This window comes from Lynx canadensis, chromosome B4 (assembly GCF_007474595.2).
Source record: "Lynx canadensis isolate LIC74 chromosome B4, mLynCan4.pri.v2, whole genome shotgun sequence".
Lineage (NCBI taxonomy): Eukaryota > Metazoa > Chordata > Mammalia > Carnivora > Felidae > Lynx > Lynx canadensis.
In genome coordinates this window covers 39,658,420-39,802,598 of record NC_044309.1, presented here as the reverse complement: position 1 = coordinate 39,802,598, position 144,179 = coordinate 39,658,420, and the positions used below count along the sequence as shown (strand labels likewise).

General features: G+C 43.0%; 1 protein-coding gene across 1 annotated transcript; it reads right to left on the bottom strand.

Annotated features, from left to right (window-relative positions):
• Positions 1-63,786: 63,786 nt before the first annotated feature.
• On the bottom strand, positions 63,787-109,042 carry KCNA6 (potassium voltage-gated channel subfamily A member 6). The gene is made up of 2 exons (XM_030322385.1): positions 103,686-109,042; positions 63,787-64,169 (listed from the first exon to the last, which is right to left on the bottom strand). The coding sequence occupies exon 1, from the start codon at positions 108,427-108,429 to the stop codon at positions 106,843-106,845; it is 1,587 nt and encodes a 528-aa protein (XP_030178245.1). The 5' UTR covers positions 108,430-109,042; the 3' UTR covers positions 63,787-64,169; positions 103,686-106,842.
• Between the last annotated feature and the right edge of the window lie 35,137 nt (positions 109,043-144,179).

Below are 144,179 nucleotides of genomic sequence, written 5' to 3'. Positions count from 1 at the left end.
GAGGAAGGAAGGAAAGAATGAAGGAAGGAAAAAAGGAAGGAAGGAAGGAGCTGTGTACTGAAATACGACTGGCAAGTCCCCTGTTTCTGCTTTTGCTGCTGCTGCTGTTACATCCACATCAATAATAACTCTACTAGACCTGATGAACATTTCCTGACCATGTCCCAGTAATACTGGGCTTCCTTACTCTGCTTTTGCACCTCCTTCTGCCTGTAACCCCCTTCCTTCTTTTAAAGGCCTCCAAGACTGTCATCTCCCTAGCCTCATGTGGATTGCACTTGCCTTGATTCACCATTTGGAGATTTTCTTAAGAGAAGAGATTTGCAGACCGCATGGGATCTCAGGTCCCGAAATTCAGGGCTTTGTTAGGCATAATAAAATCCAGAGGTTTACACCAAGGAATTGGAAGAATGGTATTGAGCTAAGAATTCAACATTCTGGATGCAAGCCCACCATTGATAGGGGTCTAAAGATATGTATTCGCTCAAATATTTGCTCAGTCTCAGCTGTGTGTCAGTCTTGCTCAGCACTGCAGACACAGTAATGACTAAGATATGCAAGGTTCCAGACCGCACAGAACTTACATTCTGGTGGGAGAGACAGACATTATAATGTTAGGTAAAGCAAATTAAGAAAAGGGTATATGGAGTGACAAATATAAGTCTGAATGGATAGGAAGGGCCTTTGCATAAGTAACAGTTAAAGAAATTCAAGGAGAGAACAGGGGCTCCTGGGTGGCTCAGTGGGTTAAGGGTCCAGCTTCAGCTCAGGTCATGATCTCACGGTTCATGAGTTTGAGCCCTGCCTTGGGCTCTGTGCTGACAGCTCAGAGCCTGGAGCCTGCTTCAGATTCTGTGTCTCCTTCTCTCTCTCCCCCTCCCCTGCTCCCATTCTGTCTCTCTCTGTCTCACAAAAATAAATAAACATTAAATTTTTTTAGAAAAAGAAGAGAGAGAACAGGGAATCAGAAAAACAGAAGCATAGATGTAAGAGCAAATGCAAAGATCCCAAGGCAGAGACAAGTTAGCATATTTGGGAAACAAAGGAGCACCAGTGTGGCAAGAAAGAAGTAGCCAAAGAAGGGTGTTGCAGAAGGTAGGTCAGAAAAGTAGGGAGGGACCAAATCATGTAGAGCCTCTTAGGCCACTGTAAGAATATTTCATTTAGTAATATAATATGTTCCATGTAGTAATATAATATGATTTGCCATTTTAAAGATTATTCTGGTTACTGGAAACAGGCATGAGGTTGGAAGTTATTAAGTAGTACAGGCAATGATGGCTTAAACAAGCAAGGTACTGGTAGGCTTGTGAGAAGTGGTTGGAATAGAATTACATTTTGAAAATAGAGATGGCAGGATTTGGGATGTGGGGGAAAGAAACATTTCAAGAACATCTCCTAGGTTTGTAGCCTTAGTAACTAGGTGGATGGTGATGTAATTTACTGGAGGAGTGAATTGGACAGCTTCTCTCTCACCAGAATGTGAGCTACACAAAGTCTTGGACCTTGTGTATCTTGGTTATTACTGTATTGGACAGTAATAACTTCAGATTCAGTAAGCCTCTCCTCAGACTCCCTCCACTTTTCCATTCCTTTTGCCCTGAGGCCACTTGCCTTGCTTTGGCTGCTGCTGGAACACACAGCTCTGCATGGGCAGCAGATTTCTGCCTCCTGAGGTTGACCACACTGCAATGATTTGGATTTCTCAAGACTGGAAGAAGGTCCAGGTGAGCAGCACAGCTATTTGGAGGCATTAATTAAATGAACCAGGGAGGGCTTGCCCAGTAGTAGATATAAGATGAAGCCTATAGATAAATTTCCTCTCCTTTAATCTTTTCAGGGTCAAACAACTACATAATCTAGTGACAGGGATGCATATCTTTGTGGCTCATGAACCAGCTGCCAACTTGGTAACTCAACACCCTATATTTGAACTTTATCTTCCCTATCTCACTTCCACTGTCCTTACTCTCACTGCATGGGGATCTTACCTTCCACTAAATCATAAGTCTTGTCTCAGGTTCTGTTTTGTAGGGAAACTGAGCTGAAGCAGAAGGAATCCAAACATTGGTTTGAGACATGTTAAGTTTGTTAAATACCCAAATGAAGATATTGAGTAGGAAGTTGGGCATGTGAGTCTAGAGTTCAGAGGAAAGGTCTGGATACATCAGGATTTGTCAGCCTCAACACTGTTGATCTTTGGGCTGGATATCTTTTTGTTGTAGAGGGTGTTTTCATTTTGTTGTCCTGTGAATTTTAGGATGCTCAGTAGCATCCCTGGTCTTTAGTCACTAGCTGCCAGTAGCACCTGCTCCCAGTTCTGACAATAAAAAAATGTCTCTAGACATTGCCAAATGTCCCCTCAGGGGCACTGAGAGCTACTGGGGTGGGTGGTAGTTAAATCCAGAGTACTGGACTAAAGCACTTGGACTTGAAGGTAGAAGGATAAGAGGACATGTCCAGGGATTTTGCTTCAGGATATTCTAATTCTAGGAACCGAAAATAGGACGAAAAGCCAGCAAAAAATGACTGGTAAGGTAAGAAAACCAGGATAGTATAGGGTCTGTCAAAGCAAATGAGTAGTATTTCAGCAGAGACAGAACAATTTTGTTAAATACTGCTGATAAGATGAATAGAATGCAGAACTCGCAATTGACTATTGGCTCTAGAAAATTTGAACTGATAATAGATTAAGAAAGGAAAACTGACGACAGTGGGTAAAATGAACTCTTGGAATTTGGGGGTCAATCAGGAAAAGAAAAATGGAGTAAAAGCTGAAGGAAGGTAAAGAGTGACAAGCATTTTTTTTTAAAGATTAGAGCTACTATAATATGTTTGCATGGTGATGGGAATGATTCTGTAGAAAAGGAAAAGTTGTTGATGTGGTAGAAAGAGAAAAATTGGTGCAACATTCTTGAAAAGGCAAAAGGAGAATGGGATTGAAGATCCAAAAGAAAGGGTTGGCCTTGGAAAAGGACAGTCTATAGAAGTGAGAAAGAGAGAGCAAAGTTCAGACACAAATAGTTTAGTAGATTTGGTTGTGAGAATTGGTGGACTTTCACTTATGCAATCAGAAGCAATTTTCTCAGTGAAAAGGAAAGCAAAGTCATCAACTAAAAGTGAGGACGGGAAGAAAGTCTTGAAAGTTGGGCAGGGAGGGACAGGGAATGTGAAATAACCACCCAAGAGAATAGTAAAGGGAAAGGATTAGGAAATGTAGCAAGATTGCCTAGCAATACCACTGGCTCCTTTGTGGTGAGGACCATGCATTTCAGTGATCAGGCCTTGAGTATTTGAGATAAACTTGGAAATAAATCATGATAGAATTAGTCCAAATGATCTTTTATGGGAAAATGTGAAACTAGCTCTAAATATAACCTCCTTCTTAGCGTCAATCTTTCTTAAGGGCTAAGTAGTAGTAAGGCAAGACATGGCATAAGAAGTGATCTTACCAGGCAAGGATATACCCATGTGAACTTACCTTGGATTCTGCAGAGGGCAGTGTCACAAGCAGAGGAATGGCAGCCCTCAAGGTATGAAGTCTAATTGTAAATGGCAATATAGAACCACTAGAAGGCAGGAAGGAAAGTTCAGAAGCTCACCAAGGGTTTAAGGTGACCATGAATGGTATGGATGGCTTCTTTAGCCAGGTGTCCTATTGCTGACATAGGCTTAACTGTGGATGAGTTCCAAAGGTCTGTGAACCCTCTGAAATTTTATACCCTTTATTGTACATGTAAGTAATCATTTCTGAAGACCATGTTCATAAGTGATTTTTGTCAAAATCTCAAAAGGAGATTATACTAAAACAGTTAAAAGCCTAAGTTTTTAAATCAGAGATGGATTCTAATTTAATCACTCTGATCTTAGGTAAGTAATTCCATCATTTTACATTTTCATCTCCTTATTTGTAAAATGTAGTATCTATATCATAAGCCATCGTGAGCATAAAATATATATTGAGAACTGATCAGTAGTGATTGGATAGAGTTAAAGTTCAGTGAAATGCCAACTTCAAGGAAGTGGCCAAAAGGTCAGGAATCATTACATTAGACAGATCTTTAATAAACATGCACTGAGGGCAGAGCAGCCCCTAAATACTCAAGAATAAAAGAAAAGAACAAACGTAATGCCTACCCTTGAGAATCCTTACAGCGAACTTCAGTGTTCAACCATAGCAGAATAGTTGGTACTAGACATTTCCTACCACCATAAACTAGAAAGCTGGATAAAATATAGGTGGTAACACTGGGCAATAGGCAAGATGGAACTGAGATCTCTTAGAAAAGAGAAATAAATGAAGTGAGCTCTGTGACCACCTTAGCTGTTTGCCTGAAGATGCTTTCTAGAAGCTATGCAAGGAGATGGAGCCCGAGCAGAGCCTGGTAAACTCCCTGAGTTGAGGAAACAGAGACTGGAGTCTGCTGAGACTGAGCTGAAAGTTAGTTACACAGAGAAAAAGCACCAGAAATATTCATGGAGGATCCAGTACAAAGAGGTGGGTGGCAAAAGATGAAGTCAGAGAAGTTGGCAGGAGCCAGGGCATGAAGCTCCTCATTGGTCACTGTAGTGGACCTCCACTGGTTTCCTCCTAAGCTCCTAATCATCTCTCTTCTTTCTAACAGAATTATCTAACACAGAGTCATGTGCCTGAAGAGAAGCCAACTGTTCCAGTCTCTCTCAAGAGAAACTGTCCCATGACCCAATCCTTTTCAAGGAAATGTGAGGGGAAGTCTGCTGGAGAGCTTCAGGGAAAGACATCCTCAATGATAAGAAAGCCATAGAAAGACGTTCTCTTCATCCTCTTGACTTCATGCCTGGATGAGTCAGTGCTATATCCATCCTGCTACTGGTCCAGCACTGAAGATGTGATAGCAGAAGGAGAAAAAGAACTTGGACCTTGGTGGCATCATTGAGCTGCTGAATCAATCAGCCATGAAGCCTTTATACCATGGGACTCTCTGTCATGGAATTCAATAGTTTTCTTATTGTTAAGTTAGAGTTGAGCTTTCTCATGAAGTCTTATGAGAGGATTTCCCATTAAGGACTTTAAAGAGACTTGCAAAATATTAGGGATCTTAATCATTTGATTTAGATGCAGGGGCTCATACCAGTTACAATTCTTTCTGATAATAGAAGTGGAAACTTAACCCCAAATTGCTTAAATTTAGAAAGGTAATTTACTGGCTAAGAAAACTGAGCATGTTGGGAACAGAGCTGCAACTTCAGGAAAGGCTTTACCCAGAACTCAGGGCTTATGGCCAGGACCTATTTTTCTTCCTTCATTTCTCCATTCCTTTTCTGAATGCAGACTCTACTCTCAAGCATGGCTGCCAGAAATTCCATAGGCTGTATACTTTGTGTCTGATAGGAAGAGCTTTGGAATTAAGTCTTAGTGACCCTGATTGTCCTGACCAGTGTTGTTTACCCATCTTTGAACAAATCACTGCAGCTAGGAAAATGGGCTGTCCTGACTGGATTTAAAAATCAGGGCTTGCCCCTGGAGATGGAATGTGGTTAATTTCACCCAAACTATGTGGTGGGAAGTTCCAGAATGCTGGTGAAATGCTGGTGAAATGCTGGTGAAAAGAATAAGAGAGAACTGCATTGTAGGGAGGCAGAGCAGAAAGTGATAAAGAAAGTTAAGAATGGCTCCCGGGTCTGGGGTTTGGGCATCTGGGAGAGAAATGCACTTCAGAAAGAGAAAGGAGCACTTGAGGAAGGTCAGTTAATATAAGCAATACAGTGAGATGTAGGTCATTGGTTGTCTTAAAAAAGCAGTTTCAAGTGAGTAGTGGAAACAGATGCCAGATTGTAGTAGTCAAAGAATGAATGGAGTGGGCAAGTGAAGTTAGGACAAGTAAGCATTCTTTGAAGAATCTTGGAACTAGAAGGCAGGAGAGAAATAGAAGGAATAGCTAAAGGGGACTGTGAGATTGAGGTAAACTTTTCTGTCTTTAATGTAAGAGAGATTTGAGCATATTTAAATATTAATGATGATATGGAGTGCCTGTGTGGCTCAGTTGGTTAAGCATCCAACTCTTGATTTTGGCTCAGGTCATGATCTATGATTCTTGAGATCAAGATCCAGGTCAGGCTCTGCACTCACAGCCCAGACTCTGCTTGGGATTCTCTCTCTCTCTTTCTCTCTCTCTCTCTTTCAATAAATAAACATTGTTTTTTAAATGCTAATGACAATAAGTGAAAAAAACAGAAGGAAGAACAAGATTGAAGATATAGTAGAAATGGAGTAGTTAATGGAGCAAGATCTCTAGGAATGATGAGTAGAGGGATGCAGAGCACAGCTAGAAGAAATCTTAAGGAAGAGTAAGGGACTTTTTTTTCACTGTGATAGAGTGGAAAGGGGGAGGACAGATGGAAATGGATTACTGCATCTGTATTGGGAGAGTAAATTCGGGAAACCCACGGAGATTCCATCTGAAGGTTTCTAGTTTCCCAGTGAAGTAGAAAATGTTACCTACTAATGGACATACAAGGGGAGACCATGAAAGGTAGAAGACAGTCCCAGAGAAAAGTGGATTAGGAAAACATATGCAACTCTACCATTTTGTCTGACATCATCTAGAAGGTGACATACTCTGTTACCATAAAGATGCAATCTTCTTATGGTCAATCATTGATGCAATCAGAATCCAATGACTGGGATATTTCTTAACTGTTGCCCATTAGGTCACTTTCCAATACAGTCAGACTCCACCTCAGTTGGAATCTCAGAATTACCTTTTCCCCAGAACACCCCTTTTCTTCTTGTTCATTTTTGCCCTCCTTTCAGGATCCTGCTCCATCCTGCCTTTCTTCTATGGCAGACTGGAGAAAGCATTTTGGCCCCTGTGTCTGAGCCTGGAGAGACCCATGCTTATGTGTATCCCAGCAGGCAATGGTGACGTCCTCAGAAAGGATCACCTCAAGAAAAGCCAACTTCTCTCTGGCTAACGTTGATCACCTCCCACAGTGACCCAAATGTGCTGTTTTGCAAAAGGCCCCCTTTTCCTAGAAATGAGATAGGAAAGGATGAAGGGATGAAAAGGCACCTATAGCAGGGTCACAAGAAAGCGTTGAGGCCCAGTCAAGGTCAGAAACCAGGAATTTGAATAACTGCCAATTTGTTTGTGTAATTTTTCTCCAAAAAAGCTTCAGCATCTCAGATGTTAAATAGAGAAGGAGTTTGGCAGTATTGACAGTACAAAAAAAAGTAAGTTATTAAAATGATATGTTTGTCTAGAAGGTACAAATAGGTTAGAGCATCAGAACACAGATTATAATTTCTAACCAAAAATACATATACTGGGAATGTTTACTTCTGAAAACATTCTGTAATAAGAGTACATCTGCCTGATGGCATAGAGCTTTAAGGCCTCTATGCCTCATTTTCTCTGTGCTGAAGCAGACCCAAAAATTCTTTCAGAAGCAAAATTTCCCCTTCTCTAAATATTCCTTTAACCCTGTAATTTACCAAATCTCAGTCACAAAACATCACACTCATGAAAGATTGTTGGAAAGACATAAAATATGGACATTTTTTTCTAGAGCCGCTCTGTCCAACAAGATAACCACTAGCCACATGTGGCTTTTACATTTTCATGAATTAAAATAAGAGTTAAACCTAAGTTCTTCAGTCCACTGGCCACATGTTAAGTGCTGAATAGCCACATGTGGCTGGTGATTACTGTACTGGACAATACATATATAGAACCTTTTACCGTTGCAGAAAGTGCTGTTGGTTGATGCTTCCACCCTGGGGTCAGTCTATGTGTTCAGTGAGGTCTATACGAGGTCAGTGTGGTTTGTATCCCTTGTACAATTGCTTTTATGCCTTTAGCTTGCAATGAGGAACACTGTCAGAAAAGACCTTATAAATTCATGGTGGTAACTACTGTCAGAACCTTGTGAAGGGTATCATCCACTATGTTACCAATGTCTTCTTTTGGGAGGATCCCTGAAGAAATCTTATTTTCAGCATCAGACTTATAAGTCTCTTAAACACTGCATTGTGGTTCTTAAAGCTGACTCATTATTGTTGTCTTCAGCAAACTTAGAGCCACATTTGCAGCTTTCCTTCAGCAACCAAATAGGACCCGTGTGTGTGTGTGTGTGTGTGTGTGTGTGTGTGTGTGTGTTCTGCCTTCATTTCCCTTCACGATTTATTTTATACCTCTGTGCTGCATGTATTTTTAAACTAAATCCTTCCTGTAATAGAAGTAATACAAGTAAATAGATCCATTAGATACATACATATATACCTGCATACATGTGATGATCTTTCATTCACAAAAGTGAACATTAGTTGTCCTTGGGTTGAGAACATTAGTAAAAACACAGTCTCTTAAACATAGCCCCTTAAACACCCTAATTCACTGTTTATTGTATCTTTCTCAGCCACCCTAACACAGTGCCCTGAACTATTACTTTGCTGTGCATAACAGATCAGTCATAACCAAGGTGTCAGTGTCATATGACAAATACTTAAACCTGTATCAGAATATTATAGTTTTCCAAACACCTGTAAATTCATTTGTAGCTGCTGCTGGCAGTGATAGACAGAGCAAAGATCTGGCCTGCATTGTGGCAACTGTATTCGTTTGCAGCGTGAATATAGGGTGTTTTTATGAATATTACACATTTTTCAATTCCATTGATATAGAATATATATTTGCATATATATATTTCTATATATATTTATCTATATATACATATTTCTATATATATAATATATATATAGAAAATACTGTTACTCTGACATCATGCAATGGAAACTTCTAACATGCTACTCTTAACTCTCTCACTGATTGACATACATTTTACATACACACTGCATTGAGGTAGAAATAAGTACTATGTTTAATTATCCAGTATAGAGATAGGGATGCCATAGAAAAATTGAATTCAGAATTTCCAAACCAATTTTGCTCCTTCTCACAAGAAAAAAGTTCTGAATGGTTTGCACTTTTCTTCCTTTTATTCTTTATATCAATGAACTCTTTTCAGTACTGAATACTTACTCAGTGTGTGTCTTTTTACCATGGAAAAGGTAAGAAAAAATGCATTGTGCATACTCTCAACAAATGTGTCATCTTCTTTGTTGGAGTCAAGACTTAAATGAATGTAAAATGACAGCCTCCAAAGGCAGTCAAGTGAGCGGTGCAATCTAACATGTTCTAGCAGGTGTTTGGGATGGAGAAAGATGGGAGCTGGTCAAGACAACCAGCTGGGCAGCTTTGCAGAAGCCATGATCTTCGAAGGATCCTCAAAGCAGAAGAGAAGGGTACAATTCACAACATAGGGAAGGCAAGAGCAAAGATGCAGACATGGGGATGTCCTGTTTCAGAAGACAGTGAACTGGTCAATCTGGTGGAACCACACTCAAGTGGAGATGCTAATGAGCAGTGGAATCACAAAATAGGCAGGAGGGAGATGAAAGACCAAGGAGGGGATTGTGAAAATCATGCACACCCTTGAACAATCAAATGTCATTAATACTACACTAATTGTTTTTAATCCTAGAAGGAAAAATAAGAGCCAGTTTGTAGTTTTCAATGATACAGTAAAAAAAAAAAAGGTGGATTCATACTAGCAGTTATCATCCAACACATGGTAATGAACTGTTTTAAATCTTTATTTTTTTACTATACTTTACACTTTTAAAAATTCTTTCTTTTGCATATTTTTTAATCCTCAGACAAACCCTTGGAAGCAGGGAAGGCAGGCATTTATTATGTTATTATTATAAGGACACTGAGTAGGAAGAATTAATCTGGCCTTGACTCATCTTACTTCACATGGGCAATGTGGACCAAAGCAGCAAACACAGGCTCTAACTTCCAGTTCAATTATTTTTCTTTCATACAACACTGGTGGTGTAAAATAAATAGAACTAAATAAATTGCTGCCACTTCACTTTCATACATTTGGAGCTCAGAGTCCACTGTCATTGACTTTGGGGTTTTCTCTTTAAATACCACATCTAAGAAACACACTGATTACAATAGGAGAATGGCTTATTCAGAACTTTCTGATTTTAAAGGAAATATGTGATAATTAAGGAAGATTGGTCATATGAACAGACGTTTCTCCAAAGAAGACATACAGATGGCCAACAGGCACATGAAAAGATGCTCAACATCACTCATCATGAGGGAAATGCAAGTCAAAACCCCAATGAAATATCACCTCACACCTGTCAGAATGGCTAAAATCAAAAACTCAAGAAACAACAAGTGTTGGCCAGGATGTGGAGACAAAGGAAAATTGCACACTGTTGGTTCCTACCAACTGGTGCAACCACCAATTTGTGTAAAACAGTATGGAAGTTCCTAAAAAATTAAAAATAGACTTAACATATGATTCAGTAAACATATTACTGAGTATTTACCCAAAGAATTTGAAGACACTAATTTGAAGGGATACGTGCACCCCTATGTTTATTGCAGCATTATTTACAATAGCCAAATTATGGAAGCAACCCAAATTTCCAGCAATAGATGAATAAACAAGATGTGGTATACATATATGCAATGGAACATTATTCAACCATAAAAAAGAATGAAATCTTGCCATTTGCAACAATATGGATGGATCTAACAGATATAATGGTAACTGAAATAAGTCTTACATAAAGACAAATATCATATGATTTCAGTCATATGTGGAACTTCAGAAACAAAACAAATGAGCAAAGATGGTGGGGGGAGAGAAAGAGGCAAAGCAAAAAACAAACAAACAAACAAACAAAACCCAACTCTTAACAGTAGAGAACAAACGGATGGTTACCAGACTGGAAGTTAATGGGGCATATGAGTGAGATAGATGAGTGGGATTCAAAGTACACTTATCATGATGAACACTGAGTAAGGTACAGAATTGTTGAATTACTATATTGTATGCCTGAAACTACTATAACACTATATATTAACTATATTGGAATTAAAATTTTAAAAAGAGAGAAAGAAAGATTGGTCATGCATTCTGTCTTCCTAGATGTTTCAGCTTTAGGAGACATGCCTCTTCATTTGGGCTAATTTGGATTCTATCCTGCCCAAAGACAAAAGATAGCCTGTTTACATCCTGGGGGCATTGTAAGCTGCAATGATTCTGTGATTCTTTCCTCCAACAGTTGGCTTGGATGACACTGTCAAGAGTCCAAATCTCTTATTTAAAGTGCATCAGAGAGAAATGCAGCTGGATGTAAGCAATGTGTATATGTAGAATAACAATGTAAATATTTTATGGACTGCAGAACAACAGAATTAAATACTTTTGCTTGGACAAATGGATTCCATCTTCAAAGCCAGTGCAAAGAAGCTTATGTATTGGGCACAATAATTTGCAAAAAACAAAAAGCAAAAAAAAAAAAAAAAACTGAACACAGTGTGGTATTCACATAACTCTACATTTCTCTGAAATATTAGCACCTTCTCAGCACCGCTCGGAGCAGTCTTACCTGTTGTTTTTAGGAAGAAATCTTTTCTCTTGGCAGCCTGATAGATTATGCAACTTACCTATTTCAGTAATTAACTAATTGAGTCATATCTGCTTGTTCTTTCTGAGCTGTTAAGCTTCCATTTGCCTTTGCTATCTGAGATGTGTCCTGCTACTTCCCCACCTCAGAGAAATGACCTATTTGACTATGACTCAGTTCCTAAAGGTGCCCTTATTGACCAATACCATCATCTCTCAGAGTTCATTTTCCAGGTCTCACTGCAAATTTTGACCCATGGTACACTCAGACTCAGGTGCCATAATTGTTTTAGAGACGAGGAATAACTAGCAGGAAGTTAAGATAATCCACCCTATATCTGCTCTCACCACTACTATTCAACATAGTACTGCAAGTCTTAGCTAGAGCAATCAGGCAAGAAAAAGAAATAAAAGGCATCCAAATAAGAAAGGGAGGAGAAGTAAAAATGTCTCTGTTTGCAGATGTCATGATCTTATATAAAAAAAACCCCTAAGATCTTACCAAAAAAAAATTGTTAGAACTAATAAACAAATTCAGTAAATTTGCAGTATACAAAATCAACATGTAAAAATTTGTTGTATTTCTTGTGATTAAAATTTGTTTTTTAAACAAATATAGTTAACATAAAGTTTTACATTAGTTTCACATACATAATACAGTGATTCAACAATTCCATACATCACCCAGTGCTCATCAAAATAAAGACACTCCTTAATCCCCATAACCTATTTCACCCATCCCTGGACCCACCTCCCTTCCGGTAACCACCAGTTTGTTCTCTAGAGTTAAAAGTTTGTATCTTGGTGTCTCTCTCTCTCTCTCTCTCTCTCTCTCTCTCTCTTCCCTTGCTCATTTGCTTTATTTCTTAAATTGTGCATATGAATCAAATCATACAGTATTTGTCTTTCTCTGACTAACTTATTTCACTTAGCATTATACTCTCTAACTCCATCCATGTCATTTAAATGATAAGATTTCATTCTTCTTATGGCTGAATAATACTCCATTATACATATATACCACACCTTCTTTATCCATTCATCTATCAGTGGACACTTGGGCTGCTTCCATAATTTGGTTATTGTAAATAATGCTGCTATAAACATAGGGGTGCATGTATCCCTTTGAATTCATTTTTGTATTTGGGGGATAAATACCCAGTAGTATGGTTACTGGATCATAAGATAGTTCTATTTTTAACTTTTTGAGGAATACCCATGCTATTTTCCACAGTGGCTGCACCAGTTTGCATTCCCACCAACAGTGCAAGATAGTTCCTTTTTCTCCACATCTTCACCAACACTTGTTTCTTGTTTTAACCATTTTTTTTGCAGAACTAAGTCAGTTGTACTCCTGTACTATCAACAAACTATACTACAGTATCAAACTATCAATAAGCTATCTGAAAACAAAATAAAGAAAATACATCCTTGTACAACAGAATCAAAAACAATAAAATGCTTAGGAATAAGCTTAACCAAGGAAGTAAAAAAATTGTAAACTGAAAACTGTTAGACCTTGATGAAAGAAACTGAAGAAAACAGAAATAACTGGAATATCTGTGATGATGAATTGGAAGAATTAATATTGCTAAAATGTCCATAATACCTTAAAACCATTATAGATTCAAAGTTCCAGTGGCATTTTTACAGAAGTAGAAAAAAAAAGACCACAAAAGACCCCAAATGCCAAAACAGTCTTGAGAAAGAACACACTGGGAGGCATCATACTTCCTGTTAAAACTATAATACAGAGCTATAGTAACCAAACATACAACATTAGTATGTTGTACTAACATAAAAACAGACACACAGAAGCAAGAACCCAGAAACAGATCTACGCATGTACGATCAACTAATATTTGACAATGAAGAAAAGAATATTCAATGGGGAAAAGATAGTCTGCCATAAATGGTACTGGGAAAAACTGGATAACGACATGTAAAACAATGAAATGACACCCCTACGTTACACCACTCACAAAAACTCAAACTGGATGGAAGACTTAAATGTAAGACCCAAAACCATAAACTCCTAGGAGTAAACAGGGAAAAAGCCCTTTGGTATTGGTCTTGGCAATGATTTTTTGGATATCACAAGCAACGATAACAAAAATAGACAAAGTGGGACTATATCAAACTAAAAAAACATTTTTACAGAAAAAGAAACTATTAACAAAATGAAAAGGTGGCTTATGAAAAGTGGGGGAGAATATCTGTAAATCATATATCTGATAAGGGATTAATATCCAAAATATATAAGGAACTAATACAAGTCAATGGCAAAAAAATAAATAATGGGCAAAGGACATGAATAGACATTTTCTCCAATAAAACATACAAGTGGCCAACAAGTACATGAAAAGTTGCTCAGTATCACTAATCATCAGAGAAATGCAAATAAGATATCACCTTACACTTATTAGAATGGCCATTAATACACACATACATACACACACACAATAACAAGTACTGGCAAAGATGTGGGTAAAAGAGAACCCTGTTGGTGGGAATGTAAATTGGTGCACCCACTGTAGAAAACAGTATGGAAGATCCTAAAAAATTAAAAATAGATATACCATATGATCCAGCAATTCCACTTCTGGGTATGTATCCAAAGGAAATAAAATCACTGTCTCAAAGAGGTATCTTCATCCCCATGTTATTGCAACATTATTTATAAGACATGAAAATAATCTAAGTACCCATCAATGGATGAATGAATAAAGAAAAAATATATACACACATTACATATGTATAATATATATACATATACATACAATAGAATATAATGTAGTCATAAAAAAGAAATAAATATTTTTATTTGTAGTAATCCATGCTGGTTTCCTGAGAAGGTGACAGGTAGAGGACCCAAAGACGACATGGAGGCATTGGCCTTAGATAAAAGAAGGCACAGATGTGGCTGGGTGCAGCTGTTTTTTGGATATCAGCAAGGTGTCAGAGTTTCCCTCCAGTAAATTGTTTTTTTCTCTGTCAAGTAAAAGGCAATGGCAGTGGATTGGATAGGAGATCATATATGAAGTAATTAAAAATTTAGAAGCAAGCAAAAAGTAATTGGGCCACAACATGGGAAGGAGAGACTAGGAAGACGAGAGAAGAGAATGAACAAAACATGAAGGTTTTCAGTCTTTTTTCTCCTTTTTCCAGCTTTATTGAGATATAATTGACATGTAACATTGTGTAAGCTTAAGATGTACAATGTGATAACCTGATATACACATATATCGCAAAATGATTTCCACAGTAAGGTTAGTTACCACATCTTTGTGTGCGTGTGCGTATGTGTGTGCATGCATGTGTTCATGTGTGTGTGTGTGTGTGTGTGTGTGTGGTGAGAACTTTTAAGATTTATTCTCTCAACAACTTTCAAGCATACAATATTGTTAACTAGAATCATCATGCTGTACATTACATCCCTCAAACTTATTCATTTCATAACTGGGATTTTGTACACTTTGTACATTTTAACCAACATCTGCCTATGTTCGCACCCAAACCAACCCCTGGGTTTGTTTGTTTGTTTTTAGATTTTTCTGTTTCTATGAGTTTGTTTGTGTTTAGATTCCACATACAAGTGAGATAATATAGAATTTGTCTTTCTCTGTCTGACTTATTTCACTTTGTATAATGTCCTCAACTTTTACTCATGTCATTGCAAACTACAGGATTTTTTATGGCTGAATAATATTTTACACTCCCACAAGCAGTATATAAGCATATTATTTCACATACTCACCATCACCTGCTATTGCCCAAACTTTAAATTTTTCTATACTGAAAGGTATGAAATTATATATCTTTGTATTTATTTTTATTTTTTAAAATTCTTTAAAATCATGGATGAAATATGTATGACATAAAATTTACCATCTTAATGATTTTTAAGTGGACAGTTCAGTGGCATTGAGTACAGTCATATTATACAACTATTACCACCATCCATCTCCAGAACTCATTTTATCTTGCAGAAGTGAAGCTCTGTATCCATTAAGCAATATCTCCCAATTCTTGCCTCCTTCCAGCCCCTGGAAACCACTGTAGTCTAGGTTCTATGAATTGACAGCTCTAGGTACTTCATAGAAGTGGAATCGTACACTATTTGTGTTTTTGTGACTGGCTTATTTCACTTGGCATAACGTCCTCAAGGTTCATTCAGGTTGTAGCACATGTCACAATACCCTTTTTTAAGGCTAAATAAAATTCTATTGTCTACACCACATTTTGTTTATATATTCATCTGTTGATGGACACCTGGGTTGCTTCCACTTTCTGGCCATTGTGAATATTGCTCTTATAAACATGGCTGTACAAACATCTCTTTGGGAATCTGCTTTCAATTCTTTGGGGGATATACCCAGAAGTTGAATTTCTGGATCATATGATAATTCCATTTTTAAAATTTAAATAAATACATATTTGACTGTACCACATATATATATATTATATTTTGTATTTATATTTATATTTATATTTAATGTTCTTTTAAATTTATTTTTGGGAGAGAGAGAGAGAGAGTGTGTGTATGTGTGTGTGTGTGTGTGTGAGCAGGGGAAGGGCAAAGAGAGAGGGAGACACAGAATCTGAAGCAGGCTCCAGGCTCTGAGCTGTCAGCACAGAGCCCAATGTAGGGCTCGAACTCACCAAAATTATGAACCGTGACCACAAAAGTATGTCCAACTAATCTTTGACAAATCAGTAAAGAATATCCAATGGAAAAAAGATAGTCTCTTTAACAAATGGTGCTGGTGCTGGGAGAACTGGACAGCAACATGCAGAAGAATGAAACTAGACCACTTACACCATTCACAAAAATAAACTCAAAATGGATAAAGGACCTGAATGTGAGACAGGAAACCATCAAAACCCTAGAGAAGAAAGCAGAAAAAAGCCTCTCTGACCTCAGCTGCAGCAATTTCTTACTTGACACATCTCCAAAGGCAAGGGAATTAAAAGCAAAAATGAACTATTGGGACCTCATGAAGATAAAAAGCTTCTGCACTGCAAAGGAAACAATCAACAAAACTAAAAGGCAACCAACGGAATGGGAAAAGATATTTGCAAATGACATATTGGACAAAGGGCTAGTATCCAAATTCTATAAAGAACTCACCAAACTCCACACCCAAAAAATGAATAATCCAGTGAAGAAATGGGCAGAAAACATGAATAGACACTTCTCTAAAGAAGACATCCAGATGGCCAACAGGCTCATGAAAAGATGCTCAACATCACTCCTCATCAGGGAAATACAAACCAAAACCACACTCAGATACCACCTCACGCCAGTCAGAGTGGCTAAAATGAACAAATCAGGAGACTATAGATGCTGGAGAGGATGTGGAGAAACGGGAACCCTCTTGCACTGTTGGTGGGAATGCAAACTGGTTCAGCTGCTCTGGAAAACAGTGTGGAGGTTCCTCAAAAAATTAAAAATAGATCTACCCTATGACCCAGCAATAGCACTACTAGGAATTTACCCAATGGATACAGGAGTGCTGATGCATACAGGCACATGTACCCCAATGTTTACAGCAGCGCTTTCAACAATAGCCAAATTACGGAAAGAGCCTAAATGTCCATCAACTGATGAATAGATAAAGAAGTTGTGGTTTAGGTACACAATGGAATACTACATGGCAATGAGAAAGAATGAAATATGGCCTTTTGTAGTAACGTGGATGGAACTGGAGAGTGTTATGCTAAGTGAAATAAGTTATACAGAGAAAGACAGATACCATACGTTTTCACTCTTATGTGGATCCTGAGAAACTTAACAGAAGACCATGGGGGAAGGGAAGGGGGAAAAACGTTAGAGAGGGAGGGAGCCAAAGCATAAGAGACTCTTAAAAACTGAGAACAAACTGAGGGTTGACGGGGGGGGGGGGGGTGAGAGGGAGGGGAAAGTGGGTGATGAGCATTGAGGAGGGCACCTTTTGGGATGAGCACTGGGTGTTGCATGGAAACCAATTGACAATAAATTTCATATTAAAAAAATACTTATGAACCGTGAGATCGTGACCTGAGCCAAAGTCGGACGCTCAATTGACTGAGCCACCCAGTCACCCTGCACCATTTTACATTCCTACCAACAATGCAGTACGATTCTAATTTTTCCACATTCTTACTAACACATGTTATTTTCTGTTTTTGTTTTCTTTTGTTTTTATAGTAGCTATTTTATTGAATATGAGATGAGATAACTCATTGTATTTTAATTTTTATTTCTTTAATTATTAATGAAGTTGAAAATCTTTTCATATTGACCATTCTCTTAGTGAATACCTGCAAGTCTTTGCCCATCTTTAGTTTCAGCTATACCATGCATACTGATTTGTAAAACTTCTTTTCATATGCTGGATATTAATTCAGTTCTATTTCTATATAAATTTCTTCTCTCAGCTTATAGCTTAATTTTTCTTTATATTTTTATAGATAGAAATTCTTAATTTTAAAAATATACAATTTAATGAATATTTTTTCTTACTACAAAATTGTAGTTCTGAATTGTTTAAGAAAAATGTTCCTATCCAAGATCAAAAAAAAAAAAAAGGTATCTTAAAGTATCTTAAATTGTCTTCAAAAAGTTTTATACTTCTAACTTTCATATCTAAATCTGATTTATCTGTAATGAATTTTGTTCATAATATTAAATAGAGATTCAATCTCACTTTTTTATGCATATGGATATTATATTGTCCAACCAATCCTTATTGAAAAGACCTTATTTTCTCCTGTGGTGCTACTTTGAAATTCTGTTATGCATTAAATGTAAATATATGTATGGATTTATTTATGGGCTTCCTCTTAGGTAGTACTGGCTTATGGTTGTTTTTTTCCTCCATACTTTAACCAACTCTACAATATAATTATTTAATGACTATAAATTCATATCCATTCTTAACATCTCTCCTTCTTCGGTAGTGTCCCAGCTTTTCTTGTTTGCTGGTTCATATACATTATGTCAAATTCCATTAAAACAAAACAAAGCAAAACAAACAAAAACCCTCACAAAACTGTGAAACTTTTGTTTTCTTTGAATCTAAACATAATTTTGGGAAAATGGACATTTTGATGATTATCCATGCACAAGTAAATGTCTCCACTTACTTATGTTTTCATTAGTATCATTCAATTACAGTCATATAATTTTCACCACAAAAGTCCTCAAAATGTTGTAAGATTAATTTGTAATCACTTGTTTTTTAATGCTATTGCAAGTTTTATTTTTTAATGTTTATTTATCTTTGAGAGAGAGGGAGAGAGAGAGAAAGGGAGGGAGAGAGAGAGAGACAGAGTGAGAGCGGGGAGGAGCAGAGAGAGGAGACACAGAATCCAAAGCAGGCTCCAGGCTCTGAGCTGTCAGCACAGAGCTTGACCCTGGGCTTGAACTCATGGAGTGTGAGATCATGACCTGAGCCGAGGTTGGCGCTCAACAGACTGAGCCACCAGGTGCCCCATGTAAGTGATATATAAATCTTAAATATTCAACTTCTAATTTTTGCTGGAATAGAGAGAAGCCATTGTTTTGGGAGTTTTTTTAATGTTGATTTGAACTTGGCAAACCTGCTAAATTCCCATTTGTGTTTTCCAAGTTGGAAATACAGCATTTGCAAATGAGAACTGTTGTGTTTCTTTCTGTGATATCCTTACATCGGTATTTCTTTCTCTTGCTCTATCATGCTACCTAACTTTCTAGTATGTTGATTAGAAGTGGTGATTGTGATTGATTTTAACATTGGTCCATAAACATAATCTTTGTATATGTATGAATATGTATCTAATCCTTGTTTTAAAATATATATTATATATATACATATATATGTATATATATATTTAATTGTATAATCTTTTAGACTATATATATTTTATATATGTATGATTTTTTATATGTAATCTTAGTGTGTGTATACATACAAATATATATATACATATATATAAAGATGATACTTTGTTATATATATATGCATTACTCTTTATATGTATGTTAGTCCTTATCAGCTTAAAGAAACTCCTAATATTAGTTTTCTAATATTAGTGTCTTAATCATTTCTACAATGAATATATTGGATTTTATTTATCAATTTTTTGCATCTTTTGAATGAATTATATTTTCTTCTTTGATTCTATTAATTTGGTGAATCTAATTGTCTTTATTGTTAAGCAACCTTGGCATTCTTCAGATAAACCAAGTTTGTTAGTTTTGTTGAGATATTATTTTAGTTAGAATTTTAAGTCTATATTTATAAATGAGATTGGCTTACAGTTTTCCTTTCTCATACTGTCCTTGGCAGGCTTAAGTATCAAGGTCATACAAGCCTCATAAGATGAGTTAGGGAGGCTTTAGTCTTTTGTATGGGTGTATGAATAGTTCTGTGAGACTGAATTTTTTTTTATTACATTTTGGTTTCATGGTAAAATCAGCTAAGCCTGGTGTTTTCTTTAGGAGAATATTTTAACTATTAATTTGATAACCATGATAAGGTAATAAGATTAATCAAGGTGACTATTTCTTCTTGAATTAGTTAGAATATATATACCCTAAGAAATCTAGGTTTTCAATTTTGTTGGACTGAAGTTGTGAATGAATCTTCTTCTTATGTTTTTAATTACACATAATTTGTAATTATACCCAGTTTTTATTCCAAATAGTGTTTATTCATCCCCTTCTCTCTCCGTCAGTTGTCCATCAGATTTATCAATTTTGTTAGACTTTCCAAAGAACCATTTTTATGTTTGTTAATCCACTCTATATGTATCCTTTCTTTGTCATTACTTTCTGTTCTTATTCCTTTCTGCATCTCATACTTTCCATTAGAGTCATTTTCTTCTTACTAAAGTACATTCTTTTGTGCAAAACTTCTGGCACTGAACTTAACTGTTTCTGTTTGAAAATGTCTTTACCCTTATTTTTGAATGTATTCTAGGTTAACAATTGTTTTATTTTGGTTTTCCATTATCTGATTTTTTTTTGTCTTCTATTGTGATTGTTGAGAAGTCTAATGTTGATCTTACTGTTGCTCGTCTAAAGATAATATGCCCTTTTTTCTTCTTTTGATGCATTTACAATTTTCTCTTTGTGGTTCTCTGAAGTTTCCCTCTGGTGAGTCCAGGTGTGGATTTATTTTTCTTCATTCATTTTGTGTAAATTATTATTTTTTTAAATTTAATTTTTATTTATTTTTTAATATGAAATTTATTGTCAAATTGGTTTCCATACAACACCCAGTGCTCATCCCAAAAGGTGCCCTCCTCAATACCCATCACCCACCCTCCCCACCCTCCCACCCCCCATCAACCCTCAGTTTGTTCTCAGTTTTTAAGAGTCTCTTATACTTTGGCTCTCTTCCACTCTAACCTCTTTTTTTTTTCCTTCCCCTCCCCCATGGTCTTCTATTAAGTTTCTCAGGATCCACATAAGAGTGAAAACATATAGTATCTGTCTTTCTCTGTATGACTTATTTCACTTAACATAACACTCTCCAGGTCCATCCACGTTGCATTTTGTGTAAATTATTAAGTGTTTAGAATATGTGGACTAGTGTCTTTCATTGACGTTTTTCTCTGCAGATGTCATTGTTACCTCTTTCTCCTCCTGTTCCTTCAGGAACTCTGTTCTCTAAGTTTCTTTACTTTTTTCCCCATTGTTTCCACCTTTTGGGCTTTCTGTGTTACATTTTAAATAATTTCTTCTAATCCATTTTCTGGTTACAATTTCTCCCTTGATTTGAGTCTTACCTGCTTTAAATCCCACCTAGTTAGTTATATCTCTAGTTATTATGTTTTCTGATTCTAGAAATTTTATTACTACTTCTTTCCAATCTGCTAAGTTACTTTTTAAATCATTTTATCCACTTACAGACAATTGCATGCTTTTATACTTTTTAAGCAAAAATAAGGCACAGTTCTTTTATAATCTGTGTTAAATACTTCTAATGTCTAAAATATGTATGGGTCAGGTGCTATTTGTCATTTTTTCCTGCTGATTCCCATCCATATTACCTTGTATCTTTTTGTGCTTGCATTTTACTGTGCATTGTTTGCTATCCTTACAAAAGGCAGTTGGAGGGGGTGGATCCTTTGATGTCTAGGATAAAAGGTATCTTCACACAAAAAGTATTTTTGTTTGTTTTGTCGAATCTGGTAGCACTACCATTTTAAGTCCACTTCAACCAGGTTTGTTCCTTCAGGTTCCCTGAATCCCCTACATGGTACCAATGCCAGCTTCAAATCCCTGGAAAGTTCATCTTGTATCCACAACCTCCCAGGCATGTTTGTTTCCCTCACCTCTGTTCCTCTTCCCTCTTTGGCACATGCTGCTTTCCCTGGGGGTCAAACTTACAGCTAGGCTTATTTCTAGCTCCTCATACTCTGATGTTGTAGATATTTGGGCTGGATCTTAGATGAATAGAGGGAAGAGTTTCCTATTAGACAGACCTCCCAGCTGTAGTGAGACTAAGTTCTTGACTCTTTTCCCCTTATGTCTGCCAAAACTGAAGCCCAGGATCAAGAATACTGTCAAAGAAACTTTGGAGCTCAGCTTATCTTTCTGTTTTTCACTTTCCTTAGATGTTTCCTGGTGTTGATTATTTATCTTGTCAGCAATTTTTGTTTTTAAGAACAGTTTTTTGAAAATATTGTAGCCAATTTTTAATTCTGTTTAATGGAAGCATTGGTTCAAATAACTTAACATGCTTTAGAAGTTGGAATTAATCACCATATCTTTTCTCACTATTGACCAAAGAACAGAATAAATGAATTTTTAAATGTCCCTTCAGAAAGGTTATTGCTCCTGAAAATCGATTCTGTAGAGAAGATATCTCTCAAGAGAGGAGGAGGGAAAACAAATAAATTGGAGATAGATGAAAAATTCTCTGATTCTGAATGTGGCCTTAAAATATGTGTGGTTAACAGGTGTCACTGGAAGAACAGAGAGGGAGGAACAAAGGGAGGGAAGAACAAAGGAAAAAAGAAAAAAATAGATATAAATAAATATATTTATCACCGACTTTAATGTTTGGTAGAAAACCAAAGTTATCAGTGACCTTACACCATTATTTTGTGCTGAAAGTGAATCACCATGTCTCAATAAATGGACCATATCATATCACAGCTCTATCCTGGTACTCTGACTAAATGTTCGTAAAGTGCTTATGTAAAGCTTATTAAATGTGCTTGCAAATCTAGGATATTGACTTAAATTACAACAATGGAATGCAAGCAAGAGAGATGGAAGAATTTCCTGGAAGTGAGTATTCTTAAACCAGAAAACACAAAACATTTGGTGGAATCTCCTTCACAGATGGTAGCTAAGCTTTTCCATGATTCTATAAATCTCTCTGATATATATATATATATATATATATATATATATATATAATAGAATCAGTGCTCTCCTGCAGGAAGAATGGGAATGGGCAAGATGCCCCTGGAATTTCATTACAACCTAATGATTCTAGTAATCTAATTCTTTGGAAATCAATGACTGAACCTCAATTTGGGTCAAAATGAAGTCTTCCTAAGAGGCCATGAGATTGTTTTTAATAGCTATGGGTAATGGAGGAAACCCCTGACATTGTCTTCAGCTCAAATTTCATTGACACTAAGGCTGCTGCACCAAAGTGGCATTTTAAAGAGTCTTAAAATAAGTGCCTATTTGAACAAGTAGCCAAAATCAGCCTACATTCTGAGATTATCTGAGCACCTTGGGTCTTTGAGTTTACTTTATTATAATAATGTAGTGTCTCTTTTGCATTTTTTGCTGGCATTTACTTTTGGCAACATCTTCTTCATCCATCACTGCTTAGGTCTGCTATTATTGGTGGGAAGGGTTTTTTTTGGCTTTGATCAATGGGTTCTCTCTGCAAAAGGGCCATGGTTGGTTAGTATTTTTGGACACCTGGAACATCTTCTCTCTGGAGACCAGAAGGCTTTACTACCAACAAGTTACAGTTTCAATGTTATAAATAGACTTCAAAAATCTCTGGGCCTGAGAGATTTTGCACAAACCTGTAAAATCTACATACACTCCTTGAGACCTTGAGACCTTCTTTGGGATTGCTAACATCCCAAAAATGTAGCTGTCCCTACCTCCCATCTCTCTCTTATCCAATCCGGCATACCACTGCCAGACTCATATTTCTGAAGAAGTCCTGAGCAAGTCTTTTTCTGAATTAAGAATATCTTTTAGTTATTTCTAAGAGAGAATCTTGGCCATAGACCACCCTTCATACAATGGAATCGAGCCAATCAGAAATGGACAACCCAGCACACAGAGGTATCAAGCCAATAAGTGTGGGTGGGACATGAGAAGGAATGAGGGGGAAGGGAAGGGAGGGCTGACCAGAATCTTATAAAACAAGGACCCTTGCCTATAGTAGGAGGGCATTCACTTTCAAATGCCCCCTCTCTGTAAAGAGAAGGTTCACACTACTCTTCCTTTCTGATCTTATACTCAAAGAGAGAGAGAGAAAGAGAGAAATTTTTTTAACGTTTATTTATTTTTGAGACAGAGAGAGGCAGAGCATGAACAGGGGAGGAGCAGAGAGAGAGGGAGACACAGAATCCAAAACAGGCTCCAGGCTCCAAGCTGTCAGCACAGAGCCCAAAGTGGGGCTCAAACTCATGGACCATGAGATCATGACCTGAGCCGAAGTCGGACGCTTAACAGACTGAGCCACCTAGGCGCCCCGTGAGAGAGAAAATTTTATTCCCCACTTCTGCTGCTTGGCCCCAATCCACTACTTCAGTCAGGTCAGTCTTCCCACTCTTCCACTTCCACACCACGTTCATCTTCATTTCTACCTTTTGTTCCCTTAGAAAGGGATGGGCAGGGGCGCCTGGGTGGCGCAGTCGGTTAAGCGTCCGACTTCAGCCAGGTCACGATCTCGCGGTCCGGGAGTTCGAGCCCCGCGTCAGGCTCTGGGCTGATGGCTCAGAGCCTGGAGCCTGTTTCCGATTCTGTGTCTCCCTCTCTCTCTGCCCCTCACCCGTTCATGCTCTGTCTCTCTCTGTCCCAAAAATAAATAAAAAACGTTGAAAAAAAAATTATAAAAAAAAAAAAAAAAAAAAAAAGAAAGGGATGGGCACTGATCCAGGACTTCCCTGACCCCTCCCTCCTCTCCATGACCACCTCTCCTCCCTACCTCCTGGGCTGACCCCTATTGCTCCCCTCATCAGAACCAGGCTTGCTGTCTCTGATTCTTAGTTATCCTCCAAGCAGTGCCTTAAAAACACTGGCTTGCAAAAGAATGGGGTGAATATTTATGCCCTCCTGCCTTCTCTCTATCCCATCCCCATTCCTCAGATATGATAACAATAACAGCACTGTTAAGTATTTAAATTATTTCTTTTAATCCTTGCCACATCTCATTTTACTGATGAAGAAAGCAAGATTCAGGGAAGTTAATTTCTCCTCAGTCACTCAGCTGCAGAGTCGAGATTCAAATCCAGAAATGTCTGGCTCTAGAGCAATTACACTTTATGACTTTTTGATGACAGGGGAATTTTACTCCCCTCTCCCTCTTTTCTTTTCTTTCTTTCTTTCCAAGAGTCCCTAGTATTTAAGTTAGTTATTTAAAATGCAATGCGATATAAAACAAAGAGACAGACTTTGGACCATGCAGAACTGAGTTGGAATTATATCTTTAAAACTTTACTCTGGTACATGGGCTTTAGGCAAATGACTTAACCTTTCTGTCCCTTGATTTTTCATCTTTTAAAATGAGGTTGGATGCCCTAGAACCCAAGACAGGACCTGGCATATCGTAGGCATTCAGAAAATACATGTTGATTCATTTTTCCCTTCTTTCTTTCTCTTCTTTCTCGCACTCTCTCTTTTTCATTGTTTTCTTTGACTCTATCTCAAACTGATCAAAATATCAAGTGCTTTTAGGGGGTAACTGAGAAAATTTGAATACTGAATATTTATTAGTGTAATTAAATGATTGTGATTTTTAGGTGTAATAATTATACAATGGTTACATTGTTTAAAAGAGTCCCCCCTTTTGGACATACTTTTTGAAGTATTTATGCATGCAGCAATATTATGTCTGGGATTTGCTTCAGTAAAACCCGTGAAGCTGGGGGTTGGAGGACAGAGTGCATGGAGGTATGGATGAAACCAGATTGGTTTGACTTGATAGTTGTTGAGTATGAGTAATGAGTACATGGGGATTCATTATACCATCAGTCACTACTTTTGCATATGTTTGAAATTTCCCAAAATAAAACATTTTCCAGAATGTCTCGTGCAGAAGGTTCAAACCTCAGGGTCTTCCTCATCTTTACCAAAGTCCCCAATTCTCCCTGATGACATTCTGGGATGCTTTTCTCCTTGCTTTCCTCAGTACCTCCTGGGTTATTCCAGACTCATGCCAGCAGAGCACCACACTGCCTCAGCCCCCGCAGTTGGCATTTGGACAAAAATCTCTTCCTGACCCCAGATGGCATCACAGTTTCCTCAGTCTGGTCCTGTCAGCATATTTTTTCCAAGCACCTGATTCCTGGATATGGCAGCAATAAAACCAACCGAGATTGTTTGGCTGGCCCCCTCTGGAGCAGGTATTTCCCATTCTGACGCTGTCAGCCATCTGAGCACGCTGCTTCCAAGAGCTCCAAAATAACAGCCGAGTAAGAATTTCACAGACTGCAGTGCATGCTTTTAGATTTCTGGCCAGACTGTTCCTGAGGGATGGAGAGCCACTAGGGTAGACGGTATACTAATATTACTGATTATTAATGGGAAAACTGGTGCATGGTACAAATAAGCAATTTTATAAGCTGCATTTTGTTAGGAAGCTGGCATGAGTGGGGAGAAATCGAAGCACAAGCACACATGGAGTTCATTTACTCTGGTCCCAGTCACCATATGGACTCTTTGGGTTAAATGTATATCAGACCACAGTTTGATTGAAGTAGAAAGATAAAGGGCTGAGTTATCTCAGTTTTGGTGATTTCCTAAGAAACAAACAAACAAGAAAGAGAAGCAAGTCAGGCCATGTCTGCATGGAGAGCTGGACCAGAGATCTCAGTGGGTGGCTCTCAGGCAACGCTTCACCAATGGACTTTTAGGAGACTGTGGGTCTTTTCTGTGCCATCATAAATTTACTGGGGGTGTTGAAGACCTAATCTTCTCATTGGCTGTGGTTTACACTTCTGGTCCCAAGATAAAAATCCCAGTTTTCTTCATTGGAGAGTAGGCTTTTGATTACTTTTTCTGAGACAAGGATCCACCCTTGCTTCCAACATCATGCATCATTTCATACTATAAAGTACTTCAATCTCTTCTCTCATTTGAGCCTCACATTCCATCAAGCAAGGAGGTACTATCATTCCTATCTGACAACCTGGAAAATTAGGCTAAGTGACATGGTAACAACATGACTCATCCAAGGCCACATAGTCTCAGTGGTGCGGCTGGAACAAAAGCCCAAAATTCTTGCCCTCTTTGCCATGTTTTTCCTCTCACACCAAAATTAACAATGTTAGCTCAAAGCCATCAGGACCTTCAAGGCAGAGTGGCTCAGAAGTAGGCAAAGTAGACTTCTATTAGGCTCACCCACTGGGACTCTTACCTGACAAAATCCAGGCAATGCTTACCACTGATAATCATACTACAGGACAAAGATGAGAACAGTGATGACAATGGCCCTAGATGATTCCGTCCCCTGTTGCAGTGCTGAGTGAAGCACATGCATCCCATTCTGCAAGGACGTGACAACTCTTCAATGCAACAAAGATGCAATGATAACCTGGTAATGTTTTACCACTGAGCTGGCAATCACTGTGCTTTCTCATTAAGTTAGATGCAATTTTCCTGCTCCAAACTTTCCTCCCTCCCTTCCCTTCTTCAGTTAACATACACTGAATACCTACTCTGTGCCAGCACTGGGCTAGGCCATGAGGATACAATGGTGAACACTACTTCCCATCTGTATACCGCAATATGCTCATTTCCACTTTTGTCACTATTTCCTGCCTGAAATGCTCACTTCCCTCCTTTGTGTCAATCCATTCCCTCCATTCTATTATAACATTGCTCAAAAACAGCCTTCTCTGTGAAGCTCTTTCCTGCTTACGTCTCCTACCAATTCAGGCCACTCCATTCCCAACAGACCTCTGTCACTTTTGATTACAGGTGGTACAATTTTCATTTTGATGCAGACTGAAAGAACCCAGCCATGGAGTTCTTTTCAGGTTGTCTTCTTAACTTCATTACTATTCATCTGTGTGGACTTGGGAAAGTCATTTTAACTTTCTGAGTCTCAGTTTCACCCACTGTAAGGTGGGAGTGATAAAAACTGCCTGCTTTACCTACGAAGTCATGGATGTTAAAGGCAATGGAAAGGTAGGGAGGACAGTATATACTAATTGGTTGAATATTTATAGTGTTTCCATTCTATGTAAACCATTAATCTAGGCACTAGATAGGATATAAGACTGTGCTGTCAAGGGCTGACAATACATTTTGGGAGACAATACTAACACAAGGCAATGAAGGATGCTATGAAAGCTTAGTGGAGGGAGGAATAAACTCAGATTGGGAATCTCAGGGACAGTATCATAAAACAGGTGGCATCTGAACTGGACAGTGAGGGATGAGTATAACCGAGACATGTGGGGCAGTGGTGGAGGTGGAAAGACAATGTTTGCAGAAGGAACATCAAAAGCAAATGGCTGGGCTGGGGGAGGGAATACGGTGCAAGACCCTGAGTAGCATGTGGTTTAGTATGGCTGAAGTGCAAGGGTGCATAAAGAAGGGTCAGCCAAGATAAGTCCAGATGTGTGGATTTGCAACAAATTGTTAAATGCTGAGTTTTGGAGTTTAGACTCTACTTGAGAAGCCATGTAGAACTATTGAAGCTATTTGAGTAAGGAGGTGCCTTCAGAAGATTTATGGTGGCAAAGCAGAAGATGAACTGGAAAGGATGCTAAACAGGTGAAAGTTATGAAGTGTAGTAATAGTCATTTGTTCCAATTAAGCTGTATTAATATCTCATTAGTGGGTCTCCTTTCATCTGACAAGTCCCATGTGTTCACCTCAGCACATGACGGGGAGATGTCAATCCCAATTTGCTGATGGCTGAGTTCCAGTTCTGTGTTTACCCACTAAAGCCCAGTGCAGTTGCCGTGCAAGGACTGGGGAGAGGAAAGCAGGCATCTCTAAGCTGCGGGTTGGTGTGCACCTCCCCTCCTTCCACCGTTTATGTTGAGGTTTGACTCACAGAAACTTGTAGCTTCACAGTCACTTGCAAACAGAGATGGCAGAGACAGCTGCTGGAGAGAACATCTGGCAAGGCTCTGAGCAGATGTTCCAATCACTGGCATATGGAGTCTGGGACCCTCACTGGCATCTGAGCATTGGAATGAGCCTTCCCTGCTCTTTGATAACAAGATCTACTGATTCATTGTAAGATGGGAATGATAAAAACTGCCCAGTTTGTATATGAGATCCCATGAGATCATGAATGTTAGAGCATTCCACTGGCAGGAAGGAAGGACTTAGCAACAAGCCTCAGAGAATAGGAGCAGACATAGAGCAGCGGCTCCTTGTTTGCATGTTTGTTGTACCGGGCAAAGGGTATAGTGACTATGAATATTAGAATCCCACTCATCAGTGGATGGTTACACAAACAGTATACTTTGTGTGCTGGACTCAGAAAGCTGTAAAGATTTCTCATCCTCTGTGTTATAACTCAGTATGAGGACTTCAAACTATCTTCAATGCATCACAATATCCTGGGTTTCCTCATTCCTTGATCACATTTTTGACTGGAGTGGGGAGGGTAAGGAGTCCAGGTAACTGAAAAGTAGAGAGAGCAACTAATGAAGTGCACGTGGGTATATGAATGGTAATAAAATAATAAAAATAGCAACCATTTACTGAGACACTACTATGTGTCAAGTACTTATTGGATATGTAATAAATAAATGTGACTTTATTGAATGTTTATAATATTTAATAGGTATTTATATTCCTATCTTAAAGATAGGCAAACTAAGCCTCAGGAAGCTTGACCATCATTCTGTGTAATATTATATTAAAAATAATGTGGTGAAGGAAGAAATTGTGCCATAAATATTACATAATAGGAGCAGTAACATTTCTGCAATATTTATTTACAAAATTCCTTCACATGCAATAAACTATTTCCCAAAAAGAATAAAAGGAAAGAATCAGGAAATGATATCAGAGGAGAACTAAGATGTGCCAGGCATGTGTGCTATCTAGTTTAATTATTAGGTATTATCTCTACTTTGTAGAGGAGTAAACTCAAGTTCAAAGAGTTAAGTAATGGGGTGTCTGGCTCGCTCAGTCTGTATAGCATGTGACTCTTGATCTTGGGATCATGAATTCCAGCCCCACACTAGGTATGGATCCTACTAAAAAAAAAAAAAAAGGAGTTAAGTAACCTGTGCAATGCTTATAATTCATAAGTGATAGAGTTGGGACGGAAATGATTAAAGGTGAGATAGAATGTGCCAGAGATGGGAGAGAGACACACTCTGCATCCCAGTGAATTTCTGAGTATTGTGATTTTAAAAATCAATTAAGTATCTATTCAGAACCTGCTGCTAAGTTCTGAATCAAAAGAATTGCTGAATCCAACACACATACTTCCAACTTGCTAGAGGGAAATATTCATGTAGAACCTGAGCATTTGATGGAAGTAGTGATGAACAAAGAGTTCTTCCAAGTGGAAGTCTGAAACCCTTGAAAATGGCCCAAGGTCGGAAGTTGATACAGACAGGAAAGGGGAAGAATGGCAAGAACCTGAGATTTTGATCACTCACGAAAATAAAAAAGTAAAACTTATGATTAAATACAAGTAGGAAGACCTGACCTGTAGTAATCTGTGCCAATCATTGGTAACTACAGTGTAAGACCAGCTAACAATGGAAAAATTTAAACACTACAAGGATGCTAAAGGATGGTCATCAAAAGCAGAAAGATATAATTATCAAGAGTTTAAGAGGAGCTATTGGTGAAATTAATAAAAACTTCTATCATTTTTGTAAAAATTACATCTTCTTATGATACTGCCAGAAAGTTAAACATAAAGTGAAGGATGGCATATTGTGCTATCATTCAATTTTAGTGAGAAAATATCAATAAATATCAAAAACAAAAAATCTGAACACTTGATCTACCCTTAATTTATTCTCAGAGTAGGTGTATAGTATTAATTATTCCCTGAGTATTACTAAATGGTAAATTAAATAAATATATCTTCCTAGTTATTAGTTTCAACTTTCAAGGTAAAGTCCTAGCCCCACTATTTCCTCTATCAATTTCTCTGAGAGTTTGAGCCTCTCTTGCAGTGGGTTTACTTTAAGTGGTCTTGTCCTGCTAAGGGAAACACTCTTTGTGTGATGCTGGCAGGATTTCAAGTCAATTGGCAGAGGATAAATTACACAAAAAGGGATGTCACCTTATATCATACACAAAATTATTAGAGTTGAGTATTTTTAAGTCCCTAAAAGTCTTAGAGAAACTATGATCAACTGCTTTCATGATCTTGTTGTAGAAAGGCCTTTTTAAGCAAGACACAAAACCAAGGAATCATAAAAGAAAAGATTAAGTATATCAAATGTCTGCATGCAAAGAATCCAATGTAAATAAAGGCAGAGAAGCAAGCAACAGTCTGGTAAAAAATGTTGATAGTACATGTAGTAGACAAAGTACTGACATTGAAGAACTCAAAATTCAGCAAAGATACAGACAAGCCAATTTCATTGTACAAAAAGAAATGAAGAGATAATTCACAAAGAAGGAAATCAAAGGACTAATAAGCTTATGAACAGAGGCTGAAACTGACCAGTAATCAGGGATATGCAAATTCAAATATTAGAATAGAAATGTTTTATCCCCATCTGAGTAGCAAAAATTTTCAAATATTGGAAATATTTAGTGTTGGTGAGGGTATAGGAAAGTAGGAGGATATACATCTGGAGGCTATTAAATTTGAGAAGCTTTTTTTGGAGAGTAACCTGGCAGTAAAATCTAGAATACGCATATACTGCTAAGAAGCACTTCTAGAGAAGTCACCATATCTATGCATAATGACATATGACAATATAGGTAATGATTTAAAACGTGAAACAGGGGCGCCTGGGTGGCTCAGTCGGTTAAGCGTCTGACTTCGGCTAAGGTCACCATCTCGCGATATGTGGGTTCGAGCCCCGCGCCGGGCTCTGTGCTGACAGCTCAGAGCCTGGAGCCTGTTTCAGATTCTGTGTCTCCCTGTCTCTCTGACCCTCCCCCGTTCATGCTCTGTCTCTATCTGTCTCAAAAATAAATAAACATTAAGAAAAAAAATTTTTTTTAAATAAAAAAAAAACGTGAAACAGACTAACAGGAGAAGGTCTAACCCATATGGTGCATCCATGCTATTGAATAGTATGTAGCTGTGAAAAAGAGTGAGAAGTCCCCATGTGCCAATATGGAAAGATCTTGAAGACAAATTAAGTTTAAGATTTATTAATTTATTGATTTATTTGAGAGAAAGAAAGAGCAAAATGTCAAGCAGGCTCCATGCTCAGCATGGAGCCCAATGCAGGATTCGATCCCATGACCCTGGGATCATGACCTGAGCTGAAATCAAGAGTTGGCCGCTCAACCAATTGAGCCACCCAGATGCCTCAGCAAATTAAGTTTAAGAAGTAAGATGGCGTGTGACCCCGTGCATGCTTTTTAAGGATGTCTTTTTATGTAAATATAAATAATAAATGTACACATAGTAGAAATACAAGGGATTGCACACCACAATGTTCACAGGGATTGTCTCTGGGGAAAATGGTGGGATAGAAGGGAAGTGGTGAAGGAGAAACTTTCACTTTTTACTTTATGTACTTGGGTAGCCGGGGTTCCCTAAAAATGGAGCCTGAGGCAGAATCTACATGCTAATATTTAATGGTAGGTTGCAAGCCCAGGAAAGGGGAAGGGAGAAGGTTGCAGAGGGGTGTAATACACAAGGTGGTGTATTACCAAGGAGACCAGAGCCACACACACACACACACACACACACACACACACACAATTCACTATAAAGAAGAATATCTGCAGAGAAGTCATTTGAAACCACTGTGTCTGTTGAAGGAAGGAAGGGCAAGTGACATGTGTACAGGCCATATCTTTTTTATTGCTCACTAGTCAAAGCTTGTCGAGGGAGGCGTTGACTCCCCAAACCTTCAGGTTATGTTATCTTGCCTTTCCAGGCAAGTTCTAGGGAAGCAGAACCTCTGTGCTTTCAGTCGGTTAGACCTCAGGCCTGGAACTGCAGCAGCTGTCACTTTAGTAAGTGCAATGGAGGCTTTGCAGAAGAAGGGATGAGCACAGCCAGTGGTGTCAAAAGATAAAGTGACTGCAATGGCAACCAGGACTGAATGACTGTGGGGGTCCTGGGAGCCATCACTGTGGCTGGGAAGCAGGGCCAGTGGCCAGAGCCCAGGGACACAGGAGTTAGTTAGACGCTGGAGGTGTATAAATGGTGCTGGTACAGAACTTGTGAATGCTTACTTCTTTGTTAGAGAATATATTCAAGTATAGCATGTATAATTTCTGAAAATTTAAGATGTTGAAGCAGCACTAAAATATTGAGATAAACTTTTTAATTTTGTAATTTGAAAACATTTTTCAAAATAATAATAGCAAACCTTGAGGGAGTGATAGAAGAGGGATTCTCATGTGCCATTAGAGAAGTAAACTTCCGTAGAGGTACTTAATTCAATACGCACCAGAAATCTTTACAATGTTTGCACACTTCGATGTAGTGCAAAGATATTCATTGAAGCATTATTCATAATAATAAAAAATTACAAACAACTGAAATGTCTAACAATCAGGGAATGGTTAGATAATTAGTTTGTACTCTCTGCATATAGTCCATACAGCCATTAAAAGTCACGTTTATGGAGAACATTTGGTGACATGATTAAATGTACAATAGATAATTTTAGGGGCCCCTGGGTGGCTCAGTCAGTTAAGCATCCGACTCTTGATTTCGGCTACAGGTCATGATATCACGGATCCTGGGTTTGAGCCACACTGGGCACTGCACTGACAACACAGAGCCTGCTTGGGATTCTCTCTTCCTCTCTCTCTGCTCCTACCCCGTTCCCATGCACTGTCACTCTCTCTTTCAAAATAAATAAACTTTTTAAAATGATAGATAATTTTAAGTGAGTAAATCAGGATATATGACACGTACACATGCACTACCAACACTTTACCTGCACACACACACACACACACACACACACACTTTAACTACAGTACCTCACTTATTCCTTCCGTATTGCCTCTCCTTTCCTGTCTTTCACTTCTACAAGTGTACATGCAGTCTGCATTCCCACAAGCTGCATGGATTACCTCTCCCTCTATCTCACCTAGCTGACTGTTCACCTCTTCTAAGAAAACTTCCTGACCAGTATTCTCAATCTGGGTTCAGTGTCCCTTATATATGTTCTTTGAGGTCTTTGTTCACTCTTCTATATTAACGGTTCTTACACTGTGTTATAATTATCCACTTACTTCTCTGTCCCATTCACCTACCCCCACACATGTGCACACATATGCACACACACACACACACACACACACACACACACAATTGTGCTTCCCTTGACAAAGACCATTCCTTATGATTATATTTTTAATTCTTTACCCAAGTGCTTCGTCCATGAAATGCGGCACTCATCAGTTTTTATAGAATGAATGAATAAATTTCCCCAGACACTGGGAAAAGAGAGGAAGAGAAAGTTCTCTGGATTTGTGCTGGAGAGTGTTTTCCAGCTGAACCAGGAAGAAGGAGCTGTGGCCATTTACTCTTTCAACAAGGGCCAAGGGGTGCCTAGTGGAAATTGTAGCCCCAGAGTTATGAAGATGAGTATTTGATCGAGAAAAGTCTTGTCATAATTCCAGCCCTTATCTTTCCACAGAATTTTCCTTAAGGAACTTGAAGGTTAACTACAAATTAAAAAGAAAGACCCACATTGTTGAAACACAAAACCTTTGCCTTGAGATGAAAACCATGGATGTTTGCATCTGTTATACACACATTTTTTATTTTCTTTTAGGAGAGGAAATAAAATATCACATAGTTCCCCTAATTACTTGTGAAGTAGCATGGGATGATACACAAGGGAAAAGGTATTTTGCAAATCATTGATCTACATTAAGAATTCTTCTGCCAGTTGATACAGCATCTTGTACATTGCGAGAGAGAGAGCAGAATCCTGTCTCCCATACAGATCATCAGAGAATTTGTTTTGAGGGTAGCTTTTACTTTCCTAAGTTTTCCTTCTATATTCTTGGTCAGATTTCTCACCAAACGAAGTGCAGCTCAAATATGCACCGGTGAAAACTTGCTTTATGAAAACTTCATTTGTTCAAAATGGAGAGTCTGGTTCCTGTTGGAATAAAGAAATGTCTACCTTCGGTAGTTGGATGTTTTTCTCCTTCACTTCTCATTTTTCCCCCATCGCTGCCAATTATATGAGTGAAGATGAGATGTATTGCTTCTCCCAAACCTCACGTCATCCCCAGTGGCTGTTGTGCTTTAGCACAGCAGCTGGAGAGTTGCTGAAGTTTGGAAATGAGCAGCGAAGGAGCCCTAATGGCTGATTCTTTGGAAAGCAGAGTAATGGCTGCTGCTCATATCCCTTCATCTCAGGCAGGGCCACATGGGATGCAAGCCTTGCTACATGATGTGTGGTCTGCAGACCATCAGCATGTACATCTCCTGGGAGCTTCTGGGGAATACAGAATCTCAGGCCTCACTTCAGACCTCCCAAATCAGAATCTGCATTTTAGAAACACTCCAGGAAGGGGGGAGGGCAGTCATCAACATGCCAGTTTGAGAAGCACCTGCCCAGTGCATGCGTTCTAGCATCAGACGCCTGCAACTGGGGTCCTGGACCCCATCACTCACTCACATGTGACCTTGGATAGGTTCCTGAGTTTTCTCATCTTCAGAATGGGAATGATAATTGCATGCCCTTCACAGTATTGTTGAGGAAGTAAACAAGAAAATGTATGTATGGTACTTAGCATGGTGTCTGGCACAACATAGTCTCTAAAAGGGACATTCTTCTTATTATTATTATATCAGAATCTTAGCTACAGGAACATTATTCTCCAAATTACTTATCCTGGCATCAAACACAATTTATTTGGTTAAGAGTAGAACTGGAAACAATATACACTACCAATGTGTTCTTCCCTGTGTTAGGGGGAAAGACAAGTTTGGTAAGAACAAAGAAACCTAAGATAGATTGAGGAAAAATAAGCATGATGAAAAACACCTCATAGAGAATGCTACCTCTGTATAAAAGTAGGAATGTAAATATATTTTCATATTTGCTTGTGTGAAACGCTTTCTGTGTCACTTAATGTGGAACACTTTCCATAAAATGACCATTATCACATGTAGTGACAGAAGGAACTTTGAGTTCAGGGGCCCCAGACTTGAGGTGGAGTCAATAAGTTCCACCACTTATTGACTGTTTGATTTTTGGCACTTAACCATCCTGAACCCTTCCCTTATTTGTAAAATACCTCTTCCTAGGATGTTGTGAGGAGTCCATGTGTGTTAAAATACAGGTTTTATTATTATTTAGGTATGAAAAGCCAACAGATCAAGAGGCGATTGCCATTTTTGTATCCTTTGGGTGAATACCTAATATTGCGTTTGCTGGAACATAGGGTAGTTCTTCAAAGGGGCACATGCATCCTGATATTTATATCAGCACTATTGACAATAGCCAAACTATGGAGAGAGCCCAAATGTCCACTGAATGGATAAATGTCCATGATGAAAGAAGATGTAGTGTACACACACACACACACACACACACCATGGAATATTACTCAGCCATCAAAAAGAATGAGATCTTGCCATTTGCAACGACGTGGATAGAGCTAAAATGTATTATGCTAAATGAAATAAGTCAATCAGAGAAAGACAAATACCATATGATTTCACTCATATGTGGAATTTAAGGAACAAAACACATGAACATATGGGAAGGGGGCAGGAGAGAAGAGAGGGAAACAAACCACAAGAGACTCTTAAAGGTAGAGAACGAACTGAGGGCTGAGGAGAGGGGTGGACTAGACAGGAGATGGGTATTAAGGAGGGCACTTGTTGTGATGAGCAGTGGGTGTTGTATGTAAGTGAAGAATCACTGAATTCTACTCCTGAAACCAATATTGCACTGTATGTTAACTAAATAGAATTTAAATTTTAAAAAAAGAAAGAAAAAAAGAGGTGATTGCCATTGAAAAGATCACTCATTACTCAGAGTTCCCTAAAGGAGAGTACACATCACACTACCCAGGGCCACACAGGGAAACACCGGGATCAGCTAAGATGGGGAGGCAGAGAAATTATGGCAAGAGCCTTTACTGTGTTTTCTGTGGGAAGAAAACAGGTAGGAGGGTTTAGGGTTAAGTAATTTCAGTGGGCTGTGGGACATAGGTAATGTCCTTAGTTTGCTGGTACCTGGCCCTGGATGATTAGAGCAAGGGACTAGTGGCCAGGAGATCCAGGACAGGGTGTGGGCTCTGGATTGGCTGGCCTGCATTTGAAAGATGCACTTGTGGGTTAGCCGGGTATTCTCTCTAGAAATCAGCTAATCTTGGAGGGGTAGTCCCTCCAGAGTCTGAACAGTATATTCAGATGTCAAAGCATCAGAATACAAACAATGAAAGACATGGCTAATACATCCTGAGTCCATTCATGAAAGCCCCTAGCATACCATGGTGCTTAAAGAATATTTATTTACCTGCTTCCCTAGGAACTTTCCTTATCCCAGAATAGAAAAGATTAAAGTTCAAATACACAAAGACCAAGAATAAATGCATGAACACGTATAAAAAGCTCTCAGCACTAAGATAGTTCTCTTGTCCATAAGAAGGGTAGTGTCCTGACAATACCATCAGAAAAATGTCTTCTGAATGCAACATAAAGCACTTTTTTTTTACTTTTATTTTTTCTAATTTTTTTAATTTTTTTTAATTTACATCCAAATTAGTTAGCATATAGTGCAACAATGATTTCAGAAGTAGATTCTTTAGTGCCCCTTACCCATTTATCCCATCCCCCTTCCACAGCTCCTCCCGTAACCCTCAGTTTGTTCTCCATATTTATGAGTCTCTTCTGTTTTGTCCCCCTCCCTATTTTTATATTAGTTTTGTTTCCTTTCCCTTACGTTCATCTGTTTTGTCTCTTAAAGTCCACATATGAGTGAAGTCATATGATTTTTGTCTTTCTCTGACTAATTTCACTTAGCATAATACCCTCCGGTTCCATCCACATAGTTGCAAATGGCAAGATTTCATTCTTTTTGATTGCCAAGTAATACTCCATTGTATATATATATACCACATCATCTTTATCCATTCATCCATCGATGGACATTTGGGCTCTTTCTGTACTTTGGCTATTGTTGATAGTGCTGCTATAAACATGCGGGTGCATGTGTCCCTTCGAAACAGCACACCATAAAAAGCTTCTGCACAGCACAGGAAACAATCAGCAAAACTAAAAGGCAACTGACGGAATGGGAGAATATATTTGCAAATGACATATCAGATAAAGGGTTAGTATCCAAAATCTACAAAGAACGTATCAAACTCAACACCCAAAAACAAATAATCCAGTGAAGAAATGGGCAAAAGACATGAATAGACACTTCTCCAAAGAGACATCCAGATGGCCAACTGACACATGAAAAAATGCTCAGCATCACTCATCATCAGGGAAATACAAATCAAAATCACAATGAGATACCACCTTACACCTGTCAGAATGGCTAACATTAATAACTCAGGCAACAACAGATGTTGATGAGGATGCGGAGAAAGAGGATGTCTTTTGCGTTGTTGGTGGCAACACAAGCTGGTGCAGCCACTCTGGAAAACAGTATGGAGGTTTCCCAAAAAAACTAAAAATAGAACTACCCAACACCCCAGCAATTGCACTACTAGGCATTTATCCAAGGGATACAGGTGTGCTGTTTCGAAGGAACACACAACATAAAGCACTTTAGGGGCGCCTGGGTGGCGCAGTCGGTTAAGCGTCCGACTTCAGCCAGGTCACGATCTCGCGGTCCGTGAGTTCGAGCCCCGCGTCGGGCTCTGGGCTGATGGCTCGGAGCCTGGAGCCTGTTTCCGATTCTGTGTCTCCCTCTCTCTCTGCCCCTCCCCCCGTTCATGCTCTGTCTCTCTCTGTCCCAAAAATAAATAAACGTTGAAAAAAAAATTTAAAAAAAAGCACTTTAAATCAGTGATGTCTAGATCTCCATTTGCCATTAAAAAAATTTACTAAAAAGTTAAAAATAAAAATACATTTACTGAACACTTATCATGTGCTAGGCCAAGTTCTTGGCCTCGGAGACACAAAGATGGCCAGGATATATGCTGTGTTCTAAAGAAGCTCAGGGTCCTGCTAACTTGTATTCTAATCCTCTAGCAGTACATACTGGTGCTGATAAGTTTTGTAAAAATGCTCAGATGAAAAATCTTGTGTTCTGATATAAAATACAAAAGTATTCATATTGTTCATATTGTCTGTTGAGAGTCAGGGTATTTTAAATGAAGAATGTACCTGAATTGCAGAAGCTCAGAATACAAAAAAAGAAAAAAAAATTAAAAAGGAAAACCCCAGAATACAAAAGAAAAAAATAAAAACAAAAAGAACCAGTGAAATCTAGAGGTGAAAGGAAAGGTCATCAGATCCTATATTTACATTTTACTCCTATTCTGATACCTAGGAGAGCACAGATTGCTCAGCTAGTCAGAGGCAGGGCTGAGATGCCCAAATGTCTCCAGACTGGAGCCCAGTTCCCTGAAAGTATTGGGGGGCATTCAGAAATATCACCAGTGGAAGCAGGATGGCGGGGAAAGAGCTTCCCACTGAGCACGCGGGAAGTTCCACTAATGGACAGAGCAGTTTGCTTCAACACAGCCCAGACTCACCTCCAAGACCAGACTCCAGGGAGCTAATGATGGGAAAGTGTGAATGCCCTATTGATCTTTCCCCTTCCTCTCCAGCCTTTCTTCTTATACACATGTGTCAGTCCTACTCAGTGTCAGTGAAGCCCAACCATCCATCCTGTTAATAATCTCCTGCCCATCTGAGTCTCTTCTTTTCTGGGCCAAATCATTCCAGTTCACCACAACACATTTTGTTTTGTGGTTTCCATCAGTACCCATGTTAAGTGTGGTTGATCTCTTCTGCACACTCTCATTTTGAATGTCCATTTCAAACATTGTCTACAGATCCAGAGACACACACTATGCTCCAGATATGATCTATTTAGTATTGGCACTCGTCTTCATTTCCACAAGCAAGTGATTTCAAGACAATCAAAATTTCAAAGTGATTCTACATGATGTCAGGCATGTGTGTTATAGGAAGACTGACTCTTCATGGAAATTGCACTGGATTCAATTCCATTTTGGAATCAATAGGACTGCAATGTGAAGGATTGAAGTTAGACAGAAGGACATGTGCTTCAGAGAGGAAGGTTTCTCAGAACTAGAATGAGAGTCCAGTTAGTCATGTTCCTTTTTCCTATGGTTTTTACAAAGCAAACAGGTCTAGTTCAGTCCACAGTGCTGTGAATAGTCAGGCCAGAGGACACGCAGCTAGATCAAATGACCTGTGGACATTCCCTCCACTTTTAAGACTCTAAGGTTGTAGCAAGCAATCATCAGTTAGAGCATGATAGTTCAACAAAGCAGAAAAAGAGGACAATTAATCACTTTGTAAGAAAAAAGAAAAAATTCTCCCAAATGAACAAACCTCATCAAGAATCTACAGTATGGAGAGTGTGCTACCTCGTCAGACTTCCCAGACTGCAACACTGCATTTTCTCTATATTGTTCTTTTCTTCTAAGAGGCTCACTGCACCACCCACAAGACACCAGCTCATTTATCTTCTTGTGGTTGTATTTTATTGTGGGAAAGATGTTTCAAGGGAGATACACAAGGAAGGGAATCCAAAAGACATACCTCCAAATCGTTCTTTCCTCTCCACCTACCAGTCTAGGTATTGTGTATTAACCTTTTCAATCCAAAACTGGTAATATGAAAACAGAACTGTGTGCAAATTCTTTGATTTTTACCTGAATTTTCCTTTGCTAAGAGTTCTGTGCTCTCTGTCCTCAGTGGCCTCAATCCATAATATGTCCCCTTGGACTATATTTTATAGCACCTACTGTAAGTCTTAAATAGATTCACCACATCCCTCAGCTACAGTATAAAGGGTGTAGCAGCCTCACCTCTTAAACATGGGCACCACGCAGTGGCAGTTTGGGGGTTAGTGGGTAGTATTAGGAAACAGTCCTGCTCTAATTTGGACAAGTTCACACTGCTCAGACCATGTGGCAGAAGATTGCCAGGAAGTCCAAGTGATGTCTTAAATAAGGCTCTGCGCCTTCTGGAAACACCCAAGAAATGATCTGCCTAAGGCATATCAGTGGTAGCTACCCACCTAGGAGGACTTGTGTTCCAGCCTATCCCAAATACCCACTTGCCACAAGGCCTTAAGTCTTGTCCCTAAGGGTCTCGATCTTTTTAAAAGTTTATACAAAAAGGTTAAAATGTGCAAAAAGGTAAATAAATAATATAATAGACACTGAAATTAAGCAGATATTAACATTTTGCCATATTGAGATAGAGCTCCTCTTAAAAGAACATTATAGAGTTCTGCTAAACTTTCCCCTTCATCTCCATGTCCCTATGCCCCCAGAGGTAGCACTAATTAGAAAGGTATCTATCATTCCTACGTGTGTTTTATGCTTTTGCTACATTTATGGTATCACACTGTACACATCAATTTGCAGCCTGCTTTTCTGAATTCAGCATCTTTTGTTTACTGAGATTCATCAATGTTGATACAGGCTGATCTCATTCGTATTTTTCAACTGCTTTATACTATTCCATTTCATGATTAATATTCATTATTTGTTGTTGGTTGTATATAAATGATGTTGGTGGTTTATGCATACTAATCGTATATCAAATAACTTCAACAAACTCATTATCTTTAATAGTTGTTCTATAGATTATTTTATTTTCTATGTTGAAAATTATTTCATCTGTGATAATAACATACTTTTTCTTCTTTTCATATACTTGTTCTTTTTATTTCTTTTCCTTATGAGTATGATTTTGAAGACAAGTGCTAATACAGGCATCCCATCTTGTTTGTGACTTTTAAGGTAATGTTTCTTAGACTGGACCATTAAATAAGATTTTGCTGTGGGTTTTTGGTGGGCATTCTCTATTTGGTTAAAGAAATTCCACTCAATTCTTATTTTGCTAAGGTGTTTTTTTTAATCAAGAAAGAGTGTTGAATTTTTGAAATACTATTTCTATGTCTATGAGATGATAGCAGGTTATTCCTCACTTTTGTTAATGTGTTCAATTACATTAACAACTTTTTAACTATTCTTAATTTCTGAAATTAAGTCAACAAATTCAACTAAGTCACTATGTATTTTTTAATGCATTGATGGGTTTGGATTGTGAATACATGATTTAGGCTTCTTCTGTCTATTGTAAGTGAGATTGGCCCATAATTTGCTTGTCTTATTAATTACCTGAATTTCATATCAAACTCCAACTTTATTCCCTGATGCAATTTATATGAAATAATGATTGTTTATTCCTTGAAGATTTTGTGGAACTCATTACAAAACCATCTTTTTGCATCATTCTGTTTATCTGTATTGTAGGTAGCTTTCAAAGTACTGATGCAATCTCCTTAATGGCTTTAGACCTATTCTTGTTATCTGCCTTCCTATTCACTCAGCTTTGATTAAGCTGTATTTTATCCGGGTTTTCAAATATATTGGTATATAGTTCATCACAGTTAGTTCCTAACTTTCAAATCTATACTGTAAATGGGATCCATTCTCCATTTCAAGTTCTATTTTGTTTTTGCATGTTCTTTTATTAATCAATATTGCCTAAGGATTGCTGGTTTTGTTACTTTTCCTAAAGAATCAGCTCTTAGTTGCTTCTTTGTATTATTTTTTCTTATTTTGTTCATTTTACTCTTCTCTTCATTATTTTCTTTTAGAAAAAAGAAATTTAGAAAATTTAAATTTCCATGAGATTACCCCCACTGCTCTTTCATAACTTGATTTAGACTCTTACTTCATGAGTTTTAGCATTCTTTATATCTGCATATATCACTAGTGGTGCACAAAGAGAGTCTGGTACATAGGCCCTTAAAAAATGTGTAATACTTACATACTTAATAAAATGTGTCTTTAACAATGTAATAATCACTATCTCAAACTTGACAGTAGCTTGGTTTGAGTGTGGATGTTGCTTACTATAAGGAAGTAGTAAGTTAAAAGACAAAGTTCATTCAAGTAAAAATGGAAATAGTAGTCAAGTTGCCCAAGTTTGAAAAGAGTGTATTTTCCTAATATACACTGAAATCTAATTTTCTAATATAGAGTGTAAGAATTTTAGTTATGTACATTGGGCAAAGGTTGTTAATTGTGTTGTTCAAATCTCCTGTGTGCTATTTTTTTTAATCTGCTTGATCGATCAGTTTTTAGAAAAGCATGTTAAGATCTCACTATAAATGTATTTGCCAGTCCTTCCTTACATTTATGGCAATGGTTGCATTATATAGTTTGAATTTGAATTGTTAGGTGTAATCGAGCTCAGAATTATTATATATTCCTCATAAATTATTCCCTTAGTAATTAAAGAATGACTCTATCTCCAAAAATACCATTCTCTTGGGTCTTTTTTGGCTGCCATTAATATGGCAACCCTGGTTTTCTCTTAGTATTATTTGCTTGGTATGTATTTTTCCATCCCTTTATTTGCAACCTTAGTGTGTCATTAAGTTTTAGTATTCTTTCCATCACATCAGCCAGTTCTTTTCCTGGTTCGTTCTCCTTCACCAAGGTCTTTCATAGTCTTGAGTTTTGGAATGCTAGTCTGTCCACATGACACGTATATCCAAATATCCAGATGGAAACAAGAAATCTTTAAGAGAAGTCTGGATTCTCACGAAAGCAAGTTAGAGCCCCTGGTTTGCATCTGGAGACGGACAAGGGACAGCATGAGCTCTGCAGTCTCCTGCCAGCCTAGGGAGTGCGTGTACAGCCGCGTGTAGTGGCCTGGTTGTAAAGCTGGGGTGCATACAGTTCTGCCTCCTGATATTTATAGCTCCATGTAGGTGGGGATGCTGCTCCTCAGAACAGAGAGAGAAGTTCTAAGCCCCAGGGAGACGATGTAAACCACTGTATGACTGATCAAGTGTCTTCTTCTAGCAGTTGTTTGACAGATTGTCACCCAGGCCTTAATTCCTGGTGATCGGGATTAAGGCAGAGGACCTCAGGAAACAAGGGGCCTGTCCCCAAGCCCTGCTGACACTGGAGATCTACTCTCAAAAAAAAAAAAAAAAAACAAGCTATGATTTACTCCTGCTTCTATATACTGCTCTTCATTAAGTAAGCAGGCAGAATTAATTTGTCTTGTTTTTTCCAAAACATCCAGGCAACACTGAGGGTCCTGAGGCTCCAAGGAAACTACCTTTCTGTCCCAGATCCACAGAAGGGAAAAACAAACCATACTCCACAGGATGGGAAATGTGTGTCTGGAGGAATGAGGACAAGAAGCACTCGCCCTTCAGTGGGAGGAGGAAACTGTGGCCCAGCTCTCCAGGAAGAGCTCTGCCAATTAGGAAGCAAGGATGCTGACCAGGCACCAGACTCCAATGTGGGACTCAGGAGAAGTGGCCCTGGAAAGCATTCCTAGGCAGGTGGTGTCCATGGAGGCAGTTGTGGACACCACAGTTCTGGTTCCTTATCAACCATTTCCTTGTTTGGGCCTCAGTGTCATTCTCTGTAAAACAAGACTACACCAGATCTGGTATTTCCAAACTTCATTTGATATCACTTTCACATTTTCTGACACATTCGTTTGCCAGCTTTAGTACTGACATTTCTCTTTACATTGACTTTGTTTTACTTACTTCTCACCTTATCTTAATCACTACTATTTGTGGACTTATGGGTTTAATGTGACAGTTATATTTCTTTCTAAGACACATTGAATTAAATATACAAGTACTAAACAAACACTTTTTGAGGTCCACGTAGCCCCTGCAACCTCCTTGTACGCCATCAGTTATAAAATATATCAATAAATATCATGCTTGGAAGCTATTGAATGATCTTTAAGTTCCCCTACCATTGTAAAGAGTCTAAGTGTCCATGAAATCAGCTTTGACCCACATTTCAAGACCCCAAAGAAATCAGTCAGGAGAACCAGAGGAATATTGAGTGCCAGGCCCCAGGATCTACACTGCCCTTTGCTGCTCTGGTTCCTCCTTCGTGTTTGTTCCCTGGGAACTTTGTGAGAAGGTCCTCACTGCTAAAAGCACAGCCTAAGATCCAAGTTCACATCTGTACTTCCAAATCAAGTTTACAGATGGCTCATCCAGATTAAACAGAATACCATAAGCAAGACACATGCCAGGTGCCTGCTTGGGAGGGTTCAGTGTGATTGGCATGTAGGTTTGGAGTCAAGCTTAATCACTACCAGATTACACACTATTGCTTGTCACCCTCCCCCCAAATGACACTAATCCCAGACTCTATTTGATCTTGATGTCCAACTAATGAAGGATTCACATCTTATACTTCCTTCTTGCAGCACAAATGCCATTTCTTACCTGCAAAGAGGTGCTCTGTGAGCCTGTGGCTGACTGATCAGCTTCAGAGCTGGGAGTATATGTGGCTTAGAGGGTGTAGGTATATGCAAAAAAGGATTTTCGGTGACAACAATGAATCATACAGACCGAGCATTCAGAAAGCCATAGTGATATCTAGAAACTAATCATGGCATAGATTCTGTTTGGGTTGTTAGTTTGATTTTGGACCCTCCTACAGAATTTTGCTTAGGCCACCTATTAGGTAAGGGGCATCTGAGACCTCATATCTATCATAGAGGAAAGAAGAATGGCCTAAAATCAGGATGCTTGGTGCAGAACTAGAGTTTGATTTCCATATGACGTTGGAAATGTCACTGACCTTCATGGTCCTAAACTGTACATCTGCAAACTGGAACTTATAATCCATGCTTTATTAACCTCCTAGGCATGTTGATTTTTTTTATTGACTACTTATTGAGTAATGCTTAACACAGGCCCATGATTCTGAAGCCCAACAGAAAGGAGATCAGGATCCTAAAGAACCTGGAAGTCGCAGGGTTAATAAACTCAACAAAGACAATGACGAGGGCATTAGTAACTAAGCCCAACTCTTGCATCATCATGGAGACATCAGGCCACGTGCGCAGTCTAGCTGGCAGCAATGCATCAGGACTGAGCCTCCTCTAACCAGGGTGACCATATGACTTATTGGAACACTTCTGAGAGCAAAAGCAGGCACTGTTAATAATTATGCCTGGACAGTAGGTGTAAACCAGAACTGTCGTAGGCAAAATAAGATGGGTGGTCATTCCATCCATAAGTTGAAGAAGTAGCTAGAGGCATTTTCCTTTCTATAAACTTCTCTATGTAGAGTTTGGTAGAAGTGTCTGAAAATCCATGTTAGACAGACCAGAATGTCCTGGATAAATTGCAGTATTGGGAATCAGAGCCTATTGAAATCTTCTACCTTAAATTCCTAGAACTTGACACCTTGCAAAATACTAACCAACTCAAATGTTCTAGGAAACCAACAAAACTCGTATTCTTGCAGTTTAGGTCCTGAAAGCCTTCATCACTGGGGCAAACAAAATAGAAGTGAACCATGGTGGAGCCACCCTGCAAAAGCTCAGTTCCTTGCAGTCCCAGATTTACAACCTTTTCTGGGTGCTGAGGATGGAGCTGTCACCAGCACCAGGTGGCTCTGCAACACAGGGCTGAGAGCCCAGCTTCAGGGCTTGAGAACCACCCTCCCCTGAGTATATTGCCATCTTTTTAGAGAGGTTCTGAGCTATTCATAAGGTGTTCCTTTCATCCAGTGTCTGTAAGAGAAATCATAGTGACCTCTCATTGCAACCAACTCCCCTAACATGGATATTCCCAGAAACCTCAGGAAATGTATGAGACGCTGATGTGAGTTCACCAAATACAAATCTAGTTTCCTTTCCCAGTCTTGCTTGCAGGCAGATGGGGCCATGTATCTGATTCTGAGCAATGGAATATTGACAAGAGTAATTTATGCCACTTCTAGGACTGGCCTCTAACACTCCTCTGGATAATCCTACTCCTTCTCTCTTCCCTCCATCCTTTGCCTTCAATCCACAAGCGGTGGAAAACCATGAGGCCTGGGGAATAGCAGGGTCTGGGTCCCTGGAGGCATGGAACAGAGCCTCCCACATGCCCTCCTCTTTCACCAACTCACTTTGAACTATGACATGAACGAGATAGGCATTTTATTGTGCTAAGCCACTGAGGCATTGTTGTTGTTGTCGTTGTTGTTTTTAAATGTTTATTTATTTTGAGAGAGAGAGAAAGCATGAGCATACATGAACATGTGTGAGTGGGGGAAAGGCAGAGAGGGAGAAAGAGAGAATCCCAAGCAGACTCCAGCACTGTCAGCTCAGAGCCCAGTGTGGGGCTCGATCTCACAAACTGTGAGATCATGATCTGAGCCAACATCAAGAGTCAGATGTTTAACCAACTGGGCCACCCAGGTGCCCCTTTGTTGTTGTTTGGTATCCTGACCAATGCAAGGAATTTTCAAACTAGCCTATGCCAAAGCAGTAAGGAGGGAATCCCCATGTCAAATGGAAACAGTGTGGGGTCACAGTTCTGGATTTTCTGGATGAGTGTTGTCCTTTATGAACAAGAATCAGTCAAGGGAATTACTGAACTGTTTTCATACCCACATCCCCTCGAAGGATTCAGGGACTCAGATATTCCCAGACTTCTTAGTTCTGTGCAGTGGGATGGACTTGCGCCTCCCAAAGTGTAGGGTGTAGGATGGGAGCTAGTCATCCCCTGACCCAGCTCCAGTTCTACCCCAACCTTTCCTGCCACGCATACCAAAAGAATTTCGCCAGATGACCTGCTTAACACATGTACCATTTCTCAACTTTTCCAGTTAAGAAGTTCTCCCATTTATCTGATCTCAATCCCTCTTCCAACAGAAAAGTCCCTTGCACTCTTTATTCCCTTGAGGAGAATGGTTCTCAACCTCTCCCACTCTGCTCCAAACATTTGCAGTCACCCTCTTCCCCAGCTCCCATGACCCCGTCCCCGTGCTGCCCTTGTGTCTGCCCATGGTTCTGAGCCCCTGCCCTGCCCTGGCCCACCAACCACACTGTGTGGCCAAGAAGCAGCCAAAGCACTCTAGAACAGGCGCAAAGGAAGCCAGAGAGGCAGCGTCTAAGCTTTTAGTTACAGCTATTTCCTTGGACATTGCCTTGCTCGTCCAGATGGTGAGCTGGGTAAACAAGAAGTCCCTGTTCTCCATCAACATGTCAGCGAGCGCCTTACTCTCAGGCATCTGCCAAGCTGGGAGTACTGTCTCCGTTTAGAGTTTGGCTCCCTTGGCGTGCCAGAAATGTGCCCTTGTGTAAACACTCAGAGCACTTCCTCCAGGGAGGACACACGGACAGAGCTGTGAACACCTTGCTCCCGCTGGCATAAGGAAAACAGAAATATCACTCTCCTTCTCCAGGCCCTCTACGCAGCCACCCCAGCTCATCAGCTGCCATACTGCCCCCCAAACATAGGCACACACCCAACTGAGTCAATTTCTATCATATCCCAACCGCCTGCCAATTTTTCCGAATCTGTATTCAGCTGCTGCCCTCCCACCCCCCACCCCCCGGCTCTGCTACTTACCAGCTGTGTGACCATGGGCAAGTCACTTAACCTCTCTGAGCATTTGTTTTCTCAAACAAATAATAGAATAATACCACTCATCATATAAAAGTCTCTCCTTGCCACTAGGACTTGAGAAGATACATGCTCAGCCAGAGGACTTCAGATATACAAGCCCTGATATATCCCAGGGTTTCTCTACAAGTGTTAATAACCTCTTTCCTCTTCTTTGGTGCAGCTTAGGGAAATCTCCTCTCTGGCATTATTTCTTGTACCAACAAGAAGTGAGTAAGAACCTAATGGTTGGGCCAGTCTCATGCTTCAAGGTCAGGTTTATTGTGAGCCATGTTGTCTGCTCACTGATGCTGAGAACCTCCCTCCTACCTATTGGCCCTGAGAGCCTCCCCTATTGCTTCCCAAAACCCCAATGACTGATTACTTCTTAACTTTCATCTCACATGCCAGGATTCATGATCTACTGTCTGTTCCTGCCTCTGACATCTGACCTCTGTCTTATCAGTACCTAACTGGTGGCTCTTCTCTTCTGTTTCCCATCATCTCCATGCCTGGGCCCTCAGTTTGTTTCACATGAATAAATGATCAAATGAATTCCAGGGCCATATAAGCACTAAGGAAACTGGAAAATGATATATGGACTTAAATCCTCAAACTTCATTCATCACTTTAGGGGATTTGTACTCCCTATTAAAAGTACTCCATGACATTATTTTTCTAGTTCTGGTAGGAAGTTGTGATACATTTCCTAGAAGACAGGAAAATTTTGCTACCAGTGAATGTAAAATCTCTTCTGAAAGGGATCTAGGCAGAGATCACATTTTGTCCTCCTAAACAGAGCCTGCACAAACACATGGCCTGGGAGCTAAGAAGCCAACTTCTATCCCTCACTGCATTCCTAAGTCTCCAAGTTGGCCTGGGCAAGTGACTTTGCCTCTCGCATCAGCACTGGCTTGGAGCTCCCTCAGTGTCTGCATAAATACAAGCCAGGGGAGGACACTAGGCTACATCAGAGGTATGTTGGAGCCAGTGCTTGTTAGCTTGCTAGAACCCAATTGTTACATTTTCAGGAATTCTGCAACCCAGGTAATAAACCACTAGTAGCTTGAAGTTGGCTACAGTGGGGTATTTATACCAAGGGAACTTGCAAATCCTCCAAATAAGGGTGTTTTCCCCTTAAAGGGTCAGTTGTTAAACATTTGCCAATACCCACCAATTGCATGCCATGTTCCCTCTCCTCTGAGCACTAAGGGAAGCCAAAATGGCACAGAACTTAAAGCCTCAGTTTCCCTCTCTGTAAAATGGAAGGAAAGGCCCTTGCTTCCTACCTTCAAGGCAAGCACAGCCTCAACGTGGGGGGAAGCAAGGGTCTTCCTCGTGGTGTGGCTTGTAGGAATATGGATAAGATGGCCCCATCTGGACCCTAATCACTGCAGGTGGCTTCTGAAATATAAACTTGATCTTGTCATTTTTCTGCCCCCAAACCTTTGATGACTCCCTATTGCCTCCAAGAAACAGTCAAAATGTAACCTTTATCATCTTATCCAATCTACTCCTCTGGTTTCCTCTCCATCCACTCCAGCCTACACCCCTTCCCCCAGCCACAAACAATGGCTGTTTTCCATGTAATTGTCTGCTCACTATGCCCCTTTATTGACTAAAAGCACCTGCACTTTTGGAGGCAGAGTAGAACCCGTTTTATGGGTTAAATATCTGGAATGCATGAGGGGCAACGAGGGACTAATAAAGCATGACAGAAGGCATTGCCTCCGAGATGAGGCTCTGGAGGCAGACTTCCTACACAGGAGCCTCAGTTCACCACTTGCCTGCTGTGTGACCTTAAACAACTTACTTAACCTCTCTGAGCCTTATCTGCAAAACAAGAACAGTAGCAGTACCTATCTCATGGGATTGCTGTGAGGATTAAATGGACGGCTGCATGCCAAGCACTTAGCACAATACCAGGTACAGACTTAACATTCAAGAAACCCTAGCAGATATCATCATCTTCATCATCACCATCGCCATCACCACACGTCACCATTTATTAGCCTCAGATCATCATCATCACCATTACTAATCCCACTCACAGCGTCTTGGACCATAAGTAAGTCTCTGCCCATTCATTCTTCTGTGCTCTTCTGTCCTTAGTTGGGTTCTCTTTGGACCTGGAAAATCTCAGAAAACAAGTGGAAACAAGCATTCCTACCATATTGACAAGGACAGACTTTGCAGATTCCTAGGATCCAATTAACAGTCCTGACTTTTCCAGTCGCTCACAAAACCCCACACTATGGTCAGATAAACAACCTCACAGACAAATAGGAGAACCATATATAAAATACACAGAGAGGGGGAGTTTGCTATAAAGGAGTTTTGGTCTGGGACTCTCCTCCCTGCACAGCTCATAGTAGCCCAGCCAGAGCACTTTGCTGAGAGCATATCCCCCTGGAAGCTATGTGTCTTCCAACTGGAAGCTTAGTGTGGGGTAGTCTTGCTCCAGAGCTTACCAAAGCAGCAGAATTGCCTTGGAGATCTGGTGGTTTGTCACTGGAGACTTGAAGGGGAAGAGGACCCAGTAAGAGCAAATGTCTTGTAACAGTTAGAAAATGCTGTCCGTGTTCTAATGCGACAATACTGTAGCCTTTAATGACCCCTGTGGCCAGGCACATAGTGTTCAAACTCCCTAGTTTGTTGGTCCCTCCCCATCTGACTCATCTCAAAACATCAGCTAGAGAACAGAAGCTTCTTCATCATATATTCAAACCCATGTGCACTTATCTGAAGAACTACCGAGGAGAATCTAACAGAGAAGGTGATTGTCCTGAGAAACCCGTGCCCTCTGGGGACAAGGAGGGGGCTCCAGAGACTGGACACTTTCCATCTGGAGGCAACGGCACAGCATCTGGGGTGGGGGGAAGGGAAAGAACAGTACGGTCCTTTGTGTGTCCCTCGGATGGCCCAGGCCTGGGACCCACACTGGACCCTGGCTTGTGGGGGATGGGGTGGGGAGTGGGGATAAGATGGAAACACAGGAAAAGAATGGAAGCCGTTTCACTAAAATCTCTGAGGCCGGGCAGCACAGAGCAGCTTGGGCTGGTGAAGTCGGCTTTCCCATGCAGGTCACTTTAGGAACATTTTAAGGCAAACGATGGAAACTGCACCAGAAGCCAGAGAAGAACAAGGGAATAATCAGGAATGGGTGTGAAAGGAAACCAGTGGGAACCGAGTATTCACTTCCAGGACAAATCCTAGAGCACATGAGGCACTTTGGGGACACTAAACACCATGTGGAAGGAATCTTGGTGGACCTGAGTTTCCTCTTAGAACCATAGAGGCAGAGCCAGGCAAATAAAAGCTTCTGACTCCAGTCGTGATATCCTATGAATACTGGTTGTTCCCCAGCCCTAGGGAAATGGGACTGTGCTTCTCCCCAAAGCACCCCCACAGCTTACTAACAGAGGTGGTTTGCCTGAGTAATTCTCCTACGTTCTCTGTGCCTGTTTCCTCCTCTACAGTAGAACCTACCTCTAGGGCAGATATGAGGACTGAACTGATTAATGCATGCGGAGTATTTTGGGTGGCATCTGGCACACCACACCATCATCTTCTTCATCCAGAGGGAGGGAAGGATGGCATAATAGTCCCGGACTCAGCTTGTCAGGGTTGGTCTTCCAGCCCCTCCCCCTTATTCACTGTGAGCCCCTGGGGAATGCCTTCAATCCGTCTGTGTCTCTGCTCTCTCTCTTCTCTGAGGACAATACTCATGCCCATCCCTCAGGACTGTCCCAGGGATTCAAGAGCCCAGTGTGAGAACTAAGAGCTGGTGTTCACCGTCTAGTGGTCTTGCAGGGGTCTCCTAGACCCTGGCAGCCCAGCACCCCTGTGGGAAAATACTCAGCCTTGCTTCAGTGCATTAGCCCACGTGCCCCCCTACCCACTTGCCCCTTTTGTATTTTAGGGCTGAACCCAATCCCACCTCTTCCAATAAATCTCCCTCCCACAGTGAACCCTCCCTCTCTGACCTCTGACCTAACATGCTCTCACACACTGGCACACACAGGTGTCCTCTGCCCCAGGCACCTGCTCAGGAATGGACCCCATGAAGATATGCGGGATGAGGTCATAAACTGGAAAGGCCCCTACCTTCACCCTGAGATTGAGGGGGAAACAAAGAAATTAGGGTCAGACACCCTAATGACAAATGTCACCACAGGGATAAGCTCAGGTTGGCATGGAGAGGAGACCCTGACCAGGAGAGGTGTCTGGAGAATCAAGCCCCTGTGCTGAGTCCTGAAGGGGAAGGCGCTAAATTATAGAAACTTACCCTCTCCCATTTCTGGACGCCCGAAGTCTGAAGTCAAGGTCTTGGCAAGGCCGTAACCCTTACAAAGGCTCTAGGGGCAAGTCCTTCCTCGCTTCTTCCAGTTTCTGGTGCCTCCCAACTCTTCCTCTATCTTCACCTGGCTTTGTCATCTGTCCTTTGTGTGTCTCTGGTAGGAATACTTACCATCAGATTTAGGGCCCAGGCAGATAATCCAGGATGATTGCATCATGAGGTCTTTCACTTAATTACATCTACAAAGACCCTGTACCCGAATAAGTCACACTAGCAAGTTCCAAGGGCTAGGATATGGACATATCTGTTTGGAGGCCACCATTAAACTCCCTGCACAGACAGTGGAGTAGTATGAGTGAGGGGATGGTGGCCAGGAGGATGGGGTGTTTTCCTGTCTCCCACAGGCCCTCTGGGACTCTGGGACTCTGAGCCTAAGACACTAGTGTTGACAAGGGGGTCTTCCCACACCTCTGTCTCTTTCAATTCACCACACACCTCATGCTGCCAGCAGCCCTGCTGTCTCCACATTTTCCCCTAACACACACACACACACACAAACACGCACACATACCGGTGGAGATGAGTGGACACGTGGTTCTGGAGAGCAGGCTCAGATGCACCAGCCCTGCTGGACTGGGCACTCCTTGGAATGACAAGGTTCTTCCATCCTCTGAGGTGGGCCCTGGCCAGGCTGGCATGTTCCATGGCCAGAAAGGCAGTTCCCTCCCTCTAAACTGGGCTCAGAGCCACCTCCCTGAAGCCAGCCCTGATTAGCCACGCCCTCCCTCCCCCCCGCCCCCCCCCCCGCCCCCAGCATTTGTCATCCATTAGTGCTGGTTTCAAGTTCCATCTCTTCCACTTCCCTGTGGGACAGACTTTGGACCTGGGACTTAACTTCTCTGACCCTCTGTTTCCTTAACCATGGACACAGACAATAAGTCATTGGCCGGCTGGTCTCAGGAGCATATTGTGAAGACACGCAGCATAAAGCGGTGTGAAAAGCACTTGGAACATTGTAAACATGATAGCAAAATGAATTAAGTCATCCTAAAACTGTTTTGATGCAAGTTATTATACATGTGAATATCTAGTGCACACAATACATACACACAAACTCACTTTTATTATTGGTTCATACCATTGCTCTATGACCTGCTGTCCTCATTTTCAAGTTACATGGCTGTCATCATTTCAATTTGTACTTGCAGATTCATAAATGATTTTTTTTCCAGTTCCTGGTTTTGTATTCCTGCCTCCCCACAATGACACAGGGTCCTGAGCTCAGGGATGCCTCTGTTTCTCCAGGATCATGGGATTCCATGCCAGGTGGGAATCAGTGTCACTGATGAGTTGGCTGGCTGGTGGACTGTTGTCCCAGAATGAGAGGCACTTCACTGTTTTATCCCCACTCAGCTGCCCCTGCAGCCATCAGGCTCAGTGGCTTCCACACAGGCCATTCCAGGTGTGGAAAGCATGGAGTTTGCAGCCCCTTACCTAATACCCCAAGAACTCCCCTTGGTAGGAACTTTGACTCCACAGGGGATGAGGCTGACACAGCCCTCCATCACCTCCTAGAGGCAGCCTATCTGTCTCTTTGCTGACGCGGTTTCTTTACAGCTCATAGTTTGGGGCCTTCTGAGAGCAGGCGACTTCATAGGCAGATTTTCCACAGCCTGCCTGAGCCCTCCAGCTGGATGAGAGCCTGCACGCTCTGGCTTGCTGATTTATTTGCCCCCAGTTTGAGGGAAATTCTTCCCCGCAGGTCAGTAAGGCACTTGCCTCTTTACCCTGGGAGGGAATGCAATGTTTATCCCACATTGTTAGGCAAAGAGTGGTCAGTGGCCATTGGAACTGCTGGAATTCTAGCCTGGAAGCAGGGAACCAAGGTTCTACTTTCTGCTACTAGTGGGCTGTGTGACTCTGGGCAAGTTACTGCACCTTTCTTGGCGTGTGTAAACTCTTCTGCACAAATGAGAGGCTTAGATCTAAGGGTGTCTTCAGCCTCTTCCTGCTAAGGTTCTGAATTGCTTCTCATTCTGGGGCCTAACCTTATGTATGTATGTGTGTATGTGTGTGTGTGGGGGGGTGGTCACTATTTTCCCCTCAACCCATTCCTGAACTGGCTTGGAGAGTGTATTGGAAGGGTCAGAGAGAAAGCCTCCCATGGATGATTTTCCCATGGCACATTTTGCTCTTTTTATTAATTCATTCAATAAATATATATTCAGTGCCTAAAATGTGCCAGCACTGGTCGGGGCACTGAGGGATTTGTTGCGAACAAAAGAAGCAACATCTCTATCCTTATGGAACTTGGGTGACAAACAATAAACCAAAGATGGTAGGATATATGGTACATCAGGTGGTGATAAACTAAAAATTAAGCAAGGAGAGGCATGAAAGAGTGCTGGAAAGGGAGGTGGATGATCAGGGAAGGACTCACTGAGTATTGAGGAAGTAAGAGTCCAGGAAAAGGGGCATCCCAGAACCCCGGGCTTGTGTGGAGCCTAATATAATAAGCAAAGAGGCCACCGTGGGATCTGCCGAGTCTCAGCCAGGTAGCTGTGGGAATATGTGAGGATAGAGAGTGTGGGGGTCTTTTCAGGGCACTCAGAGCTCTGGTCCCCTCCCCCACCTGCCAGAGGCCTTGGGGTAAATGGCTAAGTTCCAGGAATAAAAGGGGAGGAACAGGGTCTCAAGTAGCCTCTGAAGGACACATAGCATGCCATCCATTAGCATCTCTGTCCAAGTCACTCCCAACTGACTCCCAAGCTTTCCCAAATGCAACCCTGCCCTCTGAGTCCTAGACTTCTTCCTTGCTCTCTTCCTCCTGTGGAGCCATGGCCCCCAGAGCCCTGCCTGGCTGCCTTCTTGCCCCATGCATAGCACACCCACCCCCAGCCACTGTCTGTGCCTTCCTCTCCCAAGGCTGATTCTGTGTCCAATCCATTGTCCAAAACCTCCCATGACGCAGCTCCTCTCTATAAGGTGGTGCCACTGGAGGGCAGGTAGGGAGAGATCTGAGCATAGACATCTGGGAAAAGGAGAGAAAAACATGGTAAATTAAACCAACTGCTACCGCCTTTGAAGGCAATGTCATTGCAGCTGCTGAGATGAGAGTCAGGTTGCTTTGGCCTGAAGCCCTGGGACATTGGAGAGAAGAGCATGGTGGGTCTTCATGGGCTCCCCAGCATAAGAAAGGAGCCTCCTTTCTTCTTGCCTAGGGTCCAGCTTCTGCCAACCTTCCTCTTTTCAAGAAGACCCCTGGTCCACACTGCATGGCCTGTCCCACCTAACACCAAAGTCCCTGGGAGAAACACAATGATCTGGCCACCGTAAGGGCTTTAAAAATAGACTGTGGATCCCCTGCAAAAAATAATAATAATAATAATAAAAGAGAGAAAGAAAGAAAGAAGAAAAGAAAAAAGAAAAGAAAAAAGAAAAAAATCTGTGGCTAAAAATAACTCTCAGCAGCTAGGGGAGGAAAAAAAGAAACTGCAGCAAAATTCAATTGGAGCAGTGACTTTCCTGCCTCTGATGTTCCGGGTCAGTTACAGCAGTGGGGAAGGCTAGGATGGGGGCGGGGAGGAAAGGAGGGAGGAAGGGAGAATGGGGGTCCCACAAGGACAGGAAGAGGATCAGCATAGCAATCTATAGCACACGCTGCTCTCCAGTCCCTGACTTCTGGTTCTTGGACCCCTTCCTGGTCCCGGCAACCTGACAGCACTCAAGACAGCAGAAGGGAGCTGCAGAGCCTCAGCTGGCCACAGGAGCTGTGCAGACTGGCAGAGGGGACCTGGGGGCAGGCCCTGCAGTGTCCCAAAGACACGAGTTCAGGGAGAGCAGTGCATCAGGCTGGCATCTGATGTTGACAGTTCCTACTATCCAAAAAGCTGCAGAATGGCTAAGGGTTGAGGGCAGATGCTCTGTCTTGAAAAGCTGCTGCTTTTGCACTCAACAAGAGACAAAGAAGCTTTTTTGGACATTGTCACAAGGAAGTCAGAATTTGTATCCAGGACATCAGTGCAGGGGGTGGGGGGAACCCCATGGGCTCTTATTTAAGATCCCTTTCAGTGGCTGGCAGGAAGGAAAGCTGTGTGGGACAGAATGGCATGGAGACATGGTTTTCCTTACTAAAAATGCTTTACAAAGTGTGTTTGAGGTGGGAAGGACACACACACACACACATACACACACACATGCATTCATACACACACACACACACACACACACACACCCCTTTTCATTGAGATCTATAAAAGAATGACTCTGCTCATTTGCTCATACCAAAAGCTATCACAGTAAGCTAGAGAAAAATCAGGCAACAGCCTGTAAAGAAAAGGTTTGGTCCCACCATTTAGTTGCAATCGGGGCTCTATCTGAACATTGGATTTGTGCGTGTTGGTCACAGAGACAAGAAAATGTTCATAAGCTAATTACAGGATTGTTGGGGCAAGAGAAGGATCCCTTAGGAGAAGTATGGGTGGATCTGGGAAATATGCACCAACTCCCCAAACTAAATATTTACTGCCTATGTTTTGTTACCATAATTTGCCATAGAGGTGGTACTCCCACATGCACAGAATGGCACACACTTACACACACATAGAAATTTGTCCCTCAAATGAATTAGGGCTCAAAATACACATCCAGCACACCAATGATCTTACCTATTTTAGTGTTGCCTGGACTCGTATCTTTTCCCCAAAATTGCTAGGCAGCCACTTTCATGCCAAGAAAGGAAAGAAAGGGGTTTTTGGTGGCTGGAATGCAAATCCCTTCCAAATAATCTGTGGGGGATTCAGCTCTCTCCAATGTCCACCCACCCAGTGGAGAGAAGAGGGCTTACTGAGTGAAGAAGAGGCGGGGATGCCGTGCAAATATCCGGTGGCAAGTTCCTGGAAGGTGGGCAGTGCATCTCCTTCGCTGCCTGCCTGCCTGTGGTGCTGCTCAGGATGCAGGAGTCCCCAGATGACATTGGCTAATGGGGAACAAGGAGGGAACACACAACAGCTCCTGGACACGCTTCTTTGCAAGGGCAGGGCAGGTAAATACCGTCCTGGTCATTTTGTGTGTTAGCCTTGAGGACTGCCTCACTTGGTGTCTTTCTCCCAAAAGAATTCTTTCACCTTCCCCACCCTAAGGAGCACAGTCTGATTAGCACCATGGTCACTGGAGTCAACAGAGACCTCAGAGCTGCCCCCCGCCACCCCAGGCTTACACCCGTTCCACAACACACCTGGGCAGGAAACATTTTGGTGCAGCCAGTCCGGCCCTCCCCTACTGTCACCTTGCACAAGCCCCCTTCTGTCTCTTCTCCATCTACAAAAACAGGGATAGTGATCATCTCATGCCACCGAGATGATCTCTTTGATCTCTTTGATGCATCTCTAGCTTCACAGGATCACCGTGTATGCGCTTTGAGACAACGGGAGGGAAACCAAACACCTGGAAAAAAAAACAATCCCCACTCCCCGCCAAACCCCAGTTCGCCAAGGTGTCCGTGCACATCAGGATTGCAGTGCTATGCTGCTGCGGCTGGGCTCCGTTTTGCTCACTGTCTTCAGTACTTTTCCTCTTCTCAGACCCTCAGGCCTGCGAAGAAGCAGTCTTGGCTCCCCCTGCTGGCCAGAAGCTCCCCGCACCAACTGGGATCTCCCCTCAAACGTGGTAATTAGTAAGTAGTTCAGCTCATTGACTAACGGTGGGAAAAGGGACTGTCCTTGTTTCCTTGGAGATCTAGCTACTCACGCATTTATTGCGTGGACTGCTCTCTATAAGCTGGACAATCCCTGGCTTATTGTCAGCTCAGTACTTGCTGCACTGGATGTAGACGACAACGGGCGTCCTCACTGCACTCCAGGCCAGTATTGCTCAAAGTATGATGTCCTGACCTGCAGCGTTGGCATTAGTGGGAGCTTGATAGGATCAGGGAGCCCACCACATGGGCCCAGGATCTCTGAGCAGCCGTGTTTTCCACTCCACACTGCACCTCATCCCGCTCATGCATGGCGGGTAGGGGAAGGCAAGTCGTAACCCATTTCTCTGGACACCCAGCCACCTAGGACTGCAGGAAGGGGACCCGGACAGACCCTGAGGAAGGACAATGCAGACTCTCAGCCCTGCGTGGATTCACACAGCAGGTTTGGCTGGTCATGAAAGGACCCTGTGGAATGACCTGTCTCATAAACTCTTCCAAATTAGGAGGTGCCATGGGCACCCAAGGGCAGCTCTGGGTCTTTGTTTTCCATTTGGCCTGTGGGAGAAATACAAGTGGTCGTGGCTCCCTCTAGTGGAGTTGTCAGGAATGGAAAGTGGCTCTAACTGAACTGGGGAAGGCACCTGCTGGAGATTCAGAGCTGATGAGTGTGGCCCAGATTCTCACGTACATCATCTCAAGTAGTACATACAGTTTTGGAAGGAAGTTATTTTGTTTTGTTCGTTTTTGTCACCTCCAGCATGGGAGGCTGTGACTTCAGGGACCAGCACTCTTGATCTCTGGCTTATAAGGTTCAGGGTCAGCAACATGTCAGAAGCTAGAAAGCCAGGAGCTCTGACGTCTTATGCAGAAAGCCCCTTCCAGCCACTGCCACACCATGGACAAACCTCTTTCACTTCTCTGGGGCTTGTTGGAGGTGGAGTGCAGGTCAACCTGCTGATCTCCTGTCTCCAAAATGCTCTAAAACACTCTGGCTGAAATGAGCTCACTGTCTACTGCTCATCTAGGAGGAAGACACAGCATTCCTCAAACCTCCTATGTTTGGAGGGAGCCTGAAGGTCACCAAGAACTTTCATGAACATCACTGCACTTTGCTCTCTCAACCATCACCTTATGCACCTTATCCTGACCTCTCTGAATCGTCCACAGCCAACAGGCTGGCTTTGTGTTCGGAAACTGGGCTCAGAGATGAAGGATCCTCCCATGTGGCCCACAGAGCCAGATTCCTGGCCAAGAGTTAATCAGGGCTGCTGGCTTGAGTTTGGAGCTCAGTGAAAATGAGACTGAGAAATTCCACTCTTCCTTAGCAGGAGAGAAATGTCTGTGTGGCCCATCCCATGGTAGGTATGGGAATAATAATGATGGTTAGCACTTAGACATGCTTCCTGCAGGCCTGGCACAGTTCTAAACACTCTGTTTATATACGAACTCATTTTATCCTCACAACAACTCTCTGCCACAGGTAATCCATAAACCTACCATTCTTGCACAGATACCAGAATAATTTTGCTGAGAGCCAAAGTTACCTGGCTTTTATAACTGACTGCCACTGAGTATAGATGCCTTGTAAGAATTGTGTTCTTTCAATTGCTCCCTAAGCAAGGGGAGAGGGCTTTCATTTTCCATTATGTACCTGAAAATTAGTTTGCCCTCGGTTATCCACATTGTAATATTGTGATTTACAAAAAGAAATATATATTTGGTCTTCATCCTGTTTCTGGTGCAGAACTCCAAAAACACTTGGAATTTCCTAAGTGATAGGAGCTATCAAGGTGTCTTTTGTTATGTTAATGAGGCAACTTCTGGACTGTACCTAAGGATGGGGGCTAGTGGCCAGAAGAAATCACCGTGTGATCAGAAGGTTGGAACTTTCAGCCCTTCCTCTCTGACTTCTGGGGAGGAGAGAGCGGCTGGAGGTTGAATCAAGTGTCAACAGCCAATGATTTGATCAACCATGCTTATGGAATAAGGCCTCCATAAAGAGAACAGTGAACTTCTGGAGAAGTGAACACATGGAGATTGGGCATTTGGTGAACTCGGGGCAAGCATAGAAGCCCTGTGCCCCTTACCCTATACTTTGCCCTATGCATCTCTTCCTCTGGCTGTTCCTGAATTACAGGCTTTTATAATAAACTAATAATCTAGTAAATAAAACATTTTTCTGACTTCTGTGAGATGTTCTAGCAAACTACAGGAATGCAAGGAGGGTGTTGTAAGAACTGGTCAGTCAGAAGCGCAGGTGCAGTCAATGTGGGACTTAGCCCTCAGCCTGAGGGATCTGAGGCTTCCTTCAGGTAGACAGTGTCAGAATGAGTTGAATTGAAGGTACCCTGCTGGTGTCAAACAATTGTTTGGTGATGTTGGAAAATCCCCACACATTGTAATTGGAATCAGAATCATGAACACGATGGAGTTAAAGATCTTGGAATTACTACATGGCAAGAGATACTAGAGATCATTTGGTCCAGTTCTCCATTTTTCAGATGAAATGGAGGGCTCAGGGATAAAAAGGTGAAAGGTCTTGATGTGCATCACATAGTGAGTTTAGGGCTGGCCCCAGGTTCCCAGAGTCTCAGCCCAAAACTCTTCCCACTCTACCATGTTGTGGCCATCACACACTTAAGCAGATGAACAGAGACCCCCAACACCATTCCTTCTGTGGCCCACTCAGCTCCCTTGTCTTCAGCCAACCCATCTGAGCTCAAGAAGAAAAAATTCATCTGACAGTAGCCTCAGGCACCCAAAAGTGCCTGATACCTTACCTAAAACAAAGATAATAGTCACCCTAGAATGGTGCATTCCACAGGTAGTCAGATGGTAGGGAGCAGGGACAGTGTGAGGGCAGTCTGTGAGACTAGGCCTCCTGCTTATAACATGAGGGGTGGCCATCCTCCTTTATCCATCTACTCTGGACAAGGCCTCAATGGTCCCTCTTTAGGAGCCATGATCAAGGTCTTCTCAGCTCCCACTGATTTTTCTTCTTTTCTCAGACTGATTTGGGGTTCTACTGGTCCTTTCCATGCACCCCACCTTTTCCTTCCCCATTGTGTCTGCTCCAAGGTATTTTTGCCTCCTGCTTCTTATTTAGGTATGGTTTCCACCGGGATGTGACAACACCTTACCTGTCATTTCCCAGCTGGGGCCAGTGCCAGTCACGTCCCCAACTTTCCAGGAATGGTCTGAGTTGAAAAAGAACCGTCCAGACAATCTGTCTTTGTGGCCATAGACTTGGGTGGCAGTCTCCTGGTCCCATGGCACTCTACTTATGGGTGTTCTGTCACTTGGCTGCTCTTGTTTGAGTGGAGAGAATGAGAAATGGGCAGAGGGTAGTGAATAAAATCAGGGAGTGGGTATGTGGAGCAGGGAGACTGAGACACTGAGAATGCATCACAGAAGCTCAGATGTAGCCCATCCCAGATATGGGATCAGGAAGAGAACAGGGCAGGAATGACAACAGCTGTGGCTCTCCCACTGGCTTCCTAAAGAGGAGCTGAGGTTGGGGTGGATCTGAGTACACAGCTTGCTTGCCTGGATGAGTGTCATCCCATTGGCCAGCTTCTGGGAGGGGGCCCCCGGGCCTCCAGCAGCAGCCAGAAAGGGTTGTCCAGCCTCCACGTCTTCCTTTTTTTCCACACACACCCTGAAACCCCCAACCCTAGAGTCATCCTTGCTTCTTTCTCTCACACCCCCTCATCCAATTCCTTCCATCATCACCCCCACTGCTGACAGTGGCCCAACCTGCCATCAGCTCTCCCCCAGACTATTCAAACAACCTCCTAACTGGTAAACTCTGTTAAAATCCTATTGCTTCTCTGCTCAGAACCCTGGGGAAAGGACTTCCCTCCAACTCAGAGTACAAGCAAAGTTTTTTCAGGAGCCTGTGATACCTTGCCTGGTTGGCCACTCAGCTCTTTCAGGCTTTATGTCCTGCTCCTCTCCTGCTTGCCCGCTGCCCTCCAGCATCAGTTGAGGGCACACTGGCCTCCTTGCTGTTCCTAGAGCATGCCAAGGATGCTCACATCTTAGGGTCTTTGTACTGGCTCTCCCCTCTACCTAGAATGTTTCCTCCAGCTGCCTTCATGGTTCACCCCTTGACTTCTTTTGCTCTTGACTTAAACATTACCTTCTAGGTCAAGCTTTCCCTGTCTCCCCTATTTTAAGCTAATTTCCACCCCCGCCCCCCACTGTATTCCATAGCTCCTTTCTTGATTATCTTCTATTACCTTCACACTCACCTAGTAAACAATATATTTGAGTAATTTATTGTATCAATTGCCTGTGTCCCCACACCAGAACCTAAACTTCATGAGGACATAGATTCTTGTTTGTATTCATTGACCTGGCACAGAGATACTCAAGGAACACTTGTTGAATGAAAGATCAAACAAATGGTGGACACAGCTTGGGAGAAAGACCTTCACAAGAAATGTTAGAGTTATAGAGCTTCTCTAGTAAGAAGAGAAGCCTAGGAGGGGAAAGGATGTATACGTGTGTGTGTGTGTGTGTGTTTGTGTGTGTGTGCATGTGTGTGTTGCAGGGAGGTTTGACAATATTTTCATTTGTAATAAACAATATGTGGTTCTTGATGATTTGTGTATAAGTGTTTTAACTTTATGTATTAACTAGAGTCAACACCTCATTCACTCATTCACCAGACATTTTATGAGTGATAATTCTGTGTCAGGTGCTCTGTTAGACATTACATGGGCACATGGCTAACAATATGGTCCCTGTTGTAGAGATTTCCACAGTTATGGTAACAAAGCCCCGCATTCAGAACATATCTGAATTGCATTATAGCAAACTGTAACTCCAGCCACACTTAATTAGGAAAGTAAATTCAGAGGGAAAAATCAGTGTCATGTGTTTTGTTCCCCAAGAGAAAAACATACTTGGAAGAGTGACAGCCAGGTGGTATCTCCCCCTCTAGAGCACCTAGAAGGAAGCTGGAGAGAGAGGTATGTGGGCAGGAAGGAGGGACCTTCCAGAAGTAATCTTTCTCTCCTTCCCCTGAGGACAGGCCATGACAAGAAGAGCAATGAGGGTCTCACACACCAGAAAGAAGTCTTTCCTGCTCCTAGGGGATCCCATGCACAGCATCATCTGGGTCACCCCAGATGATATATAATGCTGACCTTGACATTTGCCCATTGGCATGTATATATAAGAGGCAAACAACTCCTAGCCCATGGGTTGCCTTCTTGGAGAACGTCCCCAGTCCATGGTGGGGTTGATGTAGAGGGTATTCAAGCACCTTTTCTGATCACCTGTGTGTGGCACCTGGAAAGCTGCCCAGCTATTCTGGCATCCTGGTTACCTGTTTGCTTTTGTCATGACTACCTGACTTCTCTCCCTAACTTAGCTATTGATTTTTTCACACAGCAAAACACATAGCCCCTGAGACTTTGTCATATATTTATTTGTTAGTCTTCATGGTCACCCTTTCCCTGGGTGGGTCTGTAGCACAGCCATGCACTTTCTGGGATCCCTTGACCCTGACCTCCCCATACGTGGTCTTTTTTGACCCTCCCACCACCTTTCACCTTCCCCCCACAGCCTCACCCCAACATCCTGGGCCCCATCTTTAATGCTGGCAGGTCTGGTCTCAGCTTTTTCTAATCTGGTCACTGCTTGTGGGAGGCCACTGGAGAGATGTCAGGCTGCATGATCCAAGGAGGGGTCTCGTCTTCCTGAGAAGTTGGGTGTCCAGGCCCTCTCTGTCCAGCCGCTACCAGAAATGTATGTGTAGGTCTCCTTGTTTGGACAACTGTGCCAGCCTTTTCCCTGCCAGGGAGAACCAGAACAAAAGGAAGTGCAGTTAGGGATATGAGGGTGATCTGCATGAGGAATGGCACCAGGAAACCTGGGAACAAGCTCCAGCATTTCCTTGGCTCCTCTGACATGTGCATCATGGTCCCTCAGCTGGCCTCTCTTTCTGGGCTCTCTGGTTCACTCAAACCATACCTCCCACCCCACGAGGGTTTCTGCAACCCATCAGCCACTGCTGAGCACACTCGACCTGAATCTACCCCTGTAAAAGTTGTCTTTAGATGCTCAGTCACTAATTCTCTACCTTTAATGGCTCAAAAGTCCTCCAGGAAATCAAGTCCAAGCAATGTGCTCACCCCCTAAGGCCCTGTAAAGTGAAGCCTCATACAATCTACTCAGCTGGGCTCCCTTCTCTCTAATGCCCTGCACCATCCATCTTGGTCCCAGGGGCTCATCTCAGACCCTCAGCATACATAACCAGACACATCATTCCCTCTGTGAAAGAGGTCTGTCCCTGGCCTGGCTACTCCCTTGTGCCACCCATGGGGTTCTCTTGTTCCCCACCCCCCCCCCGACATTCCTCAGTCCTACCTTCCCTGTAGGCCCAGCCCAGACCCACTCACTACCTTCATGAGCCTCTCTGGCCATCCCAAGACAATTGATCTCTCTCTTCCCTGATTTCCTGCTGCCTTTATGGGCTGTCCTACACTGTATCACATGTAATGTTTTCTATTGGAAAGTATGTGATAGCTGGGGCACATAGTCCTATGTTCAAAGTCAGCCTCTACCATGCCTGGGCAAAGAAAACTAGACCCCGTGCTTACCCTTCTGATGCCGTGTGTATGTGTCTATGACCACAAGACACTTCAAGAGCAGGCCAGATTTGGCTAAACACAAATAAACCAACAATTTATTGCAACTTCTGTCTCTGCGAGGATGGCCGTGAAGAGGTGTGTTCCAAGGCTCTTAGGGCTACCACAGGGACCAGATGTTAGCGAAACCACTTTGGAAAAGGTAAGCCTTAACTAAAATGCCAGTAAATATTATTGGGCCTGTGTAGTAGCCTCCTCCTACTTGATATTTGTAATTTTAATTATTTGGGAACAAACCCAGAGGTTCGTAACATGGAGTTACTGTAATTTTAGTAAAGCACAAATGTGACCCAAAAGCATACTGCAAGCCTGGTGTTCTGGGCACAGCAACTCACCCCATGGCTAAGTGTCACCAACCACTGGCGTTGGCCTCACAAGACCTGCACCCACATGCTTTCCAGTGGGGGCGTCTATATGATAACTTCTGACAAGGGGTTGAAAACCTTTGTTCTTTGTGATGTTCCAATGGTCATCAAGTGAAAGATAACACTTTAGCAAATGGTAAAAATATGGGTTTTTGAGAGAGAGAGAGAGAGAGACAAAGGACTAACAGGGGAGGGGCAGAGAGGGAGAGAGGCACAGAACGTGAAGTAAGATCCAGGACCTGAGCTGTCAGCACAGAGGCCGACACGGGGCTCTAACCCACAAACCATGATATCATGACCTAAGCTGAAGTTGAACACTTAACCCACTAAGCCCACCCAGGCGCCCCAGAAAACTTCTTTTTTTAAAGTTTATTTATTTTTAAGTAATCTCCTACACTCAATGTGGGGCTTAAACTCATGACTCTGAGATCAAGAGTCACATGTTCCACCAGCTGAGCCAGCCAAGTGCCCCAAGAACAGAAAATTTTTGCTCTTCTCACACACTCATGATTGGGAAGAAGCCTATACAAGCACTTCTGCATTCAAATTTGGTGTTGTATCAACTTCCAAATGCCAAAGACATGTGTTAGGCTCACCTCTCCTGATATGAATGTAAATTATACGCTGTGGCCTTTATTCCAAGGCTGCCCTTCACCTACAGCTCTTCACTTGTTCTCGGGGAATTCACAATTTTCACATTAGCCCGAAGAATGCATATTGAGAAATCATCTGACCTAGAGTTAAAAATGGCAGATCAAAAACATGCGATTTTTTGTTGTTGTTCTAAACCTACTAAAATAATTGTGAGGGAAATTTATTTTTAAATTTTTATTATCTTTTTAATGTTTATTTTTACTTATTTTGAGAGAGACAGAGAGCAGGGGAGGGTCAGAGAGAGAAGGAGAATACCCCAAGCAGGCTCCACGGTGTCAGTGTAGAGCCTGACGCAGGGCTTGGGCTCAAGAGAACCATGAGATCATGACCTGAGCTGAAATCAAGTCAGATGCTTAACCAGCTGAGCCACCCAGGTGCTCATGTTATGATAGGAAAAGATAGAATTCAGTAGGCAGAGAGGGAAAGATTAGGACCTGAGGTCCCTGGCTGGGAAAAAACACATAGTGTCTGACCCACAGCAAACCCCCTCAGGTTCCTCTTAAAAATGTAACAGACATCACCCGCTCCCCCTCAGGTTTCCCTCAGGAATTTGACAAAAGACCTAACTAAAAATAAGTAGTAGACCACAAAACATATGACCCATAAGGAATGATATGGCCATAGACCACCCCTCATACGATGGACTTGAGCCAATCAGGAAATGGACAACCCAACACCTAGAGCTATCCAGCCAATAAGGGTAGGACCTGAGAAGGAACAAGGGGGGAGGGATGGGAGGGCTGACCAGAACCTTATAAAAGGAGGACTCTTGTTTATAGCTGTGGGCATTCACTTTCAAATATCCCCTCCTGCGAAGAATGCTTTCATACTATTCTTGCTTTCTGACCTTAGACTCTAATAAAATTTGCCTGCTGCTCATTGTGTGTCCACCTCTTCATTCTTGGAAGTAAGATAACGAATCCTGGGTATTGAGGTAAAAAAAAAATCCTGCAACACTGTGAGGGGAATTTTTAAACAGGGCAGTAAAGTTACAAAGACAAATAAGTCAGGATAGGGGATCAAATATATGTAAGAGCTAATCTGTAGATGACAGGAAGCCAGTGGAGGAATAGCACTGGGCTTAGGAGAGGGGCAAATTTGAAACCTGAGTGCCTGCAGATGAGGGTCAGTGAGATGTGCAGGTTTGCTCCCAGGGAACCCATGGAGGCTCAGGACCTGGTGGCACCCTACACCTCAGAAACAGGGTCAAGGGGGAGAGCTAAACATTGGCTGCAGTTAAACATACCCTTCCAGGTCTCTTCCCCAGTCCCACAGAGCCGTTTACCCACCTGCTACCCCATCAAAGAGAAGTTTGAGGAGAAACTAAACCTGAAAGGCCTGGGTTCAAGGTCATTTGTACCAAGTAAGGCAGAAAGCACATACTGAAAGTAGGGGGGTTACATGTGACATGAGTGTCTACATGTGAAGTGTGAACAGTTTGCCACCTCCTCTGCTTTGCTGCCAGATATTCAGGCCAACAACTGGAGAATTTCTTCCTATTTCTGTGTATAGACATGGATACCAAGAAATCCTCAAAAAGATGGCGTGGTCCCAGCTACATCATTACCCTGCCATGAACTCACCACTTAACAAGCCCCACAGACACTGAGCCTCCGAAGTCCCTTCACACCTCATTTTTTAAAATACACAGATATCATTAAATCACAAACATCAGAGGAAAGTCTTGAACAGGCCAAAACAGACAAATTCAGAGGAAACAGAACATGCCAGAAAAAAAAAAACTTCAAAAATATTGGAAATCCTCAGATAAATACTTTATCCATGAAGCAAGAATAGTCGGCTATAAAGAAGGAAGCATCCAAGAAGAAAATAATTCCAGGAAATGTGAAGTATAATAGCTGTTTAAAAAAATCAACTTAATTTAAAGACCTAACTGGCTTTGTTAACTGATTCATGAATCAGGCATCATCCCATCTAGCAAGTAAAGGGAAGCTCTGAGTAGTATAAAATGGAAGGCTTTTTTAAAGTTTATTTATTTTGAGAGACAGGGACAGAGAGAGAGAGAGAATGGGGAGGGGCAAAGAGAGAGGGAGAGGCTCTGCACTGTGGGCACGGAGCCCCACGCAGGGCTCAAACTCACAAACCATGACATCAGGACCTGAACTCAAGAGTTGCAGGCTTAAGGACTGAGCCACCCAGGTGCCCCCAAAATGGCAGATTTTTATAGGAAAGGGTGGGCAAGAAAGTTATTAAGGAAGAAAGAAAGAAAGAAAGAAAGAAAGAAAGAAAGAAGAAAAGAAAGAAAAGAAAAGAAAAGAAAGGAAAGAAAAGAAAAAAGAAAGGAAAGGAAAGGAAAGGAAAGAAAAAAAAAGAAAAGAAAAGAAAAGAAAAGAAAAGAAAAGAAAAGAAAAAGATTGTTTTCAAAAGAAAAGAAAAGGATTGTTTCAGGCAATGTCCCTTTCCCCTAGGGGCCCTTATCATGAAGATTACCTTATCTTCCTTTGAAGATAGGAGAGCCCAGCTGACAGATTGATTGCCTGGTTGGTGCGGACGAAAATTCCAGATTAATTGGCTTAAAATTCCACTCTCGGAGAGGTTGTCCCAAGGGCAAGTGACTCCATCTCTAGTCTGATTTTCTTTTTAATATAGCCAAAATAAAACGGAAATAGGTCTAGAAGATAAATTAAAGGAAATCTCCCAAAAAGTATAAAGAAAAAGAGTAAAGTAAATGTGATACTGTCATTCATAAGAAATACAAATTTTGGTCTTTGTTGATGGTTCCTGGATCACAGCTGGTAAATCCCATGTAATTTCCTAAATGATTAGAATAATAGGGGCATCTATTGTTATAATATTTGGTTTTGCCCTCAGTTTCTGAAATAGCTTCAGAACCACAAAGGTCAAATGGGTATCCTTTAGAAGCCCCTTTGAACCACACTTGAGTTTACATGATTGCAGCAACTTTTGAAGAGTCCCTAAGGATGGGGGCTGGTTGCCAGGGGAACCAACCAGAATTAGAGGGTTAGAACTTTCCATCCCACCTCCCCCTCCCTCTATACCACCCACAGACCTCCTGGGAGAAGGGAGGGCTGGAGGTTAAATGGATCACCAATGGCCAATGTTATACTCCATCACTGCTTATGTACTGAAGCCCCCAGAAAACCCCAAAAGGACACAGTTCAGAGAACCTCCAGCTTGGTGAACACGTAGAGGTGTTAGAAGAAAGGCGCCTGCAGAGAGGACATGAAGGTCCTTTCCCCAATCTTGCCCTATGTATCTCTTCCATCTGACTGTCCTGAGTTATATCCTTTTACAATAAGTTGATAATCTAGTAAGTAAATGGTTTTCCTGAGTTCTGTGAGCTGCTCTAACAAATTAATTGAACCAGAAAGGGGGATACTCTCTAATTTATAGCCAGGCTTTAGAAGCACAAGTATCACCCTGGACTTTCTACTGATGTCTAAAATGGGGAAGAGGGCAGTCCTGTGGGACTGAACTTTAACCTGTGGAATCTGATACTGTCTCCAAGTAGAGAGTGTCAGAATTGAGTTGAATTACAGGACATCCAGATGCTGACCATAGAATCTGAGAACTGCTTGGATTGGGAAACCCTACACACACATTTTGTGGCCAGTAGTGTTGTGAGTGTAGTATAAAATTAAAGGAAACACATAGGAGTGGTTGTCCTTAGAGTAAAGAAATTTAAGAACCAGTCAGGAGATCCAAAGTCAGTTAATAGGAGTTCTGGAAAAAGAGAACAGACAAAACCAGAATGGAAGAAAATCATCAAAGACATAGTTTGAAAATGTTCAAAAATTGAAAAACAGGCATTTCCAGGCCAAGAAAGTCCACTGAAAATCCATGAAAATGGATAAAAATATACCTACATCAAGGCACGGCACATGAAATTTAGGAACTGGGACAGCATCAGATTCTACCAAATCTAGAAGCTAGAAGACAATGGAGATGATTCGCAGCCTAAAATACTATACCTATGCAATCAGGAGACTACCATAGCAGAGGCATGAAGTGAATCCCTGGGTGAAAATGAGGGGGTATCATGGGACAGAAGGCATGCAACAGACCTACACCAGACAGGAGCAGGAGGGTGGAAAGGCCCCAGGCAGTCCAGACGAAGGTGAAAGCCTGGTGTCTCTGCAGATAAATAGGAGGATATCTACATAGCTGGTGGGAAGTTTGTTGAGCCCCACTCTCCTTTAAAAATAAATGTTTATTTATTTTTGAGACAGAGAGAGACAGAGCACAAATGGGGGAGGGGCAGAGAGAGGAGGAGACAGAATCTGAAGCAGGCTCCAGGCTCCGAGGTGTCAGCACAGAGCCCAACGCGGGGCTCGAACTCATGGACCGTGAGATCATGACCTGAGCCGACTGAGCCACCCAGGTGCCCCTACCCACTCTCCTTTTAGACATCAGATTGTGACAGGTGTATAGAAAATTAAGCAACAAAAAAGATATTTAGTAGCTCCGTAGGAAAACAAAAAGCACAAGAATGGAGATGTAGTTACATTGCAGCATACTACTTGGCTCAAGGAGAAATAATATTACAGTCATAATAAAGTAAAGGAGCATATTGAGCAAATAAACATTATGCCATTTATCCCACAGAGGGTTGAGAAGTTGTGTGTCTACCTTGTGCAGAGTAATGGAGATCGTGTAAGAAAGAAAAAATCCTTATCATCCGTAAAAGCAAGTCAAATTTTCCAAGACTTAAAAAATAAGGGGAGAGTGGCCTGGATGGCTCAGCCAGCTGAGCCTCCTACTCTTGATTTTGGCTCAGGTCATGATCCCAGGGTCATGGGATCAAGCCCCATGTCAGGCTCTGCACTGGGTGTGAAGCCTGCCCAAGATTTTCTCTCTCTCTCTCTGCCCCTCTCCCTGTGTGCTCTCTCTCTCTCTCTCTATCTCTCTCTCTCAAATTAAAAAAAAAAATGGTTGTGGAGGGGAATGTAAGTGCATTATTGAGAAATACAGTCTAGAAATGCAAATCTAAAATAAAGACCTAAAGAGCTGAAATAGATTTGCTTCTGTGAAATACAGGATAGGGATGCGGACTGCTATTTTGGTTATAAGCCTTTTGAAATAACTTATCTTTTTAAACCTAGACTCATATTTTAACTTAAAGAAAAATAAATAATACATGAAAATTTCCTTAACCTGAAAGACATGACTCTTCAGATTGAAAAGACCAAGTTCTAAGGTTGTTATATGTAGCAACAAACAAACAAAAACAACAAAAAAGGACACTCGGTTAAATTTGAATTTCAGATAAACAGCGAGTAATCTTTTACAAAAAGTATGTGCCCAGATGTTTCAAAAAGTACTTACTTTATCTGAAATTCAAATGTAATGGGGGTCTTCTATTTTATTAAGTAGACTGAGGCCTGATACACGCATACCAAGGTACACAGCATATCACTAAAAAACACTGGGGATAAAGAGAATATGTTAACAACTTCCAGGGGGAAAAAATGTCACATGCAAATAAATCAGAAAGCATTGACTTCTCACAGCAAGATTGGAAATTTGTAAACAGTGGAGCCACGCCTTCAAAATTCCAAAGAAAAACAATGTCCATCCTGGAATTTTATATCCATACAATCATTAACCAAGTCTAAGAACTGAATGAAGGCATTTTCAGGCATGCAAATTTTCACATACCCCTGACTTTTTCACTAATGTATCCGTGTCTAGAACAGTGATGGGCACATAGCAGGAGCTTTACAAATATTTGTTACATGAAAAAAAGAATTCAAGATATAGCCATGTAAGTATTTGTTGAGAAAAATAAATGTAAATGTGTGAAACAAACTTTTAAAATTCTTGAATGTGGTTGCCTCTCAGGACTCGGATTCATGGTAAAGAGAGAGGCAGGGCTTGCTGGTTTTCCTCAGAAGCCTTATAGCATCATCTGGCTTTTTAAAGCATGTACATGTATTACTTTAATAAAAATTAAAAGGGTTTTTAAGTATGTTCACTACTTTTACGTCCTACACACATTCCCAAATCATATTTCATATTGATACCAAAAGGAAGCGACTATGGGATTCCCTACCCTTTTGTATTATTAATCTTAGAAGCCATCCTCTTCCTCTCATCCACTTCTTTCTCTCTAACCAATGCCTCTAATCCATCCACATGTCCCAAAGCTCTTACCTCCCTCATGGATCTCCAATGCATTCACCTTCCACCTCCATCTCTAATTACCCTAGTGCCATCTTCCACCTGGACATTGCAGAAGTTTAGCAATGGGCCCCTACATCCATCCAGTCCATCCAGTCTATTACACTGTGGCCAGGCTGATATTTTCAAGTACAAATCTGATCACATCACTCCATCACCACCTGCTTTAAACATTCCACAGTGTCCAATTGATCCTTGGCTAAAGATAAAGCTCTTAACCCTCCACCTTACTTGCTTACCCTTTCCCTTGCCACCTCAGTCTCTCATGCTTATCATCTTTTTTCCACAGGACCTTTGTACATGCTGTTAACACTGCCTGGTATGCTGTTTCTAGAACTTTTGCCTATTTAATCTTCTGCTCATCATTCAAATACCAGCGACAATGTCATTAAGTCAAATCCCTCTATTTTAAGCTCTTATTGCACAGCTACCTGGATAGCTGTACTTGGTAACATTTGTTACAGTTGGAGTTTTATTTAGGCATACTGGATTAGTATCTTCATCCACTGCACCATCAACACACACACACACACACACACACACACACACACAGGCACACGCACACACACAGGCTCTCCACTAAAGGTGGAAATCCTCTGTTTCACTTATCATTATACATTGCTTAGTACATAGTAGAAACTTAATACCAATGTATTGAATCTGTTGAAACACCACCTTTTACTACTGCAACAATCAGTATGTATCACTTGGGTTTGAATAACATTTATTCATCAGTCTCATCTCTGTCCTAAAATTCTAGAACTTGGAGACTGCATGCTATTTATTTATTTGTTTGTTTGTTTGTTAGTTTTTGGAAGGCCTGCTACTCACTCCTCTCTATTTTTCCAATTTCCATCTTCACACATAATTTTTCAAAATGTGTATGTACATAACATATGCAAAGATTATGTTTTATGGGGTTTCTATCCTGGAGAGCTTACATATCAGAAAAGCCTTTACACCTTGCCTTTTAGAGATTATCATCCAGGATACATTTCTAGCACTTCACATATGATCTTTAAATGTGTTATCTTCCCTCACAATTCAATACAGATTCAAAAGGCTGAATTCTAGTAAACATCTGATTAAAGCTAAAGATTCAGCACTTTAGGTAACCCTGATGATTTTTATCTTGTCTCAGCTCAATGAAGTTTAACACCTATGCTTTGTGCTGTAGCCAAATCATTACACATTCTTTACTGTGCAAGAAAGATGGGGACATTGGCTAGCTGACGGAGTCATCATGAGAATGACCATTTGTCAGCTGTGCACAAACTTCTAAATCTAGCATAAGACAGGGCATGGGGGGATGTCTAAACTTAAACAATGTTGAACACCACTTGTTTATAGTTCCTGTGCAAATAGAGACTATCTGATAATCCAATACTAATTTAACACTTTGCTGAGTAAAACAAGTTTAAATTAACCCTCTCTCAGGGCACCTGGGTGGCTCAGTCAGTTAAGGGTCTGACTTCAGCTCATGTCATGATCTCGTACTTTGTGGGTTCAAGCCCCATGTCGGGCTCTGTGCTGACAGCTCAGAATCTGGAGCCTACTTCAGATTCTGTGTCTCTCTCTGTTTCTCTGCTCCTTCCCCACTCATGTTCTGTCTCTCAAAAATAAATAAACGTTAAAAAAATTAATAAAAAATAATCTTTTTTCTTTTGTCTCATTTAGAATTGTATGAGAAACCAAATATTCTTTAAAGTTCCTTGTAGAGAATAGGACATCAGACTGCCTTCCTTTAAAATAACTTCCCTTCAGACACAAGCTAATATAGTCATGGAGAGTCCTAAATTTCTTATGTCTGAAATTTAATATAATTGAACAATACTAAACTCAAGAATTCCCCATGCAGAGGTGCCTGGGTGGCTCAGTTGTTTAAGCATCCGACTTCAGTTCAGGTCATGATCTCACAGTTTGTGGGTTCGAGCCCCGTGTTGGGCTCTGTGTTGATAGTGAGGAGTCTGCTTCAAATTCTGTGTCTCCCTCTCTCTCTCTCTTTGCCCCTCCCCAACTTGTGTGCACACAGTTGCGCACGCACCTTCTCTCTCCTTCTCTCTCTCAAAAATAAATAAACATTAAAAAAAAAAAAGAATTCCCCATGCAGGTGTTTTTTTAAAAAATCCCCTCCTTTGCCCCCAAAATCAGTCTCTGGAAATGGTAGCTACTAAGGGTCACTCTCCAAATGGACTGACTTCCCCAAAGCTCGGCCATGTCACATCAGCAGGGGAAGGCTGGGACCAGAATCTGGACAATCTTGCTGCTTGCTGGGCCCAGTGTGAACCGCTGACTATCTCAACCTCTTCTCTACATTTGTTGTTTACAGAGTTAGACTCAACAGCTCTTCCCCAAACACTCCGTCATTTCTCTGAGTGATGTGGAATTTGGCATTTCTTGAAACCTTGAGCTTGCTAAAATTTTTTTGCTCCTCTGGGGTGTATCACCAAAGCCCTGTATATTCCCAGAAAGGTAGAGAAGAGGCATGCAACAAGTTTAGGGCTGTATTTTATGCTTCAGACAACCACAGTGAAACTGTCGAGACACTCGTGGTTTTAGTGTTCACCAGTACCTTTAAGAGAACATGTGTACCTTATAATTGCCAACAAAATGCTGATTCAACAAGATACCATTTAATACCCATCAAATCGACAGCCCAGCTAGAACATTCACAGTTGGTTGAGTGCCGTAAACACTCTCATACAGATCTAATGATTTCTTCTGTTTTCTCTCTTAATTTCTATAACCACCCCTTATCATTTTTCAAGATGGAAATAATTTTTTCTTATCCTAAAAAAATATGCTCTCTTTCACCTTGCTCCAGCAAGAAGGGCCCACAGAAAACTATAAAAGAGATGCTTAAAATCACACATAGCCCTTCTACATAGAAAAAAAAAAAACAACATTGTTCTTGGAGTGTGACAGTCTTAGCCCAGTTACTTATTCGGTGGCCTCATCTAATACATGAAAACAATAACTCAAGGTGCCTCACACTGTGAGGATTAAAGATAATATTCGTATAAGGCACAGTCACTCGTAGCTGGTAGCTATGACTGTTGCTTTATTAATATACTTCCAGTATATAAAGAGACAGATAGATGATAGATAGTTAGCTGATAGCTGATAGGTAGATAGATAGAGATATGGTGATATGGTGCCTATTTTATGTTTCCACAAAACGGCTTTTTTGTGCCCCCAAAAAACATTATGTAGAAGATACACTGCTTTGATAAATAAATATTCAATTTATTAAGGCTACAAATATTTCAATAGAGTTCTTCCTTAATCCTTTGAGTTCATATGACAAATTTTGCTCTTTGGTTCATAAGCAGAGGTTGCTTATTTTGTTTGTCAAAAGTCTGAATTGCTCGAGAGTCTTTAAAAGCAGTAATAAGAGGAGGACACCTTGAAGGATATGTGTTATGGACTGAATATCTGTGTCCTCCCAGCACCCATATGCTAAAGCCTTAATGCCTGGTGTAGCTAGCTGTATGTGGAGACGGAGCCTCCCAAGGAAGTAATTAATGTAAACTTAAATGAGGTCATAGGGGTGGGACCCAGGTCCTGTAGGATTGGTGTCCTAGAAAGAGGAATAGACTCTGACTCCCCCGCCCCCCTCTCTCTTTCTCTGTGAACAGAGGGTCGGTCATATGAAAGCACAGTGTGAAGGCAGTAGTTTGCAAACCAGGAGAGAGATCTCGCCATAAAACAAACTTGCTGGCACTTGATCATGGACTTCTACTCTCCAGAAGTGTAAGAAAATGAATTTCTGTTGTTTAAGCCACCCCACCCAGCATGTGATATGTCATTACGGCATCCCTAGAAGCTAACTCAATATGGGAAGCAGAGATTCCTGTGTTACATGGGGGGGGGGGGGGGGGGTCAGAGGTCAACAATAAGAAAAGAGCAAGGATTCACATCCTACTAGATGGTTGTTTCCTGGGAAGTGGCCAGACCTTGAAGGGAATGACTGCTAAGCACATCAAGGTGTCCAGACCTGTGGCACAGGGTTCCCTGCCTGCTCATGGAGATGCAGAGCCCCTGCTGGATTTGTGAACAGAGATTTATACCCAGTTTTAGAGTTGTCAGATTGAGCAAGTAAAAATATACGATCAAAAGTTAAATTTGAATTTCAGATGATTTTTCAATATTTGGGACATTCTTCTTTTCTTTTTCCTCTTTGATTTTTCTTCTTTTTAAGCTAAAAAAGAAGCCAACCAAAACCAAAACCAAAAACAAACAAAAAATGACCAGCTTACCCATTTGGGACATTCTTATATAAAAAACTATCCACTGTTTCTCTAGAATTCAAATTAATTGAATACCCTGTGTTTTATCTGGCAACCCTACCCAGCACAGGCATGATCTTCTGGCTGGCATTTTAATTCATATGGAAACGCCTGGGTGACTTAGTTGGTTAAGCTTCCGACTTCGGCTCAGTTCATGATCTCACAGTTTGTGGGTTCGAGCCCCACATTGGGCTCTACATTGACATCTCAGAGCCTGCTTGGGATTCTTTGTCTCCCTCTCTCTCTGCCTCTCCCCTGCTTGTGCTCTGTATCAAAATTATTACAAAAATAAACATTAAAAAAATTCAGGGGCACCTGGATGACCTAGTTGGTTAAGCGTCCAACACTTAGTTTCAGCTCAGGTCATGATCTCACAGTTCATGAGTTCAACCCCATGTTGGGCTCTGCACTGACAGTGCGGAGCCTGCTTAGGATTTTCTCTCTCTCTCTGCCCCTCCCCTACTCATCCTGTCTCTGTCTTTCTCAAATCATTAGATAAATATACATGTACAAGTAAGGATATTTCACCAGCGTATTGCTTATAATCATAAAAAATGGAATTAATGTAAGAGCGGTTGAATAGTCCTGGTACTTTTGTTCAAATATATGCAGCTTTAAAGTTGTCATTTTTAAAATCTATATTTATTAGTATGAACAGATGTCCACAATGTATTGTTAAATTTAAAAGGGTAATAGGGGCTCCTGGGTGGCTCAGTCGGTTAAGCATCCGACTTTGGCTCAGGTCATGATCTCGTGGTCCATGAGTCTGACCCCCGCCTTGGGCTCTGTGTTGACAGCCTGGAGGCTGCTTCGGATTCTGTGTCTCCCTCTCTCTCTCTGCCCCCCCGCTGGCTCTCTCTCTTTCTCTCTCTCTCTCTCTCAAAAATAAATAAACATTAAAAAAATTAAAAGGGAATAAAGTAATTTTAAGTTTGATTTTATTTTTTACTAATTTTAACAAGACACCATCCCTCACACACATACGTAAAAACATCTGGAATAATTATACCAAAATATTGACAGGAGTTATCTCTGGATTGTGGGATTACTGGTGATTTTTACTTTGCTCTACATCCCTTTATGCATGTATTATCTTAATAATCAGAATAAAACAATAATTCTATTACAATTTTGAAAAAAGTATTTGTAACCTTTCACACCCAGCACAGCCCAACACAGGGCCTGAACTCACGACCCTAAGATCAAGACCCTGAGCTGAGATGGAGAGTCAGATGCTTAACCAACTGAATTACTCAGGTACCCCATGTACTCGTAACTTTTTAAAGAGAAGTATGCAGGGGTGCCTCGGTGGCTCAGTTGGTTAAGCATCTGACTTCGGAACAGTGTCAGGATCTCACGGTTCCTGAGTTTGAGCCTCATGTCAGGCTCTGTGCTGACAGCTCAGAGCCTGGAGCTGCTTCAGATTCTGTGTCTCCCTCTCTCTATGCCCCTCCCCCCTCATTCTCTCTCTCTCTCTCTCTCTCTCTTAAAACTAAATAAATATTGGGGCGCCTGGGTGGCGCAGTCGGTTAAGCGTCCCACTTCAGCCAGGTCACAATCTCGCGGTCCGTGAGTTCGAGCCCCGCATCAGGCTCTGGGCTGATGGCCCAGAGCCTGGAGCCTGTTTCCGATTCTGTGTCTCCCTCTCTCTCTGCCCCTCCCCTGTTCATGCTCTGTCTCTCTCTGTCCCAAAAATAAATAAACGTTGAAAAAAATTTTAAAAAAAATAAAAATAAAACTAAATAAATATTAAAATTTTTTTAAAAGGGAAAAATAAGTAAAAGAGAAGTATGCAAAAGCATTGATAACTCCATAATCTGACAATTTGAAGCAAGGAATTTATGTGTGGATTCAGGAATTCCTTACCTAAAGTCATGGACACATTCCTTATCATATTTCAGTGTCAATTTACCTCAATTATGACATCTTTATCGTGTAACAGAGCCACAGAAACACTTGGATGTGGTAGACATTTGCTATTTTGGTTCCTTTTGTTTGGGGTTGGGGGAGTGATTTTTTTTCACTACCCAGCATTCTTTTTATCCCTTCTTCTTGTTACAGAGTACCACTTTTCCTTCAGACAAACAATCTCCAGACCTCATGGTCAGTCCACATGCTTTGGGTAACTCCAACCTTGACTCCAAGGGTGTGCATGTGACCCAAATAAGTCCAATCAGAGCATGCCAGTCCCCTGACCTAATAATTCACCCCGATAAGATAAGGAGGTAGAATTCCGACCAGTGAAAATCAGATCATGGATTTTGTCAGGCTGAAATAAATACTCTTTCTACTAGACTGAAACACAGGAGGATATGTGCCTGGAGTTATTCGCCATCTTACTGCCATCCGAAACCAAACATGGACAGCAAAATTACAGTGAGACAGATGAAAAAAATTTACCTCCTGGATCATACGGAAACTAAAACTCAATATTATTATTTTTTAAAACAAAATTCTTCAGAAGAATTTTATCATTTTCAAGTAACATAGTATGGACCCTAGAATTATTGTGAATTTTCCCAGCAAAGGCGCTGGCTAATTCGACTGATATGAGAACGAAATTAATTGAATGTGCTGACACTAGTTATAAACACTGCTTACAAGTCTGAGTAGAATTTCATTGGTATAAATACCCTAAGGAGAAGAGTTGCCAGGCATCCTGTATATACAGGATATGTCCCATATTTAATGATTTTTGTCCTGCTTCCTCTATTGGCTTTTCTCCCCCTAAATGCCCTATGTTCAGCATTTTTCAATAAATTAAGCTGTTGGGGGTTTTATCAAATTTATCTAGGCATGGGCATTTTTATTTGCTAAATTTGGTGGCCCTACTGAGGAGTCGTTTAACTCCTACACCCTTCCATGTTTCACGTTGCTTTACAGTAGTTTTGCCAACTGAAGCCCAATTGTAGCTGACGTTATAGGAGTTAATAAATTTTCTTTTTCGATTAAGAAGATTTGAGCCAGATTTCCAGTCTCTTATAACCAAAAGAATGCTAACTGAACCCAATTAATTGTAGAACCACCAACACCTAAGCTCTATGGCCTAATTATAGTAATAGCTACATTTTACATTCATCACTAGGTGTGTTCAGGACATTTTAATTTTTTTATGTTTATTTATTTATTTATTTATTTATTTATTTTGAGAGAGAGAGAGAGGCAGAGAAAGAGGGAGAGACACAGAATCCAGAGTAGGCTCCAGGCTCCGAGCTGTTAACACAGAGCCCGACGCGGGGCTCGAATTCACAGTGAGATCATGACCTGAGCCAAAGTTGTATGATTAACCCACTGAACCACCCCAGCACTCCAGGACATTTTCAATATGGTATCTCGGGGTGCCTGGGTGGCTCAGTCAGTTGGGCGTCTGACTTTGGCTCAGGTCATGATCTCACAGCTCATGAGTTCAAGCCCTGCATCAGGCTCTGTGCTGACAGCTCGGAGCCTGGAGCCTGCTTCAGATTCTGTCCCTCCCTATCTCTGCCCCTCCCTCGCTCAAGCTCTGTCTCTGTCTCTCTCAAAAATAAATATTTAAAAAATTTAAAAAATAAAATAAAATAAATATGGTATCTCATGAATAAACCCACCCATCCTTTGAGATAGACATTATTTTCTCTATTTCAGAGATGAAGAAACTCAGCCTCCATGAGGTTAAATAATTCACCCCAAATTGCACAGTTAGGCTCATGGAACCAGTATACCAAGACACCAAGCCCATGTTCTGCTACTGCACCATACTACCTTCCAAACTAGACTTAGAATTCTCAATTCTGATTTCACGCCACAGAGAGAATTCTTCCAGTGGGCTTAGGTTCACTACTGGTTGAGGTAAATAACCACTGGAAAGCTTAACTTCCCACTCTGATTTGAAGCCAAGCATATAAAAAGTGCCGGAACAGAGCCTCAGTTTATAGCGCATGCAGAAATCCCTCACTACAGTCTTCTCTAATTTCCAAGCAAGGCTTATGATCTGAAAGCAAGTTTTTGGCTCACTTGAGTACTGTCAAGTTAATCAAGGTCAGCTCCATTGTTGAAATTAACCAAACAACTGCAAATTTTCCACTGTTTATGGACACTGCCTAAAACCATGTAGGCTGGACATGCTCTACGTATAAAGGCAGACCTGAGACAGAGGAATCACTAGATATCTAACAAATCACTTCAGTTTTCTACAAATACATAAAAATAAATAAAATGGCTCCTGCATATTTACCTGTGACATGACATTTTATGTGCAATTCATCCTGTTTTTGTTACTTTCATAGTAACTCTGTGAAATATACCTCTCAAGAAACTGAGGTACAGCAGAGAGGTGATGTCCTCTGTGCAAAGTCAGGCAGCAGGTCAACAGCAAACAGATAAGACCCCAAACAAACACATGAACAAAAATAGCAAGTATCTACTATATCCAGGTGTTTCTGTGGCTCTTTTTGCAAGAGAAAGATGCCAGAGCTTAGATAAATTGACACTAAAATATGATGAGGAACATGTCCATGGCTTTAAGTAAGGAATTCCTGAAGCCACACACGGAGTCCTTGCTTTAGACTTTAAGATTATAGAATTATCAATGTTTTTGACAAATAGGTTGATCTAGAAACAAACCAAAACTCTTTTCCTGGTGGCCTCTGCCCCTCCAGGCTTCCATAGGAGCCCCTGCTCCCACTTTTGCTGCCCAGGAAAGCAGTAGCATTGTGCCATTCATGCAAGGAGGCTGCCAATGAATAATGTAGGTGCCCTCCTTGGAGGGCAGACAGTGAGGGCAGCATCCTGGACCTCTGATGGCTTTTCAAGTGCAGCCCAAATGAATGTGATAATGAAGGTCCAAGTGACTCTGAAAAGTGAGGAACGCCTGTTTGTCAAACGTCTCCCCTTGACTATTTCCTGGCAGCCCTAAATATTTTACGATGGAAGCTCCAGGAACAAAAGAGATGCTGTTCCTTACCACCACCTCCCAGCAGGCTGAGGGGGAGCTTCTCAGGCTCCTGGAGAGGGTCAAGGGGAGACCAGCATGGCCTGAAGAGATGGAATTTGTGACATTGTCCCCTGAGGTCAGAGAGATGATGACAACCATGCCCATTCCACTTCTGCTCCTTGTTTTCCCAATGTGTGTGTGCATTTTCCACTAGTCAGAAACCCTCAGAGGACAATTTTCTGGAGCCTGGTGCAGCAAAACGCCAAATACAAAGGCTCTTTTCAAGTCCACCTCTGAATTGCAGAGCCCAGACTCAGCCCGTCCATCCACGAGCTCCTGGCACATGCTCAGTACGTGACTATAATCGCTTCTACCCAGATTCCTATAGGAGCCTTCCACTGTAGCACATTGAAGGCTGTGCCTTGAAAGAGGTTTGCCCCCTCACACTCACTCCACCCACAGACAGAGGATTTAAAAACAGCAATGAAACTGGCCAAAAAGTCCTACTGCTTTTTATTTTGTATCTGTCAAGCTGTCCCGCCTAGAGTGGACCTAGGTCACCACCCCTAGTCTCTTTCCCACTACTGCCCCACTTCAGCCAAAGAGATCCCTCCAAAATGGGACCTGAGCCTGTCGTACCTCTGTTTTAAAACTCTTCATTGCCTTTAGAATGAATCCAATTTCTAGCAGTGTCATGGCTCTTCACAGTCAGTCTGAGTCTGACCTATTTTCAAGCTTTGCCTGTGCACTCTTATGCCATGTATCCCAAGCTCGCAGTTCCTTGAACACATCATCCCTTTCTCAGGGTCTGTGCCTCTGTTCACATCATTCCTTCTATTGAGAATGTTCTCTTTGATCCTGAAAACTCTGACTCCTCTTACAAGGCTGGCTGACATGTCCACTTCCTGGACACCTTTCCAAGGAAGAATTCGTTACCCTTCCTCCCTTATCCAGAGCACCTACTACATGAATCTACTGTAGCAATTTTGTAGTTTTCCCCACATGGCCTCCAATGAAGGCTAAATTCCTAATCCCAATGGTAGAGCCCAACCATTTGTTGCTGTAGAGCCCAACACAGTTGCTGTGCCTTAAATTAGTCCTCATAACCAGCCCACCTTACAGTTCCTGACTCCTTGGGTCAGAGCTCATGTGACCTTCCTGAAACCAGCTGGGAAAGTGGGCTACAGCCACCTTGGAATCTTGCTCTCTCCCACCATCCTGCAAGCCACTCCCAAGACAGCTGGCCACGGATTCTGGCTCCAAGGTAGGTAGGAATAAAGAACCCCCCCAACATCATTTGTCTGCAATCTCAGCTGAGTTTCAATTTGGCAGTTTAGTTGCAGGTAACTTGGTGCTACCTTGGATAATAATAAAATTGCACCTTTATTCCTGCATTTGTCTTTGCACTTCAGCCCTCCAGTCGGAACACAGTAGTGATCAGTGAAGGACAGCAGGGCAAGATCTGGGCCCTCACGTAAGCCTGAAGGCCTACCCCCTAGTGTCTGCCACTCACCAACACTGTATTATAGTAGGTTGCTTACTTGTGTCTGCTATCTCTTATAATCAGCTCCCTAAGAACATTAATGTTCTGCTCACCTTTGATTCTCTAGGGCCTGACACGAGCAAGCTTAATATAAAGGTCTATTAGAAAATAAGGAACAGGGCGGGGAGGGGCGAGGGGCGCCTGGGTGGCTCAGTTGGTTAAGCGTCTGACTTCAGCTCAGGTCATGATCTCATAGTTTGTGGGTCTGAGCCCTGCATTGGGCTCTGTGCTGACAGCTCAGAGCCTGGAGCCTGCTTAGGATTCTGTGTCTCCCTCTCTCTCTCTCTGTCTCTCTCTCTGCCCCTCCCCCACTCACACTCTGTCTCTGTCTCTTAAAAATAAATAAACACTGGGAAAAAAATTAAAAAAAAAAAAAGAAAAGAATGAATGGGTACACGATATTGTGTAAGGTGATTCCTCCACTCCCTACTGATTCTTGGCCCAGCTGCCACCCCCCACCCCTACTTCTTTTCTCTCAACTCCAGTTTTGTTCAGGTTTCTGGAAACCAATGACCTCAAAGAAGTTGAGGCCCTCCCCAGCACTATGTTGAACAGTAATTCTACCCGCTTCTGATGAAATTGGATATGATGGGCCTGTGTCCTAAGTGTGGCTTAAGAGAGGTTGGTGGGAGACACCTGGGGAAGGTTTCCTCATTCTTAGAAAGGTTTGTCTTTTCCTTCCCTTGGATGTTGCGGTGTGAGGGCACAGTGCTGTCATTTGTGAAAATGAGAGGGAAGCCAAGCAAGTCTCAGAGAAAAGAATCCCCTGAGCCCCAACACAGCTATGGCAGGCTGACTTCAAAAATGGTTCAAACTCTCCATGTTGCCCTTTACAATATGACTTCAAAGTTCTTCCACCAAAAGGCAGAATCTTTTGGTAATTGCCCATTACTTGAGTTGTACTGGCCTAGTGAATCAGTTTAGCCAGTATCAGGCAGCAGAAGTGATTGTACTCATTTTCACTCTTTGCCTCAAGTGGCATTGACATTTCTTGTGGGGAATAAGTCTAAGAATTCCCTGAGCTAGGGGCGCCTGGGTGGCGCAGTCGGTTAAGCGTCCGACTTCAGCCAGGTCACGATCTCGCGGTCCGTGAGTTCGAGCCCCGCGTCGGGCTCTGGGCTGATGGCTCAGAGCCTGGAGCCTGTTTCCGATTCTGTGTCTCCCTCTCTCTCTGCCCCTCCCCCGTTCATGCTCTGTCTCTCTCTGTCCCAAAAATAAATAAACGTTGGGAAAAAAAAATTAAAAAAAAAAAAAAAAGAATTCCCTGAGCTTGCATCAATGGGTTAACAAGGCTTAGGGTGGGAAGCAGCCACAGGGCAAAAACACCCCCAGCATAGAACAAAGGGTAGAGCAGAAGCCACTTCCACAGGACAAAAGTGTCTGAGAACAGGTAGAAGTGGAAAGCCCCCACAGCAGGGAGAAAATGTCCAGAGCTAATTAGCAAGAAAAATGGCTTATTAACCCTGACGTAGCATGCTCTATCTATCTTAGCCCCTAGAAAAGTTAAGATAAACAGACACGATGCCTAATGCCTGCAGTAAATAGCCATCTGCTTGGCACTGGGGCTTTGATTTGTATTGACCCTAACCCCTAACACACACACCTTCAAAACCCCCTTTCTCTCACACAGGAGTTAATGATCACTGTTTTATTGTGTCTTTCTGCATATCCATCATGAATGTAAGCCTTCTGATCCTAAAAACTACAGAGCAAGGACCCTTACTCAGGGCTCTTTTCTCCTCCAGACATTAGCTTCTCTCATATTCAATTCTGCAGCTGCTCTCCTGCTGGACAAGACAGAACTCTAGACTCAAAATCTGCAACAACATCTGCTTGCTTTTGGGCCCCTGAATCCACTATAAGAAAGAGCCCAGGCCACCTTCCAGAGGGATGAGGAAGCCACTGGCAGAAGCTAAAGGTCCCTGGCCAATAGCCAGCTGACCCCCAGAGGCAGTACCACCTGATCAACCCAGACCTGGCCACTGAGGCATAAGGAAGCATCTGTCAGGCAAGACCAGAAGAGCTGCCAGGCTGAGCCCAGCCTAAACTGCTAACCTGCTGAACTGGGAGCTAAGAAATAATTGTTGTTTCAAACCCCTAAGTTTTGAAGTGGTTAGTTACATAGAAATAATGAACTGACTTACCAATCTTGGAGCTGTCCCTCCTCAAGACTCCAAGTTATAAAAAATAGTAAATGATCTTTTGGTATCGTGTTCTTTTTTTTTTTTCTTTTTAATCCTATGGTTAGGGGCTCCTGGGTGGCTAAACCAGTTAAACATCCAAATGTTCATGTCGGCTCCGGTCACAATCTCATGGTTTGTGAGTTCAAGCCCTGTGTTGGGCTCTGTGCTGACAGTGCAGTGCCTACTTGAGATTATCTCTCTCCCTCTCTTTTTGCCCCTCCCCTGTTTTCATGCTTTCTCTCTCTCTCAAAATAAATAAATAAACTTAAAAAAAATCCTATGGTTAGATGCAGCCAATAGCTTCCTGATAGTTTCCTCCTTCTCAGGAGTGAAAAGATGAGAGAGGGCTTCTGCCTTTGGTCTAACTGGACTTAAGATGTGTATCTTTTAACTAGGCTGTCAACACTTTGAGGTAAAGAACTGGTGCTGTGTGTATCTGTAAAAAAGATTAGAGTCTGGGGGAACCTGGGTGGCTCAGTCACTTAAGCGTCCAACTCTTGATTTTGGCACAGGTCATGATCTCATGGTTCGTGAGTTCAAGCCCACATTGGGCCCTGTGCTGATAGTGCACGGAGCCCGCTTGGGATTCACTCTCTCTCTCCCTCTCAAAATAAACAAACAAACTTAAAAAGAAAGGATTAGAGTCTGAAAACATACATATCAACACAAGGTAACCTTCACACAGTGCAAAATGAGCGGGCTAGTCCATCTGAAGGCTTCATGAAGGAAGCTGGATCTGAGCTGGATGGTCTCTGAAGGAGGTTTAGGGTTGAGAGAGATAAGAATCCAAGAGGAGGTGGAGAGAGGCAGGCCCCTCTCTGGCCCTGGAGAATGGACATTCCATGGGAATCTGTTTTGGGAAAAGGTGAATGACCAAGAGGCAAGCTTGGATGTGATAATTTAAGGTATAAAGGACACACCGAAGAAAAAATAGCTTTCTCATTATAGGCCCAGCAAAGGTTAATTCTGTGAGGTCACAAGACAGACCTGTCAGGAGGTACAAACCAGTGTTCTCCCTAGCCACTCTCAAAAAAGTTTCAAAAAGCACATGGTCTCAGGGGTCAACAGGCCAATGCCCATGACCTCAGAAATGACCAGGCCTGAAGAGTCTCTTTCTACCAGTGTGACCCATGTACTCTTCACGTTCTCTAACTCAGTGGGCCACCTGATAGCCTGGGGTAGGGGAGGGGGTTGTAGAGTAGAACTTTAATAAAGATTAGATCACAGGATGAATGGATTTCATAAGCCTAGAAAAAAAGTAACAGAGAGGCACCTGTTTCTTTCAAATCACCAGAGTCCACCACATCTCTCTCTACATCTGAGTTGCCTCGGGCCCGAGAGGCATGAGCAGAGCCTAGCAGATGGATACCCAGCCTCTGTGCAGGGCCACCCCCCTTGGAGTCTGGAGCCCTCTGTTCTGCCAGCTACAAGCATGCAAGCACTAAATAATTCTGAAAATCAGCTTCAGAATTAGAGCACAGAGAAGGAGGGAAGAAGTCTGTATTTTGGCCAAGAAGCCATCTTTCTCTTACTGAACAATGATTATGTGCTAAGCACATGTTGTCCACTTTAGAAAACCCTCACAATATTTCTCTGAAATAAATATAATGATTCCTATTTTGCAGTTGAAGAATACCGGCCTCAAGAGAGTAGGAAATGTGCCATAGTCCTGATGCTAGTGAGTGGAAGTCAGGATTCGAACCTAGGTCAGTTCGATGCCAAAGTCTGGGGGCTCCCCACAAAGCCCCCAGGCAGGGCTTAACTACTAGGATTTCTTCAAAGTGTCAGTGGAACATAAGCTTTCATAGGGGATTAGTTGTAGAGGTATCCCCTAGTCAAGAGAGTCAGTGAGTTAACACTTTGGACTTCAAACCAGCTCTGTGGGGGCGCCCGGGGGGCTCAATCGGTTAAGCTTCTGACTTCAGCTCAGGTAACCATCTTGCGGTTCATGGGTTCAAGCCCCCACGTCGGTCTCCATGCTCACAGCTCAGAGCCTGGAGCATGCTTTGGATTCTTTGTCTCCCTCTCTCTCTGTCCCTTCCCTGCTCACACTCTCTCTCTCAAAAATATATAAACATTTGAAAAAAAGACAGCTCTGGAATGAAGTAGCCATAACAGCCCTGTAGCCTTGGCTCAATCGCATGATTTCTCTCCTTTTTTTTTTCATTTATAAAATAAGAAAGTCAATTTATATAATAGATCAGACCCCTTCCAGTTCCCATGGTTGGAGGTTTTCCATCTCTTCCATAGAGAAGCTAGCCTAGACTGATCTCCCTTTACTGACAGTTTCTAGGAATGAGGATAAGGTTGGTTCAGATCCAAACCTCCTCCATTCCGCCGTGTCAAGGGTCCAAGAATATTGACTTAGCTGTTGGAGCCTCAGCCTTGTGGGTGACAATGGGGCAGATAAAGGGGCAACTGTAAAGGACTCTTCAACCTTCTCATAACCATTCGATCTGATGATGTCCAACCAGAACAGTAATGATTCACCAAGCCAGTCGTTCCCAACCATGGGAAACTTCACCACTGCTTCCCTTGGTTTGAAAAAGGAAAGCTTGTTCATCCCATGTCCTCTCCTTTTCTTCCAAATCCTCTGATGGGGCAGAAAATCCATATAGGGCTGTTGTCTAAGAGGAGGGGGCCAGCCCTGTTAGCAGCAAATGTGCCTTTCCTGAAAATCAGTCCTAGGGGATCAAATGTCATTGAGGACATCAATTGACCTTCCACACCAACCCCTTAAATCAGCTAACAACCAGCAGTGGGCAGGCCCTGACAGAGGGAAACACAAGATTGCTGCAGGAATCTGAGGGGCGGAGGCTTCACCTCAGTCACAAGGCTGCTGAATAGGTTAGGCAAAGGGAACCAGGCAGGGCATTTACACCCGCATTGCTGTTAAGACAAAACCCCGCCTTCTCCCCGCCTCCGCAGCCAGCATCCCTGGTACTGAGGCTGCAGGATCCTGACACAGAGAGCCTGCAGTCGCTGGGAGCTGCTCCAGGACACAGCCTGTGCGAGGGAAAAGGTTTGAACAAGAGGAGGAAGAGTAAAGGGCAGCCAGAGTCTTTGGTTTGAGTCCGGAGAGTTTAAGCCAATAGTTGGTTGCTGGGTGGAGGACAGTGGAGGGGCAGTTACCTGGCTATGTTTTCTCTCCCTGCTCTACCTTGAGCTCTGATCAGCCAGATGTCCAGAGTGGGGACTCACCACTGTAAGGGCCTCTGGCCCTCAGAGCAGCCTCACAGGAAGGACTCAGGTGGGCTTTAAGGCTGTTGGGGTGGGAGATGGAAGGGTGGGTAGGTGCAGGGTAGAGAAGCTTTGGGGGTGAATGCGAGAACTCAGGATGGCAGGTGCCATCTGGGGAGAAGGGAATGCATCCCCGAGGCAGCTGATTGTGGATGTGGCTTCCCAGAACCTGCCAGCTACATGGGAGGCTGAGGTCAGACTGCTGTGGGTGACATGCACTGTCCAGGTTCCCAGGCTTCTGTTTCTCAGAGCCATTATCCAACGCTTTAGCGGGACGAAGCTTGGGAGGGGAAGAAAACGTAGCTGTACATTTCACATGGAGGCTTTGTGAAAAGGAAGAGCGGCTGCAGTAGAAGGGATGTGGGTGAGAATGAACAGAAAGAGCCTCCCCAGCATCCACACTAGGTGAGAAGGCTGATGGAAGCTAAGAAAACTTGGTCCTGGAAGATCTTCAGGAGAGGGGAAGCTGCCCCCTCCTGGAGGGCCTGGCAGGACTGGCCTGGGCTGGGCAGAGAACAGCTGCTGCTGACTGAGGGAGAAGCTGTGCACACTTGGGCAACTCAGTCACCGTCTCCGGGCCAAGGACAGGCATACAAATGCCTGCCCTACTGACTGTAGTGCATTGTTATGCTGCTCACTTGTGAAAGCCATCTGTAAAGTATGAAGTGCACTTCAATGGAAAGGTGTAAAATTATTCTTGCCAGAATTTCTTAAACTAGCAGTTCCCAACTCCAGATACACACTACAGTCTCTTGAGAAGCTTTTTAAAAATGCTGCACTTAGGGGCACCTGGGTGGCTCAGTTGGTTGACTGTCCAACTTTGGCTTGAGTCATGATCTCATGGTTCGTGAGTTTGAGCCCTGCAAGGGCTCACTGCTGTCAGCTGGGAGCCTAGAGCCTGCTTCAGATTCTGTCTCCCTCTGTCTCTCTGTCCCTCCCCTGCTTGTATGTGTGCGCGTTCTCTCGCTCTCTCAAAAATAATAAATAATCCTTTTTCAAAAATGTTGCACCTGGACCCCATCCTAGATCAATTATTCAAACTGGGGGTGGGGAGGGGCAAGACAGCAGAGGGGACTGGAAGTGGTATTTTTTTAAGTTTATTTATTTTGAAAGAGAGAGAGAGAGAGAGAATGAGCAGGGGTGGGGTAAAGGGAGAGAGAGAGAGAGAGAGAGAGAGAGAGAGAGAGAGAGAATCCTGAGCAGGCTCCACACTGTCAGCACAGAGCCTGACTCAAACTCACGAACTGTAAGATCCATGATTTGAGTGGAAACCAAGAGTCTGACACTTAACTGACTGAGCCACCCAGGCACCCCCAGGAAGTGGTACTTTTTTTTATAAAATCTTCTCTGGGGTTCTGATGTCCTGTGAAGTTTGAGCCCCACTACCTAAGATTTCCCAAACTTCCTGAAGGTAATTTTTTGGAGCACATGTTTTATTAAGGCAGACTCCCAGCTTCTCCCAGATCTACTCAGTCAGAATCCCAAGGAGGCCTGGCAATCTCTACGATGGGCAAGCAATAAAAGCAGCATGGATACGTCATTCCAGTGATGAGTCTGTCAACTATCTCCTTCCCTACAGAATGAAAAATCATACCCAGCGATGCTTTTACAGTGCAGGCATAGCAGCTCGGAGAGGGGAAGTGCCCTTCAGATAGTATGTGCGAACATGTGCTTCTGGGATGGAGTTGTGCTAGACAGTCACATCCAATCTCGTCCCTGCTGCACTGAGGTGACAGTCCAATGACAAAATGACAAATTTCCCAGGCAAAGAGCCTGAGAACCTTAAGATAAAGAGGAAACCATGATGTTATCTGTAACTATAGCAGGGATTACCCGTGTTTTATTGTTTTGCCAATATATTGTTCAGGCTTTCTTGTTTCATGCTGTCTCTTCTGACTCTGTTCCATTCCAAAGATTATATAAGCACACACACACATACACACAAACTCACACCCACTCACACATAGAGACCCCAACCTCATCAGGCACTCAAATGGGCAGATGAAGAGGACTTAAGGAGCCAGCCAACTCTTACCAGGCAACCTTGTCATCTGGGCACATTGCTAGTGTAGAACAGAATAATGCAGCTAATGTTAGGAGGAAAGGTGGCCTAAGGATTGCTGGGTCTAGTACTTTTCTTTCACAGGGACATATGAGCACAGCCATTCAGACCAAGGACTGCGAGCCAGACTGCCTGGGTTGAAATCCTACCCTGCTACTCACCGGCTGTGCCACTTTGGGTAAGCCACCTCTCTGAAAGAGAGATATGCACAGGACTGCCGTGGAGATTAAATGAGTTAGGACATGTAAAGCTCTTAGACACAGGCTTGGCAAATGATATGCTGGGCAAGTGCTGCTATAATTGTTGTTTATGCTGCTGCTTTATTACAGGTAAGGAAGCTGGGGTCTAGAACATGTTTTGCTCCATTTGTTCATGACTCTTGTAGGAATAAAACCTAAGGAAATAATCATGAATGTGGATGGATATCCACACTAAAAATAGTCACTGTAGCATCATTTAGAACAGAAACCTGAATGTCCAACAGTAGGGGGCTGGTTAACAAATATGGTGTATCTATATGATGTATTGCATGAGAATATTAGAGATATATGAGGTTTTTTTTTTTTAGAGAGAGAAAGAGAGAGTGTATGAGTTGGGGATAAGGGCAGTGGGAGAGAGAGAGAGAGTGGGGGAGAGAGAGAGAGACACAGAGAGAGGGAGGGAGGGAGAGAGAATCTTAAGCAGGGTCAATGCTCAGGGTGGAGTCCAATGTGGGGCTCAATCCTACAACCCTGGGATCATGACCTGAGCAGAAATCAAGAGTCAGATGCTCAACTGACTGAGCCACCCAGGCGCCCCATATAGGAGGGGTTTTTTTAATGAAATACAATATGACCTCTATAGAGATATAGATACAGAGACAGAGCTAATCTAGAAGAGAAACTGCAAACAGGCCAATACTGAATGTCTCTGGCTGTGGCATTTATGGGATCTTTTATTTTCTTCTTTACTTGTTTCTGACGTGTATGCTTTTCCATAGTGAACAAAAAAGTCAGAAAATAAAATGTTTCAAGCAATTTGTGCAAGGCCAAACAGTGCATTAGGAGCCCACACAGGCTTTCTATCCCTGTCCAGGGTTCTGCTGCTTCATCTGGTGCACTAGCAATAGCAAGGGAAGCTAAATGGAATGAACATGATAACCAAACACCAAAAAGCACCAAGACCAATGCAGCCATGCAAGACTGGGACCCAGCACAGCCATGCAGGACAGGGACCCGGCACAGGGGGAACCCTGGTCTGGTTGTGTAGCTCTAGCTCCCAAGGCTAAGCTGGTAGGGCAGAGCTGGGCACTTTCTATCCAACCAAGACCTTTCTATCCAGAGCCACTGCACAGCACAGTGGGGCCAGCATATAATCCAGCACCTGCCCTTGGGGTCACTACCACTTTCCCAGAAATAACAAAGTCAGCTTCTACTTTGTCTAAGATACCAAAGAATTGTACCAACTTTTCTTTCCCTTGTCTTCTCTACAGGCTCCTTTGGTAAATGGGGAGCCAGAGACCCAGAGAATACTAGTTAGCACCCCTGCTGGTCTTCATTCCCCCCCTGCTTCTCCTTAATATAGAAGTGCCTTTGCATGCCCAACATTTTTCCAATCATAATGCCAAGATACTTGACACAGCCAAAACCGAGGAATGTTTATTTTGCAACTTTGAAATAAAAAAGATCTGGAAGCAATTAATAACTAAAAGCTCATCGAAGAAAAATAGGAAGGCAGGAAGGAAAGAAGGAAGGAAGGAGGAAAAGCAGAGGGAAGAGATTTATCCCATTCGACATTACATAAAAATTAGCATATCTCTTCTAAAAGTCTGCTGTAACCTGCTCAGTATATTTGTAAGTGGTAAGTTCTGAAATCTGTCTGTAAAATAAGAGGATGGAGTGGGTGAACCCTGAAATTCATTGAGTCTAGATACAGTTGAAATTTAGTAACTCCGGCTCTCTTTTTAAAAGATCATTCCCGGGGCGCCTGGGTGGCGCAGTCGGTTAAGCGTCCCACTTCAGCCAGGTCACGATCTCACGGTCCGTGAGTTCGAGCCCCGCATCAGGCTCTGGGCTGATGGCTCAGAGCCTGGAGCCTGTTTCCGATTCTGTGTCTCCCTCTCTCTGCCCCTCTCCCGTTCATGCTCTGTCTCTGTCCCAAAAATAAATAAACGTTAAAAATAAATAAATAAATAAATAAACTTTAAATAAATAAATATACATATATATGATACCATATAATATATAGGATACCATACATCCTTCTCCTGTCTGTCTCTCTCTGTCCCAAAAATAAATAAACGTTGAAAAAAATTAAAAAAAAAAAAAAAAGATCATTCCCGTGGCAAAACCCTTAAAGGGCTGAAGTTCCATGGACTGAAATTCATAAGGAGTTTCTGATGTCTTTGAGTTTCTCAAAATTTATTCCTTGGATTACAATTTTTGTAGGATGTGAATAGAAGTTCCCCCCAGAAAGGGGGTGGAGATACTACAGTAAAAATAATTTGAACAACACTGGTTTAACAGGTGAAATAGTTTTATTCACTGCAGGATTTCTCCGGGCCTTTAATCTTACAATCCCATGTATTGTGTATCTCCAAGAAGCAGGTACGTAGTAGCTGGGGACTATTTTTCCATGGGAATGTTGTGGAGGACTAATACTCTGCATATCACATTTGAGGAACTCTGGCATAAGGAATTATTCTAGGTAATATGGTCAGTTGAGTATCCATCTCAGTTGGTACAAAATAGTGGGAAGGAAGTTTAAAGTACAGCAGCACATGTGTAACTGAGATAGGAGAAAAACAACCCTACAACATCCCTGGAAGTCTCTCTCCCTCCCATCCCGTGATTGTGGGGGGGTTTCAGAATAGGCCTGGGATAATGAGGGACTTTTCCTAATGCAGGACAGAGTAACGGATTCTTTGACTTTTGGAAGCCACTGCCTGCTCAGTTTTTGTATGTCATCTTGTCTTAGTCTCTACTTATACATCATTGAGTTCAGCTCACTTCCTTGCAAATTAAATGCATTCCTGAAATGTTGTATGTAAAGAAAGACATTATCCATAAATCAAGTCATATTTTCCACTGGCTTGTGTTATAATTCTGAAGAAGGTCAACCCCAAATGCATCATGAAAGGCACATTTATGGGCCTGTTCAGCACTCGAGGAAACCTTCCTGGGTTCTTGTGCAGTCTCCTTTCAGTTCATTCTTTCACTCAAGGCAAGCCCAAAAGTCAGGCAAGTGAGTAGCTGAACCACATGATCTTTCTACATTCAGTTATTTGATGTTCCAGTTAATTCCTAAGTGTGTTGGAAATTCTCACTGCTTCCCAGGATTTTGCTTATTATTATTTTTTTTTTTAGAAAGAAAGAGAGAGAGAAAGGGTAGGGGGGAGAGAGACAGAGAGAGAAAGAGAGAGAGAATCTCAAGCAGGCTCCATGCTGTCAGCACAGGGCCCAACACCAGGCTCAATCTCCCAAGCCACGAGAACATGATCTGAGCCAAAATCAAGAGTCGGGGGCTCAACCAACCAACTGAGCCACCCAGGCGCCCCTGCTTATATTCTTTCTAAAGGGATTATCAGAACCACTGAGTATTCTCTTCGCTGCCTTGTTTTAGCAGGGAAGCAGTGCTCTGTCTAAGGGGGTATTAAGCCTCTGTTATATGAGTCGCCTGTGTTACAACCAAGTATTGGATAATTACCTACCTGAATCATGGTCAGTGTTAGGTCAGGAAATCCAAATCTACAAAGTGACAGAAACTATTGCACATATATTTCCTGAAGACCTAGATTTACATGAGCTTTGAGTGGTTCTAATTACTTCTAAAGGTTGGGCAATTTTTAGAGGCCCTGCCTATGCCTCAGTAAGCATAGTGCTGAAGTGGGCCAAAGAGAAAGAGACCATGGAAAAAATAACCTACTTTTATTGAATGCATACTACACACCAGGACCTGCAATGCTCATTATTAGTATCATCTCCTTTAACCCCACTGGCCACCATGAGGGATGTTTTATCAATGGCCTGATTTTACAGAGGAGAGAACCATGGCTCAGATAGGTTCCCAGGCCACACAGTTACACAGACAGGGTGGCAGCCCTGGGTGCTGACTCCTGAGGTGACTGCCATCATCACCCCTTCCCACATGGTTATAGAGAGACACAAGGGACTTAGGGCCACAGCCTCATTTCTCCCATCCTTTCTCAGCTGACACGGCTGTAGGTATGGGAGATACAATGCTATATACTTGGAAATTCATCATCTAGACAGTCAGAAATGCAGCAAGGAAATGAGAAAATTGTAACAGTTTGTTAGAGTTCCCACTTTTGAACATGTGTTTTGAAAAATATCCCCTAGTTCCTCCAGTGAATAAAAAAGCTCTTTCTCAAATCTGGTCCGAAATCCCCACCATTTCTAATACCACAGCATCCCCTGTCCTTCCACTAGCAGACAGAATTACAGTTGTATGAAGTATGCCATAAACTAATTTAAGTGCATTTTTTTCTATAGACCATATATTTTCTTTTAAGTTTAGCTATATTCTGTGATGTTTTTTCTTTTTTTAAATATTTTTATTTATATTTGAGAGACAGAGGGAGAGACAAAAAGTATGAGTGGGGGAGGGACAGAGAGAAAGGGAGACATATAATCCAAAGCAGGCTCCACAATCTGAACTGTCATCACAGAGCCTGATGCAGGGCTTGAACTCATGAACTGTGAGATCATGACCTGAGCTGTAGTCAGATGCTTAACCGACTGAGCCACCAAGGTGCCTCAATTTCTTTTAAACGTGAAAGGGCCCCTGCCTAAAATCACCTCTGATAGGAAAGTGATTCTATTACTTTTACACACACACGCACACATACACAGTCATGACAAAAACAACTTTTCAGAACATCTATTGGAAATGATGAGGCAGACAGGCATTATGATGGAAGGCCCTTGATGGATTTCCTTTAACCCACCTGATTTAATTTTTCCTGTGCTCCTAGAAAGGGCAGTATGGGAGGAGGGTGGTGGCAAGTTAATAGAATCCTTTTAAATTTGGGTCTTCAGAAGTGAAAGCTGTCCCCAGTAAGGCATGGCCAACATGAAATCTGCTTCACTCCTGGGACCCTAAGGATTTTGAGCTATCTCTAGCCGAAATTGCTACTGACACTCCCCACTTCAATTCTGGCCCTGAAACATTTTGATGAAATAAGAGGTAAAGCAAGGAAAAGAGGAGAACATTTCTTACCTCTCTCCCAATACAATAATGTTGGACATAGTTCCAACTCTATGGTCAGCTCAATTTGGGCCAATAAGCTCACAGACAGGAGAGTCTACCTAAGAGCTGAAACTGACAGAGAAGAGTCTAGGAAGGGAGGAAAGAAAGGATCTGGGGGTGACCATGGGCTTCACAATGTGGCACTAATGCAGAGCCCATGGCTGGTAGCCAACCATTACCCAGGAAAGCCAGATGAGCCCTGACTCGTAATGCTCAGTGCCAGCCAGCACGAACAGAGTGATGTTTCATTATCTGACATCACAGAAGTAGGCAGCTGGCTTCAAATCAGAAATACCAAAACACCGATGTTTGCCTTTTTGGGGTTGTGTGTGTGTATGTGTGTGTGTGTATTTTAATAATTGTAGATGGAAATCCTTAATTGCATCACACATCTCCTTGCCCACTTAATTGGACAGAGAACATAACTTAGCATGTTCTTGATTCCTGCAAGGTCCCTTCTCTCCAAGCAGCCACCCAATTCTGTCTCTCGTCTGGAGTCGTGACTGCCTCCTCCATAGGCTGCCAGCCCTCGCTTCGGCTTTCACTCTGTTCCCAATAACCACACCTACCCCCACTCCCTTCTAACAGTACACTGCAACTCAGTTCAATGAGATTGTGCAGGAAGGCTTCAAGAGGGGTCGTGCACCGGCATCCATGGGATCACCAGATGAAGTGGGCTGGGGGTGTAGTGCCCTTAGTAGAAATGCACACATAGGAAATGTTTCCCACCTAGAAGGAAAACAATGCCGTGGGCACAACAAAAATGACAGATGGCCACTGGGCACTGGGTGGCACTCAGAGGGCACTGGACAAAAGAGAACCCACTCCCCTTCTGAAGGGGGCAGCTCACTCAGCTGGTGGAAGGCTGAAATGCAAGATCATCAAGACCAGACCTTTGACTTTTCAAAAGAAAACAAAAGTCAAAGTCTGCATGTGAAATCTCCCAATATTTATTGTATCTTTTCCCAGTTTTATTGAGATAAAATTGCATATCCAGTTATTTCTTAACACTGAATCATATGTGATCCACAAGTCACTGACTGAGGACCTATTATGAGGAACAACCTGCACAGTTTTAGGTTAGGTACTCTGGGATTGTTATTTGGAATTCTGCAAGGTTATAAAACCATCTACCAGAGGGTTGCAGGTGCAAAAAAAAAATTAAGCGTATAAAATGAAAACCAAACAAACCTCCAGAGAAGCTGAGGGCAACTACCAGGCCTGGAGTGTGGCTGAGTGTGTGTGTTGGGGGGGGGGGGTGAGAGCCTGGGTCCGCTACGCACACACGTGTGTGCTGCTCCTGGGTGAATGTGACCCCTCCCCCGAAGCACAGAGAGCAGCAGTCTTACAAGAGACACAAACTCTTTTCCCCATTATGCCAGACTTCTCTCTCTTTCCAGCAATGCCAAATTGCCTTAAAGCAGCTGGGGAGCGCCTGTCTGATTTATGGCTCAGCCACTATGGCTTCTGGAAACTTTGTTCTTCCTGACACTAGTGATTTATAAAAGGCATCTGTAACCAACAGTGACTTCTCTTTCTCTCCCAGGACAACAAAGTACAGGGAAGGATCTAGAAGCAGATCTCTGTTTCCTAGGTCATCAGAAAATCGGCACTCCTGGGTAAGATGCTCAATTTTTGCGTGCCTTCTTTTCTGTTTATTTTTTTATTTTTTTTAACTTTTTTTTTTTCATTTTTGAGAGTAAGAGAGGCAGAGCATGAGTGGGGGAGGGGCAGAGAGAGTGGGAGACACAGACTCAGAAGCAGGCTCCAGGCTCTGAGCTGTCAGCACACAGCCCGACGCAGGGCTCAAACTCAGGAACCACGAGATCATGACCTGAGCTGAAGTCGGATGCTTAACCGACTGAGCCACCCAGGCGCCCCTCTTCTTTTCTCTTTAAAATACAGAAGTCTCCAATAACCTCCTGCTTTCCTGACTTCCAATTTGTGACAGTTTCCTGCAGCCCAGTCACTAAATTTAACATTAAAAGTATAGCCCTAAAAGGTTACATAGAGCCTCTTGGTAAGATTAAAAGCTCAGGGCCTGGCTGCCCAGGCCAGTGCCTATTTATGAGCCTGTCTTTGCCCCGTGTGAAAATACCTTTTGTACTTACTAGAGTAACAATTTTTAGTCATTCATTCCTTACAAATCCAGGAGCTGGTTATCTGATGAAGAATTTCTCTAGTTAGGCCAGCTGCCTCTGTACCTCGGAAAGTCAGGGAAGAGAGAGATGAAATTAAAAAGCACTTAATTCCACTTCCTATGGACAGCTGTGCTAAGGAGTTTGGTTGGGTGGGAAATGAATACAATTGGTTAAGTTTAATCCTTAGGTTTCCATTTTTCCATAGAAAAATATACCGGTGGTGGAGTTAGAAAATGTGAGTCCTAGACCCAGCTATGCTCTGAACTGCCTGTGATCATGGGTTAATTGTTCCATTTGTCTGCATCAGCCTTCTCCTTCACAAAGAGGAGCATTTAGGGCCCCTCCTAGCACTCCTGTTCCCCCCCACCCCCCGCGACCCTCAGTATTGTCGTTCCCAATGCTCTGGTGCTCCCGGGAAGGATTATCTACCTTGGCTGGAAAAAATATTACTGGTATATCCATTCTATTCTTACAAGATACATTCAGATTACATTCCTATATATTAAATCACATCTTAAGTGCAATTATTTAAACAGATTCTGCTGTGACTGCTTCAGGCAAAGAGCCTTCTGGATAAAATAGCTAGCTACCACGAGTCTATTTTTTTATATCATATTTCATTTCAATGTTTGTTTCAGAGAACAGAACTGAAGTCAGCAGGGATCCTGCCTTTCTTTGAGAGTACAGGTGGTTTTAGCCCCACTCCCTGGTGGCTGTTCAGTGTCACTGGGGCCCCTTCAGCCGTGCTCCGCTGAGAGTTTATTTCCCACTAACCTCTTTAACGTGCCTCTTGTTTGAGCCTCCCAACAACTGTGTGAGGCAAGTGGAATTAGCTCTCTTATTTTGCAGATGACAAAACTGTAGAGGTTAAATGAGGTGCAGCTAATAATGGTGATTCAGAGGCAAGTTCTCTACCTCCAAAGGCAAGCAAGCCAAGAAGTCAGAATAGGGAGTGAGGAGGCAGTCCCATTGCTCTGCCCTGGGCCAGGTTCCCTGTGCAAGCTGGCGTGGCTGTGGGAGGGAGCACAGGGTGAGTGGAGCATTCTGGCCTCAGTCCAGGACCCCCAGAGAGAACTTCAGTGGAAGCAAATTCGGACTCACAGGAGTAGGAGGGGCTAGCTTCTCCCCACTCTAAGACCTCCTGTCTCCTCCCCCTGAAAGGAGGAAAGGGAAGCTAGAGAACACCCTAGGAATGTTACAGGGTGTTACCACCTACAAAGTGGTGGTGGTGGTGGGGGGGGTGTACAGTCATGAAGATGGCTGGGGAAAAAGGGAGCTGCTGAAGACAGGACCGGGAGAGGTGGGATTGTGAGGGCCACTAGAACAGTACAAGAAAACTGAGCTGCAGTCTGACTTATGTGTTCTGGCCTCAGGGCTAACTGTGGGACCCTGCATTTGTCCCAAGGAGGAAGATGCAGAGGAAGTGTGTGAGGAAGGCTGTAATGGAGTTATTAAAATGTGGAGGGAGGAAAGCAGTGGTGACAATGAGGAGCGGTCTATAGAAAGAACAACAGGTTTTCCCTGCTATCCGAAAGTTTGCTTTACACCACTTTCCTTTTTTTTTTTTTTTTTCTTTTTAACATATATACAGGTTTGCTTTTACTAAAGACCTATGCTGGTGCCTGATCTCACTATCCCAAAGAAATCTGAAGAGGATTTTTGCTTTTAAGAAATGGTAATTGCTTCTTTGCTTTACTTCATTTGGCTTATGAAAGCTTTCATAGGAATGCTCTATTTTTGGACAGCTGGGGAAACCTGTCCATCTTGACACCCACATATATATATTTGCATATATATAAAATCTGTATATATATAGCTATATGAGATATATATATACACACACATATACATAGGACACCTTCTGGTTTTCCCTTAAAGAGACAAATTAGCATGTAAATAAAAGCCTGTATACACATTTAGGAGCTACAAATTCATTTTCTCTTCTTGTTTAGTATTAATCAGACCTTCAATGAGTTCTGTAAATTACATCTCCCCTGAGGGTGATGGGTCACACATTAGTTGTGTGCCCTTGAACATGCCCTCTGAGCCTCAACTGTCTTACCTGCCAGAGGAAAACAATGCCTGCCTACCTACCTCATTTGTTTGTTGTAGGATAATAGTAACAGCCAATCTTTGTAGAGTGTTCATATATTGTTACACACTATACTGTGTACCTATTATTACATATTACGTAGACATTACGTATATTATTAGCTCATTTAATCCTCAAAACAGCTCCATGAAATCGGTACTATGACTCTCCCTCCACTTTATGGGAAACTGAGGCACAGAGAAGTTTCAGAACTTGCTCCATGTCACCCAGCAGGCAAATGGCAGAGGTGGGATTTGAACCCAGAATACCTGGCTCCAGGATCCATGCTCCTAATCTTGTTGTTATAGGATGTGATGTTTGAGAGCACTGAAGGCATTTTAAATGCTTTTAAATGGATGGTGTCATCCTCATTCGTGTTAGGACCACTCCCATTGGGGAGGACCAAAGCTGAGGAAAGATTCACCAGGCCAGGATGGTGCCCCAGCCTCAGATCCACAGACCCTGATGGCCAGGAGCCCAGCTTCCTGGAGGAGAGGGGAGGAATGGCTTGTTCTCCTGGCCCCCTCCAACCGCAAGACTATCTTCCTAGGTTCTTTTTCAAAGCAAAGTGTCTCTCCTGCCAAGGGCTGGTCTGTCTGTCTCCTGGAGACAGAGGTTGTCAAGCCCTGAGAGAACAGCAAGCATGTCAAAAATAGCAGCACCAGCAGACTGCGTGGCTGCGATTTCCTTTTGAAATGTTGGTTTTGCTCTCACCAAAGAGCCGGGGTCTGTCTGTGCTTCCTGCTGCCTGCAGCAGAAGCTACTTATGGTGCCAAGATGTTTTCTAGGGGAAGGCAAAGATTGTCTGCTGAGGCCCATGACAGACTAAGGGAAAATCCCCTTCACAGTAACAATGATGAGGTCAGAGTTGTGTTTAAAAAAAAAAAAATTGTTATAAACCTCACCAAGGCTAGGCCCTAAGTAGGTTAAGTGGTAGCCAAGATGAGACCAGTATTAATGATACTTGTGGCCCCTTTTGCTCTTTTGTTCTGGGAACTAGGGAGTCAGTTCCCTGTTTGTCCTTCCAAAGTGGTCACTAACAGATGACCACTCCCTCCTTGGGGTACCCAGGGGATTAGAAGCAGGGTGAAATCCTTTCTCTAGGGGTTCAGAGCAAAGGGACACGACATGACCATCTCCAATCCCACAGGGACTTCAAGCCCAGAACAGGAAGGTGGTTCACTGGGAGATACAGTAACATAAGAACTCAGAGCCCATCTGTCTTTTACTCCCAGTGGCCTGCATCTGGCAAGTTCCCTCTCTCACTAAAGCCCCAAGCCCGAGGCCATATTCTGCCAGAAGCTATCTGTGCAACCCGAGGCTGCCGGGTGTAAAGCAGAATGCAGAGAGGAAATCCTACGGTTTAAAGAATTAACAGATTTCTTTTCCTTCCCTAAGTGACCTTGACAAGCTAGGATCAGAACACACTTTGCTTCCCAGGGCAATAGCACGCAGTCAAGCCCGATGAGGGCTGGCATGGAGGTTCCAGCCAGATTGTCCCAGGAGGACAGTATTCTCTGGGAATCTCTCTTGGCATTTGTGTAGAGATGCCGGGTGACAGGAATACTGCCAAGAGCAAGGGCTCAGCCAGTGCAGAAAAGGAATGATCAGCAACAGGACTGAGAGGTGTCCCATGAGAAGTGCCATGGGGAGGGAAGGACGGCACCCAGTGAGGGCCGCCGGGGAAGAGCAATGTCTGACAGACAGCCACAGAGAAGGGTGAGCTGATGGAAGGTGGTCACCACCCACTGCTGTGTCCAAACACCAACGACTGCGGGGACCCCACAGCGGCTGTAAAGGGTCAGGGAGGAGAGTGGAAAGGTTGCCGGCAGAATAAAACCTTGATTCCTGTACAATTTCTTAAGGAATCCTGAGTCTACAGGTGCAGAGAGTAGGTGGGGGGGGGTTGGTTTGTTTGTGGGGATTTTGAAGTTTTTGTTCTTTGTGTTTTGCCAGCAGAGTATGAACCCCTCGGGCAGGTTCACTGCCTTAGTCCTATGTAATGAATAACGTCCAACATACTTACCCTAGTCCAATATGTGCTAATCATGCCCTGCGCTTACCAAAAATGGCTTTGACCTTTCTTTTGCTTGAGCAAAAAGGAAAAAGCATGTAAATCCCACAATGATTTGATTGTCAAAATTAAAAAAAAAAAAAAAGGCAGTTCTTGGCACCACACTTGAGTAGAAAGGAGCAAACTGCATGAAAGCTCTAAAGTGTCCCCAAGTGGCAGAAGAAAAAATCTGTCATTCCATCCTGGATATTTAAGCTGGTCCATCTTTAGAGATGCTAACTTTCTAGATTTAAGAAACCAAACCATTCTCCCAGCCAAGGTGTGAAACTCCCAGGTTATCAACCTCATGCCACTTTCCCCCGACCCACAATCCAATGACTTTTTTTGGTTAATTTATAGAGTTATACAGCTATCACCATAATCCTGTTTTAGAAAACATCCATTACCCTCCAAAAAGCCCCCGATGTCCTGATGCAGCGGGACTGCCTATAGCCTACTTCCTCCAGCACACACAGCTCCCCTTACAAACTGGGTAGAGAATTTTAATCCATCTTGGCAAGGAGCGTCCTGTGCACCTCGCACCCCTGGGATATACGCCGTTGCTTTGTTCTGCCTTCAGTATGCAAGACAGACAGCTGGACGCTATGGGGACCTTCAAGAATTAGGTCAGTATGATGGCCACTCCTGCATTAAGGTGTTTTGAGGCTAATTCCACTCTTATGCCTTCGTTCTAAATCCTCATTTTTGCATTTAGCCTACTGTTTCTACTGTGTTTTTTTTATTTTTTTAATGTTTATTTATTTTTGAGAGACAGAGAGAGACAGAGGATGAGTGGAGGAGGGGCAGAGAGAGGAGGAGACACAGAATCCAAAGCAGGCTCCGGTCTCTGAGCTATCAGCACAGAGCCTGACATGGGGCTCGAACTCACAAACCATGAAATCATGACCTGAGCTAAAGTCGGATGCTTAAATGACTGAGCCACGCAGGTACCCCTTTTTCTTTTTTTCTTTTTTAAAATGTGTACTGTTCTTTGTTTTGAACCTTTCTATAAGCTTCTTAAGGTTGAGGGACTTGGAGGTTCTCTCTCTCTCTCTCTCTCTCTCTCCCTCCCCCCCCCTTTTTTTCTTTCTCTTTTTATTTTGGAAGATACAGGAAAGTTCTGCAGAAACATTTTTCTAAACCCAGCACAATCTCATCTTGCTCTGTAAGTTGAGGACTTGAACACACAGGGGCCAGCCTGTCAGGAAATGATGGTACACTGAGGTGGCAGGAAAGGCTGGGGGGCATCCTTCAGCTGGAGAACAGACTCCTTATCAAACACCCCAGATCACTGCTGTCCTAGAGTTCAAGGTGTGATCTCAACAGAAATGCCACAGCTGCCCCCAGCCACTAAAAAGGTGGAGACAAGGAGAGAGATAGAAAGACACATATAGAAGGAAGAAGAGATTAAAACAGCAGAAGGGCAAATGTCAGAGAGACGTGACAAGAGGGGGGAAAAAAAAACAGGAAGGGGAGGTGCAGAGAAGAGGAGGTGACTAGAAAGAGTTGGGGAGATAGCAGTGAGAGAGCAGAAACCAAGGAAGGACACTGAAGTCCATGCAGTCACAAAGAATACACAGAAGGAGAGGGAGGTGGCCGCTGAGGAATGGGAAATCAAAACCCTGAGTCTCCAGAATTCAGGCGCTCACCTCCCCCAGTTCCAATTTGACCCGGAGCTCTGAGCCAGGAACCAAGTTCCCCAACAGTAGAACCTACCTCAGATGCAAAGGCGGCCAGCTGTCCCACTCTCTCCTTGGGGATGATCAGGGCAGGAGGACTATTCCACATCTCCGCCGTGCCTGCCAGATCCAGGAAGGCATTTGGGAGCTCCTGCTGGCTCGAGTCAGGTGTAACGAAGGACTGACCCCTGCCTTTGCCGGCAGCTGTGACATCGCCACCCCAGCCATCTGGGAAGCACGGGGTGCATATTCTCTTGATTATTGGGGCACAGAATCCACATAAAGAGGCTCAGAGTCAGAGAGGGATCACTTGGCAAAATCCTTCACAGAAACTAGGTCAGGTCACAGCCTCTCTGTGTTTCTTCGATGTCTTAAGGAGAGCCACCTATGAGACTGCTAGGAACGGAGCTAGATTATTCCCTGGGAGGAAGAAGTGGCATTTCTCTCCATCTCTCTCAGACTTGGGAGGAGCCTCTCTCTGAGGAGACGGGACCTCCAGGATACTGTTACGGACCATAACTGTCAGGACTCTTGGCAAGGCCCAGCCTGGCCGCCTCTTGAGGAGCGTGTCCCCTCCAAGTCTCCCCTTGTCATTTTGAAAGAGATAATACTGACATTGGTTTAACTGGCAGTTGCTTAGCATTCAGATTTCTGAAGAATCAGGGGTGAGATGAGGCAGTTTCGATGACTGGGTGGGAAGGCCAGGAAGAAAGGTCCAGGGAGGAAGTTTGGGGGAGCTGTATGTATCCCCCTCATTTTCCAAAGGTCACACATCCTGCCGGTCATTACCAGCCCCTAAACCACTATGTAGGAGGTGTTCTCATTTCGGAAACTGGGAATTTGTAGCCTCCCATTCTCACTTGCTGCCCAAATCAGAAGATAGAGAGAACAGTCTGGAAGGTTGCTATGGCAACCAGAGTCCCTGGAGAGCCCAGCTCTCCACAAACCCTTTACTTTCAGGCATGCTCTGACTTGAAAAGGAAATGTTTCATTAGGGACGGTGATGAGGATGATCACATACACACATATAGAGATACATGCATACATGTTCCAACATTTACCCTCACTGGAAGCATCCCTATTGCCTCTGTAGTAGGCCCTTCTCCTTTCCCCAAATAGCCAGAAGCAACTGAAGGAATTTGGAAAACTGGAACTTTATGGCCTCAGAGCAGATTACTGAGTCATGAACTCCTCTTATCTGTATTTCAGGCTTGGAGAAGCCAAACTCCCAATCAAGGCGGCCTCTGGCCCTGGAAGGATCCCACCGAACCTGTCTAAAGAGCATCCTCCTTGCTGAAGGGTAAGAAGAGAGACTGAAGCCCAGTTCAAGAGGTTAAGGAGGGATTTAAGGAGCTAATAGCCCAGTGTGGCCTACTCTTGGGCTTTGAATCCAAGGCAGCAACTCTGCAGGGAGCTTTTGACTCTGGGAGACACGGAAGGAAACAGGCTAATGAACTAAAAAATCAATACCCTTATTAAAATTCACACATTTGCATAGCATCATCCCCAGCTTCCCAGTACATTGACATTCCCCATGAGGTAGGGAGGGGAAGACATTAATGTTCCCATTTAATGGGTGGGGAAACTGAGGCACAAAGAGGAACTGTGTTACCCTGTAAAGCTGTGGCAAAATCCAGATTTAGATCTGGCACTCACAGGAGCCACAGTGTCTCTCAAGAAAACCCTCAAAAGGCCATCCCTCATAAGTTGCTCTTTGAGAATTTTTTTTTTAAATCCTCATCAAAGAGTCTTAAAGCATAGATACAAAATTAAAAACATGTTAACAGTCCTTTCGGTTTCTGAACTGCACCCAGAAGAGCTCAGAACAGTACATCACAGTTTTTCAAGGCAACAAACAAATGACAATGTTACCAGGAGAGAAATGAGGGGAAGTGGGGGGTGGGGGGTGAAGGCAGCAGTTTCACACTGGAAGAGGATGACTTAGTCCCGGTGGTAACATTACCTTACCAGTTAGAGCAGGTCAGCTGCAGCTTCAAGGGGCAGACCAGGTAAATGTTTGCTTGACTCAGCAAAAAAACCTCTAACGGTGAGGCTGTCAACAAAGGAATGATGTTTCTTCCTTACTCTAAACCTATTTCATTGCACATAAAATGGGAAGAAACCCACGCTAGCATCCAATGTGTGCTTTTACCTGTCTGCAGATGTAAGCTGGAGTTTGCTTTAGAAAACCTTCAACTGCAATCCTAAGTCAAATGCCCAGGAAGAAGGAGGGTGGGGTGCTGGAGAGGGTTGGGGGGCAAGCAAAGAAGACAAACTTGCCATCTGCAACAAGGCTCCTCTTTGCACGCCTCCCAGATGACAGTGGCTGCTTAACTGATACTAACTCTGTAGATACTCCGTCAAGCTAGTTGCCATTTCTCCTGGTTCTGTGGTTCCCTCTTTCCAGTTCCTCTGCACAGGAAGGCACTTGCACAAAAAGAGTATTTGGCTCTGAGAAGGAACCTTCCTGGAAGCTAGACAGTCGGGGAGGGAAAGACTGAATGCAGACCAAAGGCCGATGTCCACCATGCCAGGACACCTGGACGAATCCATTGGCCCCTTTGGTCTGGGACTGACTCTCATGGCCTCCAAATGGCCAAGTTTAACTGTAGTTTCTCTAATTCCTTCCAAGATTCAAGATGAATGACATATCTGGAGGCTGTGCAGCTAAAGGCTTTACCAAGGGTCCTCTGAAGGATGACTAGCAGGTGTCACAGGCATGGGAATAAAACAGAAAGATGAACACTGTTTCTGTCCTCCAGCTTCTGCTAGTTACCACCTAGCCAGAAGCTGACAGGTGCATGCCCCAAAGCAAAGGACGCTAAGGAGAAAAATAGGACCCAGGTATGCTTGGTTTCCATCCGGTTGACATCGTTGTTCCTAGAGAATTCCAAGCCCCAGACATGAAAATTTACAGTCATGAGGGAAGGTCAGACGGAAATCTCATCCACATGACAGAAGATGGGCATGAATGGGTGGCACCGTTAGAATTTCAAAAATGTCACTTAGATGGATGAACCTTGAATGCTGCGGAAATCAAGCAACAAGGCTGACAGTCCAGGTATCAGGACTGAGTGCAGGGGAGGGAGTCAGGAAGTCGGCTGGAGGTCGGGTGAAGGGAGTGGAGAATGAGAAGGAAGGCTGAGACTGTTTGCTCAGTGTCGTCCTTCTCATTGATGCCCTTCCTGCATCAGTCAAACCTCAGTGAGCATCCTTTTCTCTGCATATGCCCGATGCGGAGGGGGAAGGTAGCTGGGTCTCCGTTCCCGAGTGGTCTCAGAGAACTCAGGCTTGCCAAGTCCACTGTCAGCTGCCTTCAGGTCTGGTGCAGGCTGCCCACAAGTGACATGGGTATACTGGCCTTGCTCCTCCTGCTCCGTCTCCCGGTGGTAGAAGTAGTTGAAGTTGGAGACAATGACCGGCACAGGCAGGGCGATGGTGAGGACCCCAGCGATGGCACACAGCGAGCCCACGATCTTGCCCCCGACCGTCATGGGGTACATGTCTCCGTAGCCTACCGTGGTCATTGTAACCACTGCCCACCAGAAGGCATCCGGGATGCTGGGAAAGAGTGAATCATCATCATCAGCCTCTGCGAAGTAGACGGCACTGGAGAAGAGGATGACCCCGATGAAGAGGAAGAAGATGAGCAGACCCAGCTCCCGCATGGAGGCCTGCAAGGTCTTGCCCAGGATCTGCAGCCCCTTGGAGTGGCGGGACAGCTTGAAGATGCGGAACACCCGGACCAGGCGGATCACCCTGAGGATGGCCAGGGACATGGCCTGCTGCCCATTCTGGCCACCCCCTCCACTGGCTGACTGCTGCTCCTGCTGCTGCACCAGCTCAGTGCCCAGGGTGATGAAGTAGGGGAAGATGGCCACCAAGTCAATGATGTTCATGATGTTTCGGAAGAAGGCTGGCTTGCTAGGGCAGGCAGAAAAGCGAACCAGGAGCTCAAAAGTGAACCAAACTATGCACAAGGTCTCCACCAGAAAGAAGGGGTCAGTAAAGAAAGAGCCTCCAAGAGTACTGAGTGAGGATGAGCCCCCTGCCATCATTCCCCCCGGCGGGATGCCAGGATGAAAAGTGTAGGAATCATCTTCATCTTCCTCTTCCTCCTGACTACCCCTGGAAATTGGGGAGTCTCTGCTCACACCATTGCTTCCACCTCGACCATCTGCACGGAACTGGGGCAAGGTCTCCAGGCAAAAGATGACGATGGAGATGAGGATGACCAACACGGAGACGATGGCGATGCCTCTGGCGGGGCCCGAGCTCTCAGGGTACTCGAAGAGCAGCCACACCTGGCGCTGGAAGGGCTGGGAGGGCAGTGGCTTCTCGTCCTCGCCACCTTCTGGCAGGCAGCCCTCGTCCTCCCGGAAGGCCGCCAGGGCTTCATCCCCCAGTTGGTAGAAGCGGATCTCCTCCAAGAAGATGTCCAGGGGCACGTTGACCGGCCTCCGCAGGCGGCCCCCGGACTGGTAGTAGTAGAGGATGGCGTCGAAGCTCGGCCGGTTGCGATCAAAGAAGTACTCGTTCCTCAGGGGGTCGAAGAAGCGGACGCGGCGACCAGGGTCTCCCAGCAGCGTGTCGGGGAACAGCGACAGGGTGCGCAGTTGGGTCTCGAAGCGCAGCCCGGAGATATTGATCACCAGCCGCTCGCTACTACAGCAGCCCCCGCCCCCGCCGGCCTCCGGGAAGTCTCCCGCGTCCTGTTGCTCCCCCTCCGGCCCACGGACCTCCCCCGGCGCCGCCAGCGTGAGGGATTTCTCCGACCTCATGTCCCCTCCGCGGTGCGCTCCCCGCCACTAGGACGGCGCCCACGACACCACCTCTGGAGCGCGGCACCTCTTCCCGGCTCTCAGAGCGGCGCTCTCTGTTTAGGGTGGGGCTCGCGCTCCTCCGAGCTCTAAGATCTGGCCTGGCCGCTGGGTCCGAGAGCTCCGAAACCCCGGTCCCTGCAAGGCTGGGTCTGGGGAGGGGGCCCGGACGCAGAGGGTTTAGCTCCGCGCCTCCAAGACAGCCGCGCCTGGGATACAGCTACAGCCTACTGGGATACCTGGAACAGCAAACTGGCGCGCGTGAAACCGGCTGCCCGAGAAGACGCGTGGCTTCGCCCCCCGCCGTGCCTGAGCCCGGGCTCTGGGACGTGGGGTCCGCCCTCCGGACGGGTTAGCTCTTCCCAGCTCCCACTGCGCTCTCCAGCCGTTCGAGCCCCCCGGCTGCCGCTGGGAGCGAAGCGCCAGATGCGCCTCCCTCCGGCTCGGCAAAGACTCCTGGCGGGGCTCGGCCTCCGCCCTGCGTGCACCGCGGACTCCCGTCTGGCCAAGGTCGCCGTTCCCGCCGCCACAGCCGCCACCTCCTCCCTGTGAGTCGCGCCTCAGGCCTCGGAGAGGGCCCTGCGGCTGCCCCGGCGCCGGGGCGCGGGGACCCACCTCCCCACCGCTCAAGCCTTCTCTGCAGCCGCGGCAGCTGCAGCGGCTCGGCTCTCCGCTCTGCCCTTCCTTCCCAACACTCACTCTCCAAGTGACGTGGCAGGCCCCGCCTGCTGCCCCCTCCCACCCCACTCTCACATCACACCCCTCGCCCAGCCAGGGGCTGCGGCGAGCCAGGGCGCTGTGGAAATAGACACACACTTGCCTCACCAGTAATCTTTCCCGCGCACGCCTGGCACGCCTCTCCCTTGCATTCACAATCGCGGCCCCCCTAACCAAGCACCAGCATCCTAATACCACACCCCCCTCCACCTCCGCAATCAGCTTTCCTTATTTCGCTTTACGGGAGTTGATCTGCGCAGTGCATTTCATCCATGAGAAAACACACCCCGCCCCACCGCACAACACACAACGCGGAGCACTGTGTCTCCACTCATCCAGAAATTTCATGAAACAATCAAATCATAATTCGTCCCTCTGTATTTACCAAGACCCATTTGCCAGCTTCCCTAATCTCTACTTTAAAAAAAAAAAAAAATAGAGAAAGCATTTTTAGAAGTCTTCAGAGCTTCCAATTTAGATGGTCTTCCAATGTAAGTCCCCAGAGAATCCCACATCTCCCTTTGCAAACCTGGGAGGGTGAGGCTGCAGCTGTCCTAGAATCGCAAAGCCATAGCAGAGAAAGTGTTGGGAAGTCCCCCATTGCCTTCCCCATCAGAAGTCCCCCCCCCCCCCGGAGTCCTGGGAACTTAGGCAGCAGCCCCTGTGAAGAAAGAGCCAGAAGATGATGGTATCTCAGAGGTATCATAGTCCAAGGAAGCATACCGTGAAATTCATTTGCTCCCAGCCTTTCTGGGAACTCTTCTGGAATGTCTGCTTATTGCACAGACAAGAAGAAGGAGGAGGAGGTGAGTGGAAAGTGGTATGTAAGAATGTTGATAAAAAGAATAGCTATATTTACTGAGCATCTGATATGTGCTGGCCACATTCCAGGAGCTCTACCTGTGCTAACTCACAACACTATCTCACACCCCAATGAAAAAGATGTCCTCTGCTCCTAGGTAATGTTACAGTGAAGATTCCCCTGGCAGTATTTGGGTAGGGACCAAAGTTCGTTGTTAGAGACTATCCCTAACTCTCCTGGAGGGAGGAGGTAAGAATGGTTTTCTGTCCTTTTCCACTATAGACCATGTAGTCTTTCTTTACTAGGTCAGACAGGTTAGAGTTTGGTGGAAAAGAATTGCTCTGATCTTTTCACACGTCCACTTTCAGGTAGGGTTGACATTTGCTTCTCTGTGCCCCAGTTTCTCCCTTTTTGGTTGTCTATGGCTGAAATTAATTGGCTGACAACTACAAGTTGTTTTGTGTAGCGTCTTTTGCATTTTATATCGTTAGTAAGGATTCATTGCTGATAACGATAGGAATGGTACGTAAAGATACTCTCAAACCACAAGATGCATGCAAGAGTTCTTTGTGTGGCACAGAGTGTTTTAAAATCACAGGAGTTCTCAGCAGCCTTCACTGCCAGAGGGACTAGGGGAGTAGAGAACTAAATCTTCTGGATGTGTAGGGTAGAGGTCCTGTAGGGAATGTGTAGGAGAGAGGCTAGCAACCCACTGCATCTTCATTCACTAGGCTGTTGCTTCACCAGGTCTACCAGGCAACAGCTTCTGCTTCCTTTCTGTGCCCCTGCTGTTGGTTTCCACTCCCTCCCCTCACCTTGCATATCTCATTAAAAGGCGAGAAAGTGAGCGTACCAGTCATCCAGTCCATTGTTTCCCTATTTCCAGGCTATGTAATTAAGCAATTTAGACTTGACACAAGTTGCTCCATTCAAAAAACAAAAATGTAAAAGGGAAGAAAGGAAACAGCAACAAATACAGTATAGAAGATACCCTTTCACCCTTGTCCAATTATCTGCAGTCATTTTCTGGATTTTAAATTGATTTGCTCATGATTCTTTTTGCCTTTGTTTTCAAATTTTATAATGAATTATTTATTTGCATGTTTGTTCTCATCATTGCTGATTTTATTCATGAGGTTGTCAACTAGGTCAGTAATTCTTCAAAACAAATGTTGGGGAAGCATAGGAAAGAACCTGCATTTTGCCAGGAGGGTGCACAGTCTAATAGGTGAAAGGAACCACCACTGAGTACCCCTGGGTTAAACCTGGCTGGTGCTGCCCGCCAGCCTACATCAGAACTGATCTTCCATGGTTACCTTCACATCAGGCATAAGGTTGTGCCCCAGGAGATGTTTCACCGTGCAGGAGGAGGTTCCCCTGGATAGAAAAGCCATTAGCAAATTCATGAATCAGAGTTCTGTTTTTAGTTCTTTTGTGAAAGAGACTCCTTTCTTAGCTTTAGGAAAGCTGTATGCCTTGATCGTTCTTATCTAGCATATATGTAGAGTGAGTAAAATCACACTTTCAGAAGTGCCAGTTCCCAGGTGAAGAGACACAAGGCACAACCCCATCCATATACTGCAACACCACTTCCAGTGACAGGGGAATGTTTCCCCAACATTCACTGAGCCCCTATTTCATGGCAGCACAGATTTTTCTTGTTGTATCTAAATTCAGATATTTGCAATGATGTTAGAGGTCATTCATGTAATTAACAAGCATTTATTGAGAAGCAACTGGGTGCTCATCATAGTTCCAGGTGCTAGGGGATTAGAAGTGATCTAGACAAAATACCTGCTTGTATGAGCTTACGCTTTCTTTTTTTTTTTTTTAGTTTATTTATTTATTTTGAGAGAAAGCATGAGCAGAGGAGGGACAGAGAGAGAGAGAAAGAGAGAGAGAGAATCCCAAGCAGGCTCCACGCTATAAGCAAAGAGCCTGACACAAGGCTGGAACTCATGAACTGTGAGATCATGACCTGAGCCAAAATCAAGAGTCAGACACTTAACCAACTGAGCCACAAGCTTACGTATTCATGCAACAAATACATTACATTCTAGACAGAGTATTTTAACAGTAAATAATAGAGAAGAGTTTTATATATTGTAGTAAATGTTTTGAGGGAAATAAATGAGATCTATGTCAGAAATCAACCTGGGGATTCAACCTTGAACAGAGTGGTTGGGAAAGTTCCCCCCAGAAGAGATAATATTTCAACTGAGATTTCAAAGATCAAGAATGAGCCAGCCATCCAAAAGCAGGGGGAAAGCATCTGGGCAGACAAATGCATAAGGCTCTGTGCTAGAAAGGTCATGGGTGTTCAAGGATAATAAAGAAGGCCATGTGCTGAGAAGAGACTGGGCACAGGGAGAGATGTAAAAGGTAAGAAGAAGAAGCAAGGGATAAGTTCTTGCAGGTGAGTGAGGTGTTTAGGCTCTATCTTAAGAGTGATGGATGTGAAGCCAGTGATAGTTCTCAAACTGAGAGGAGACATCATTTATGTAGAGACTGTGAGGAGAATGTGCTACAAAGTGGCAAAAGGAGAAATGGGCCAGGGAAATGCAGTAGTCTGGAAAAAAGTTGATAGTGACAGGGGCTGGAATAAAGGTAAAGTGAGCAGGGCCAGAGTGGGGATGAGGTGGGGCTGGCGGTAGTATTTAAGAGACAGAATCAGCAGGAATTGGTGATGGATAGGACATGAGGAACAAACAGCCAATGCCAGGTTTGGGATTTGAGAAACTGGGAGGGGGGTGCCATTTATTAAGAAAGAGAATATACGGGGTTAAAGAGGTTAGGATCAATCTAGACCTCATATTTAGAAATATTAAATTGGAGAGGAAAATTAGACATGCAAATAAAGACATCAAGAAGTGATTGTTTATTCAGGTCTGGAATATGAAAGAGAAATGACTGATTTGTGAATGTAAAATATTTAGAAATATTTAAGCCTACTCAGAGACGAAAAAGAATGAAATCTTGCCATTTGCAACAACGTGGATGGAACTAGAGGGTATTATGCTAAGCAAAATAAGTCAGTCAGAGAAAGACAGATATCATATGACTTCACTCATGTGTGGAATTTGAGAAAAATAACAGATGAACATAGGGGAAGGGAAGGAAAAATAAGATAAAAACAGAGAGGGAGGCAAACCATAAGAGACTCTTAAATACAGAGAACAAACTGAGGGCTGCTGGAGGGGGGGTGGGGGGGATGGGTTAAATGGATGATGAGCATTAAGGAGGGCACTTGTTGGGATGAGCACTGGTTGTCATATGTAAGAGATGAATCACTGGGATCTACTCCTGAAGCCAAGACTACATTGCATGTTAACTAACTTGAATTTAAGTTAAAAAAAATAAATATTTAAGCCCATGGCACTAAGGTCTTCGAGAGACAGAATATGGACAATGAAGAGAAACATAACCAAGTCCTGCACAGTACTCTACAATTCACAGTTCAAGTTCAGGTAGAAGAGGAGTCAGCAAAGGAGACCAAGGAGGTGGTCAGTGGGGTCAAGGGAGAACCAGGAGAAGGGTTTGTCCTGGAAACCAACTGTGACCAGACCTCCAGGCTCAAATCTCACAAGGCCATGCTGACTTCCAGATGCACACAATATCTCCATCAGATCAGGAGCACAGGGTGGGAAGAAAAAGGTCACCTTAAAATGGAGGTATGTACTAACCAAGATGAGCACATACAATGTGCCACAAAAGTTGATAACCATTTGTATTCTTATCTCTGCCCTGGAATTTAAAATGTATTTATCCCAGGTATGTAAATTATCACCCTATTCTATTTTCCAGGCTTCTTTTCTTACATTTTCCACTTTGCTCTGTATGTGTATGTGTGTGTGTGTGTGTGTGTGTGTGTGTGTGCATGCACATGTACGTGTGTGCTTGTACTCACCCCAACAGTAGGATCCTTATAGTTTTTCTCTGGAGAGAGAGGACAGCGGTCATAGATTCAGCCTTGTTTCTCTGAATAATCTTGAGATGGTTCTTTTTACCTACCCTATCACCCATAGGCCCCTGTGGGAGAAAAGAGTGGTAAGTAGTCAACACCCTCAGTTCCTACTTGAGTGAACAAGTATACACACATCCTCCCTAAGAAGAATCACCCCCTTTTTGGCTTTCCAATGTGGAAAGAAAACCACACAGAGATGGTTGGGGGCAGGGCTATAATAAGTCAGACACTGTGTCCCTCATCTTATGGTCTCACCTCTGGGCGAGGCTCACTGCCCCAGTCTTTCCGCTCTTCAGGATGTCCAATGTAGAAGTTCCTCTGACCAGAAAACAGTGTCCCATATGACCCTGCCTCTTTCCTAGGTCATTTTTACTCCTCTTAACCTTCCCCCATTTTCTCTGCTGGGGAGGTGAAAGAAGGAAGTTTTGAATCCTGGGGGAAATGGGGAAAATAATGGATGATTGGGTGACTCCATACTTTGCAGACAATCTTTGCTACTTTCTTTTTGTTCCCTTCCCTCTACACACACACACACACACACACACACACACACACACCAAAATTTTGTCATCTAAGAGTTATATTAAAAAAAAATCAGGGCTCCTGGGTGGCTCAGTTGGTTCAGCATCCAACTCTCGATTTCGGCTCAGGTCATGACCTAGTTCGTGAGATCGAGCCCTGTATGCAGCACAGAGCCTACTTGAGATTCTCTCTCTCTCTATCTCTCTCTCTCTCCCTCTCCCTCTGCCCCTCCCCCACTCACATGCTCACTGTCTCTAAAAATAAATAAACTTAAAATGTCTTGAAATTTGAGGGTTAATTTTCCCAATTGCACCCACTAGTCTTACAAACTGTTTCATGCCTCCTTCCCATACCTGACGGCATAACTCTTAGACCTAAACTCCTCTTCTATTAATTTAGTCTTTGGAAGCACCATGACCATTTTCCCCCTCCTGGGCTTTCTCTGGGACCAGAATAGACAAGGGGAAGGACAAATGCAAATACATATTCTATAGATAAGCATCAGTTATATTTAGCTACTTAACCAAAGTTTCGATGACGACAATGATGATTGATGATGATGATTGATGATGATTATATGATTGATGATGATGATGATGATGATGATAGTGATATCAACTACAAAATGGTGATGGCAATGATGATACTCCAGATTCCACTAGAGAAAAATCCAACAGCTTTCACTTGAGCGAAGCTTTATATTGGAAAAGAAATGCATTAGACATCTGTGCCATGCAAATCAACAGCCTTAGGAAATGACTAACCATGCCAAGAAATAAATCTGTAAAGAACTCCTTATCATTCAGGGAGGATCCCGAGAGACCTCGTTAGCATCACACATTTGCAGCCTGCTTCTTTGTGCCAGTCCACTAGTGAGAGAAGTCACCAGTGCTGTTTTCCAAATGTCTCCAGTTCTCTACCTTTCAGGAACATGAGGGATTGTTCTCTCCAGATCCCTTGTGGTTGGGCCAGGCAAGTATTTCTGACCGAAGAGTTGCAAGCAGAAATGATGTGTAATGTAATGTAGGCCAAAACATTACATTAAATGTAAAGAAACCCTCCAGAGCTTTCTTTGCCTTGGCCACAATGGCCAGCACTGCTGAAGATGGAGGCTACTCTGTCAGAGTGAGGCAGATTCTAATGTGAAGTGATGTGGAGCCCAGCCAAAGCAACAGAAATGTAGCATGAATGAGAAACAATCTTTTGTTGTTCTAATCCTCTGATATATTGACCTGTTACCATGGCATAATCTAGTCTATTTGAATGAATTCAGCAGTACTACCCAAAAATGAGGAGCTGCTATAATCAAAAACCTAACATTTATGCCATCCACTTGGGGCCAGATGATGGGCATTGACGAAACTTTATTAGGAATTGTTACAAGCAATCCATATTACAAGTGGCAAAATATTTGAAAACTGTTGTCTGTGACAGCTTAGAAGGCAGACAATGTGCCTAAAAACTTGCCTATCTAGGAAGAGGTTGAAAACAAATTGTTAGCATTGTACAGTGACTCCTGTGGACTGCATCTGACAACCTAGTACAAGGTATTGATGAGCTCAGAAGAGTTCTCAGAAGAAAACTGGTCACTTAGCAAGCAGAAGTGGAATGGACAAGAGACAGTTCAGAAACGTGGGGGGAATTTCAGGGTGGACAGAGGCAACTGCTTCTCATCTCCCCCCAAAAAGTATTAAACAAAATGTAAAAGACCTCTGTGCAAGAAAGGCTGATTAGGACTCAGGTTTGCTTTCTGGAACAAATCAAGCAGAAGGGAGTCATGCCCATTAGTAATACCTCTGAATGGAACAAGGTGTTTTAGAGCAAAAACTAACAACTACCACACCACACACAAAAAATATTTATTTGAATTGGACAAAGTGGCTTAGAAAGGGGGGTGAGGGGAGAGAGAGAGAGACCAGAAGTATAACCTGCCACAAAAAGCTGATAAATTCAAGTTACCCACAATTATGTTCACCTCAAGAAAAACCATGGGTGTGGTTACTGCCTATTGGCACATAGAGCTGCCTGGGACAGACAGGGAAAAACCCATGATAATTTTAGGACAGCCATACTACTCAAAGAAACCATGACCTGGACTAAACCATTCTTTACTGTTCAAGACTTGAAACAACCTCTAGGCCCCTAGATTTTTATGGTCAAGAATGTGGCTGAGCACTCTGGAAAACAGTGTGGAGGTTCCTCAAAAAATTAAAAATAGACCTACCCTGGGGCGCCTGGGTGGCTCAGTCGGTTAAGCGGCCGACTTCAGCTCAGGTCATGATCTCGCGGTCCATGAGTTCGAGCCCCGCGTCGGGCTCTGTGCTGACAGCTCAGAGCCTGGAGCCTGTTTCGGATTCTGTGTCTCCCTCTCTCTGACCCTCCCCCGTTCATGCTCTGTCTCTCTCTGTCTCAAAAATAAACGTTAAAAAAATTAAAAAAAAAAATAGACCTACCCTATGACCCAGCAATAGCACTGCTAGGAATTTACCCAAGGGATACAGGAGTACTGACGCATAGGGGCACTTGTACCCCAATGTTTATAGCAGCACTCTCAACAATAGCCAAATTATGGAAAGAGGCTAAATGTCCATCAACTGATGAATGGATAAAAAAATTGTGGTTTATATACACAATGGAGTACTACATGGCAGTGAGAAAGAATGAAATATGGCCCTTTGTAGCAACATGGATGGAACTGGAGAGTGTTATGCTAAGTGAAATAAGCCATACAGAGAAAGACAGATACCATATGGTTTCACTCTTATGTGGATCCTGAGAAACTTAACAGAAACCCATGGGGGAGGGGAAGAAAAAAAAAGAGGTTAGAGTGGAAGAGAGCCAAAGCATAAGAGACTCTTAGAAACTGAGAACAAACTGAGGGCTGATGGGGGGTGGGAGGGAGGGGAGTGTGGGTGATGGGTACTGAGGAGGGCACCTTTTGGGATGAGCACTGGGTGTTGTATGGAAACCAGTTTGACAATAAACTTCATATATTGGAAAAAAAAAAAAAAGAATGTGGCTGAGGAAGCCACGCATTTCCCCAGGAGAGTACTACCAGCAGTGCCCATCTGAGGTACAACCAACGAAGATAACAGAGAAAAAGGAACATTCTAAAGAAAGAAGCTAAGAGGCAGAGAACAGCATCCAAACAAGGAACAAGTTGTATTTAGCAGGGTTTCAAAATCACTACAAACGAGTGATTGCTGAGCTTTTCCATCTCTGCCTTTCTGAATGGAACTATTTGTTAACGTTATCCCATTTCAGATCAACCATTGTTTATTGTGTTGTGAGAGAGGGAAACATAACTTGTCTTTTGGGTCCCCTAAGTCTCTGAATTAGGAGAAGCCCCAATCCTAAGTGATGTAGAGACCAGAACATGTCACTCCATAACGTAAAGAGTACTACGTGCCACTAGAAATCCTAGAATTTCAGCTTCCTACCAGGACTGGATAGCACTTTTAGGTAACTTTGGGGTTGTGTCCCTTAGAGAGTGAGTATGCACATTTTGCCTGTGACAGATATTTCATGATCAGAAGGGCAGTTGATGCGATTCATTGCTACTGTTTACCAAGTACTTCCAGTTCTCCACCTCCTGGACACATGGTAGGATGGTGTCCTTCCTGGCCCATGTAATGCCATGTGTGGCAGGGCTGTGTAACTAGTTCCAGCTGATGAGTTAGGACATGTGTTGTATCTGGCGTGCAGCACTTACTTAACGGAGTGGTTTTCCTCTGCCACAATGATGCAGAGCACGTGAGAAGGCAGCTAGCTGCTCCACCCGCCTGTGACCCAGACTGAAAGAGCACAGCCTCAAGAATACCAGTTATGGACACGTAGTCTAAGCAATGAGGAACGCTTTAATATAATCCACTGAGATTTATGCCATGTTAATTACGCCAGCATAATCTAGCCTCTCCTCACCTATATACCTACCTGCTTTCTTGCTTGGAAGATACAAATGACAGAAGTAATAAATGTTCTACAGCTGAAAGAAAAACATCAAACATGAATCATGAAATTCATTTCCAAAGCTTCACTGTAGCCAACGTTTTTGGTTCTTATTGTTGCTTACTCCTCCCCCTACCGTATCATTCTGTAGGGATCTTCTTATGTGTTTGTATTGAGATCCTCCGAATTTTTGGTTCTCCTTGTCCATTTTCTGTCCTAAATCTGTATCACTGAGGCAGCAGTGTGCTGTCTAGTTCTGGTGTGCTAGCTGACATCTCAAACAGGACCACAGACTGTGGCTAAGTCGGTCTTCAAGATAAAATGTCGTAAGTGCCTTTTGTTGACTAGCCCTTTAATAAATAGTCACTAAAGATAGCAATAGCTAATTATAAGCATTTACTGAAGGCTTACTCCCAATTACTTTTCCAAGAGCTGTGAGGTAGGAGCCTTCCCTCATTTACTCAGACAAACGAGAAAGCTGAAGCATGGAGAAGTTAAGTAATTCCCCAGGTGGCAGAACTGGTGGGTACCAAGCAAGCTGTAAATGGAAGAAGCCATGGGTCCTGGGTTCATATTGCAGGCACTCTGATCTTCACTCCCAAACTGTGTTCTACACAATTCTAGTTTTGCATCGTGTTAATGGATGTTTACACACATGCACACTCCCCAATTAAATGGGTTTGGGAATCTGATACTTTAACTGTCTCAGAGAGGCTCACAATAGATGTGAGAATATTAAAGCCTGTAACACATTCCTTAGCATTATTTAACCCAACGTTTTCCAGATGGATTTAACCATGGAACATCATTTTTCATCAAACCTGACACTTTGAGAGATTTATGTACTGTAGAGCATAATTTGAGAAAGTTAAATCATGGGAACCAAGCTTTAGGAGTGATGGTGAACATCACCTCACTCAACCACCTTATTTTGCTAATAACAGACTAGGATTTTAGAAGGACTAAATGACTTTTCCATGGCCTTATGGCTACCATAATTGGAATCCAGGTCTCTTAACTCCCCATTCGTTAGGATTTCCCTACCCCATGGGTTCTAAGTGGCAAACTTCTAGGATGAAGTGACAGATCAGAGAGAAGCACAGGTTCCCATAGATTCCAATCCTTGTGAGGACAAGGTCCCTGTCATATTGTTTCTCCCTGTCCTAGAACAATAGCCTTCATATAACAGGTGCTCCTCATGTTAGTTGATGAGTAACAAAGGAACAGAAGGAGGACAAAGCAATCAGGAAGAAGAGATGAAAGGTACATACATCCCATGCAGAGAGAGGGCTGGTTACTAAGCAGGTAATATAAGGAATGCCACAAGGTCCAAAGGATCTTCCTTCATCGGCAATAACACCATCCCTCTCAAGGCTCTGATGGAGTAAAGCAAATCCTGTATAGCTGCATATGTGCTCATGAGTGTGTGCATGTGTGTGTGTTGGGGGGGGGGTGGTGGATGGCAAAGGTAAGGAGCTGGGCAAGACACAGAAAGCCACATCTCATTGCATACATGGCCCCAAATAACAACCATGAGGGGAAGGGAGACCAAAATCCAGTCCAGTAATGAAGGAACAAAAATAGCCATGACTTTCAGGATATGTTCTGGAAAGATGGAGAAAACATTTTCCTGACTCTTCCACTACTGGAGTAAAGTATAAATTCTTTAAATTGGATGGTCATGAAGAGATTGATCTGGAATCTTTGAGACATTTAAACAAATCATAGTTCCAAAGTTTATATTTATGTGTGTGTTTTTCCCCCTAAATGTGGAGTTCATGGGATGAAATGTTCTTTTAGTTCTGAAAACAAGTTAAAAGATTTTATGGTTAGGAATGGTAAGGCCCAGGCTATAGTTTGTGATGGAGTGCTTACAGCAAAGGAAGTGAAGTCATTTTGCACGCAAACAAAAGTAAAATGATTTTTGGCTTTCCCCCAGGTTCAGAAATCTGGGGAAGCCTACTGCTGTAAAAGAGAAGAAATTAGAGAAGGCCGTCTGTTGAGTAAGACATGCCCCAAATAGGGTGGGAAGACAAGATCTCAAAAAATGTTTCCTGTAAGGTACTGTGTTGGTTGGGGTGCAGAGATCTATGCTCCCCTCCTCCCAAGCACAGTCCAGGCAGAGAACCACTGTCCCCTGCCAAGTGAGTCCAAGATGTATGGAGTGGGCCTCCAAGATGCTGCTTCCCTTCCTGAGGAGCAAAGGGTGTGATTTTCATGTTCGGGTCCTCCTGCTTTACTGATGTGATGGAATAGCTGGGGCTAAATAATGCAAAACTCCTGGTCCACTGATGGCAACTTCTCTCTTTTTTTAACTACAGACTCTAATTCTCTCAACGTAACAGATTATGTTTTATGGCCTTTTATAAAATATTCATTCTCCCTCCCAGTGCTCGGTGGTTCAGGAAGCCTGGAAACGGCCCAGTGAAAGGAGGACATTTCCTCCCAGACACAATTTACAGAGGCCAGCCAGGTTCTGACCACAGTGGGCAAAGGTGCTGGATGGGGCTGAGAGCGAGAATTCCAGAATTCTCCTTCCAGAGATCTGGACTGCCAGGACCCCTGGAGATTAGGGGCCAGTGAGGATGTAAGGGTGAGAACCTTCAGGGGCTCAGGGGAACCCTTACACCTCGTCCATATCTCAAGAGCAGGTGGAAGTCTCTGTCACTACCTACCCGTCACATACTTCCTTCACTGAACACTCTTTTCTGAAATGATTGTGTTGTTTCCATCTAGGCCTGGGACAAGGACAACAGCAAGGGGGCCAGAGTCCAAAGAAGAGGAGAACCATTGTGTGGATGGTGGGGTGGGAGGGCGTGCAAGAAAGGAGGGTGAGGTCATCGCTGTTCTGAAGAGACTGTTTCCTCCCCATTTATGTTTCCCATTCAAGTGACCACAGGACATGTGACCATTAACAACGACCTTACTTTTTCATGGCGCTTTACCCTTTGCAAAGGATGGTCACATCCAGAGCCTTGAACACTTGAACACTTGAACACTAAAGTGTTGAGGGACGTCTGGGTGGCTTAGTCAGTGAAGCTTCCGACTCAGGCTCAGGTCATGATCTCACAGTTCATGGGTTCGAACTCCGTGTTAGACTCTGTGCTGACAGCTTTGGATTCTGTGTTTCTTCTCTCTCTTCCCCTCCCCCACTCATGCTCTGTCTCTCAAAAAAAGTGTTAAAATTTTTAAATAAATAAATAAATAAATAAATAAATAAATAAATAAATAAAATAAAGTGTTGAAGTCAGGGAGCCTGACTTCTGGGCCCACATGATTACTGTCCAGCCTGTGTCATGGCAGTTCCTTGGGCCTTGGTTTCCCCTCTTGCACAAGGGGACTCTAGATTCTAAGGTAAATTATAATCCTAATTCTACAATCCTTGGATTCTGGATATGTGCTTGTAATACTAGGTCTGTAGTATTTCAGAGGCTCTCTGGGCATCTACCCACTGACTGGTAAGAACTACATTCTCCTCAAGAGCAATAGTGGCTGCAAGTCCCTGAGAAGAGCCTTCTTCCAATTCTGCTCTACCACTGTGACACTAGACATCGCCAACCAGGTCCTCCCCGCTGGGTGAGGAGTGGGCTTTATACACCCCTCCAGGAAGACCCAGGAGTTGATTCCTGGAGGCAATGCAGAGCAGGACATGGGTTACTAGCTGCAGTATCCAAAGCCACAGAGGCACAGAGAGAGAAAGAAGGGATACAGACACATGCCCCCAGATGCCATTTTCCCTCAGATTCACAAGTATCCCTGTACCATTCTATATTGGGAAGTGCTCATCTAAGAGAAAGATGAATGGCAGAAGCTGAAGGATTTTATACTAACAGCCAAAATATAGAGAGGTGAAAATTACAGTAAAAGACATTTCCAGCTGATTGGCCATCTAAAAATCTCAAAGTACTCTGTGTCTCCCATTTATTCCCAGAACCTATTAATCCTAAAAGCTCAAATTAATTATCACAGGCATGTTCTATTATCCCAGGCAATAGTGTAGGTAAGACTCTGTGAGCCCTGAACTCCTCAAGCTGTCTTAACTACAAAATAAATAACATTCTCCACTCACTTCAGGGCGAGCTGAACAGTGTCTATATCTGAGAAGAGAACAAAAAGAAGGATCCTTGAGAGTGTTCTTTGTTACCTCTTGTCACTGCCCACTGTCTTTTGCCATGTATACTGGAGACTTCAGAGGAATTCGTGCAGTTATTCCACAAATAATTTTGAGCATCTTCTGTGTACCAAGTACTGCAAGAGGCCCTGGAGATATAATTTTGAACAAAATAATCATGAATCCTGACCCCAAGGAGAGTCTATCTAGTAGGGGGCAAAGTATATACATACATGCACACACCTACACACACACACACACACACACACACACACACACTTAGAGAGAGTCTCCCACCAGCCTCTAGCTGCTTCAGGACTCAGTCATTCAAATCATCCCAGCTGAGGGCCCAGACATCAGAGCAGATACAAGACATTCCCACCGTGATTCATCTGAATTCCCGAGTCACAGAACTGTGGCATATAACAATAACAAATCCTTGTGTTAAGTCACTAGGAGCTGGGTACTTTGTTTTGCAGCAATAGCTAGCTGAAAGTCAAGTAACTTGTAGAAAGTCACTTGGCTGCTAGAATGGACTCTGTCCTGGGAAGTAAGATGTTCAAGCTCAGGGGACCCAGTGCTCAACCTATTTGCCTGCTTTCCTGAATGCAGAGCTAACCCTGCGCGGCTCCCCTTTTACACACACACACCAAACACACACATTGGGCTTTGTATTTCACTATCTCATGACCAGAAGTGAGCCCTTTCAGTAATAAGATATGCATGCAGCCTTTCATTTAGGGAGCAGGCGTATGCTTAGCTTATCAGAGAGTCCACATTCAGAATGCCACATCTGGCTGATGGGGGCTATGCTCAGGCCATGCTCTGCAGTACAGAGAAACCAGACATAAGGTTCCAATTTGAATTCCATTTCCATGAAAAAAACTTCCAGCCTAATCCTCCGGTCCTTCCCAAAGCCAGGAAGGGGCCCTGCTCTAGGAAAGTGCCCGCATCCTCACAAACCAGGTCCTTGTTCTCTTGTCCAGAATAGAGAGAAGTGGATGTAGGCGGACGGCTGGCCTGGCGCTATCTAGAAATCCTGCAGTGGGCGTTCCTGATTCTGTCAGCTCGAGAATTGGCAGGGGAAGGGGCAAAGTGACATTTTATGTACAGGAGAGAGAGTTTCCATTTTTGACAGCTTCCATGTGTCCAGATTCTATTTCCCACAGCTGCTTAGAGAAATGTCAAACCATGTGAGCATCCTGCTTTTCCTGAAAGCCGTGGATAGATAGGGAGTGACCAAATGGGATTTGTGCCCCAGACTGTAAATGAGAACACAAAGAGGAGGGCAGAGTCATTTACAAGGTCAGAGACAATGCTGGTTCATCACCGCAGTCCCAGTACCCAACTGGAGTGGCTGGTAAATAACAAACCCCATACTGCCGTGATATTGGGTTCCTAAAATATGTCAGAAAGTGGCCAACTTGCTCCCTGGCCGTAAATGTGCCTATCACCTTCAGAGGAAGGGTAGACACAGTGAAAGGATAGGGCACCTCTGCTTGCTGGTAGCTCAAGCTCCTGACCAATGATATGGGGCCATTGCCCCAGACGCCACTCACTAACTGTTTTGTCCTAGGCACATTTCTTAACCTCTCTGAGCTTCAGTGTTCTCCTCTTTAAAATGAAACCAAGGGGCACCTGGGTGGCTCAGTTGGTTAAGCGTCCGACTTCGGCTCAGGTCATGATCTCACAGTTCATGAGTTCAAGCCCCGCTTTGGGCTCTGTGCTGACAGCTCAGAGCCTGGAGCCTGCTTCAGATTCTGTGTCTCCAATTCTCTATGCCCTTCCCCTAGTCATGCTCTGTTTCTATCTCTCTCTCAAAAATAACTGAAAACATTAAAAAAAAATAAAAACAATAAAATTAAACCAAAATTTCTCTTCTCTCCAAATTAATGTGAAGATATTTGGAATACTTGATACACAAAGTAGAAATTAAAAACTGTAATTCCCTTCTCTTTACCTTGCGTAGCCACAACTCCAGGGATAAAATTTTGCCCTAGAAATCTGCAACCCTGGGTTTTCTGTTCTTTCTCTTCCTTTCACCTCCTTGCCCTTGCAATCTGGCAGGTACGACAGCCTGGGTGTTCAGATTCAGTCTGGGGTGTCAGGCTATAATACATTGGGTACAAATCCCATCTCCCCCACTTCAGGCAAGTTGCTTAACTAATTTGGACTACCAATCTCTCATCCATAATAAAAAGGGAGTCACACGACAGCATCTTTGTCAACTCTATCAAAGGGATGCTCTGTTATGAATTGGCAGATTGTACCCTACACGGGGCAGCTGGGGTGAGTGGGGCTGAAGCCAAACCCGTACTCCACACAACACACAACACACCCTGCTGTGGCTGCTCACATCCAGAGCAAGGGGTGTCTTTTTCTAATCTGTTCAAAGGTCCTCTATGGGCCAACAGGGGCTTTGAGCTGCTATGAGGATTAAATGAGATAGAGCAAGAATGCCATTTGCCCTTGTTCGTAATAGGAGGAAGCTTTCAAAATATGCCCCAAATCCAATTACTTTGTCTCACCATTTTATTGCTCTAGAAGTCTCTCCATCGATATCCCCCCACCAGGAGTGTGCTGGAGCCCATACTGGTTCCCAAGAGCCTACTGCTCAGTTTTCAGCAATGTTTCCAGCCTGTTGTCAAACTGGTGCTCTTTTGAAAGTGGCCACAGCGGGAATACTTACACCACAGGAATTAGCATACATTACAAACCAGGGCCTTTTTTTCCCACAGAGACTCTCCATTTGCTTCCACCATTCTGCACATTGTTCTCCACCCCCAGCAAGAATCATTTAAAAATGTGAAGCCACGTGTATCATTTGCTTGCTTCAAAAACTACGATAGCTTCCCATTACACCAGCTATAAAATCCGAGCGGCAACCTCAGTCCTTCTGATCCTATGTAATCTGGAAGGTGCCTGCGCCTACCTGGGAGACTTCCGCTCCTCCCCCTCACTTAGCTTCTGCCACAAGGGCCTCCTCACAGTTTCTGGACAACTCTCTGTGCCTTCCGGGTTTGCACTTGTTCCTTCAGCCTGGAATATTCTTCTCCTGATAATCTTGTAGAGTTTACTTTCTCACTTCTTCCCAGTCTGCATTTAAATGTTACCTTCCTGGAGAGGCCCTCCCGACCACAGCCCAGCTATTCTTCTTCATAGAACTTATTACCATCTGACCCAACATGTATTTGTTTCTTTGTAACAGCTTTTATTCACAGATAACTCACATGCCATACAATTCACCCATTTAAAGTGTACAATTCAATGGGTTATAGACTCTGCAGAGCTGTGCAAGTCATCACCACAATCAAATTTAGAATATTTTCCTCACCTCCAAAGAAAACCCTTTAGCTATCACCTCCAAAGCCTTCCCCAAAGCCCCACCCCCCTCATTTCCCACCAACTCACAGCATCCACTAACCCACTTTGTTTCTTCCATATTTGCCTATTGTAAACATTTCCCATGAATGGAATTGTATAATACATAGTCTTTTATGACTGGTTTCCCTCCCTTAGCATAATATATTCAAGGTTCATCTATGTTGTAGCATGTGTTAGGACTCCAGTACTTTCTGTGGCCAAATAAGTTTCCATCACAAGAGTGTAGTGCACTCTGTTTATCCATTCACCGGCTGATGGAAAATTGGGTTGTTTCTAGCTTTGGGCTATTAGGAATAATGTGCTATGAACATTCATATGCAAATTTTTTTGTGGACATGTTCTCATTTCTTTCAGGTACATGCAGCAGTGGGATCGCTGGGTCATAGGGTAACTCTGTGTTTATCTTTGTGAGGAACTGCCAGACTGTTTTCCAAAATGGCTGCTCCGTTTTACATTCCCACCAGCAGGGTGCGAGTGTTTTGATCGCTTTATACCCTCACCAACAATCAACAATTTCTTTTTTTTTTTTTTTAAGTTTTCTACTTATTTATTTTGAGAGAGAGAGTGCATGTGCATGAACAGGGGATGGGGCAGAGAGGGGGGGGGGAGAGAGAGAGAATCCCAAGCAGGCTCCACACTGGCAGCGCAGAGCCCCAGGCAGGGCTCAAACTCACAAATGGTGAGATCATGACCGGAGCCAAAACCAGCAGTCAGATTCTTAACCAACTGAGCCACCCAGATGCCCCAACAATTGGTAATTTCTAAGGTTTTTGTCTGCTTGCTTACTTGTTTGTTTTTAATTATAGCCATCCCAGTGAATGTGAAGTGGTATCTCATTGTGGTTTTAATTTGCATTCCCTGGTGGGCTAAGAATGCTGAGCATCTTCTCATGTGCTTATTGTCCACTTGTGCAGCATATTTTGAGAAATGTCTATTCAGATCCTTTGCCCATTTTTAAAGAATTCTTTATATATTCTAGATACAAGTCTCTAATCAGATATATGATTTGCAATATTTTCTCCCATCTTGTGAGTTTTTTTAAAAAGTGAATAGATTTTATTTTTTTTAGAGCAGGGTTACAAAAAGACTGTAAGTTGTCTTTGTACTTTGGTGGGGGGGAGCATAACTTGAAACACAAAAGTTTCTAATTTGAAATTCAAATTAATCTGGTTTGCTGTTGCTGCTTGCACTCTTGGTGTTATAACTAAGACCCCATTGCCAGGTCCAAGGTCCCAAAGATTATGACTATGTTTTCTCCTAAGAGTTGATAGCTTTGGCTCTTGCACTTTCGTCTTTGATCCATTTTGAGTTAATGTTTGCATATGATGTGAGGCTAGGGTCCAACTGTGGCTCTCCAGTTGCCCCATTTTATATATTTGTGCTGAAAATGTGTTGGGGTGCCTGGGTGGCTAAGTCGGTTAAGCGTCCAGCTTTTAATCTCAGCTCAGGTCATATCTCACAGATTATAAATTCGAGCCCCACGTCAAGCTCTGCACTGATTCTGAGGAGCCTGCTTGGGATTCTGTCTCTCCTTCTCTCTGCCCCTCCCCTGCTAGTGTGCTCTCTCTCTCTTTCTCAGAATAAATAAATAAACATTAAACAAATTGTAATGTATCTATTTTCCTGCTTAGGCCATCAGCTCCATGAGGACAAGGATTCTTTTTTGTTTTGTTCACTGGTGTATGTATCCCCAGCACCCAAAACCTTGCCTGACACATCATGGGCACTCAAGATTTGTCAAATAAATGAATAATGAGTAACTGAATAAATCTTATTTATTATCATTATTTTACATTTTCCACCCCTATGACCTTCAGCCCATGTGGCTCAAAACAGTCTCTCACAGAAATCCTACCGTTACACTTGTACCTGGGATTTGGTCCTTCCTGGTTATAACCCTGATCCTCCAGCCAATCCAAGAGTGATCTTGACCCCTCTATCTACTGTCTGTCAGCTTCTTAGCAACTTCTCTTCCACTCTCTGCCCCCTCCCCACCTCCTCTTCTCTCTCCCTAACCATTCTCACTTCCAGGGATCACCATCCTGCTCAGTGCACCAGTCACTCCCCTTAGTGACCCCTAGTGTTTGCCTGGATTTTTGCCTTTCACAAAGTGCTCTTGAGGTTGCCAGAGACCCCTTTGAGGCAGATCAAGCACTTAGTAGTATCCCTATTTTTAAATGAGAACCTGAGCCCTGAACAGCTTACTTGGGCTGCCTGCAGGGTTCACAGCTTGTTAATGGTGGCATTGTGACTGGAACTCACATCTTCTGTCTCCAAATAGGTGCAAATCCCATGAGAACAGTCCTCAGAATTTTGTTTGCAGAAGGACAACTCTATCACCCTGTCTGGAATGCCTTCCCAAATTTCCAGTCAGTTCCTGGGTCAAACTAAGCACTTTTTACAGTATCAGTTAACTTTTGATAAATGAATTATGTGTGCTATGCTATTTTACATACATTATTCTTTTAATCTTCACCCTTCCCTGAAGCTTAAAGAAGCTGATGAACTTCCCCAAGTTCAACTAGCTAACAAATGTGGAATTGGAATTCAAACCCAGGTTTTCAACAACCACACCCTGCAACCCCCTTTCATAAGAAATCCACCACAAGGGAAAGCAAAACCAGTTAAAGGGAAGGGAAGTCATAGAGTACTTCTCCACCGTGATGGTAAGACAGCTATGCATTGGTTCCTTATTCCTCTTTTTTCTGAAACAGGGATCCTGAGGGCTATAGGATTAGAATCCTGAGTCCTGGTTCTCTACACTTCCTGATGTGCTCTTTCCCCAGCTCCTCCTCTTCCAGCTTCCTTCTAGCTCTTGAGCGGAGCCCTCCCCTGCCCTCATCTTGTCCTCCCATATACCCTAAGACCAGACCTCTCTTCCTTTTCATGATTCTCTGAAGCAGAAGAAGCCTGTAGCCCTCTCCACCCCCCCCCCCCAAGCAGAGCAAGAATAGCTCATGGCTGGATAAAAGGTCTGAGTTCTGAGCCACAATCATTTCCCTTTAACTTGTCATGTCTTTTCTTTCAAATGACCCCTATTCATCACTCTCTGCAGCCTGCCCCTTGGCCTTGACACATATAGCTCAGCATCTTTATTCTAATGACCCATTCTTGAACATCTTCAGACAGGGGCTTGCTTTCCAAGCCGCCATTAGAGCCCCCTCCCAGCCAGTCCCCCAGTTTTCAGATCACAGAGTTCATTACTGAGCCTACTGCAGCTCTCAACAACTGGACGCTTAATGGAGATGTATCTGTCTCCCGGGATGGCTCTAAAAGCAGTGTACATCAGTAAATAGTTTCTTCTTCTGTTTTTTCCAAGGTAGGGCTTGAACTGGTGAAAGGGAGAAGGAATAATCTTCTTATTATGTCTTAAAAAAATACTTGTTCTAATAAAAATCATTAGCCCTGAAATATACAGGAAGGGAGGTGGAATTTCTTCTAATCCTAATTAAGTTCCCATCATCAGATGGGGATAGTGGGGGGAATGGATTGGAAAAGCATAAAGGCCCTAACATGTGGAGTCAACAAAGTCTTACTTCACTACAAAACATTTACATCAGCATTCCCTCTACTCTCTGTTCAATTGATTTGCATACTTAGTTGCACAAGAGTTTGAATTAGTCTGGACCTTTCTCTCAGGCCAAATTCCATTTAATTCTCCTTTAGATGACCTATATTGCCTTATTTATTCCTCTAAATTATCTTGCCTGATTTAATCCCCTCTCCCCACCCATCATTCCTGATTCAGCCCCCATTATAATCCTCTATGAGGGGAATTAGTGTGTGTCACTTGGGGATGGTGGGCGGGGGACAGTTAATTGGAAAAGAAACAGCAAAGGCAGATAAGGATGGATAGGGACACTGCTTCTATCAGAGCCAGGAAGCAGCTCTGTGTCTGTCAGACAAAGAGCTCTTTCCTAAGGGTGCCAGGGCTAATGGACTATTTTCTGTTTAAGTATTTTTTTACTGATTCTAATGGACTATTTCTTACTGAATATTGTTTCCTGATACACTCTAAAAGAAACCACAAAGGAGAACTTCTCTCACAACCCACAATTTACATTTCCTTCCTGAAGCATCTGTTCTCCCAGGCACCCTTTGCAGGGCACAAAAACTCACATTCCATATTTACCATGTACATGGCACTGCTCTCCGCACCAGCACTTACTTATCTGACTTAATTCTAGAAACAACTGTATTGTTATAGTATATATAGTTAGAAAGGCTGACTAGGTATTTGGTAAACCAAACCATTGGATTTCCCCCACTGGGACACAGCGGGACTAAATTTCCCAGCTTCCCCTGAAGTTAATTGGGTGCAGCCATGTGACTGGGTTCTGCCCAATGGAATGTGGGCAAAACGGATGTGGTCACTTCCTGGCCTGGACCATAAAACTGCACAAACCTTAACATGCTCTCTCCTTTTGCTTTTTGGCCAAAAGGGGAGATCTCTGAGGACTGCAGGGTGGAGGGGGTGAGGAAGCCATAAGATGGAGGGATCCTAAGCCCCTGAGTCACAAGTTGGAGAAAAGCTGTGCAGAAGAGCCTCATGAACAGGAACAGCCATGTTGGACTGTGGTATGAGTAAGACATAAGCTTGTATTGTGTTAAATTACTAAACTTGTGGTTACAGCAGCTAACCAGCCAGACTAATACCTCCCCTATTCTCTACATTATGGAATTGAGATACAATGAATCTATGTGAGTTCCCCAAAGCCAAATGCCTATTAACTGGCAGAGCTGAGATAGTGAGATTTTCTGACTAAAACCAGTGCTTTTGCCACTATACCACAGCTGCTGCATAATTGCTTCTGCTACTACCTTCAAACAAACAACAAATCTGCTGAGACGAGCATTTTCTACAAATGCATTCACCATTCATTGATGCTGTCCTAATTAGGACCTTCATGCAGATGGCTCTGGGGGAAAGCCTGAACACCTGGAGGTACTCAGGGCCGGGTCCTGGACTAATATGGGAAGAGATGCCGCAAAGTCACCTTTGAAAACGTCAAAGCAGCCTTAGCCAACAGGAGGCTTCCTTAGGCTGACAACAAGGGTAAAAAATGGCTGCATTAAATTCGTGTTAGAAAAAGGAAGACCAGGGGCGCCTGGGTGGCGCAGTCGGTTAAGTGTCCGACTTCAGCCAGGTCACGATCTCACGGTCCGTGGGTTCGAGCCCCGCGTCGGGCTCTGGGCTGATGGCTCAGAGCCTGGAGCTTGTTTCCGATTCTGTGTCTCCCTCTCTCTCTGCCCCTCCCCCGTTCATGCTCTGTCTCTCTCTGTCCCAAAAATAAATAAACGTTGAAAAAAAAATTTAAAAAAAATAAATAAATAAAAGAAAAAGGAAGACCATGTGTGGCTCCTGGAAGGAATGAAACCTTAAACTTGGGAGGGTCTTTATGCATAGCCAGAACATCAGCCCATCATCATTCCTCTGTTTTAAATTCTTCAGTCTCTTCCCAGTGGCTAAAGCATGAAGTACATACAGCTCCTTATCTGCATGTGAGACCCACCCTGATCTGCCAGTGCTTATCTATTCAGCCTCAACTCTCTTCCTTAAGGGCAGTACAGGAAGAATATGGGGAAAGCACCTTCTGTTTCAATAACTCAAACTATCTTAGCTCCCAGAGAATACCATATTGCCCAGGTCTTTGCAAATGCTCTTTCCTCCATATGGACCACCATCTCCAATCCCAGCTTCCTTAAAGCTCAGGTCAGGTATCATCTCTTTCTCCAGTCTGGGATTAATGCCCTTCCTCTGTACCCCCACAGTCCCCTTCGCACACCTACGTTATAATGCTTGTCAGATTGCACTGCAGTTATTCATTCTTGCCCCCGACCTCTGATTATGTATTTTACACCTTTGATTTCCCAGCATCTAGCAAAACACATGGAACATTGTAAGAGCTCAACAAATTGGTAGGTAAGTAAGTGCATGGGTAGATGATTGGTCCTGAAGTCCTAAAATAATAATAATAATAATAATAACTAATAATTAGTCACCTGGCACCATAGTAAACCAAGTAATGGTCCCCCAAAGGTATCCTCATCCTAATCCCTGTAACCTGTGACTATGCTACATTACATGGCAAAATGGCATTGGGGTTGCTAATCAACAAACCTTAAGATAGATGGATGATCCTGGATTAGCCAGAGGGGCCCACTATAATCACAAGGGTCCTTAAAAGACAAAAAAGGGAATAACAATCAGTGTCAAAGTGATGCAATGTGAGCAAAGTTTAACCAGCCACTGCTGGAGGGAAGAGGGCTACAAGTCAAGGAATGCAGGGCAGCCCCTAGAAGCTGGAAAAGATAAAAAACAGAAACAAAATAAACTACATGAACAAATAAACAAGAACAAATTTGCTCTAGAACTTCCAGAAAGAATCACAGACTTGCTGACACCTTGGTTTTAACCCAGTGACACCCACTGAGTCACACTTTTGATCTCCAGAACTGTAAGATAATATATTTATGTCATCTCAAGCCACCATTTATGGTAATTTGTTCCATTGGAGAATTGGAGAAAACAAATACAGATACTTTTTTTTAACGTTTTATTTTTATTTTTGAGAAAGAGAGAGCATGCACAGGGAAGGGGCAGAGAGAGAGGGAGACAGAGGATCTAAAACAGGCTCCTCTCTGTCCATACAGAGCCCGATGTGGGGCTCGAACTCACGAACCATGGATCATGATGGGAGCCAAAGTCAGATGCCCAACCAACTGAGCCACACAGGTGCCCCTGAATGCAGGTACTTTTTAAATGGCATACAAAAAGTCTCCAAAAGGAAAAACCATTATGTATTCATGCACATTAATTGAACATCTTCTCTGTGCAAGGTATGAAGTCCTGGAAGTCTATAGAGCTGAACCAGAATAAATCCTGACCTTGGGATCTATTCTTCCAGGAAATTTGACGGTGGAGAGGGGTAGAACACATCAATCTGCCACTAAAAGACCAGAGGGCATTGAAAGAGGTGGGGAGCTATAAGTAGGAAGGAATCTGAACTTGTAGCTGAGCAGATCTCCCCTTGCCAAACAAGCATAAGAGACTGTACTCAAGGAGGCCATTTGCCATGCTCCAGGAAGGCAGCCATGCAGTGTGGGCTCCAGATCAGGCTCTAGGAACCCAGAGCTCCTTACATATGGAGAAGAGCTGTCCTTGGTGACAAATCCATGTAAGAAAAGGAGATGAAAATTACAGAATGCCATGACCAGAAGTCACTCTTGTCCAGTTTGAAAGACGAGATAATCAAAGCTCAGGGAGAAAATACTGCCCATTCTGAGGCCTTCTCTGACCCTTGCCAAGCAGGTTTATTCCTCCCTTCACAGCTGTATTTCCTGAGCCCTTGTGTCAGGTCTCTGTGGTAATCATCATTATGGATGTTACGGTTAGAGTGCATGTAGCTGCCTAGTCCTGTTGCACTATTTCCTAAAGGCAGGGGCTAAAACTTACCCAATTTTTTTCCACTCCCCTTAACAGTGACTAAAACATGGCATTGAAAAATAAGTGTTTGTTGAATGAATTAATGTAAGATCCTGGCAGGGGGAGTCAGATAACAGAGACTTTCCAAGCCAAGGTGCCAGAGAGAAGAGAGAGATGAATGGCAAGTTTTCTGTGATAAATATGTCTTACTCTTATAGTCCAAAAGGAAGTTGTGTTTTAACAAAAATGATTCAAATCCATGTTTTCTGTGTATTTCAAAGCCTGTAATTTTCTCTTCTTGTACTCCCTGGGAAACCCAAGTCAGAGCCCTCACTCACTCACTTAACAGTGGTGTGACTGCAGATGGTAAATTAACCTCTGGGACCCTTAGTTTCCTCACATAGGAAGTATGGATAGTAACACCTATTTTGTCAGATTGTTTGGAGGATGACAGCTAGTATGTGCTCAGCTCTGTTGCCCAGTGCATAGTAGGTGTTCAATAAGTGGTGACTGTAATGAGCATCCTCCCAGAAGCACCAACCCCTATGCCACGGAACAGTTCCCTATGGGCTCCCTCCCACTACACCTGGGAGAACAGTGTTCCATCTTCCCTCTTCCTTCTTAGAGCAGCAGCCCCCTGCATTGGGCTGGTAAGCCAAGGGAATGCTCACACAAAACCTGCTCCACACAAAACCTGCACCTGAAGGAGACTCAGCAACTCCATTGTTCTAGAGTTCTCTCATAAAACCTGTGCTAGAAACTTCTGACATTCAGCTGATGACTTCTCTAAATCCATGAAAATGCTGGATTTCTGTGTTCCTCAAAAAAATCGAAGTAGAACTACCCTATAATCCAGCAATAGCACTACAAGAAATTTATCCAAAGGACACAGGAGTGCTGTTTTGAAGGGGCACATGTACCACAATGTTTACAGCAGTGCTTTCAACAATAGCCAAAGTATGGAAAGAGCCCAAATGCCCATCAACTGATAAATGGATAAAGAAGATGTGGTTTATATATACAATGGAATACTACTTGGCAATGAGAAAGAATAAAATCCTGCCATCTGCAGCAATGTGGGTAGAACTGGAGGGTATTATGTTAAGTGAAATCAGTCAGTCAGAGAAGGACAGATATCATTATGTTTTCACTCATATGTGGAACTTGAGAAACTTAACAGAAGACCATGAGGGAAGAGAAGGGGAAAAAAATAGTTTCAAACAGAGAGGGAGGCAAATCAAAAGAGACTCTTAAATACAGACAACAAACTGAGGGTTGATGGGGGAGGTGGGGGGAGAGGGGAAAATGGGTAGTGGACATTGAAAAGGGCACTTGTTGGGATAAGCACTGGGTGTTGTATGTAAGCAATGAACCACGGGAATCTACCCCCCCAAAACCAAGAGCACACGGTATACACTGTATGTTAGCCAACTTGGCAATAAATTATATTTAAAAAATCAAGCTACACTGTATATCAGGAATGGTCCTAATTTTATAAAATGATGTATAAACATGATTAGATATATCGATTCAAAGAAAACAGATGAGGAGGAAATAAAGAGAAATTTGTGATTGTTACCTCAGAGTGGTAAGATTATGCATACTAGTTATTTATTATTTAGGTCTTTATGTGCTTTGGGAAATTTACAATGAAAAATAAAACGTAAATATTATTCATCTGTTTCTCTAGGTATTCCTTAGAGAGAAGACGGCAGGAGGACATTTTTGTTGGCCACTGTGTCCCTTGTAGGCCAAGCTCTCTTCTCCCAGGGCTTGCCCTCATCTCCTCCTTGTCCTTTCATTTCATCGAGGCACGTTCATTGTTGGCTTTGCTTCTAGGTCTCTATTCACCTGTAGTCTTGCCCTTGGGATAGTCCCAGGCTTCTCCACCATGAAGACTCTCCTTCTTCACTCACCTCTGCAAATCCCAAACTTGTCAGGAAGACTCCTAAGTGTGAGGCATTAACTGAGAACCTTCTCCACACACCCTGCCCACACCTCTTAGCCCATCCCTGATTCCTGTGCCCCTGCTTCCCTTTCTACATCATTCAAGTTGATTCGACCAAGTGTCAGATCAGTGGAAATGAAAACTGGGACTGAAGGACAGGAAAAATGGATGAAAACCATAAAATTTAAAAGAGGCACAGCTAAGTTTGCATACCTGTGGTATGTCTAGGTCATGCATCCAGCAGCTACAAGATCTCTAAAGGCAACAAAGAAAGGGATTTAAATGGATCTTTCTCTCTCTTTTCTCTCTTTTCTGATCCCTGCAGTAGGAGACAAGAGAGTGTGTATCTGAAAGAGAAGAAACAAAGTGTCCCTTCTGTGAGGGCACTCACTCTCCAAAGAAAAACACTGTATTACAAGGTGCCCTCTGGATTGGAGAGAGGAAACACCCAGTCTCAAGGTAAGCCGAACCCTGTCCCCAGAGCCGTCCCTGCAGGGAGCTTATTTACCTTGGCTTTTCTATTTTCTGACTCATGGTTGTACTTAAACTCTCTTCTCTCTGGCTATGTGTCTTTTAATACACTTTTTTTTATATCCCAAATGTGGCTTTAGAACTGACCTGTACCCTCAGTCTGGAGGCTCATTTATAATTACAAACATCAGGAGTGTGATGACAAAATCAAAGATATTACTTATTTAAAAACATTGTAAGAGAACGCCTGATTCACTGTAAAGTTTTCTTTTTTAAAAACTTAGGATATTTGTCTCTCTTCTTGTTGCTATTTCAGGGAAAATAACTGCCAAATGGAGTTTTTCCATATTTGACTTGAAAGGGGGCGGGGAGTGGGGGTAGAAGTTGATCCTCGCTACAAGATCGGTGCCAACAGTTGGCCTGGAATAAGTGTTCACAGCCAGATTTTCAAATTCCAGTAACCAGGGACCTATAATGAAAAGACTCCTACAAATCTCAATCTCTCTCTCTCTCTCTCTCTCTCTCTCTCTCTCTCTCTCAGGCTTTTATCCAAGAAGAGCAGGAACCTTTGATCTTGTCTGGAGCCCAAAGGATCTAAGGATGGAGTGAAGACAGACAAGAGTCTGGCAAAGTCTCGACTGGGTGCGCTTATTCAAAGCATGTCTGGGATGAAGTCTCTCCAGTACTGGATTTGCCAGACCACTCCAGCCTAGGGCCAGGGCAAGCAGGATTTCAGAACGGTTGCCTGTTTATTCTACCATGTTGTGTTCAGGGAGTGACCAGCCAACTGGTCTATTTGCCCAAAGAGATTCAACCCAACCACAGCCACCCTCCTCCAGGCGCTTTGGCTGCTCCCTTAAGAACCTCCCTTCCTTGCCTGCTGGGTGGAACTGGTCCTGACTGCTTTTATTTTTCCAAACTCCTCTGTGCATAAACAGGATGTTTGGAAAAGCTCAAGATGGCCAGGGGTCTGCTGAGTTGGCCCTTGATTCTCACTTGGAGGGCAGTGTTGGGCAACATCAGTGGAATTGCTTCTGCCTGGATGTTGCCCAGAATAGCTAAATCCTCTCCTCCCCCCAACCTTCTCACTCCCTCTCTTTTTCTCTCCCTTAGAGAACTTGGCTACAGGGAGTTCACACTGGTAGGAATGAGGTAGAAGAGTTGCCTTCACTTTCTAAGGGTGTTTCCTATGAGGGTATTAAGAAATATCCCTGCTCCCAAAGGGTACAAGGAAGAAAAGTGAAGCCAGTAGGTGGGAAACTTACTCCCTTCACAGAGCTCTTCTCAAGACCCTAAGGGCTAGGGCAGGACCCTAAAGAAAAATCCGCCATAGAAAACAGCCTACCCATGATTAAAGGTCCAGTGGACAAAGTGTTTATGAGTAAAGACCCCTTACTAACCCCTCCTGACTGAACAAAAGATACACAAGATCAAGTTAACCCACTGGAACTAAGTTAATCCTAGGTGCAAACGTCTTAACATCTGAGCATGGGTAGAGGCAAGGAAAACTGCAGGCAGAGAGAGAAAGCCAAAGCCTTCTGGCAGGGAGGGGAATAAGAACAGCGGCAAATGCAGATAGAGGCCTTTTCTCAGGGCGCTCTCACAGCCTCCCTGCCTGACCAATTCCCAGGCTTAGCTATCAGTGTTTTTACACTGAGCCACTACTTGCCATTGCCAGAGTTCCCTGAGAGCTACCCAGGACCATGCAGCCTCCTGCCCCAGCTACTGGGGACAAACATAGTCCTCTGTCAACCCCTGCTCCTTTCACCACCCTGCAGGATCTGCTGCCCTGATGACCCCATCCTAAGACATGCAGGTACCACTGTTGGTCCCCACACAAGCACACCTCCAGCCACAACATTCCCGCAGCATCCTTCATCACCCAAACTGGCTCTGCAGTCACCACCCTTGTTGCCATTGAACCAATGCTTTTCTGCCCCCTTAATCTATGTCCCCTGTTCCCTGAGTCTTGTTGGGCAATTCAGGAGTCAAGAGTTCCAGCTGTAGCTGAGATTTTGCAGCCAACCACACAGCACATGTGCACACAGACATGAGAAGAAAAGACTCCTGGGAAAGTTGATTTTGTGGAAGACACTTAAAAACACTTGGCAAATTTTCAACAACATGGATGGACCTGGAAGACATTATTCTAAGGGAAATAAGCCAGACACAAAAAGACAAATGTGATCTTATATGTGGAACCTAAAAATAGACTCATGGAAGCAGAGAGTAGAATGGTCAGGGAGGGGGAAATGAGGAGATGGTGATCAATGGATATAAAGTTTTAGTTATGCAAGATGAATAAGTTCTGGGGCAATACAGCATGGTGCCTATAGCTAACAATACTATGTTATATACTTAAAAATCTTCCAACATGGTATACTTACCACAAATAGCAGTAGTAGTTATATTAATAATAATAACAATAATAAAAGAGGCAAGAGGAAACTTTGGGAAGTAATGAATATGTCTATGCCTTGATAGCAATGATGGTTTCATGGGGGTATATTTATCCCCAAACTCATTGAGTTGCACATATTAAATATGTATAGCATTTTACATTTCAATTATACCTCAATTAAGTGGTTAAAAAAATTGGCAAAAAAAATAGAAGAAGTACAAAATTGTTATTTAAAAAACCTGAAAGAAACCCCTTTGGTTGATCGTTTAATGGAGAACACAGAGCAGTAAATTGAGGGAGACCACCAAGTAGGTTTCAGCAAAGTTAGGGTAGTATTCTCAACAATTTCTCAACAGACATTACTTTGGGGATTTAGGGAAAAAAAATCTAACTCTCAGGAATTTTCAAAAATTCTCCAAAGTGTAAGTTATTCTGTATTTCTAAAATTAATTATATTTGTTACTTGCTATTATGTATATCTAAAAGTTGTTTAATAAATAAGAGATATTAAGCTTAGTAATAGTTACCAAAACTATAGGCTATAGCAGATATTCAAACACAAGATTTTAAAAAAACTTTGTGGGGCACCTAGGTGGCTGAGTCAGTTGAGCCTCCAACTTTGGTTCAGGTCACAGTCTTGCAGTTTGTGAGTTTGAGCCCTACATCAGGCTCGCTGCTGTCAGCCTGTCAGTGAAGAGCCAACTTTGGATCTTCTGTCCCCTCTCTCTGCCCCTCCTCCACTTGCACTCTTCTAAAAATAAATAAATCTTAAAAAAAAAAAAAACTTTGCTATAAATTGCATTTTCCCTTCAATTTGCTATGAAGAAACTAAGAGTTATACATTTGCTTAACATTTATCCTGTTCCTTAATTTTTTCATCATGAAATCCTATCTGTGGTAATGTTTTGGTTCTTGATATGGATTTGGTCACTGTGAAAATTTTATCAAGCTGTACGCTTATGACTTATACACTTCTAAAAGCTTACTTTAACAAAATTTCAGCTGATTTAATTCTGTACTAAATTATCAGTGTCTTGTCTGCCTAATGCCTGAAGGAAGACTAATTATTCCCAGAATCATAACCAAGTAACTACATAAGACTAAATGGAAAAGGTGACTCTCTCAAGGAAGGGACCAGTTTGCACATCCTTCAAAGGTGAGCCCATAATACAACATACACACATCATATCCTACCTCCTCTCCCACCATGGTGCCCACTCCCTCCAACTACCAGGACCTTGCCAAAATTTCCATTCCTAGACTTATCTTCCCAATTCACCAATTAGGGGAAATGATTTGTCCACCAGACAGCAGTAAGGACCCTTGATTTTAAGTTTTTGCCTACAATCCCTTCTTTGTGTCCCAGTAGGCGATGCCCCTCTGTTTCAAGCCTCAATTCCTCCATAACTTTTAGGGAAAATAAAAGGAAATAGGCATCAAGTCTAGTAAGTGTTACAGGCTACTTAAAACTCAAATGGACTTGGACTTTTCTACCATTCTCTGTGCACTCTGTAGAGCTGGGTTTAGTAGAGGCACATTCTCTCCTACCCTCAGCCTCTGGAATCTCTTTGTTATGGGAGAGATTGGGCAATCCAAGTAAAACTGCTGTGGGTGGATGATGGAGGAATTTTTTAAGACTACCTGTCTACTTGCTGCATCTTTCAGGATAGTTGAGGAAAGGGGAACAGCAGTGGCAACGCACCTTCAGAGAATTGGTGCCACCTGAACTGTCATGCTGCCAGCCTCATGATGACCCAGCCTCTCCTGTGGAGCAGCCCCCAGACTGCCTGGGGAGTCTCTGAGCAGATGGGCTGGGGGAGGATGTGTGGGGCAGATGGCAATAGTAGTTGTCAGGAATGAAGACTAAACAGTGTTGGCAGAAGTCAACGATAGACTTCCACCCTCCTAGTTCTGTCCCCACATAGCAGCCAGATGATGGTGCTTATTTCAAGGAGTTTCCAAGAATGGCATTTGATCTATATCATGAATTTCCAAGAGGACCTGGGGGAGAAGCTGCAGCCTGGACATCCCGACACATGCATGGACCTCATCTCCCCACATCCTGTGTGTTGCAGGCTGAAGTCATAATAAACACACACATATTTTCCACTTCTCATTCTCCCCACTAATGCCGCTTTGAGCAGCATTAGGAGTAGAAGCCATTCCAGTGGCAAGAACTGGTATTCTGAATCCAGGCTGAGGATCCCCGGACGTTAGTTTGACCCCCAATTTCACACAGTATATTGTATTGTCCACACTTGTGTGGTGCAGGTCTGGAGCACAGGCACATAGATGCCTAAAGTGTCTTTCTTCATCTCCAGACATCGCTTGGTGGCTTTGTTCATGACAGCTCTTCCCTGGATGGAAGAAGAGACAGAGTCAACGTGTTGAAATGCCTTCATCTCATCTGTTCCTACTCTTCCTGCTGTGCTCAGCGACATGCTTGAAGCATCCCTCAGTCCTCTGCAAGTCCTCCAGAAGAGAAATGAAGCAAAGGGTAGCGTTAGACCACCCAGTGCTCTCTACTAGCACCAAGGCAGACTAACCACAGATATAGAAGGAAGCAAGGCTACCCTGGGTCCCTGTTATCATCCACCTCTTCTGAGGTTGAAGCATCAGGGCAGTGTGACTGGCAAGATATGACACATCTTGGAGAGCCAGAGCCCTTCTCTACTTGACCTTCCTTTTCACATCTTCACCCCTGAGCCCATGAAACCCATTAGGATTCTCCCTCCCTCCTCATTGAGGCTCCATGGCCAGACAAGCAGAAAGTACATTCAGGAATCTTAGCTTGTTTTCTCCACCACTGTGGGGGCAGTTCCTACCCAATCTGACCTTGGGGTTTCACCAAGGTTTACTACTGGGAATGTTACAGGATTAAAAGCCAACGAGTCTGGATTAAATCCCTGTTCCACCACATACAGCAGAGGGTCTCGGGCAAATTACGTAGCCTAAGTCTCAATTTCTTCATCTATAAAATGGGTTTATTTTAATATTAGAGTTAAAACTAATATTAATTGAATAAAATTAATTGGTTAATATTTATTGAGCATCCTGTACCTGACATGAAAGATGTGCAGTAAATGTTGGTACATTTCTGACTCTTCCCATTCCAATGGGGGAAGCGGAGGAAGAGTCATCCTTCTCTTTGTCCCTGTGTGCCACCCCCAGCCCCCTGAGGTCTTTCCCCTTTATTAGACGTCTATGGCTCAACAACTGACATTGTGCCATCTGTCCTGATCTTGTCCTCTTCTCCCAGCCCTCCCACTCTCCACACCCTTCTCCACCTCTTTGCAGGAATCACTCACAGAATCTATTTCAGTGCCTTGGTGAAGTTGTTTTTCCTTTATCCACCCTGCCCTCTGCTGTCATCCCCAGTTAACAGCCTCCATCTAAATGTCTAGTGAGATCTCGACCTTGGTCTCACTGTCTCACTTTGGAACCTACCACCAAGCAGGTTTGCAGCAATATGTCCAAACCCTGCTCCTTCTCATCTTTTCCCATCACAAACTGGCCCCAATAACCCTGCTCCCCTAAACTTGCCTGTCTTGGTCACACATACCCAGGTGCACCTCCCCAGTGTGTGCAGTCATTCAGGCTCCCCTGATTCTTGAACTCCTCCTGTCACCTCCACTGCTCCTTTCCATTGGGCCCCGCTTAGAGCCCACAGGATAAGGCTGAGGAGAGGTCTGCCAAACAAGCAGGCCTGGCCCACAGATGAGCCTACAGTGGTCTGGCTTAAAAGTTGGCTTACTCCTAGGGTTACTCTTCCAGACCTCCTCAGCACTCTATCCCTGGTCCCCAACCCTTGATGTTCACTTTCACTAAATGCCTTTTTTTTCCCACTTTGTGAAGAACTGCACTTCCAGTCAGTCTAGCCACCCCTCCCGCCCCAATGTCAAGAGTGTCCCTCAGGACACTGCTCCTGGGTGGTCTTAAAGGAGCTGTCATGCCTCTGTCTCTACAGCCAACAGCTCCTATCCTGTGAGTCCAGCTATCCTGGATGCCACAGAAACACTCTTCTTGTTTAACATTGTTCTTTGATTTCTCCCTCTGGACAGATTCCTTTCCTACTGACTTTAAACATACCCAAATGTTCCAGTATTAGAGGGGGGAAAAGAACCCTTAACTCTGCCATCCTTTTTAACCAAAATTCAGTGTTTTTCTCACTTTCAGAATCAAACTTCCCAAGAAATGAGGCAATAACAAACAGTGGATGAGATTCTGTGTTTGAATCTGGACATTTAATCTGCTGTGTGACCTTGGTAATATTATTTGACTTCTTTGTGGTTTAGTTACTTCATAAGTAAAGTACAGCTAATGATAATAGTCCTCTTGTAAGATTTATATCAGTTAGACAGTGCCTGGTACATCATATGTACTCCAGAAATCCTGGGTATTATAATTTATTGTGATTTTTTAGATAAAGTCACTGATTTTTTTTCCCATTTTCTCTCCACTTCCATGTGGCATGTCCTTTGGAAGTATTCTTTGCATCCTCTTCAGACTCTTCTCTGGTTTCCTTTACATTGTGTTCATCTGGATCTTATATATTTTTGGTTTGGTTTTTATTGGGGAGGTGTTGCCTGCCAGTTTTGAAACAATTTTTGTTTTTATTTTCCACTTTCACAGAAGGAATATGTGCTCTTTCTTTTAATTTGGAAAACATATTTTAAAAATTAGAAGCACTCATAATAGGATAATGTATATGTAGTTTGTATATACTGCTTTTTAAATTTAATTTCATGATTTAATACCATGTGCATTTTACAATTTCATTAATTTTTGAAAATATACTTTTTGAGGATATAATTTGAGTGGCTATATAATATTCAGTTCAAGGGATGAACAAAAACCTCCCTTACTGTTGGACATTTAATTTTTCCTAATATTTTGTTATGATAAGTATTAAGGTATTTTCCATATTAATTTTGACCTACATTCTATGTTAGCCTTTAAAATATTGTCTTACAAGAAAACGAGCACCTTAAAATGGGGTATCATTAGTTTGGGGGTTCTGATTAATGTCAGGGCTCTTCCTGTAGAGAACTAAACTGCCTTCTGCAACCATGGCCACCAGTATGACTGCATTCCCACAAATATCTCTTCCTTTTTATTTCTCCAACCCTGACTACCTATCAGTGGTTTCCTATTTTCATTGCCTCTCTCAGAGCCTTCCTTGTGTAATTCCATCTAGAAGACATCTGAATGAGGACTTTCACCAAAACTCTCCCTTATTTCAGCTTCATCTCTACTCTCAACCCTCTGCTCCTCATCTCACAGTCCAGAGGTCTCAAAAAGACCTTATTTCTTCAAATTGGGTCCCTTCTCAGTTATGCCATCCCTTTTATGGTCTTCAGAGGTAATACCTCTGGTTGACTCAAAACATGAATCATGAAATTGAAAGAAAACAAAAGAATTATTTAGTCTTATCTTCCTCTTAATTCTGGAAAATATCTTTGGTAGCTTTTTAATAGAATGAAAGTGTAAGTTGTGCATACAAAGTAAATAGAACACAAAAGGGCCCCAACATTCCATCAAATATCATTTTCTTACCTGAAAGAACTGTGGTCCTAAAAGATAAAGTGGATAAGAAAGGCTTGGATAGAATGAATTGACTCGGGTAATACACCATGAGCTACATGATCACCTCCCTCCTCAACTTCCAGACTTCTTAACACAGTAATCATAAAACGGGACCAAATTTGGACATCGGAGTGGTTGGCACAATTCTCCTACATGTCCTGCAGCTCCAGACTCACACCCAGCCAGAATCTATATTCTATTAGCATATTTGATTCTCATCTATATTCTACTGCAGCCAGCTGAGAAAGTAATCTTCCAAAATTCTCTTGGAAAGGCAACCCTCAAAATTTTCGGGATGTCATAATTGTTTCTTTAGCATAAGTAGTATGTTTAATTCCCCCAGAGATTTAGGATCAGGTAGAGATGTTGAAGGAATCAAACACATAGTATTTGTTAAAGATTCTATATATATTTACTATTTTTAAGTACCT

Coding starts and splice junctions, on each gene's coding strand:
- KCNA6 (XM_030322385.1), bottom strand. CDS start 108,429: ATGAGGTCGGAGAAATCCCTCACGCTGGCGGCGCCGGGGGAGGTCCGT.